Source organism: Ovis aries, chromosome 26 (genome assembly GCF_016772045.2).
Source record: "Ovis aries strain OAR_USU_Benz2616 breed Rambouillet chromosome 26, ARS-UI_Ramb_v3.0, whole genome shotgun sequence".
Taxonomy (NCBI): Eukaryota; Metazoa; Chordata; class Mammalia; order Artiodactyla; family Bovidae; genus Ovis; species Ovis aries.
The window spans coordinates 24,003,179-24,147,357 of NC_056079.1; the positions used below are offsets into that span (position 1 = coordinate 24,003,179).

The following is a 144,179-nucleotide window of genomic DNA, read 5'->3' on the forward strand; positions in this document are numbered from 1 at the left end:
TCCCTCCCAGCATCAGGGTCTTTTCCAGTGAGTCAACTCTTCCCATGAGGTGGCCAAAGTATTGGAGTTTCGGCCTCAGCATCAGTCCTTCCAATGAACACCCAGGACTGATCTCCTTTAGGATGGACTGGTTGGATCTCCTTGCAGTCCAAGGGACTCTCAAGAGTCTTCTCCAACACCACAGTTCAAAAGCATCAATTCTTTGGACCACCAGAGAGGTCCCTAAATACATTCATTTGTAAAGCAACTGTTTTATCACTAGTGGGAATAATCAATTAGTAAATATGATGAAGACATAACTGTTAAAAATTCTAGTTAGATACTGTCAAGGACTCAGAGCTTAAGACTAGCTTTCCCAGTAAAAAAGAGAACTCTGTGTGTTGCTAGAATAGGATGAGCTATGTTTGATGCCCATACTAAGAGTTGTCCTAAGTCCTTTACACACGGGATCTCGTTGGACATTCATCACAACTGTGTGAGGTAGATGGTTTGCTCCATTTCACATGGGGACACTGAGGCACAGGAAAGTGGCTGGCAGAGCCAGGATTCACACAGAGCAAGTGATCTGGGGGCAGTGCTCTTTGCCTGCTTAGTCCGCTCAGTCATGTCCGACTCTGCAGTGACCCCATGGAATGTAGCCCGCTAGGCTCCCCTGTCTGTGGGATTTCCCAGACAAGAATAATGGAGTGGGTTACCATTTCCTTCTCCAGGGATCTTCCTGATTTAGGGAAGTCAGGAAACTGGGTCTCCCATGTCTCCTGTATTGCAAGCAGGTTCTTGCTGAGCCATCGTGGGTTCTCTTAACCACCCTGCAATCCTGCCTCCAAAGAGAAGTGACTCTCTGTTGGTTGAAGCTACCTCTGCCAAACTGACAAGTGCCCTGGTCTCTGTAAACATCCTATACCTTGGAAATGATGGATTTAGAGACTGTCCACAGCCACCCCCCCTGCCTCCAGCACCTGTGGAAATGCCTTCTAATCCACTTTGGACATTCACAATGTACCTTGGCATCTAAATGGTTCTGAATCCTGCAGTGATGATTTGTTTGCTCTGTGCTTAGTCTCTTAGTTGTGTCCAGCTCTTTGTGACCCCATGGACTGTAGCTCACCAGGCTCCTCTGTCCATGGGGATTCTCCAGGCAAGAATACTGCAGTGGGTTGCTGTGCCCTCCTCCAGGGGATCTTCCCAACCCAAGGATCGAACCCAGGTCTCGTGCACTGCAGGTGGATTCTTTTTAAGCTTTATTTAATGCACTTTCTCAAATTTAGAACCTCTTAAAAGTAAAATAGAGGAATATGTCTCAGTAACTCAGGAATGCTTCATGGAGCAGTTTGGGAAATCCTGAAAGGAGAGTGAAAAAGTTGGTTTAAAACTCAAAATTCAGAAAACTAAGATCATGGCATCTGGTCCCATCACTTCATGGGAAATAGATGGAGAAACAGTGGAAACAGTGGCAAACTTTATTTTTTGGGGCTCCAAAATCACTGCAGATGGTGACTGCAGCCATGAAATTAAAAGACACTTGCTCCTTGGAAGAAAAGTTATGACCAACCTAGATAGCATATTAAAAAGCAGAGACATTACTTCGCCAAAAAAGGTTCATCTAGTCAAAGCTATGGTTTTTCCAGTAGTCATGTATGGATGTGAGAGTTGGACTATAAAGAAAGCTTAGCACTGAAGAATTAATGCTTTTGAACTGTGGTGTTGGAGAAGATTCTTGAGAGTCCCTTGGACAGAAAGGAGATCCAACCAGTCCATCCTAAAGGAAATCAGACCTGAATATTCATTGGAAGGACTGATGCTGAGGCTGAAACTCCAATACTTTGGCCACCTGATGCGAAGAAGTGACTGCTTGGAAAAGACCCTGATGCTGGGAAAGATTGAAGGCGGGAGAAGGGGACGACAGAGGATGAGATGGTTGGATGGCATCACTGACTCAATGGACATGAGTTTGAGTAAACTCCAGAAGTTGGTGATGGCCAGGGAGGCCTGGTGTGTTGCCGTCCATGGGGTTGCAAAGAGTCAGACACGACTGGACAACTGAACTGAATAGAGTTAGTCTTTGTGTTTAGAATGAAATTCACTTCATGCTAAATTATTTCTTGTGTTTAAAGATGGAGGGGTTATTTCTTTTTCAAAAAGTTTACTTTCGGCTGAGCTGGGTCTTCACTGTTGCATGCCGGCTTTCTCTAGTTGCAGTGCCTGGGCTTCTTTCTGCAGTGGCTTCCTTTGTTGCAGAGTGCAGGCTCTAGGGCATTCAGCTTCAGTAGTTGTGGTTCCTGGGGTCTAGAGCACAGGCCTGGTTGCCCTGTGAATCATCCCAGACCAGGGATCGAAACCATGTCTCCTGCATTGGCAGGTGGATTCTTAACCACTGGAGCCTTTGAATAAGATATTTCTTACTTGAGCTTAAATATTCAAATAGGGTTTCTAATACCCAGTGAGTTTTTTCATGTGTTCAAACCCATATTTTAAAGGGTCACGTGCTTTCTAAACCTCTTCCAATAACTCCACACCCCTCCCTACTAGGTGCAACCATGCAGGTTCTGCTAGGCGATATTCTTCCTCCTTCCAGGACTGCTGAGTAACAGTCATGGGCAAGGGAAACCCTGAGCATCTGAACCCACCATTTGTGGGACACTGTACATTCAAAGCAAACTAGGAATCTACTTCAAAAAGCTCACAGCTAAACAGGAGAAATAGCCTTGGGAGGGAAGGATACATACATGTGATGGGTAACGCATTTGTAATCGTCACTGGGGATATCTGCTGGTCCGTGACCTACTCAGCAAGTGTAAAGAACTCCAAACTTATTGGCAAAGAAAAATGAGGCCTAAAGTGGGGTTTATGCTCCTTGTTTCTTTCCAGTTCAGGAGGGTTAGCGGTGGCACTGAATCTGAGGACTTTGCTTTACCTGGACATGGCTGTAAGAGCCAGCCCATCCATGGGGGTCACACCTCATTTCCTTACTCTTTTTTTAAAAATTTTTTTATTGGACTATGTTAATTTTCAACATTATGTTAGTTTCAGGTATACAGAAAATTGGATCAGTTATACACACATATATACACACCTCCATTCTTTTTCAGGTTTTTTGTTTTTACCATATATTACAGAATATTGAGTAGGGTTCCCTGTGCTATACAGTAGGTCCTTCTAGTTATTCTGTATATAGTAGTATGTGTATGTTAACCCCAGTCTCCTAATTTATCACTTCCCCCATTTCCCCTTTGGTAACCATAGGTTTGGTTTTGAGAGCTGTGAGTCATTTTTAAAAAATTGATTAATCAATCTGGCTTTGTCTGGTCTTAGTTGCCCAGAGCAGGGTCTTTTAGTTGTGGCAGGTGGGATCTAGTTCCCTGATCAAGGATTGAACCCAGGCTCCCTGGCATTTGGGTCACAGAGTATTAGCCACTGGCCTACCAGGGAAAGCCCTGTGAGTCTGTTTGTTTTGTAAGTAAGTGCATTTCTATCATTTTTCATTAGATTCCACATATTGGTGATATCATTTGTCTTTCTCTGACTTAGTAGGATAATCTCTAGGTCCATTGGCACCCCTGTCCAGTACTTTTGCCTGAGAAGTCCCATGGACGGAGGAGCCTGGTGCGCTGCAGTCTATGGGGTCGCAAAGAGTTGGACGTGACTGAACGACTTCATTTTCACTTTTCACTTTCATGCATTGGAGAAGGAAATGGCAACCTACTCCAGTGTTCTTGCCTAGAGAATCCCAGAGACAGGGGAGCCTGGTGGGCTGCTGTCTATGGGGTCACACAGAGTCGGACATGACTGATGTGACTTAGCAGTAGCCATTCATGTTACAAATGGCATTATTTCATTCCTTTTTATGGCCGAGTAATATTCCTTTGTAAATATGCACCACATCGTATCCATTCCTCTACTGATGGACATTTAGTTTGCTTTCATGTCTTGGCTATTGTGGAGAGAGCTGCTTCGAAGATTGGGATGCTTCCCTACTCTTGAAAATTCTGACCAGCACTTGGTTTAAGCTTTTCCACAGGGCACCCAGTGATACCACTTACCTTCTCAGGAGTCTTACATCAAGGCCCTCCTTTCTCCCCTGTGTCCCCAAAGCCCCAGCGCCTCAGGGCAGGGCTTGTGTGCACTGGGTCCGTCCCTAAAGGTTGTTGCTTCTGCAAGAAGCAACCGCATGCATTTCCTTTCTTATCCTTAACTGTCCTTTTTAAAAAAAAAAACAAAAAAAAAAAAACAGGGTGAATGGAAGTCTCTGACCCAGTATACACGGGTCAGCTCCTTCAGGCAGCAAATATAGACCCCTGGGGCAAAGAAAGGCCAGGAAAAGGGAACTTGCACACCTATCATAAGTTTTGGTAGGAACAGAGCAGATCACTGAGAAAAGGCTTGAAGAGACAACTGATATTCCAGCACTGACTCTCCAGCCTGAACACAGATGGGAGAACATGAAAGAGATTCTTCCATTTCCTTCCGCAACTAGAGCCACCACCATCCACCTCCTGTGGCTCAAAGTGACCTAAGACTAAAAACAGAATATAGTGATTTCCTAACTGATAAAACTGAAACAAAGACAGAAATAACTAAACTCTGGAAATATAACTGCTTCGTCATTTCTTTGTATTTTTTATTAAACTTTTTTGAATTAAAAAAAAATCTGCCCAGTTATGGCAATTAAATAGGAAACCACAATTACAATGCACAAACTGTGGCATGAAAAAAGAACACACACTCCATCAGAAATGACACCAAACCCTTTCCATTTTATTCATTCAAAAAGGGTCCAGTGCACAAGTGTCAAATATGAGCACTGGCGGTTTTTTTCTTGGAAGGGGGAAAAACATTTATTCTGGCAGCGCGTTTACAATTCCAGGAAGTGGTTTTGATACCACAAGATGCAGGAATAGAAACCATAACAAACTTGGAGGGCGCCTGTTTGCAAGGCAGGGACGACTTAGTTGGAAAAGATCCCCCTTTGTGCTTAGTGAATCGCCCATCAGCCAGCCTCCCCAGCTGAGTCTTCCCAGGTGTTGAAAGAGAGAATGGAATTTCCTGCATAGATGAAGAAAATTCCTATAGAGCAGTGTGTTTTCTGTATCTCCAATCTTCCCCCCTGCCCCAAAGCGAGTTCTCAAGCTTTTCTGGAGCTGCTTTTGGTCACATGACCCTCTATCAGGGTGACTTTTTTTTGCTAAAATACATGTGACACCAAGATTTCTTCTTACACTGCTTCTCTAAGGTTCAGATGACAGCATAAAGCATCACTTGTCCAAAAAGAGCAGTTATTAAGAATGTGGGCATCTATATTCATAATAAGAGCACACACTTTGCAGGGTATGTCACTCAAAGGAACATTTTTTTTTCTTCAGTTAATATGGTCCCCTGGGGAGTTAGCCTGAAGTCACTTTACCAGCCTTTTTTTTTGGTCAAAGTTGGTTAATTTGACAGTTGAAGAACTGTCTCCTGCCAATTGGAAAACTTTTATGCCCAACAATTCAGTGGTCTGTAAAGCAATTAAATGTTACCATTCAGTTTACACTTACACACACATGCACACACACACAGGAGAACTGTGACAGAAGGATTAACAAGGTGAATCTCGTGACTGTTCCAGAAGAAAATGAAATTGCAAATTGGAGGTGTCATATTCAAGTATTAAATGCAGAACTAGTCTGATCCCATTTGATTTTATGATTGTAAGAAATCATGCTTGTTTGACTAGAGGTTCTGGAGTTCATAAAGTTAATTCCTGGGGCACAAAACAATCTACAAAAATTGATTTCTGGTGTATTTTTTTTTTTGCAATGCAGCCACTTCTTTGTTATTTTTTAAATATGTGGAGACATTGTATACTGTGGCATTCCAAGAGACAATACTTTATAGAAGTAAACGAATAATACCACTGACTAGTTTTTCTTGCCTTACACTGGAAAGAAACAGTTTCACACTTTTTTCAACCAACATGCAGAGGCGGCAGATGTAAACAGTCGTGCACACTTTTCAAAGAATGTGTTACTATTGCAGTAGATGCTGTTGGCCCCGATGAGGAGGAGGAGAGAGCAGTTTGGTTGGTTGGCTTTTTAGGTTTTACGTCATGGAGATTTTAAAACCAGGGTTTTACTAGTTCTTGGCAGTAGACCATCCAATCAGAGGTTCTGTATTTATAAATAACCAATGTGGGCTTGTGCTCTCCAATTAAGCAACTCACTATCTTAGGGTCTGATACCAGCTTTCAGAGAGCTCTGCTAAATTTCACAGACTCTGTTCTAGGGGGCAGTGGGGGGGTGGGAACAGGACCTATTAGCAGAGCTCTTTACATGCTTTGGAACTGATGCCTGACTAAGCTATTGCAAGACTCCACTTTTCCTTGGATATGCGGATCCCTTAATCCCCCTCCCCTGAAGAATCTTAATCACCAGGCCTCCATCAGACTATCACCCAGTGACCAGGGACCTTTACTGAAAAGGTGAGGAGGAGCTATTGCCCGAAACACATGTTTAAGGTTCTTGATGATTATTGTCAACCTCTATGAACCAACACTGAAGCCATGAGCAAAGAGATAGGTATCTTCTTTTTTTAAATCTGTGAAGGCTTAAAGAATAAACAACACGTCTAATACTAAAGTAAGAAATCAGCCCCGTGTTGGCACAGTTCTCATCAGAATATTGCACCCAGTGTCAACTAATGCTAGAAGCTTCAAACTGTATAAATTTAAATGTATTTGTGTATTATAAAAATAAAGATAAACATATACATATTTTACACTAGTTATGGAACAGCAATGAATGGTCAGTCGATCCCTCTTTCACATTTAACAGAACTGAAATCTGAGTGCTCTGAATACTGCCACCTGTACTGGAATTATGGCTTATATGTGCACGGAAAAAAAAAAAAAATCCCTGAGAAGCCATTCGACTTTATTATTTTTTCTTTTCTTCAAGTAGCGCTCTCCTTGGAGGATCACAGTTCTGAGGTTCAGGTTGTCAAACACTTGCTCCATAGTCTCTCCCGTCCTTTTCCCCCCTGCAACCTCCCCGCCTCATCTACAGGCTAGGTGTGCTCCCTTGCACAAAAGCACCCTGAACACACATGCACGCGAATTCACAGAACACGCCTGGGAGTGTGGAGGGCTTGCCAGGTACAGAAGATGGTCCAGGTGCATTCTGATGCTATTTTCTCCATGGAAATCCCACAGCCGTAGAAGTCACTGGTTTCTGTGCTTTTCCCCAGCGTTCTTCCTATGTGGGTAGATGAGAAGAAAGCACAGAAATGAACCAGGGAAATGGAATGACATTCTCAATTATGAGACTAGCAAGCGATAATTTTTTTTCTGCCACAGATTTTCATATCTACTTCTAGAGCTCTGTGTAAAATAGTAAATGCAGACAACTAATGATCCTACAAAGGAAACAGGCTTTTTCACTAGAAAGCTAGTCAAACATTTCTGTTCATGACATTAAATTCAGACATAAAGTAAGAACTAGATAAATTAGCCATAACTACCTATTCCACTGTAATTTCACAGCTTAACTAAGAACCCTGAACTCCAAACACAGCACTGTTCCCTTTCAAGAAGCACACGCAGACACACTAAATAACTCTCTACAAGTAGGAATACATACTGAAACGTGAGAATGAGTGTCAGTCCGGACTCAAAGCGTGATTTTACTTAAAGACTGTCAAACTAAAAGCTGGAGTTAGATGAACAGAAAATGAAGAAGCTGCTGCAGGACCAGCTAATTAAAGTTTAAACTTTAGTCGCTCAGTCGTGTCTGACTCTGCGACCCCATGGACTGTAGCCCACCAGGCTCCTCTGCCCATGGGGTTTTCCGGGCAAGAACACTGGAGTGGGTTGCCATTGCCTTCTCCAGAGGATCTTCCCGACCCAGGGATCGAACCCGGGTCTCCCATACTGTAGGCAGACGCTTTACCGTCTTTAAACAAAGTGCCATTCAATTCAGATAACATGGTTAGATGAAAACGTGTGAGATGCTCCCATCCCTTATTTTAGCTTTCCTGTAATGCATGACGTGATGACGCATAAGTGCTTGGCAACATTTAATAGATCCGCTTCCCCTACCCTCCACCCTGCATCTCTTTTTCAAAACTATTTATTTATTTGGCTGCATCCAGTCTTAGTGGCAGCAGGTGAGATCTTCGGTCTTTGTTGCAGCATGCAGGATCTTTAGCTGTGGCAGGTGGGATCTAGTTCCCTGACCAGGGATCGAACTTGGGCCCCCTGCACTGGGAGCATGGAGGCTTAGCCATTGGACCACCAGGGAAGTCGCTGGCATCTCTCTCTCAATGCTGCCTGACTTTCTGGAAACTGATAATTTAGTATCTACCTAACACACAAGAATCGGCTGAGAGCATAGGATCAATAACGTCACCAAAAATAGGCAGCTTCTATTCTCTAGGTACTTACTACACGCCAGGAGTGGCCGCCTTCACCATAGTGCGTTATTTGATTAATCCTTAACTCTTAAAGCTCTAGCGGGTAGGCTCTGCCTTCACTGAAAAGGAAGCTAAGTTTCCAAGAGGTTAGATAACTTCCCCAAGGGCACACACCAGTGAACAGCAGGCCTTTAAAGAGGGTCATTTGACTCCGAGGTATGCTTGACAGCAAAAAAGCAAGGCTGGAATATGTGGGGCCCTCGGGGTAGTTTCATGTGTCTTTGGCACCGAGCCATGGGGACTTTCAGAAGGCCTGTTAATATAGTCAGCTTCTCAGCAGAGAAGGTTTTGAAAACTGCCTCAAAATCAAGTAACCATACATCGAAGTGTAAAGAGGACAGCAGGGTGAAAACATCACTCCAGCCAAGCAGTTTACTCTGGTGCAGCGAGTTCTGGCTTCATGTGGGGCAGGTGCTACGTCATGTTTTTCTCACTGAATCCAGCAAATCTTGAGAAACACAGACAGTTGTGTCTGGCCGCCTGCTCCCCTGAGCCACGCGTAAGACTTGAGAAACACAAGGATACGTAATCAAGGGCACCCAGAGGGAATATTCCAGTGTTCAGAGAAAAAGGAAACCTGGTTTGAACATTTTTCCACATGGATATCATTTTTCTTGTTTGGGTGCTGAGGGAAAGAGAAGAGCTGTCAATCACTAACCACCCCACCCCCACCCCCACCCCCACCCCGCCACCTCTCTTTGCTCTTCCATCTCAAACTCAGATCTCATTCGACAAGATCCACCTCAAATGCTCCCTCTGGGGTTCTTCCCAATTCTCTGGCAGGGTTCTTTCTCCTCTGTGTCCACAGGGCCTTGTTGATGCACCTGTCATTGCAGGTATCACATTTTAACTGGAATTAGACACAGGTTTCTCTGGTTGTCTTTGGTTCCCATTCTCCCCAAGGAGGCTATTATATTCCTGATTTGATTCTTAGAGTCTCTGTTATTTTTGTACTGTCAACACTTGGCACAGTGCTTGTTATTGTTGTTCAACTGATAAGTCATGTCTGACTCTTTGCAACCCCATGGACTGCAGCATGCCGGTTCTTCACTATAGTCCTTCACTATCTCCCAGCGTTTGCTCAAATTCATGTCCATTGAGTCAGTGATGCTATCTAACCATCTCATCCTCTGCCACCCTCTTCTCCTCCTGCCCTCAATCTTTCCCAGCATCAGGGTATTTTCCCAATGAGTTGGCTTTTCGCATCAAGTGGTCCAAGTATTGGAGCTTCAGCATCAGTCCTTCCAATGACTATTCAAAGCTGATTTCCTTTAGGATTGACTGGTTGGATCTCCTTGTAGTCCCAAGGGACTCTCAACAGGCTTCTCCAACACCACAGTTCAGAAATATCAATTCTTTGGCGCTCAGCTTTCTTTATAGTCCAATTCTCACATCCATACATGACCACTGGAAAAACCACAGCTTTGACAATAACAGATCTTTGTTGGCAAAGTGATGTCTCTGCTTTTTAATATGCTGTCTAGGTTTGTCATAGCTTTCCTTCCAAGGAGCAAACATCTTTTAATTTCATGGCTGTAGTCACTGTCCTCAGTGATTTTGGAGCCCAAGTAAATAAAGTCTGTCACTGTTTCCATATTTTCCCCTTCTATTTGCCATGAAGTGATAGGACCAGATGCCATGGTCTTAGCTTTTTTTTTTTAACGTTGAGTTCTAAGTCAACTTTTTCATTGTCCCCTTTCACCCTCCTCAAGAAGCTCTTTAGCCCCTCTTCACTTTCTGCCATTAGGCACAGTGGCCTCGTGGAGGGCAAATACTCAAACATTTGCTGAATGAAGGAGGAATAGGATGGCATGAGAAAGTCTCGGGCAAAAGACAGCCATGCTGTAAGAGGGGGAGATGAGAAGGGTGGAGGAGATGAGAAGGAAAGAGGGGCTGAGCACAGTCCGAAGGACTGATGTTGGCTTCTCAGGGGAGGGGACACGTGACCTGGGTCACAGGGATGATGGGTGTCATCAGGTAGGAGAGAAGGGGTGGCAGCTGGCCGTGGACTGAGAGCCGGCTGGAGGCCAGGTGTGGCTGACCCTTCACAGTAAGGGAGTGTCACGTGTCAGAAGCGGGGCTGGGGTCAGCTTGGGAAGCCTTGTGGGTCTTGCCCAGGATTTTGAACTTGAACTGTAATCACCAGGAAGCCATTCAAGGTTCTGCAATAGGGAGCAAGGTGATGGGGGTCTGCTGTTGAAAGATTGTATTGGTTTTGAGGACAAAGAGACCAGCAAGGGGGAGGCAGGTTGAGATACCCACAGGGATCTTGGCAGAGACAGGACGACTACAAAGCACAGGCCGAGGATAGAGCTCAATGGCCAGCTTCACTCATTCAAGACACACTGATGTGGGAAAGTTCTGCACGTAAACTCGGGGAGCTGAATAGATGGAAACAATTCCTTAAAAAAATAATATGCACTGACAAGGTGGGGCAACAAGTCACAGTGGACAGCCGAGTATGGGAAGAGGGGGAGAAGAGTGAATAGACCTCCCCATCCCCAGCCTGGCAGTGGGTGCAGGGCAAGGCCATCCCTGGAGACGGGAGGCACAGACCCTGAAGGGCTCTGGGGCGGACACACTGCACACCTATGGAGACCCTGGCACATCCAGGGGAGCTGCCACATAGCCCACAGATCCCACAGAAGAAAGGAGAGGTCAGCGTGGGAGGCTTGACCCCAAATCCTCCCAGGTCACAGAATCTGCCCTTCCTGGGCTGTGACAGCACACTCGGTGTTTAGGAGCTTAGGCTGAAGTGATGCCATACCATGTTGTATTAAGCAGCTCTTTTCTGTCCTCTGACGCTTTGCTCACCCCGGAGGGGTGGCCCCTCCCAGCATCAGCTAGTTAGTTCCCAGAGACAGTCAACAACTCAGATGCGAATATGTGCTTCTCAACTCCACACCAGGGAATCCAGAGTCCACACCCCTGACCACACCCTTTATCGAGAGCCACACTCCGGGCCACTATCCACCTGCTCTAATCATTCCAGGGCCAGGCTCCACATGACTCGGGCGGTCTTTATGCCCCAGAGCCCGAGGGAACCGGCCAACCTTGCACCTGCCCCCTGCCTTGCCCGCATGTTCCCACAGAAACCACAACAGGGGCTCCTCGCACAGCTCCTCCCCCGCCCTCGGCCTCCTGACCCTCCAGCTGCTTCTCCCTGTATCCTTGGGTCCCCCATACCCCGCCTGCCCCCTGCTCTAAGGAACTGTCATAAACTGTCTTCCCCGCAGCAGTGCTTTCCTGATGGGTTGGCCTCACTATATCTCCATTTTTCCATCCCCACAATGTCAATTGTCCAGACATTGAAAATATGAAAGGAAGGATCCCACCTGTCTCTTTATCCCAGGAATGCACGGTTAGGACACTGACGTTACTAACTAGCTGTAGGTGGCCTCATAGAACCAAGTGTACTTCACCTTGACCCCTTCACAGTGGTGGGCAGGAAGGCGAGCCTGCTTGCTCTCTGCACACTCAGCACACATGCTCACCTGCTGTGCACAGTCACCTCATTAATACACTAGACGGTCCTAGGTAAGTCAGTGAGTGGATTTTACTCAAGCATCTATATTTGGATTTTGAAATTTTTAAAATTATTCCCTTTATAGGTCATCCACAGTATGCATACTAATATTTCTAGTAGAAATAACAGCTGAATTTATTGAATGACACTCAGTGTAAGGAATAATGCTAAATGTCTCCCCTGCAAAGGTCTCTCTAAATGCACCGAATGACCCCACGAGATGGTGCTGCTATGCCCTGCACCTGTCATAGCCCCAACAAATCACAGGATTCAAACTTGGAGGCATAACTCCAGAATCCATCAAACAGGCTTGGGAAAATAAATACCAACACTGCTTTTAAAAAACCTATTTGCTGTGTTAATCAGCTAGAGCTTTTCCTGATGTTATGTTCCTGCATTACGTGAGATTTTTAAAAAATGACTTTTTTCCAAAAAGGATCTAAGGTTACTGATATATGCATTATAGTAAATCAGGCAAAAGAATCAAGCAATTTTCTTATTCTTAAATCCCCAACACACCTTGATTCTGGATAAAAGATCTGTAATCTTAAAGTGTCCAGCTCTTTGGAATCTCTTCATCCCAAACCCATCCTCCCACTATTTCCCCCTAAACTCTCCAAGTCCTTAGGAAGCCCGTATCTATTTAAGAAACCCTCTCTGCTTCCCAGAGACTTACCCTTAAAAATTGGTGCTCCTAAAGTCACAGATTGGGTACAGTAAAAATGATGGCATAAGGGAAAGAAGCACTATCTTTTCCACTTAATTGTCCAAGAAAGTATGGAGATACCTGAGCAGAGAGGGAACAAATTCCAGTATCAATGTGGCGGATGGGAGACTAAATAATCAGAGAAACACTGTTCCTCCCAGCCAGTGACAGCAACAAGGCAGGGAGCTGTCTTACTCCTTACAGAGAACAAAACAAATCAATGCAAATCAGTGTGACACGCCCCACAGGCAACCTCCACATTTCAGCCTCTTTTCCTTGTGAAATATCATCCCATCCCCACCCTGAGTTCAGTGAAAAATTCTCCATTGTGATTAAGTCAAATTCATCCATTCCTTTAAAAAAAAAAAAAAGTTTTTAATCAAGTCCATACTAACTGATCTGAGTGCATTTAAACATACTGTGCCCATCTAGTAAGATAAAGACCACAGAATCTTCTTCATCCTACTTTTTACAAAAGCTTATTTGAATCGGTCTTAAATATCCTTGTCTTAACAATGTAACTGCCAAAATTCCTATGCAAAGTAATCATTCTACACTGGAGAATACTTGCAAACAGTAAGTAGCTGGAATCTGACTCAAATTGGAATGCTCCAGTATACACGCAATAATCCAAGTTTGAAATGCAGTCTCAGCCTTGTCTTTTATCATCAGGAGTACCTTATCAGGAGACCACATGGAAGAATGTAAGTTGCACTCCAGTTTTTTTAATTAATAGTTTTTATTTTATATTGGACTATAGTTGATTTACAATATTGTGTTAGTTTCAGGTATACAGCAAAGTGATTCAGTTTTACATATACATATACTGATTCTTTTCCTATTTAGGTTATTACAAAATACTAAGTGGAGTTCCCTGTGCTCTATATAGTAGGTCCTTGTTGGTTATCTGTTTTAAATATAATAGGGTGTATATGTCAATCCCAAGCTCCCAATTTATTTGTATCCTGCAACCTCACTGAATTCACTGATGGGCTCTAGTAGTTTTCCGGTAGCATCTTTAGGATTTTCTGTGTAATATCATGTTATCTGCAAATAGTGGCAGTTTTATTTCTTCTTCTCCTAGTTGGATTCATTTAATTTCTTCTCTGATTGCCCTGGCTAGCACTTCCAAAACTACGTTGAATAATAGTGGCTTGTCTTATTCCTAATCTTAGAGGAAATGCTTTCAGTTTTTTGGTACCACTGGGTGGCATTGTGAATGGCTGGTGCAAAGCCTTCCTGTTCCATTCTGTGTTTGAGTCCTGTGCCTCAGAAATTAACCACGCCTCTTCAAATAAGGAAAACCCCCTTGTCATTTCCTGTGTGGTGAATCTCTCCAGTTCTTCAATTACTTCTTCTTCCTCTTGTCTCTATTCACCCCTTCTCTGGACCTCCAACTCCATCAGGTCTTCATTACTGAGTTCTTCGTGTTGTACAGCAGGAAGTTCAATGAAGTCATCTTCTTACAGATCTAGCTTGAAATAAAGATGCTGTACTATCGCACTCTGTACAGCGACAGTGTCAGTCGCTCAGTCGTGTCCAACTCTTTGCGACCCCACGGACTGTAGCCCGCCAGGCTCTTCTGTCCATGGGATTTCCCAGGCAAGAATACTGGAGTAAGTAGCCATCCCCTTCTCCAGGGGATCTTCATGACCCAGGAATCAAACCCACGTCTCCTGCATTGGAGGCAGGTGCTTTACCACTGAGCCAACGGGGAAGCCCTGCTCTTAGTTAAACATTTCTTGTATCTTCTCTATCTGTTCCTCTATTCTTTTTCCGAGATCTTGGATCATCTTTACTATTACTCTGAATTCATTTTGAGGTAGCTTGCCTATATCTACGTCACCTTAGTTGTGCCGGGGTCTTCTTCATCTGGGACTTGTTTCCTGCTATTTGGTCTAACTTTCTTCACTGTGGTTTCTGTTTTCCAGGACTGTAGTTCTTGCTTCTGCTGTGTGCTTCATGGTGGATGAAGTTGGTCTAAGGGGAGAGGTGGGCAGCTGTGGGCTCAGGAAGACCTTAGGCAGCCTGTCTGCAGATGGGTGGAGCTGTGTTTCCATCTCTTTGGTTGTCTAGCCTGAGTCATCCCAGCCTATAGGCTGTTGGGTGGGGCCAGGTCTTGGTGAAAAAATGGCAGCCTCCAGGAGGGCTCATGCCTATGAGTACTCCCCAGAACTACTGCTGAGAGTATCTTTGTCCCCACAGTGAGCCACAATCCCCACTCCACCCCCCACCACCTTCACAGGAAACCCTCCGATAGCAGCAGGCAGGTCTGGCCCCGGCTCTTGTGAGGTCACTGTGTTTTACCCTGGGTCCTGGGGCACATGAGTCTTGTGTTTTCCCTCCAAGAATGGAGTTTCTGTTTGCCCCAGTCCTGTGGAATTCCTACAATCAAACAAAGTCTTCAAAGCCAGATGCTCTCAGGGCTCCTCTTCCCAATGCCAGACCCCCAGGCTGTGGAGTCTGACAGAGGACTCAGAAGTTTCACTCCTATGGGAGAACCTCTGCATTACAATAATTTTCTACTTTTGTGAGTCACCCACCCAGGCAGGAATGGAATTTGATTTGATTGCAATTGTGCCCCTGTTCTACCATCTTGTTGTGGTATCTATATTTGTCTTTGGAGCTAGGATATCTGTTTTTCGTAGGTTCCAGTGTTTGGTTGTTGTTGTTCAGCAGTTAGCTGTGATTTTGGTGTTTTCATGAGATGGAGTGAGCATGTGTCCTTCTACGCTGCTATCTTGTCTCTACCTATTGAATGTATCTCTCATATGTCTTAAGGTAAAAGACATGTCTTAGCTATATTTATAGCTAACCTTCTAGATCCCGTCTTTTAAATGAAAATCAGTAGACAAATTGAGTTAAACGGCAGTTTTTCAGAATATATACTTTGATTAAGGAAGGAAATCTCTTTGTAAATGAAAAAGAGAAATATTCTAAGGTATCTAAAAATGAAAGGCAAACAGCAAGCTGCCATTTCCCCAAAGAAGTTCACACTTCCCTTCCAAATTGGAATTTTAAGTATTTCAACCTGTAGAGCAATAAAATGGAGACAGAAATTCAGAGATTAAAGTTCTAAAAATAAATTTCTTCTAGTTTCTCCTTGCTTTCCCCACTGAAAAAATATTTTTACCCCCTCTGATCCCTAATGACCAAGGCTCAGTACCCCTTTAATGTCCAGATTAAAGGTCAGTGAGGTTGCCTCTCAGAAGTTCTGAAGGGGAAATGTGAGGGATGGATATGTTAATTAACTAGATAATGGGAATCCTTTCACAGTGCATGTGGATATCAAATCACAATGTACCCTTTAAGTATCTTACAATTTTATTTATCAATTTTACCCTAGTAAAGCTAAAAAAAAAAAAAAAAATCACTGGTTGCCAAGGGTTAAAAGTGGAGGCAGGGATAAACAGGGGGAGCACAGAGGATTTTCAGGACAGTGAAAATATTGTGTGTGATACTGCAGTGTGCCCATGAAATGTACAACACCAAGTGTGAATCCTAATATAAAAAATGGACTTCAGGTGATAAGGAGGTGTCCATGTAGGTTCATCACCTGGGACAAATGTTCTCCTCTGGTGGGAGATGTGGTTGGTGGGGGAGGCTGTGTGTGTGTGTGGCTGGGGGATATATGGAATCTTTCTGGACCTTGTGCTCCATTTCACTGTGAACCTAAAACTGCTCTAAAAAAACTAAAGTCGGGGTTTTAAAATATTGTGCCCTATACTTTAAAAGAAAAAGAGTTCTGAAGGAACTCATTTCTCTCCGAGAAACACCATTTCCCTTCTATCGTTCAGTAAACAGAGGGGGAAGTGGGGGAAGCAAGTCAGTTCACTGCCCTTAGACAACACTGGGCCAGGGATAACAAGTGTTCATATGAATTTCTTTAAAACTCACAAATCTCTTTAATACCAACACAGCAGGGAGCAAGGCCATTACTGAAAGTGGCAGTAAAAATATTTATTTTCTGCATAGAACCGGGTATTGTATTAGACAGAAGTAATTGCATGTGGGCATGAAATTTCTCTTTGAAATGATGAAAATGTTCTAGGAGGAGACTGTGATGACAGTTGTCCAACTCTATAGATACATGAACCATTAAATAGGCACCTTTTATGCACGTATACAGATAAAGCTTTGAAAAATGTATCAGAATCCATATTCTTTAGGATGAGAAGTTTTCAAAGCAACCTAGCAAATCTGCTACTAAATGAACTTTCATCTCATCTCAAAGGCAGATATCTTTGAAAATCAGCCCAGGATCACCAGAGTACGGAAATACTCATATTTCTGTCTGATAATCAGCAAAGGCACCAAGGAGGCACTCAGACACTAGGTTTCTCCCTGGAGGGTGAGGTGTAAGAGGACAGGCATTCCATTCAATTCATGTAACCTCTTCCCAATGAAATGCTGGTAGAGATTTCACCATCACCCAAAGTGACTTAATGAGAGTAAGTCACTCTTTTTTTTAATCACTACTTACTCTTTATTTTCTCTCTGCAGGGGAACAAAACAGCTAGAAAATTTTTAAAAATGATAAGATCCAATCAAATAATAGTCGTCAGTGGTTTCTGCTTGTAAAGCTCAGCATAGCACCATTAATTTACATGTGGTCTGAGGCAGGTTGTTAATGACCAGTCTCATTTGACCTATAAGGGAAAGGCACAAAATGGTCAAACAGAGAATTAGTGATGGACAGGGAAGGCTGGCATGCTGCAGTCCATGGGGTCGCAAAGAGTGGGACACTACTGAGAGACTGAACTGAACTGAAACTGGTCCAAGAGCTTAGAATGCCTCTTTAAAAAATACTAAGATCTAGATCAATGACCTAAGAATCGGGTGATTATTCTGGCTTTCCTGGGATGGTTCTGGTTGGTGCCTGTTGTCCTGGCATGATTACTAAGAATTTCTCCTGAAGATGAGACTTGCTGGCCTCCCACCTGGGAGCCATGGGCGCGGGGGCGGGCGGGAGAGCTTCATTGAGGGGAACGTCCAGCACACACACTCGACGACCATCTGAGGGACTCTTGTTTCTTAAAGCCTAGTGCCTAGCCCTAGAAATTCTGACACCCATGCCTGATCAAGGAAGTCTGATCTTGACCATCGACCTGCGTTTCAGGGGATGAGAGAGTCATGAAAGGTTACTCTCTAGTGACTTGCCTAAGTTAACTGGGGCTGGAGTTGCAAAACCCAGGCAGTAACTCCAGTCTCCCCATTTCTGCTGCCTGCTGAGACCCCGAGTCTCAGGCTCAGACCCATGCTGTGTGGACCTAAGGACCACCTGCTGGGACAGTTTTCCTCATCGGTTTACAAATCTCCCACATTTGGTACACTGCTGTCCACTTGTAAATTAGAGCCTACACTGGGGTCATGCAGGACCTGTTGGTTTATATTTTGTTCTCCAGGATGTTCCTTTATTTAGAATTGAGAGTTACCCTCTAAACCTACCATCCATTCTATGAGACCCCTTTTAAAAGAATCCATTTCAGAACAAAACTATTCACAGAGCTGGGTCAGTCACTAAAGGTATCCCCTCCAGCATCTCCATGTCTCAGGCCATGAGGCCCTGATTACCCAAGACTTTAAAGCTGCTTGTTCATATCAGGTATGAGAAACTGGGTGAGAGGGGAGCTGATAGCATTTCTGCAGGACATCAGGAGCCCATGAAAAGACACCGATAACAGCGGCTCAGGGCCACTGTGGTTTCTGAACAAACAGATATTTTAACTCCGACCTCGATCTCGCCTACTAAACGCCATATAGCTATGACAAACAATAGGTTACCATCTCTCCTGCCTCAGGAAGATCTATACCCATGCAGAGTCTATTGAACAGTCGTTTCCCTCCATCCCAGACCTTGCTGTTTCTGTAAGATCCCTTTATCCTCACCCTATCTGTAAGAGAGGGACCAGCGGAGACCAATTCAAAGAATGGTAACATTTTGCTTGCTATGCTCAGGAACGGGGAATGGTCATTAAATAAGAAAAGCTGTGGAATATTCCTGCTTAGGTACTATGTGATCCTAAGAAGCACGTCAAGGTCTCACAGGAATAACGTACTATTCATATACTAGTGATGAATTAACACTATGTACATGTTAACCTTCAAAAGCATTCTGAAGAGAAGAGCTTGAGAGAAGTTTCCCTTGCATGTTCAGTGATGTTTTTCAGCAAAGATAGATTAGGGATATTTTGTCTAATGAGTCAGCTGCTTTAGAGAAAAGGGGGCAGCTGCGAATGCATGAGAAAGCCCCTACAGACCCCCACTCTGCAGACCCTTGGAGGGTCGAGAGACATGAGTTCCTATCACACAAGCTCTCAGGAATGCAGCCTCATAGCAAGTTTCTCAGGATGCATGACAGGTCACTGTTCTCCAGTGTGAACTTTCCAACCTCCCTACACAAAGCTTAGATATGGGGGGGAAAAATTCTGTATGCTCAACTAAGAAGAAAAATGGAAATTTCCTTCATGAATCCTTTGCTCATATCACCCAGATGACCAGGGATGGCTACTTTTCAAGATTTGCAATAAAAAGAAAGGTATTTCATCTCAGTGTGAAAGTGGCCTGTTGGGTTCTTAACACTACAGAAAAAGCCAAACAGATGAGTTAACCTAAATTCATCATCTGAGTTTAATGCTAACATTGTATATGAAAGTTCACACAGGTATGTTCTATGTCTTTAAGTCCATTTTGGGGAGGGTGGAGGCAAACTATACAGCCTCTGATTGTCAGGACTGCTAGAGAATCAGAGACCCACAGCAAAAAAGGGGTCCACTTCAGGTTTCCTACAGCTTTTCTTACTTAATGAGCTCTCACTGTTTTCTGAAGCAATGGCAGAATTAAAAGAAAACACTGCTCTCTTTGGTTGCATTATACCTGCAAGTATACTAAAAAATAGTCATATACTTTAAATGAGTGAGCTGTATAATATGTGGATAATATCTCAAGAAAGCGATTTAAAAATGCTCTAACTTTTATCAGCAAAAGAAAACCACAAGTAACAAAACATGAAAGTTCCTAGTTTGTTGTATAAGCCATGGTTTTGCTATCACCCAGAAAACTAGGTCTGTCCCGGGAGGCGGGCTTTTCAGAGTTTGAGGAAAGGTACTTTAACTTGGCTTTTTTGTTCTTACAATGACTGAGGCAGGTCCAAGAGTGAGGGACGGGGGCTACGGGATCAGAACTCACTTGGAACACGGGCTGATCACAGTTGGTGTGGGTGGGTAAACCAAGGCAACATTCACTCGCTCGCTGCCGTTCTTGGGACAGATGATCTCTGCCACGCCTTCTGGTCTGGGCTGACTCAGCAACTCCCCTGCAGGCAGAGAGAGAAACATGCATCAATGAGCGGGGTGTACGTAGCTTGTATGAAAGTTCTTGTGAAAACCTACTCACGAGGTATCAATCAGCCTAGTAGCTTTCGGTGTTGTGTATGCACGTGTATGTTTGTGTCTGCTCACATCCAAATCTGTGCTGTGCTTCCTCTCTCAGTTGCGGCCAACTCTTTGCTACAACATGGACTGTAGCCTGCCAGGCGCCTCTGTCCGTGGGATCCTCCAGGCAAGAATACTGGAGTGGGTTGCCATGCCCACCTCCAGAGGATCTTTACAACCCAGGGATCAAACCCAGGTCTCCCGAACTGCAGGCGGATTCTTTACCATCTGATCTACCAGGGAAGCCCTAATGAGTGAGACTGCCTTCAAAAAATGGGGCCACCTTGTGACTTCCCTGGTGGTCTAGTGGTTAAGACTCTGCGCTTCCACTGCAGGGGACACACGTTCCATCCCTGGCCGGGGAACTAAGACCCCACATGCTACATGCTATAGCAATTAATAAATACAGGTTTAAAAAAAAAAAACAAACACAAATGGGACCACCACAGAGAAGAATCCAGCACTTGGGGGTGGGGGGAACAGGGGAGGTAGGAAGGAGAGAGAGTCAGAGAACAATCAATCAGAGCAAAATAGGCTCTGTCCTTAGAACATTCTCCATGGTGAGGCAGACAGGCTGCTTACGGTGGTGGTGGGAAGGCCAGACAAAGACAGCATTTGCCGCTGCTTTCCTCACCTTCCTTTCCACAGACGGGCCCCAGAGATCCGTATCTAGACATTGCGGCAAATTGACCCAGGGTCCCTGGAGCCCCAGAGAGGCAGAGCTGCCGAGGAGGCATTCGTAATTAGGATCTGGGCAGATGGGAGTCGCGGCAGCCTTGCAACAAAGCCCTGCATTAATGATCTGGAAGGGCATTCAACTAAAGGTGTGTTATCAAGGTAAACAGCCCAGCTTCAAGCTGGCAAGAGGATTTCCTGGGTAGGTAGGTGTGCAGATTTGAAAGGACCAACACAATGCTCTCTTATGAGTCACGGGAGCTAGTAAAAACAGATAATTCACTTACTGGATTACCACAAGCCCCAAAGGAAATCTGCATACTTGCCCTGGATACAATCTCTCCAACCAGATCATCAAAACCCCCTAAGACCCCCAGCGATGCCTTCGGTTTCTTCCCCACCATCCACTTAACCAAGAGCACCCTGACCTTTCTCTCTTTTCATGGTCAGCATGGTGCTCTTGCTCAGAAAAATTCAAAAAATAGATTTTGGTGGACAATGGTGCCAAATCCCCCTACTTAGAAAGTAAATAAACCAAAGAGACAAATCATATGCCAACTGGGGAAAGATGCTACTGCAAATAAAACACTGACTCTGTGACAGCCATCACTTGTATTACTGATTTGAAATTCTAGGGAACCAGAGTGTATGCCAATATGTGAGGATAAAAACCAAAAATCCTTTGCCTCAAAATCCATATCTAAACATCTCACCTTCAGCAGAACTCACATTGATAGAGCATAACCATGTGCCAGCACTGAACAGACAGCTTTAAATATACATCTCATTTCATTTTTACAATGTTACTATAAGGTTTATCCTCATTCTGCAAAAGTGAAAAGTGTGAAAGTGTTAGTCGCTCACTTGTATCTGAATCTTTGAGACCCCATGGACTGTAGCCGGCCAGGCTCCTCTGTCCATGGAATTATCCAGGTAAGAATCTGTAGCCGGTTGCCATGCCCTCTTCCAAGAGATCTTCCCGACCCAGGGATTGAACCCAAGTCTCCCACATTGCAGGCAGATTCTTTACCATCTGAGCCATGGGGAAGGCTGTTTTGTAAAAGAGGAAGCTAATATGCAGGGAGTTATGTGATGTACCTAGAGTCAAGCCTAGGCAGGGACTGACTGGGGAATGTGACCTGGGGAGCCTATCTCTGGGGCTCATCCCCCGCACCCCTGCAAGGTGGAGACTGCTGCTTTACTTCAGAACACATCTTTCCTAGAAGAGTAGTCCAAAAATGCTATTATTCAGTAATGAACTAAGTATTGACATATTTGTACTGTTATGAAAGACAACTATTTCCTGGTTTGAACATTCTTACATGGCTTTGAACAATATGAATCTAATGTAATTTGAGTTTCTCAACCGAGCTAAGGGCTTGCAGGAGACATAAGGGATGCAGGTTTGATCCCTGGGTCAGGAAGATTCCCTGCAGGAGGGCATGGCAACCCACTCCAGTATTCTTGCCTGGAGAATCCCATGGGCCAAGAAGCCTGGGGGGCTATGGTTCATGGGGTCATATAGAGGCAGACAATACTAAAATGGCTGAGCACACACAACCAAACTACTATAAACACCAAATGACTGCAAAAGCTAATTTAGCATCATTAGCTTGTATCATGGATACATGGTATCTGACACCAGCTAGGAAAAGATCTCAAATTATAAAAAGGAAAATTAAAAACATAAACATTAAATGCTCTCGAAGTCATAAAATGAACCAAAGTAAAAGTATGTTACACCAGACTGAGCCTTGGAAGTCATCCAGTCCAAATACCACTTTATGAGTCAGAAGCTCTCTGAATTTAACAGATTTGCTCCGAATCCCACAGAGAGCTTTAAACCAACCAACTGACCGCGTACCATGGGGCTACAACTGTCCCAAGAGGATGTTCTGAACCACTCATGCCTGTTAACATCCCCACTCCTGGGCCGCCCTTCCCCTGCTTCCTCACCTGATACTTTCAATTTCTACTTTCTGTCCCAAGGTTACTCCCAAGGCTTGAACCTAGACTGGAGATCTCTGGCTTCCCCTGAGAACTCTCTCCCGGTTAAGATTTTCACACAGGCTTGGCTCCTTCTGCCTGCAGCTGCCTAAGAGCCCAGGATAACAAATGCAGACAGTAAGCCCCCACCCTGGCTTCCCCGATTTCTCAGTGGTGAAGAATCTACCTGCAATATAGGAGATGCGGGTTCGATACCTGGGTCTGGAAGATCCCCTGGAGGAGGAAATGACAACCCATTTCAATATTCTTGCCTGAAAAACCCCATGGTCAGAGGAGCATGGTGGGCTACACTCCTAAGAAAGGGTTGCAAAGAGTCGGACACAACTGAACTTCTGAGCCCACAGGGCACAGACCCCTGCCCCAGGCTGTGGTTCCTGCACGGCGGGCTTCCTTGCTGGGGGTACTGTAGATTTTGGTGAGAAGACCAGCTTGCCAGAGAATTTGAAATAACTTCCAGTTGACTATTAAGCACTGGCTATCAGCTTCTCTAAATCAAGAGCTTTATGCTCCCCGCCCCAGATTTCCAGACTCACAAAGGTCTAGGTAACTGGTTTTGCTTGGGTCCTGCCCCAGCAGTGCTCACAGCCATTGAAACAGTTGGAAAGTAGAAGGCATGGAGAAATTTTACGCATATGAAAAAGTCACTTGAACTGTGGAAGACAGAGCAAGAAACAGAATCGCTCACAAGCTCCAGGACACATGTGCACTCAAATAAGCTACTGTATGGGGCCAGGATTCTGAGGATTTAAGAAATGTGCCCAGTTGCTAAATTAAGAAAGTAAGAAAAATAGCCTTTTCCTCCCCGCTAAAAAACCCCCCAAACTAATCAATAATACAGAGAGTGGTTCCTAATGTGTTAGCTACTTAAAATAGAAGCTAATCAGCTCAAATTTCCGTAACACAAACTTGATTTTCAAACAAAAGCAGGGTTATTGGTTGAGCATCTAATTAGTGGGGCTTCTCTGATAGCTCAGTTGGTAAAGAATCTGCCTGCAATGCAGGAGACCCAGGTTTGATTCCTGGTCAGAAAGGTCTGCTAGAGAAAGGAAAGGCTACCCACTCCAGTATTCTGGCCTGGACAATTCCATGGACTAATATAGTCCATGGGGTTGCAAAGAATTGGATACGACTGAGTGACTTTCACTTTAGGGAGATCTTACAGTGTGAGGAGGGCAGGGATACAGGAGTCTAATGCCAGGACCTTGAGGGGGCGGGTTCAGGCATTAGAGAGAATCAAGCACATGAAAAGAAGAATGATGTACTTACTGTGTGTGCCCCAAAGGAAGTTATGAGATGCTAGAGAATGAATGCGAAGGACAGACTAATAAGAAGGACAGAAGGACAGTCCTGATTTGCAGGACTGGAAAAGACCTGGAAGTGTGGCAATTTTAGATTCATGATGCATCTGTTACTGCTAGCAAACGCTAATAAAAAGAAATTCCAAAGTTGGTGGGAACTGCAAAATGACATGTTATATTCACAGAAAATGTGTTACCAATAGAGTAAGGAGAAATATACATGTGACCTGGCATATTTCTATTTTTACGGATTTGCTTCAAGGAATTGGTCTTTCTTTCTGGCAAAAATTATACAATGACTGTTCATAGCAACACTGTTTATATAACAGTGAAAACCTGGTAACCATCTCAAATGTTCAACAAAGAGGAAATGATTAAAAATTATGACACAATTCAGCAGACAGAATTCTCTGTAGTCTTTTGAAACAGTGAAAACTTGGTAACTGTCTCAAATATTCAATGAAGGGGAGATGATTATGACTCAGTTCAGAAGACAGAATTCTCTGTAGTCAATAAAAACAGACTGATATTTCTATGTAGAAAGTAAATTTGAAAGTGCATTCTCATTAGAAACATAAGCCGATAAGGAACACAAGTGGATTTGGAGTGAAATGGGTCATTCAGGCCTAAAGGTCCTCAGGTAATTCATTTTTATGCTTGAGTCAATTAAGAAAAAGACTAAGTGTGCTTCACACTGATGGGAGGTGCCAGCTTTAAATGCTGGTGCTTTCTCCTCTGTTGGCAATTTTCTATTCATGTAGGGTCTTCATACAGTCTTCCTGAAGAAGCAGAAATCTGGCCAGATCAGTAGACCACTGCATCCACTGAGGCTAAAGTCTACAGTCTCTCAGTGACCATTATTAAAGTTATGAAAAGCTATTCTTAATTACTCTGTCTCAAGATTTCTGGTGTTAAAATGCTACTGAACTCTCATCAGCTGTTTTTCCCCCGTGAAAGGATAGAAAATCAAGTTTTATTATGACTTACCTTTAAACAACAGGAAATAAGCAGAAAAAAGACAAGCTCATTTCACTTATCATCAGAATTCACAAATATTGGCACATTAAGCAAAATACTGAAAGTGTATCACTCTGACGACCCAAACCACAATATTTCAAAATGCCCAAACCTGTCTTTTACCGTGCAAATAAAACCCGCTTCCTGATCCAGGAAGTTCTGAGTTATGAACATCCCTCAAAACAGAAAAAGTAGTCTGGAAATTTTAGAATAGGCAATTATATAGGTTCTATTAAACAAGGAATTATCTAGATTTCGAGGCCTCTTTGAGCTGGAATAGTCTAAAGTTCACTCCTCCACTGCCCAAAGTCCGCTGCTGTCTTTTAATTGAACGTGACTCTGGATGAGGTGCAATGATACACAAATACATGTTCCCACATCCCCTCAGGGCAAAGGCAGCATCCTCAGGAAGGCTCCCACTCTGCAAGCGCATAGAGTTATCAGAGAAACAAAAATGGGAGAACTCCACGGTCACTTTTATATGGAAGACGAGAGCCAGAGAAAAATAAAAGGACATCTTGTTTTAAAACAGAATAAAACCTAGAAAGTATATACACAGGAGGAGTAAAAAAGTAAGTTAGTGTAGCCACTATGGAAAACAGTATAGAGGTTCCTCAAAAAATTAAAAATAGAACTACCCTATGATTCCATATTTACACTCCTGGGTATGTATCTGGGAAAACACTAATTTGAAAAGATACATGCACCTAATTTTCATAGCAGCAATGTTTATAATGGCTAAGATGTGAAAGCAACCCAGGAGCCCATCACCAGCTAACTGGATAAAGAAGATTTAGCGTATACACACAATGGAATGTTAGTTGATCATAAAAAAGAATGGAACATCGCCATTTGGAGCAACATCAGTGGACCTAGCAAATATTATGCTTAGTGAAATAAGTCAGAGAATGAAAACAAATACTGTATGATACTACTTACATGTGGAATCTAAAAAATGCAAACAAATGGATATAGCAAAACAGAAACACTCCCAGGTTCAGAAAACAAACTAGTGGTTACCAGAGGGAAGCGGGAAGGAGAGGGACAATTTAAGAGTAGGAGATTAATAGATACAAAATAATATACAGAAAATAGATAAGCAACAAGGATATACTGTAAGCCCTGGGAATTATAGCCATTATCTCATAATTACATATAATGGAGTATAATCTAAAAAATGAATCTCTATACTGTATACCTGAAACTAACATAAATTGTAAATCAAGTGCACTTGAATAAAAACATAAAAACATGCCACTGTGCACACTCAAGAGCATGAGAAAAGGGAGCAGAAGCAATCTCTTGATACCTGTTGGTTCCCACGAAACCAGCTTTTGCAGGTCTGGCTGCCTGATTCTGTCTCAGGGGAGGGTCCCCAGGGCTGAGCCTCCTCACAGCACTGTGGCTGGGAGGCTCCAGGTGGGCCGCTGCTCCGAAGAAAGAGAGTTGGTTGTACATTTTGGTAGTCCTGGTTCTTTTAAAAATCCATTGTGATGATGAATTAATGACTTTTTAAGAAGAGAAACTGACACGTAGGAAGTAACACAGTGAGTCCCTGTCAAGAGCAGCAACAGACCTGGTCCCTCTATCCCCAAGCCCAGAACTGGACCCATCACCAGCCAACATCTTTATCATGAGGTAAAAACCAGGCACAGCTATGGAAACATGCTTTTCCCAACTTCTGGAAGTACCTTAAATGGCCATTTTATAATAGCCCATTGGAACAAATGGAAAAAAAGTTTTAAAACCAAGCAATTTAGGTCAAGAAATGTCACTGAACGTGGTCTTTTCTATCATATTTAAATGAAAGGTGAAATTTATAAGTAAATTTAAAATCAGAATGAATTAAAGGTAATGTGGCTTTGGAACTGTTTTTGGAAATCTTAACATAACCTTTAAGTATACAGGAGACACAATAACTTAACAGGCAGGAAAGACTTTACTGGCAAAAGAAATCTTGGTATAAATTAGATATGAAACAGAAGAGGAAAATTTATGTCCTAGGTCTGGTTCTGCTACTAAGTTCACCATTCATTCAACAGGTACACAACCACCACCAACTAATGCGAGACAGGCAGCACCAGAGACTCTAAGAGAACAACGGGGAATAAGGTAGACAACGGTCCCTGATTTCATAAAGCTTAGAGTCTAGGAGGAAGACTGGTAAAAAAACTGCATAACTACTTAAAACCTCATTACACAGATCATTAAAACAGGGTAATGAGAGAGAGAGACTGGGTTGCCTGAGATGCCTCTCCGAGTTGGTGACGTTAAGGCTGAAATCTGAATGAGGAGGAGAATCAAACCATGGGAAGAACATTCCAGGCAGAGGAAACCATTAATGAAAAATCATGAAAGTAGGAAGATGCTTGGTTGCCCAGAGAAGAGTCTAGATTGTGGGGTGAAGGAGAAGCATGACAAGAGGAGGAAGGAAGGGAGTGAGGCCCAGACACTGGGGACTCTGCAGACCAGGGGGAAATGTTTGGACTTTATTCTAAGTGGTAAAGAGCCATGGTGAAGGTTTTAAGTGCAAGGAGATCCGACCAGTCCATTCTAAAGGAGATCAGCCCTGGGTGTTCTTTTGGAAGGAATGATGCTAAAGCTGAAACTCCAGTACTTTGGTCACCTCGTGTGAAGAATTGACTCATTGGAAAAGACTCTGATGCTGGGAGGGACTGTGGGCAGGAGGAGAAGGGGACGACAGAGGATGAGATGGCTGCATGGCATCACCGACTCGATGGACGTGAGTTTGAGTGAACTCCGGGAGTTGGTGATGGACAGGGAGGCCTGGTGTGCTGTGGTTCATGGGGTCACAAAGAGTCGGATACGACTGAGTGACTGAACTGAACTGAATGGCATCTGATCTGAGAAGATCACTCTGGCTGCTGTGTAAGGACAGCAAAATGAGGGCAGGGGGACTCGAGGAGGCTCACAGATGAGCCCAGGGGAGAGGTGGTAGAGGCCTGATCTGGAGAGGAGCGCGCAGAGATGGAGAGACTGCTGTGTTCTGTAGGCAGTCAGCAGAACTTCCAATGACTTGGATGTGGAGGTAAGAGGCAGAGAATAACCAAGGATAATTCCAAATCTTTGGTCTGGGAAGGTGACAGCTGGTGGTGCTACTTGTGAGACTGAGAGAGAAGTGACTTGTGGGAAGGAGAGAAATTAGGAGCTCTCCTTTAGTCAAGTTAGATCTGACTGTTAGACAAACATGGTAATACATAATAAGTGTGCGACTACTTGTTCAACTCTGGACTTTGGGGGAAAGGTTAAGGCTGGAGGTAGAGATTCGGCAGAAATCAGCAAACATGCAATCGGTGAAGGCATGAAAGTGAATGGGGTCACCCAGGAAAGTGAGCAGATAGAGAAGCAAAAGGAACTGGAGATGGAGCCTGGGGTGCTCCTAGCTGATGGCTGAGAGAAGAGAAGCCAGCCAGGAACTGCCACAAGGCAGGAGAACGTGGCTTCACAAAAGAAACCAGACCCCTTCAAGAAAAGGGGGTGACCAAATTCTGTACCAAATTCTGCTGGGTGGACAAGCAAAGGAACAACAGACATGGGGCCACTGGGTTTGGAGGTGACCGGAGCCTTTGACAGAAGGTGGGGACGGGTGTGTGACTGATGAGGCCTGGGGAAAGAATGGGAGGTGGAAATGGGCTCCACAGCCAGCAACAATTTTCTAAGAAGCTGTGAGTTATGTTGTACTTCCCACACCCAAAAAACAGAACTGAGGAGATGGCCTTGTTCATCTCTGAGTTTCTTCCAGCTCTAAGGCTCTGTGTCTGACTACTAAAGTGAACAGGTGCGTAGATGGAGCAGTGAGTGAGCGAATGAAAGATCACAAGGCTTAGAGGACAAAAAAGAGAAAGGAGCCCAGCACAAAGGCCCTGGAGGCCAACGTGATGAACTGCAAACGAAGCAACTGGCAAGGGGTTAGCCTCCAAAATATACAAACAGCTCATGTAGCTCAATATAAAAAACAAACAACCCAATCAAAGCATGGTGGCTCAGAGGTTAAAGCGTCCGCCTGCAATGCAGGAGACCTGGGTTTGATCCCTGGGTCGGGAAGATACCCTGGAGAAGAAAATGGCAACCCACTCCAATATTCTTGCCTGGAGAATCCCATGGACAGAGGAGCCTGGTGAGCTACAGTCCAAGGGGTCGCAAAGAGTCAGACATGACTGAGCGACTTCACTTTCACTTTCTAAGGAGACATCTCAACAAAGAAGACATACAGATGGCCAAAAGCCCATGAAAAGATACTCAACATCACTAATTATTAGAGCAACGCAAGTCAAAACTATTAATACAATGAGGTATCCCCCTCACATCAGTCAGATTGGCCATCATCAAAAAATCTACAAACAGTAAATGCTAGAGAGGGTGTGGAGAAAAGGGAACCTTTCTACACTGTTGGTGGGAATGTAAATTGGTATAGCCACTATGGAGAACAGTATGGAATTTCCTTAAAAACTAAAAATAGAACTACCCTATCACCCAGCAGTCCCACTCCTGCACTTACACCCAGATAAAACCATAATTGCAAAAGATAACATGCACCCCAGTGCTTACTGCAGCACTATTTACAACAGCCAAGACATGGAAGCGATTTAAATGTCCACTGACAGAGGAGTAGCTAAAGAAGATGTGGTACGTATATACAATGGAATATTACTGCCATAAAAAAATAATGCCATTTGTAGTAACATGCATGGACCTAGAGACTGTCACACATAGTGAAGTCAGAGTAAGACAACAACATATCACTTTTATATATATAATCTAAAAAAAAAAAAAATAGTACAAATGAACTTATTCACAAAACAGAGGCAGAATTACAGATGTAGAAAACAAACTTATGGTTACCGGGGGGGGAGGATAAACTGGAAGTTTGGGATTAACATGTACACTCTATTGTATAAAGATAATTAATAAGGACCTACTGTATAGCACAGGGAACTCTACTCAATACTCCAACACTCTATATGGGAAGAGAATATAAAAAACAGTAAATATATGTATAACTGGTTCACTTTGCTATACACCTGAAACTAACACAACATTGTAAATCAATGAAACGCCAATAAAAATCTAAAAAGACAAAAATAAATCAGTCTAAAGCACTTTAACCACAGCAATCACCTCAGTGTATATGAAACTGCTGATCGCAGAGAAATGATACAAAGCAGTTTGGTTCTGGAATTAGCCTTAGTTCCGATCTTGGCTAAGAGTTACTGGCTCTACGGTTCAGCCTACCCAGGAGACAGAAACCACAGACTAAGGTTTAATATAAATAATTATTAACCTATTACAAGGGATTCACTACCAAGGGGAAAGAGAATTCTAAAGAATATGCCAAGGCTGAGGGAGGAGAGCCAAGGAAGAAGGGCTTGGGCATGGGGGAGCCCCCGGCCAGGCCAAGAGTCAGACCTCATGAGCTGGGGTGGGGTGGGGTGCAGCCCCTGGATCGGGGAGAAGACCACTGGGCTGCCCAGGCCAGACTAGTTCACAGTCAGGCAGCCGAAGCCAGCAGTGGACTGTCCTGTGGGTGCTGACAAAATTCCCCAGGAAGCTGTCTTGTGGGGGAAGGTGGGGAGCATGCTGTTGAAATGAGGCTAGATGGGGGCACCAACTGGAGTCCCTGAAAAGCTGCCCCCACTGGGTGCTGCTGAGTTAATGAGAAAGTCAGCTAGGCCACCCTCAAAACGCTCTGGGGAGGTCCCCTGGGAGTTACTGCTGAACTCACCAGGAAACTGGGGTACCCCTAGATTCAGCAGGCGTCTTTCTGCTCGGTCACAGGGAAGTCAGCTGGGGTGCCCACAGCTCTTGCCTGGCACCTGGCCATACCGTGTACTCTTAGGGCACTCTGAGACTCCAAGAAGGGGTCCCTAAACTTCAGGGATTCTGCGTTCCTCCCGTGAACACTTTGCTTTTGGCTCAATTTGTTCCTCTTGGAAATATGTCAGACTGATCGGACCACTTAATAATCGGACACATCCTAAGTTATGAATTCCGAAGGCAGCTGCAAAAACTCACACCATCAGACATGTGAATCTCTTCCAGGACTGTTTTCATTTCACCATTTAGTCATGTCATTCTTCAAAATGTCAAAACCCAATGAGTTCTAGGCAAGTTAACAGTGTAAAGGCATTTCTGTCTCCAAGATCTGTTGCATTCTCAGGTTCAGTTTTGATTCTTAATGCTGGGACTTGGTTTTTAAAAAATCACTCAGAAATGCCCTTCTGTGCCTTGAAGCTCTGGGGACAATTTTAAAGTCTTATCATTAAGAGAGTACAACCTACAACAAGCCTACAGAAGCAGGCCAGCTGGGGTTCTTAGAGATGACCTTGAACTACAGGTACAAACTCAGTACCTACCTTCAGCGAGCTTTCATGGCCTGTCATTAGGCTGCCCTGAACAAACAAAATTTCAACACTTCAGCTTCTTCCCAGCACCCTCCAAGCTGGTAACAGTGGTGACGGTTACAGGCAGAAAGAAAAACAAAGACCACGCTGCTGATGCCTTCTTTGACGTATTCAATTCAATAAAAATGATGCTAACCTGTGAAGCCCTCAGACACTCCTGATGAATAATTCAATGGAAGCCAAGCCTCACCCTGCAAAGCGGGGCACAGATGACGCACACTTTGAATTTTTCCTTTTTTGCTCAGTGTTCCCCTGGGAGCAGACAAACCCAGCCTTTCCTTGTTTAACCCAATTCGGGACAGAAGATGATTGTCCTCATAGTTATGTTTGCTTTTAATTACATAAAGCTTTTTGTTTGAGGGACAGAAGGAGATGACTAAGCGTCTTGGGTATGCTCCACTATGAAGAATGGCATTTGGTTCCACTAAGAAGAATGGCATTTGGTCCAAGGCGCCTCCTGGATGGATCATCACACAGGTCTCTTCTGGATCAAAACAGCTGGGACCTCAGATCAAGCATTTGGCAAAAGTTCAACCAAGGAGGGAAAAAAAACCTGCTGACAAAATTTCTTTGCAGATCTTCTTCCCTTACATCACAAGCGTACACTTCCTCTTAATGTTTTCTTTTCCTTCTTCTTCATTTTTATGTTTTTATTTGCACACATGCTACCCTCTGCACCATTCTTCCTCACACTCAGAACTTTGAAATTCCCACTTCTATTCGGCCCCCTGCCATTTCCATTACTTGTAGTGAAACAAGAGACCCCATCCTCTCCTCCTCCTCCAGGATGTTTTTCTGTCTAGACACTTTCCACCTGCTGATAGAGTCCTAGGGTCCCCAGGGAGTTTTCTTGCCCAAATGTCCACCCCAGCATTGGGACAAGAGGCCTGGGAGAAACTTGGAGAAGGTTCCCTTTTGCAGTGCAAGGCCCCATCAGACACATATTCCTGGGGGCCAGGATAAACATCCTGGGACAGCAGGTGAATGTGGCTCCCATGGCACTTATTAATATGTAGAAAAATTCCTCCAGAGAGGTTGCCAGAATCTGGAGTTTGGAAAGAGCAAAAAATAGTGAAATAAAAGATTGACATATCACAGAAAATGGGCCAAAGAACTAAAAACAGACATTTCTCCAAAGAAGACATACAAATGGCTAACAAGCACGTGAAAAGATGCTCAACATCACTCATTATCAGAGAAATACAAATCAAAACCACAATGAGGTACCATCTCACTCCGGTCAGAATGGCTGCTATCCCAAAGTCTACAAACAATAAATGCTGGAGAGGGTGTGGAGAAAAGGGAACCCTCTTACACTGTTGGTGGGAATGCAAACTAGTAAAGTCACTATGGAGAACAGTGTGGAGATTCCTTAAAAAACTGGAAATAGAACTGCCATATGACTCAGCAATCCTACTGCTGGGCATACACACCAAGGAAACCAGAACTGAAAGATACACATGTACCCAATGTTCATTGCAGCACTGTTTACAATAGCCAGGACATGGAAGCAACATAGATGTCCATTGGCAGATGAACGGATAAGAAAGCTGTGGTACATATACACAATGGAGTATTACTCAGCCATTAAAAAGAATTCATTTGAATCAGTTCTAATGAGGTGGATGAAACTGGAGCCTATTATACAGAGTGAAGTAAGTCAGAAAGAAAAACACCAAGACAGTATATTAATGCATGTATATGGAATTTAGAAAGATGGTAACGATGATCCTGTATATACACGAGACAGCAAAAGAGACACAGATGTAAAGAACAGTCTTTTGGACTCTGTGGGGGAAGGCGAGGGTGGGATGATTTGAGAGAACAGCACTGAAACATGTATATTATCATATGTGAAACAGATTGCCAGTCCAGGTTTGATGCATGATACAGGGTGCTCAGGGCTGGTGCACTGGGATGACCCAGAGGGATGGGATGAGGAGGGAGGTGGGAGAGGGGTTCAGGATGGGGAACACATGTACACCCATGGCTGATTTATGTCAACATATGGCAAAAACAACTACAATATTGTAAAGTAATTAGCCTCCAATTAAATAAATTAAAAAAAATTTTTTAAAGATAGATTTATATCAGTGTTCTGTACACTGGCTGTTGTCAATAACTTCATCATGTCCAGACTAGCCCAGACAATGTGCTTCCCTGGTGGCTGAGTGGTAAAGAATCTGCCTGCCAATGCAGGAGATGGGTTTGATCCCTGGGTTGGGAAGGTCTCCTGGAGGAGGGAATGGCAACCCACTCCAGTATTTTTGCCTGGGAAATCCCATGGAGAGAGGAGCCTGGCAGGCTAGAGTCCATGAGGTCGCAAGAGTAGGGCATGACTTAGTGACTAAACAACAGTGACAACAGACAAATCATGATATCACAAGAGCAAGGGATGCTGCCTTTAGATTCTGTACAAGATTTCTCTAGAACGTCTGAAAACAAATCATGCTGTAGCCTAGAAACATAGAACCATGAGGCACCACTTGAAGCTTAAAGGAAGTGGTTTCAGGACAAGAAAGCCATCATATCGATGTGAAACATGCCTGAAAAACTCACCACCCTGAAATAAGGTGGAGAAAAACAAATACTGTCTAATGTCACTCATGGGGAATATAAAAACCTAATAAGCAAAAGCAAATGAACAAATCAAACTAAACAAAAACAAACTTATAGATACAGAGAAGAGAACAGTGGCTCCCAGGAGGGAAAGGATGAGGTCGGGGGAATCAAAAAGGATTCTGAACTGTGGTGTTGGAGAAGACACTTGAGAGTCCCTTGGACTACAAGGAGATCCAACCAGTCCATCCTAAAGGAGATCAGTCCTGGGTGTTCATTGGAAGGACTGATGTTGAAGCTGAAACTCCAATATTTTGGCCACCTGACGCAAAGAGCTGACTCATTTGAAAAGACCCTGATGTTGGGAAAGATTGAAGGCAGGAGGAGAAGGGGACGGCAGAGGATGAGATGGTTGGATGGCATCACCGACTCAACAGACATGAGTTTGGGTAAACTCTGGGAGTTGGTGATGGACAGGGAGGCCTGGCATGCTGCGATTCAAGGGGTCGCAAAGAGTTGGACACGACTGAGCGACTGAACTGAACTGAAATGGATGGTGATGGATGGAAACTGAGTTTTTGGTGGTGAGCACACTGTAGGGTAGACAGAAGTAGAAATATAATGTTGTACAAATGAAACTTTCATAATGTTACAGATGAGAGTTACATCAATAAAAAAGTGAAAACTCACTACCCTTGAAAAGTGGCATGGGCTGGTCCAAAAAGGTGTGGACAGATCCATGCAAGTATCAGTAAATCAATAACGGACACACTGTGAAAAGATCAAGTTTCCGACACTAAAGTTTCAGAGAACAGCTAAGACCTTCCACACTCTATATTCTTAGTGACGACAGAAGAAATAAAGTGAACTAATCATTCACATACATACAGATATCTCACTGGAGTTATGATCTGGAGTTAACTGATCAGCTGCTGGCTCAGCTTGAGCTGCTGTATAAATGGCCTTATGTATAAGCACATCCTCCAGCAAAATGCATGCCAGGACTTACACTACCCTCTCCTGACCTTTGAGCCATGTCAAAGCTGACCCAAGGTACAGGGACCCATTGCCCTGCCCGATCCTGCACTCAGTCATTCTGATACCCTGGTCCTCAGACTTGTGTGCTGGCCACTTGGCTCCATCAGCATTGCTAAGGGTTTATATAAATACAAATCCACCCAAGAAAGGAAAAATATTTCCCCTTTTCCTGCTTTGGATAAAGTTCTAGCAGACTTGGCTGAGGATTAGACATGCTTCACAGATCAAAGTGCGCTAAGGGGAGGAGAGGGAGACGAGGAACGGAGCCCAGACCCAGCTCTGGCCTGCCTGCTCTCAAGATACAAGTCAGGATCATAAAAAGCCCCCACGCTGCTGGGCTGGAGTGCTTTCAAAAGGTGACTCTTTATTTGGATAGCCTGTCACCTACTTCTTCCTGGAAACGGTTCCAGGCTCAGAGGAGTGAATGCAGACAGTTTCATAAAAGCCTTCAGACGAAAACGGTTTCCCTCCAACTTGAGTTCTCCCCTCATCTGAAAAGGGGAGGAACCTTTAGGACCTGAACTGAAATTTGAAACAGTGGCCAGGCTGCCTTGTCGAAGTCGACCTGGTTTTGAAGAACAAAGGGAACAATCTGAAGTCCTGAAGAACAGTCGGAAACTGTATCTTACCTTCACGTCTCCGAAGGAAGATGACAAGAATATCTGCAAATTCATTTTTTCTTTGGAGAAAGGGAGGGGCAGGCGGAATGAATTTCTCTGGGTGAGGAGGGTGCTGAGAAGCCACTAAAGGGGCCTGAAAGACCCCACAAACTAGTCAGACCCACAGAGCCTAGAAGGAACCTTGAAATTCTTCCACCTCCTTACTTTGCACATGAATATCACCCACTTGTATAAACAAACACTACCAGGAAAGTGGTCCAGCCAGACCCTCTTCCAACATCAGCTTTTCTTTATCTACTCCCCCGACCCAAGATTCATTCCCAGAAGATCCAGCCTGGACTTGAGTCTGTTTTAAACAAACAAAAAGCACCTCTGGCATTGTGAAAAGTGTTACATCACAAAACCAATGGCAGCCGAGCCCTCATCTCTAACCTCTTCAAAGTTGTAACTGTGAACGAGAAAGAATTCTTATTCAATTAAGTCTATTTTTTCTTATCTTTCAGGTACACCTTCCAGCAGGTACGTGCAGCCAGCTTCCAAATGAAGCCTCAGTGAAGCCAAAAGAACATAATCATGAAAATGTTAATGTCCATTAAAAAGTAAGGGACCCCCAAATAGAACGGCTTCATCAGGGCAAAGAGCCACTTCGGGGGGCAGCTCAGTCTACGTGGAAACTCCCAGCAACCTGGCCGCTTGCCCAGCCACCATCTCAGGTCACCTTCAGTCCTGGCTTCTTGCCTGAATATCACACTGAGATCTGACTACCTATTAAACACTGTCACTTGGACACTAATGTGTCTAAAACTCTTGATTCCCACTGGCCCCATGACCCACCAAGTTACTCCTTTTCCAAGCTTCCCCATGTCTGTGAACGTCCAATCTGTTCTTTGTTTACTTTGGAAAAAGTACATGGACTCTTTTATATCTCTCCTTTTCTCTCACCACCACACACTGAATACATCGGCACATCCCATTGCTCTAGCTTCAAACCCATCTATCTGGCCATTTCATCAGCGCCCTGGTCCACGTCACCATCAGCCTGCATGTGGGATACTCTCCTAGCTGAGTTCCTGACCCCACAGTCTGTTCCCCACTGAAGCCAGAGGGATTCCCACACAATGCACATCACACCACGTTACTCATCTGCTCAGACTCTCTGCCCGCTTTGTCATTCACACATCTACAGGGTCCTGCGTCCTCTGCTCCTTTCTCTTGCCCCTCCTCATCCTGCTCTAGCCTCATGGCCTCCTTGCAAAGCACATTCCCACCTCAGGACCCCGTTTTAACCACTTAGGTCCCCAACCAGCCTCCCCACACCCCATACATGCTTCATTCAGGTCTCTGCTCAAAAAGAGACTTCCTGACCACCCTGTACAAACAGCATCATCCCCACTCCCACCACCTCCTGGTCACCCACATCCCATCTCCTGTTTTATTTTCCATATGGTACTTCTGTCCACCTGACATTCTGGTTGATGGTATGTCTACTCTACTAGAGTGTAGGCATCACTAGAATATGGGGATTTCTCCTGTTTGTTATTGGATCCAAGCATCCGGAGAAATGCCTAGCCTGCAGCAGGCCTGAGACAGATGATAAATAACTGAATCCATCATTTGATGAGTCCATAAATGGACAGCCTATTCAGGTGGCTACCCAAGCTCCCTCAGGTCTGTGGTTCCGAACCTGATGCTGGTGTGGCACACAAGTCAGGCCGCCGGGGCCACAGTCTACACCTTCTTCTTCCCAAGGGAACACAGGCCCAGCTGGGCTGGTGTGCAGACTCCTGGGCACATCACTGCCCCCTCCACACGGAGAGTTTGGTGCAGAACCCAGAAGCGCTGCACTCCTCTGGAACTCAGTCTGTTTTTCCATCCTACCTGGTTCTCACATCTTCGACAAACTAAAATCATGCCAAAGTTAAGATCCATTTGGGGAGATTCTAATGCCAACATCTTGAATTGTCTTGTAAATTTGGAGAATTACGAATCAGAGACTCTTTAGGGCAGGGGTCCCCAAACTCAAGGATCTAATGTCTGATGCTCTGGGGTGGAACTGACATAACAATAATAGAAATAAAGTGCACAATAAATGTAATGCACTTAAGTCATCCTGAAACCACCCCTTGCAACCCCAGTCTGTGGAAAAATTGTCTTGCATGAAATTGGACCCTGATACCAGAAAGGTTGGGGACCATTGCTCTAGGGAAACTGATGAGGCTAAAAATGCTCTCTTCTGAATTATAGTTGGAAATGGGTTATTTAGAAAGTGGGGGTGGGGAATAGGGAAGTAGACGTGGCACAAGTTATTTAGTGCTCTGAGTGAGGGGTAGGAGGAGACCACAGCGGAAATAAGATCTAAGCACCCCCACTGGTTTCCACAGTCTGAGATCATCTGCTCACACACTTGCGCTGATCAGCATCCTGCCTGTTCTCCAGGGAACCCTCAGAGGTCTCTCTCCTCTCTAGTCTTCTGTCCCCTAAACTCTATTCATCCTGTGCTCCTTCATTCAGGGGTTCAGCCTCAGCTCCCCCTCTCTGCACCGCAGCCTGGGCACTCTCAAGGCTCTAGGCTGGGACAATTGTTTGTTCCCCAGGAGTCAAGATCATTGTCCTTTGTCACCTGGTGCTCAGGGTCTCGAATATCATGATTTTATACATTTGGGTTGGGTTCTTTTCCAAGTGCAAAAATAAATACAGTCTCTGTTACTCTACCTTAGCTGCAAGTGAAAGTATGGTTATGAAGTTTGAAAGTGCTTTTGATACCGTAAATAAAATAGTTTCTTTCAAAATGGTAAACCCATCATCAAAGTTAACGACTTATGCTCTTCCAAAGACACTGAATGAAAAGATAAGACACATGAGGAGGAAAGATTTGCAAAGCATAAATCTAATAAAAGGATTTGTATTCTGAATATATAAAGAACTCTAAAAACAGTAAGAAGATAACCCAATTTAAAAAGGGGGAGGAAGCAAAAGCCTGAATGACATTTCTCCAGACAAGTTGCACCAATGATAAATAAACACATGGAAAGATGCTCAATGTCATTAATCATTAGGGAAATGCAACCAAACCAGAAGACCACATCTATGAGGGTGACGAAATGAAAAAGGCTGACCACACCAAGCATTAGTGAGGGTATAGAGGAACTAGGACTCTCAGACACTGCTGATGGCATTTCTTGAAAAGCTGAATACACCTACCATGTGATCCAGCTATTCACTCTTAAAGGTTTCCCCAAGAGAAAAGCATAAATCCAATGAAAATTTACATGTAAATGTTCATAGCAGCTTCATCTGAACTAGTCAAAAGCCAGGATCAACCCAAATGTCCATTAAAGGTAAGCAGATGATGAACTGTTGTATATCCATACAATGGAATACTGATCAGCTATAAAAAATACTGGATATACTGTGTATGTCCAGCCATACTGGATGGATACACTGCATATATCCAGCTATACTGGATGGATATACACAACTGGATCATCTATACACAACATAGATGAATCTGAAAATAACTGTCCTGAGTAAAAGAAGGTGCTTCCCTGGTGGCTCAGCAGTAAAGAATCCACCTGCAATGCAGGAGACTTGGGTTTGATCACTGAGTTGGGAAGATCCTCTGGATAAGAAAATGGCAACCCACTGCAGTATTCTTGCCTGGGAAATCCCATGCACAGAGGAGCCTGGCGGGCCACAGTCCCTGGGGTTGCAGTGTTGGACACGACTGGTGGTTGCCTGGGGTGAGGGTGGAGGTCAGGAAGGGACAGGAGTGAACAAGCGGACACTCCTGAGGGACGTGGGTTTGTCCATTATCTTGACTGTGGTGATAGTTTAATGGGTACATACACATCTCAAAACTTATCAAATGGTACACTTACAAACTGCATTTTACTGTATGCCAATTACATCTCAACTATGTCTCAATTTAAAAAAAAAAAAGCAAAAACAAACCCTATTAGTTAACTAAAAACCCAAACTATCACTAAGAAATACCCACTGGTGTTACAGCATAACCACCCTCACCCCCTCAAAAATGAAATGCTCGACAGATTCTGGGAAGGGTAAACTTCATTTAACCGTATCTTCCATGACGTTCAAGCTGAAAACCCAGGGAATCTCAGATCAACTCCATAAAAGGTGGAAGTGTTACATAAGCACGCATTGTTTGGCTGAGACTCTTTTTTCAGCTTTTATGATTATTTCACATGTGCCTCACACTGCGATATTTGTAAAATGAAAAAGTATATTCTTTTAGATGAAACTCAGACTGAAGCCATACACAATCACATAGAAAGTTCTAATAGTAATAATAGTAGATACTATCTAATACCTGGTAATAATTGGCAGGTGACACCACCTACCAATGGCTATTAAGTTAGTAGATCAAAGTAGCTAAACATCATCAATGGTTACAAACTTTCAGGAAGTAGCAGTAACATGGAAACACCCCAGTGTCAGTTGCAGGGGCATAAATATGTAAGAGCTGACCCTCGTGACAGCGTAAGTCAGGGTAAACCTACCCCCATCCACCTCTGACTAACTAGAGACCTGTAAGCTTGGCTTCCTCTTCTGTCTCAGGAAGTCACTCTCTGCCTATTGCATGCTTTGGAGTATTATTAGAGGTGAGATATAAGCTTTTGTTCATCCAATGCTATCCCACCAAACTTCCAGAAGACAAGGCTAAGGAGAAGAGGACATCAGGACACTGGATCCTTTCAATCTTTTATAATTTTTTTTAATGTGGACCATTTTAAAAGTCTTTATATTTGTCACAGTACTGCTTCTGTTGTTTATGTTCTTGTTTTAGGGCCATGAGGCAATGTGGGATCTTAACTCCCCCACCAGGGATCGAACCCACATCACTGGCATTGGAAGGTGAAGTCTTAACCACCGGGCCACCAGGGAAGTCCCTCCTTTCAGTCTGGAAGCACAAAGTAATCTAGTGACTGACTCATACTGCTGCTGCTGCTAAGTCACGTCAGTCGTGTCCGACTCTGTGTGACCCCATAGACGGCAGCCCACCAGGCCTCCCCGTCCCTGGGATTATCCAGGCAAGAACACTGGAGTGGGTTGCCATTTTCTTCTCCAATGCATGAAAGTGAAAAGTGAAAGGGAAGTCGCTCAGTTGTGTCTGACTCCTAGCGTCCCCATGGACTACAGCCTACCAGGCTCCTCCATAACATTAGCTCAAAAGAGTACCATCTAATCTCCGTCAAGTGGAAATTACACCACTTTCGATAATGAACAGAAAAATGAACAAGTACCACAATAAGCTCTATCACTTACAAGAAAATTTATCCTGGTTTTTATGGGAGGAAAAAATCTCCTTATTTCTTGAGTTGAGAAATTACACCAAATTATATCCAGGCTCTTTAATTGAAGCCCATTTGTATCAGAGGCTATTAGTCTAATAAAGCCATTTGAAACAAAAAGTATAGACAGTTGCCAATCTACATACATTTGACTTTCAAAAATAATACATGGCCCCATTCCGCTTAGCAGTGATGCTTCTAACAATTTCACCTAAGCAAGCTTTCTATTGCCCTGTGTCTTGTGCCAGCCCCGAGCCTCACTGTAGCCATGCCCTCAAACCCCATCCCAGCTCCCAGATGTGGGAGACACTGCCATATTTTCCTTATATCTTGTATCTCTTACCTACGCGTACATCCTCACCTGTGCATCTTGCTATGCACTGGGAGCGCCAAGACGTTACGGCCACCAGTACTGTTCAGAACACTGTAGGCTTACGTGGGCTTCGTGCTTCAGTCAGAGCATCCCTGCCTCAGGCCGTGTCTTCTCCCTCAGAGTTAAAGAATTTTTGGAACACAGCCCTTTGTACATTAAGGACAATCCATATAATCCAAAAGCAAACTTCCTCAACAACCCACAAATCTATTTGCAGAGCTTCCAAGGCACAAGCAATGGCAGATATTCATATTTCAACTCTAACACCAGTCTTCTATACCTAGTTTTTGCTCAGTACCGCCCTACCTTTGCTGCAGTGCTAGAGCTATAGAGATTTCTAATTCTCTAAGAGAGAGAAGGAGAAAGATCAGAAAGAACATAAGTACTCTGACACACTCAGAAAGTTAGCTCTGCCATTCACCTACTGTGTGACCTTAGGTAAGTTATCTAGCCTGTCTGAGCCTCACTTTTTTCATCTGTGAACTGTGGATAGTAAATGGCAAATACCTACCTCATATATGTGCGCTATGTGAATTAAAATGGTGATATTTGAAACTGACCTAACCCAGCACCTAGCACATAATAGCAGCTCACTATGATCTGACTGATGTTTATTTCTTCCTTGCAACCTTGCCATCTGAAACATAAAACACAAGGTTTGAGCAAAAATAAACTTCTGGAAAGAGAAGAGCCTTAGAGGAGCAGTTGAGAAGGCCCTGACTTTCCTAATGCCTTGTCTAAAATTCCTGTTACTGCTTTTATACGATACCCATCTCCAAGGCAGCATCGATCTCTGAAGACTGTCTAGCACTTTCACACATGTCTGAAAGAAGCACCAGTTTGTACCTCCTCTCTGGAGAGAAATTTGGCAGTTCCACTTCTAGATATTTATTCTATGGATATACCCATAAATGTCTAAGGATATCCTGGCAGGTGATTACTTCAGCATTGTTTCCAAAGTGAGAGACTGAAAACACCTCAAATGCTTGTTCATCATAATCCTGGTTAAACAAAACCAGTGTAAATAATAGAATATATGTACAACAGATGTAAAAGGAGTCAGATGGCTCTGTGTGTCCCATAAATATTTTTAACTTAGAAAAGACCCAAGCAGTGTTTAGTGCTACTACTGGGGGCAGGGGCAGGGGGGAGCGGGGCATGACTTTCTCTTCCCCTATTTTTACATTCAAATGTATATTTGCAAAAACACAGAGCATCTTGAAAGGATACCCAGGGCAGACCACAGGCAAACAACCCCATCTGGCGAAACTGGCTGCCTCCAGGAGGAGAAATAGGTGGCTGTAGGAGAAGACTTCCCTTTCATAGAGACTTGTGTATCTTTTGAATTTTGTACCATTTACATAGACTACCTGCTAAGCATAAAACTTAAAATAGTCTACCCCAGGGTAAATTTTTTTTCCCCTTTTTCCTCCCTAGAATAGCTTTCTTGTTTTTTTTTTTTTATATATATTTTTAAATTGATTTTTTGTAATTATAAAAATTACCACGCACTGCTTTTAATAAGAAAATGAACATAAAATGTGTAAAGAAAAGGCTATAATCCCTTCCACCATCTCAAGTATCCAGGGGTGAACTGGTGTGGACCCTTCCTTTTCTTTCTCCTGGCTCAGACATGCAGATAAAACATATACGCACACCAGGGACTTCTGGGGTTGATTTCTTTTCCACCAGGCAGAATCCAATCATAAGCCTAAGTGTAGCATTCCTTTCTTTCATCTGACAGTATGTTATATAACAGTCATGTAAGAGTGATAGCTGTATTTGTTCCCAATTTCTTTATTCATTGAATCTTAATGTCTTTCTCTTCCTCGCCCTTCCTTCACTCCCACAAATAATTTTACATAAACGAACTTATATCACACATTCTTTCTTTAATGGAGTCCTTCTGTTTTGGCTCCCACACAGTCCCCCCATTTTCTAAACAGTCTCATAGCCCCTTGGAGGGTGGGTCTGTGTGCCCACAAGAGACCCCGTGGTCTCCCCAGGCCCACCCTTGAAGCAGGGTCCTCCGATTCAGGGGTGCCCTGTGCCAAGCCTCAGCCTGCTGGCCTGTTAGAGAATCTGGGCCTGATCAAGTGTGAGTCCAGACTCCAGTCGAGGCGCCATTTGCATCATGGACTTACAGTCTAAAAGGAGAAGACACTGGAAACTCTCACCAATCGAAATCGCACAGTAGCCCAAGCGGCAGAGAAAAGCTCTCCAGCAACTAATGGCCTCTAGTTCCAGCATCCTTCCCTCTCTGTCCTCCCTTGCGGAGATGAGAGAACATGATGAGTCAGGACGGGACCGAACCGGGCACCAGTTACAGGCACCTTCATGCAGCCCGCCCACCGGGTCCGAGGCCACGGCCTGCCTGGCCTTGGAGGAGAGGAAGCAGCTGCCAGATGGAGCCGGAATGCACTGCGAGGGGATTAGCAGCTTCCGTGTAAAGCTCACGGGACGCCTCCAAGGCCCCTGTGGCAGGAGGTCAAAGGAACAAGGAGGAGGCGGTGGAAATGGAAGGTCGCTCACTACCAGGCCTATTCTCACCCCGCACGTTTCACGGAACACAGCAAAGGACTTGCGACCTTTGTTCAGCAAGGAGACTAGGGTAGGAATGATCACCTCGCTCCCAGCTATGCTTACAGTTCTCGCGTCCGTGGGAAATTTTTCCTGATGTCAGGCATTATGAAGGGACAAGTCAATGTGATTACTAATTACTCAAAATTTGATTTACAGCAGAGCTTCACAATTTCTTTCAAAAGGGATGCAGGAGCTTTTAAAAATTCCACACGCCAGCTAGTAATGTTTAAACCTTACTTGGGTGTTTCTATTTATGAGGACTTGACCTAGATCAAAGAAATCCTCCTGGACCTGAAGCATGGCAGACACCATGAGGGGCTCGAGTGAGATTTTGTATAAGAATCCTGCTGACATCAAGCCTGTACCGATAGCCCAGATGTCTTCATGGTGATGTCCAGACTCATGCAAAAGACAGTGGGGTGGCTTAGCATCAGAGTGTTCTGTCTTATTAGGGATCCACTGATTAACTTCACAAAAGCCCAGCATGAGGAGGAGGAGGGTACAGGACTGATTTTGGAGGCTGCCCAACAGTTCAGCCACCTCCTGGCCGTGGGTGCCCAGGCAATGGCTTTACTGGTGCTGGGCCTGAGTCTGCATATCCCTGTGGGGGATGATACATCACAGGGTCCCCAAGGACTCAATAAGGTCATATATGCACAAGTGTTTAGCAAGAGGCTGATTCCCTTCCCCAGAGCCTGTGAGGCGCCCCTGGGACCCTGGCCCTGGATCTAGACCAGGGCAGGCCACCTGGCCAGAGGCAGCCAGTTCCTCAGTGAGACAGCATCCCACTGCTGGTGAGAAAAGCTGACGTAGGTAGATCAGATGGCTCCCTGGGAACTGGAAGCTGGGGTGAGAGGTAGAATTGGTCTGTCAGAGTCGGGGGTGGTGACTGAAGCAGGGAGAGGCAGACACAGTCACATGGATCATGTATGAGCTGCAGAGGAAGCTGGTCTGAGGGGAGAAGGGAAAATGGGGCAAGTCCCTGGGGAGAGACCGAGATGACACTGAGGGGTGAGCACACCTGGGGCGGAGGGCAGAGGATGGGAGGGGGCCCAGGAGGGGAGACCGAGATGAGCCAGGGGGGTGGAGACAGGATGACGGACGATTAGAAGGACAAGCCAGGAGGTACCAATGGACTAGGCTGGGGGGAGGGGGAGAACAGGGGATCTGGGACAAGGGACACAGAGAAAGTCTGGGACAGAGGGACTTCCTTTCTGTGGATCCAGGGGAAGGCTCTACTCTTGACATAATCCTGCTTTTTCTTCCCCCCTTAAATTTGCCCAAGAGCTCTGACTAGAATGTAATGATTAATAAATGGCTTTTACTGAGAGTATCCATTTTGTGCATTAGCTGTGTTATTGTTATTTGCCATGAATTATGTAGCTCAAATGAATTATTGTAAAAACCACTTCTGAAACCCTGGCTTTGAGATGAACAACATATCTCTTTGTGTCCAGGGAAAGGTTTTGCAAAAGTCGGGTGAGCATCCCTGCTGGAAGGAAAGGGGCGAGTGGCCTAGCGTCCAGTCCTGGGCTCCAATCCTGCAAGTTCCCAACAAACCCCAACTCCTCTGGGCCTCAGGCCTTCAGCCACAAAAAGAAGCTGAACTGGTTTATCTCCATGGTCTGCTCAGCTTAAAATAGTCTGTTCCAGCTTAAAATACTGTGAAAATGTATTTTCTACTGAATTTTCTAAGCTTCTCGAGTTAAACGCCTCACAAATTTGGCATGAAGTAGAACAATCTCTTAAATTAGGCCAACAGACATGTCTCGGGCTCTCTGTGGCCACTCTCCACCATTCCCTCATTCATCCATGCCCTTGCCTCCACACAAGGTACTAGTACCAAGAAGAGTGTTATCTGTGAGCTCAGTCTCTTGCTTAGCACGGAGAAGAGGAGGGAGGATGAAAGAAATTATATGGCCAGAAAAACCCTCCATTCCAGAGATGTGTCCGCCTCCCTGGGCTTCAAAGAGCTCAGCCGTGGCGGGTATCATATATAGCTGAGCGTCTGCATGAAAGGCCTGTTACTCTGTTCTCATCACAGCAAATTTCCCTGGAGTGAGAAAATAATGCTAAATCATAAAAAAACAGTGAGATTCAATTCTCCATATAAATAAAAGTGCTTTTCATTTCCCACTTAGCAAAAAACCAGTAGAGTATCCCCCAGGCACACACAATGACATGCCGCTTGGCCAGACCTAAATATTTCTATCTGTGTGGCTCTCTTCTCCCATACCATGGCCTCCATAAGGGGGACACGCTGACCATCCAGGCTGCCCTGACCCACCCATGCTCTGGGCTTCCAGGAGAAGAAACTGGTACATAGGCCGATGAAGACCTCACAAATGAGGCCGCCTTCTGAGAGGGCCAGCAGGGAGCAGAGTGCCCTGAGGCCAGCCTCTGCTCAGCTGCAGTCAACTGAGCCCCTGCTAGAAACCAGGCCTGGGTCCCTCCCGCACTGCACCTTGCTGACCCTAGTCACTGCCCACACCAGCTCCAGAAATGGGCCCTCATTTGGCTCCAGGAAAGATAAGGATCTCCCTTTAACTGGAAGACTGCAGGCCATTTCAGAGTCCTATGGCCCTGGTCAAGGTCAAGATCTGGCTTAGACTGAGTGCTGGGCTGGAGAAGGTGTCTGTCTCCCCAAAGGTGTCTGTCTTTCTCTCTCTCTCTCCTCCCTGCTTCATCAGCAGTGGAATATACATATTGCCAATAGGTGTCATAAAGTAACTCCTGTAACACAGGATTCCACCTTCAGATCTCACCAGCTGCCCAGGTGCAGATCTTCCCTAAAAGGCAAAAACTATTTGTAGTCAAGACAGACTTCTCGGCCAGAGGCCGTGCAAAGAATCAAGAGCACAGGAAAGCATCCATCAGTTCCAAAGGTCAGGGATAGAAGGTGGAGCAGAAAAGAGGCAAGCAAGCTGGAGGTAAGGCTCCAGGGACCCCAGGAGTGAGGTGTGCATGGCAGTGAGACCTGGCGAGAGGCTGGCGCTGGCCTCGGAGTAACAGACACATGCTTCTTCCTGCCCACGTTTGTTCTGTATTTCCAGGTTCCCTGGGGACCAGATTTCATTGGGGACAGGACTAGATGAAGTAGCCAAGTCTAGGGCCATCTCAAGCTATCCTGGAGATGCTGCAAAATACAAAACTATCTCCACAAGAATTTAAAGGGATAGAAGGCTGTATTCCTTTGCCAGGGCTGCCATAACAAAGCACCAGAGACTGGCTGGCTTAGAAAACAGAAAGGAGAAATTATCTCGCAGTGCTGGGGGCCGGAAGCCGGAGATCCAAGTGTCAACAGGGCTGGTTTCTTCTCTGGCTATTTCCTGTGTCTTCACACAGTCGTCCCTCTGTGTGTCTGAGTCCCCATCGCCTCTTCTAATAAAGACACACACACTGGATTAGGGCCCACCCTCATGGCCTCATCTAACCTTACCACCTCTCTTCACATACAGCCACATTCTGGGGTACTGTGGGCTAGGACTGCAACATGAATTTGGGGGTGAGGGGGGACACAATTCAGCCCCTAACATAGACTAAATAAGAACCTCATCAAAGTACTAGGTTTCTTTTGTGACTCAAGGAGCCTGACTCTTAATCCCCTTCTCCAGTTCCTGGAGATTGTGAAATTAACTGGAAGAGATTCAGACCAAAGAGTCCAAGATAGGCTCTAATCTAATCTTTCATTTTATAGCTGAAGCTGAAGCCCCCAGGCTCTGAGGAACTGGTCGGACAGCTGTACCCAAGGGGTTCGTCAACTTTCCATCAACTTCCTTCCTTTAAAGTTAAGACACATGCATTGTTTTTGCAAAAAAAAAAAAAAAAAAAAAATCTCAGCAGGAAAGAACAACATAAAGTGAAAAAAATATGTCTCTCTTCCAACTGCCAGCCTATTCTGAAGAGGTAACCACATCTGTTACCCATTTTTTGAGGCCCTCCCAGAAATATTGGAATGCAGACACAAATGTCCATGTGTGTGAGTGATGTGCGGCACAGGTTTCTGGCTGCCTACCCAATATCCCCTCTCCTCCTTGTCCATGCTATAGCACCCTGGGTGATGTGTCAGGAAGACTGTGTGCCTCATTAAAATCCTTGCCTTCACAGACCCCCTGAAGGTCTGGGGAGCCCTGGGACAGTTAGTTTAGTCAATGAACCGTAAGCAGAAATCTGCTCAGGGTTTCTGGAAATGTTTTGGCTTTCATGATATAGGAATCATTTCTTCTTTCTACTTTTCTCTGAATATCTTTTCCTACCTGGAAGTGCAGACGGGAGGCCTGGTGGGGATCAAGAGAAAAAAGAAACTTGAACAAAACTTGAATAAAACTCAGACTCTTTGCGACCCCATAGACTGTAGCCTGCCAAACTCCTCCGTCTATGGGATTTCCCAGACAAGAATGCTGGAGTGGGTTGCCGTTTCTTTCTCCAGGGGATCTTCCGGATCCAGGGATCAAACCCAGGTCTCCTGCATTGCAGGCAGATTCTTTATCGTCTGAGCCACCAGAGAAGCCACAGATGGAACTGACTGTCTCCAATGGGGTTACCCTCAGAGGTGTCCTGAGGCCAGGCAGTCTGGTGGGAAGGCCAGAGATGATGCTCACCATCTAAAGTTGAAAAGCGCTTCTCAACCTTGAAGATACATACCTGCGCACACCTGGTTCAATAGGTCTGGGGTGCAACCTGACGTTCTCCATTTCTAACAAAATGATGCCAAGGCTGCTGGTCCAAGGACCACACTTTGAAGATCAGAGGATTAGGTAATCTCTAGCTCTCTCTAATCCTGAGATTAGCCCATGACAGGAGAGGTAGCCCCACAGCCTTTGGTCTGTGGAGGCATGAACCAAGAGTTAATAATGAAGAGTTATACATTGGGAAACAACAAGATAAAAGGCCCGAGGAAGGAATGACTGTAAAATCTCCTAAAATAAAAGAAAGAGTCCCATCGGCATCACAATGTTCCTGAAGCACTCCCACTAAAAAGATACTAAGTTATTGGTTAAGTGCCAGGCACCGTTTTTATGACGCTATTTGGTTTTCAGTGTTGCTTGTGCTTGGCTATTTTAAAACCTGAATCACAGCAAAATGCACAGGTAAAAGAGAAAAGCATTTATGATCTAAAATGACAGATTGTTAGATTTAAATAGGACACTGGGTGGAGACTATTCTAGAGACAAAATTTCCTCATTGACAGAAAATTGAGGCCCAAGGTCATTTAAAGCTCACACTGAAGCAAGATCATTGTCCTATATGCTTGGTGTACTTCACTTGCCTTTAACATCAGTTTTAAAGCACCTATGCTCCAAGAAGAGATAAAGTCAATCTAATGTCTAACTCTTCAGTTTTCAGAAGCAAATAAATAAAATATTTGAGAAAATTTGATGAAATCAAACTTAAAAATACATTTTTTCTTTAACTCAACTTGATTTCAAAACTTACTACAAATCTATAATAATCAAGGTATCATGAACAGACATAGATTAATGGGACAGAGTTCAGAAACAGACAAGCACGTCCATGGTCAATTGATTTTTTAACAAAAGGGTCTAGTTAACTCCAAAGAGAAAGGGCAGTTTTTTTCAACAAATGGTAGTGAAACAACCAGATATCTGAATGGGGGAAAAAAAAAAAAAAAACAACCCTCGACCTTTATTTCATGAAGTGAAAGTCACCCAGTTGTGTCCAACTCTTTGGGACCCCATGCACTATACAGTCCATGGAATTCTCCAGGCCAGGATACCGGACTGGGTAGCCATTCCCTTCTCGAGGGGATCTTCCCAATCCAAGGATTGAACCCAGGTCTCCTGCATTGCAGGCAGATTCTTTACCAGCTGAGCCACAAGGGAAGCCCAAGAATACTGGAGTGGGTAGCCTATCTCTTCTCCAGCGGATCTTCCTAACCCAGGGATTGAACCAGAGTCTCCTGCATTACAGGTGGATTCTTTACCAACTGAGCTGTCAGGGAAGCCCTGAATTTATTTATTTTATAGCATACACAAAAAGTAGCTTGAAATGGATCCTAGACCACATCATAAAAGTTATAAAACTTCTAGAAGAAAATTTAGGTGAAAATCTTAATCTTGAGATAGCAAAAAACAAACAAACAAACAAAAAACCCACCACTAATCAGAAAAAAACCCTGATATATTTGAATTTTAAATTATTGTTCCTCAAAAAATACTGCTAAGAAAATAAAAAGAAGAGCCACTAAAATTCTTACAACTCAGTAAAAAGAAGACAAGCAGCCCAGTTAAAAAAATTGGCAAAAGATCTGAAAAGATACCATGCAGAATACAGACACACTTGCAAAGATGCTCATCGTTAATCTTCAGGGAAATGGAAATTGAAACCATACTAAGATAAACAACATATCCAGTAGACTGGCTAAACTTTTTTAAAACTGACAGTACCAACTATTGTGAGTACTGGAGCAACTATGATTTTCATACATTGTTGGTAGGAGTACAATGGTACAATCACTTGGAAACATGTAGCAGGTTCTCATAAAGATAGACATGTGTTTATCATATGGCCCAATAATTCTATTCTTAGAGAAATGACAATATGGATCTGCCTACACAAAGACTCACACATGCATGTGAACAGTGAACATCGTGAATATGGTTCCATTCACAATAGCCAAAAAGTGGAAACAAAGGCTCCCATCAAGTGAATGAATATACAATGGTGTTTTCTGAAATGAACTAGTATTGAGCAGTAAAATAAAGAAGCAAACTAGTAACACATCCAACAACATGAATATATCCCAAAAAGTTATGCTGAGTCAAAGAAGCTGGATGTCTGGTTCTCAAACTGTTCTACCCTGGAGCACCATGGTGAACTCAAAGGTACCAAAGGGTATTTTAAATTTTTGAGGAAAACACAGCAACAACTGAACCATGGTGCCAAGTACTTTTACCGAGTTCTCTGGACCTAAAGGGACCATTAGGTATTGCCGCTGACTTGTGAAAAAAATGACTGATTCTCTAAAGTTGTTATGAGCCAAGAATGTCTAGCGACCTCTGAGCCAGACATGAGAGAGTACATACTCTGTGAATTCTATCACAGGCAATCTCAATCTACAGTGAAAAAAGAGCACATCAATGGTTGTCTGGGGTTCAATGGGCAACACCTTTTGAGAAGATAGAAATGTTTCATATATTGATTAGGATGGTGACTGCATGTCAAAACTCATGGAATTTATCATATGCTTAGAATAGGTACATTTTTTTCTACATGTAAATTATATTTCCAAAAGGTTTATTTTAAAATATCCCCCAAAAGTTAAAACAAATTTTAAAAAAATATCCTCTCTCGTGGTCTCTGAGCGTCTTTCCCAAGGTGGTAAGTACCTTGGAGCAGAAGTGTGTGATGCCATTCCAGTATTTTAGCTGCCCCCAGGGCCCAGGAAAGTTCATACTTAGAAAACATGTGCTTATTAATTCCCTAATTTTCCTCACAATGAAGATGTTTCCATAAGGAAATGAAAATTGAAACCAAACTCCAAATTTGCCATATAATGATCTTTTCATGAGAACAAAATTTTAGCTCAGCAGTTTAATTTTTAGCATTCATAAATATTTATAAAGCTTTTCTCTCTTATTCCCTCAGGAGTCTAGTCACTGAATAAGGTTTCAAATGAAAAATTTAAAAGACCATTTAACCCGCTAAGAATATTTTTGGATCCCAATAATACCACGGAGAAGAATCAACATTGGGAGACAGCTCTCATTAGCCATGTCTTAAACCATGGGCCCCTGAGATTAGTCAGAACAGAAATCACCAAAATAGGGCCCACTGCCTGCTCCTGTAAATAAAGTTTTATTGGAATATAACCATGGCCAGTCTTTTAACAATCATCCATGGCTGCTTTACAAGATGGTACAACTCTGCTTTTCCTCTTCGCTACAACAGCAGAGTTGAACAGTTGCCAGAAACACCCTAGGACCCATAAAGCTGAAAATAATAGCTAGAGCTTGATGCTGGGAAAGACTGAAGACAGAAGGAGAAGGGGGCGGCAGAGGCATGATAGTTCGATAGCATCCCCAACTCAGTGGACGTGATTTTGACCAAACTCCAGGAGACAGAAGAAGACAGAAGAGCTTGGCATGCTACAGTCTGTGGGATCGCAGGGAGTCAACACAGGACTCAGCAACTGAACCACAATTAGCTCTTTGCAGAAAAAGGTCTTCTGAACCCTGACCTAAGATGTATCTGATCTAAAACATGTACCATAGAAGCCAGGAAGAGAAAGAGGAGGAGACCAAAACCTTTGACGGACTTCTTTTTAAACAGGATGAAACAGTTCTCTGCAGGCTGCGATGCAGGAGGGAAGTTTATTGTTTCAAATGCAGATTTCAGGCTACTCTGGTTTTTCCCCCACAAAATGTGTAGCTTGAGGAGTACCAGGTTCTGGATTGTCTCTGACTCAAAAAAACCTACTTCTGCAGGCTGTTTCAAGCTGTAATCATCAATGGCTTTAGACGTCTTAGAAAAAAAGTATCTAGCTTTCTATTTTAAACACTTCCTGGGTGTAGTGATTCATCTATCCATGAACTCGACATTTTTATGAGCAAGATTAATTCAGGGGAGAAAAAATAAAGTGGAACTGACTTTCTTTAGTTTCCCTTTCTCCTCACAAAAACCTGACTGCTTTTCTCAGCTAAATTTAATCATTTTTCTCTAAGTTAACCAATCTTTGCCCCCTGCCCCCCACTGCCGCACAAGTAATAGTCATCTCATTGTTTATTTAAACTGGCTTTTTACATATGTATAAGTCAGACACAACTGAGCAACTGAACTGAAGTTTCATTCTGCCTAATGTAGGGACTGAGTATAGTTACACGTAAATTTCTAAAAGATATTTTTGTACAAATTTAAGTCAGTTAGGAAGAGCAATTTGGGAAGAGTGGCCTGTGACTCTGGCAAAATGTAACTACATTCTGTGTCTATATTCGTTTAGTATTGTGAAATAGAAACTGTTATCAATATGTAATCAGCAACTAGATGTTTATAACACTGCCGTTCTTAAATGATGATGCAAACACTCTGCTATTTTGAACAAGTTCTTTATATATTCTTGAAGCAGATGACCAAATAAGTTATCCTGCTAGGCAATCAGGACAAAATATTTTAAGTAGCAATGAAATAAATACTTGATTTTCTCCAAGGAAGATATATAAATAGCCAAGAAGCACATGAAAAGATGTTCAACATCACTAATCAGTAAGGAAATGCAAATATAAACCACCATGAGATACTACTTTACACCATTAGAATAGCTACCATCAAAAAACCAAAAACAAGTACAGATGGGAATGAAAAGTGGTGCAGCTGCTGGGGAAAACACTATGGTGGTTTCTTAAAAAATTAAAAATAGGATTACTGTATGATCCAGCAATTTCACATCTGGATATGTACTCAAAAGGATGGAAACCAAGATCTCAAAGAACTATTTCTACACTCATGTTGAAAGTGGCATTATTTACAATAGCTAAAACATGGGATTATCCCAAGAGTCCACGGACAGATGAACGGATAAGCAAAATGTGGTATTCAATGGAATACTAGTCAGGAATAAATTTGGACACATTCTACAACATGGATGAATTTTGAGGATATTATATTGAGTGAAATAAGCCAGAAAAATAAAATATGCCCTCCCTTGTTCTCTCTCAACTACCTCTCTTGTGGTTTGGCAATTTGGATTTATAATTTAGCATGTTCTAACCACTGTGAAAACAGAAATAGGTTTGCATATAAGATTGTGAGAGAGAAAAAGAGAGGGGTCTGTATGAGAGAGAACAAATTAAGAGCGAAAGATACTGGGTATAGGTTGGATGGGGCAAGGCAGGGAAGGGGAAGAGAAGAGAGGATAGAGATAAGGCCTTTTCTTCCCTGGACACCACCCTGTGCCCCATCCCCATGAAAGTGAAAGTCACTCAGTGTGCAACTCTGTACGACACCATGGTCTATACAGTCCATGGAATTCTCCAGGCCAGAATACTGGAGCAGGTAGCTGTTCCCTTCTCCGGTGATCTTCCCAACCCAGGGATCGAACCCAGGTCTCCCACATTGCAGGCAGATTCTTTACTGTCTGAGGATCCAGGCAAGCCTGTCCCATCCTCATAAACACCAGCAAATACACTCATTTTATAGGCTGGAAACCAGAGACTAGCATTTTGCTTAAATTTAGCTTTTACACTAAGATCAGTGAAAACAAAACAAAACTGGAAAGGTATATAAACTGAAGAACTACTTCTCTATTTTATCATTATCTGGGGGCAGAATTCAGAGAAGGCATTGGCACCCCACTCTAGTACTCTTGCCTGGAAAATCCCATGGACGGAGGAGCCTGGAAGGCTGCAGTCCATGGGGGCGCTAAGTTGGACATGACTGAGCAACTTCACTTTCACTTTTTCACTTTCATGCATTGGAGAAGGAAATGGCAACCCACTCCAGTGTTCTTGCCTGGAGAATCCCAGGGACAGGGGAGCCTGGTGGGCTGCTGTCTATGGGGTCGCACAGAGTCGGACACGACTGAAGTGACTTAGCAGCAGCAGGGGGCAGAATTAGGCATAAAGAGGGCAAAATATAAACAGCAGAGACATATTCTATAAGTACTATAGGATCAATTTCACTGGAGAAGGGAATGAGAAACCACTTCAGCATTCTTGCCTAAAAAACAAAGAGATATGACACTGAAAGATGGGTTCCCCAGGTCAGTAGGTGCCCAGTATGCTACTGGAGAAGAGCAGAGCAATAGCTCCAAAAGGAATGAAGAGGCTGAGTCAAAGTGGAAACAACGGCCAGATATGGATGTGTCTGGTGGTAAAAGTAAAGCCCATTCTGTAAAGAACAATATTGCATAGGAACCTGGAATGTTCGGTTCATGAATTGGTAAGTTGGAAGTGGCCAAACAGAAAATGGCAAGAGTGAACATCGACATTTTAGGAATCAGTGAGTGAACTAAAATGGACCAGAATGGGTGAATTTAATTCAGATGACTATTATATCTACTACTGTGAACAAGAATCCCTTAGAACAAATGGAGTAGCCCTCACAGTCAACAAAAGAGTCTGAAATGCAGTATTTGGGTACAATCTCAAAAATGACAGAATGATCTCTGTTTGTTTCCAAGGCAAACCATTCAGCATCACAGTAATCCAAGTCTATGCCCCAACCACTAATGCTAAAGAAGCTGAAGTTGAATGGTTCTATGAGGACCTACAAGACCTTCTAGAACTAGCAAAAACGATGTCCTTTTTGTTATAGGGGACTAGAATGTAGAAGTAGGAAGTCAAGAGATACCTAGAGTAACAGGCAAGTTTGGCCTTGGAGTACAAAACGAAGCAGGGCAAAGGCTAAAAGAGTTTTGCCAAAAGAATGAACTGGTCATAACAAACACCCTCTTCCAACAACACAAGAGACGACTCTACACATGGACATCATCAGATGGTCAATACCGAAATCAGATTGATTATATTCTTTGCAGCTGAAGATGAAGAAGCTCTACACAGTCTATAAAAACAAGACTGGGAGCTGACTGTGGCTCAGATCATGAACTCTTTATTGCAAAATTCAGACTTAAATTGAAGAAAGTAGGGAAAACCATAGGGCATTCAATATGACCTAAATCAAATCCCTCATGATTATACAGTGGAAGTGAGAAACAGATTTAAGGGACTAGATCTGATAGACAGAATGCCTGAAGAACTATGGATGGAGGTTCATAACATTGTACACAAGGTGGTGATCAAAACTATCCCCAAGAAAAAGAAATGCAAAAAGGCATAATGGTTGTCTGCGGAGGCCTTACAAATAGCTAAGAAGAGACATGAAAGGCAAAGGAGAAAAGGAAAAATACACCCATCTGAATGCAGAGTTCCAAAGAATAGCAAAGAGATAAGAAAGACTTCCTAAGTGATCAATGCAAAGCAAAAGAGGAAAACAATAGAATGGGAATGACTAGAGATCTCTTCAAAAAAATTAGAGATACCAAGGGAACATTTCATGCAAAGATGGGCTCAATAAAGGACAGAAACCCTATGAGCCTAACAGAAGGAGAAGATACTAAGAAGAGGTGGTAAGAATACAGAAGAACTGTACAAATCTTAACGACTCAGATAATCACGATGGTGTGATCACTCACCTACAGCCAGACATCCTGGAATGTGAAGTCAAGTGGGCCTTAGGAAGCATCACTACAAACAAAGTTAGTGGAAGTGATGGATTCTAGTTAAGCTATTTCAAATCCTAAAAGATGATGCTGTGAAAGTGCTGCACTCAATATGCCAGCAAATTTGGAAAACTCAGCAGTGGCCACAGGACTGGAAAAGGTCAGTTTTCATTCCAATCCCAAAGAAGGGCAATGCCAAAGAATGTTCAAATTACCACACAATTGCTCTCATTTCACTGATTTTGAACAAAGTAATGCTCAAAATTCTCCAAGCCAGGCTCCAACAAACAGTACATGAACTGAGAAATTCCAGATGGTCAAGCTGGATTTAAAAAAGGCAGAGGAACCAGAGATCAAACTGCCAACATCTGTTGAATCATAGAAAAAGCAAGAGAGTTTCAGAAAACATCTATTTCTGCTTCACTGACTACACTAAAGCTGTTGCCTGTGTGGATCACAAAAAAACTGGGAAATTCTTAAAGAGGTGGGAATACCAGACCATCTCACCTGCCTCCTGAGAAACCTGTATGCAGGTCAAGAAGCAACAGTTAGAACTGGATATGGAACAACAGACTGGCTCCAAATAGAAAAAGGAGTACGTCAAGGCTATATATTGTCCCCCCTGCTTATTTAACTTCTATGCAGAGTACAACATGCAAAAGAAATGCCAGGCTGGATGAAGCCCAAGCTGAAATCAAGATTGCTGGGAGAAATATCAATAACCTCAGATATGCAAATGACACCACCCTTATGGCAGAAAGCAAAGAGGAACTAAACAGCCTTCTGATGACGGTCAAAGAGGAGAGAAAAAGCTGACTTAAAACTCAACATTTAAAAAAAAAGATCATGGTATCTGGTCCCATCACTTCATGACAAATAGATGGGGAAGCAATGGAAACAGTGACAGACTTTACTTTCTTGGGCAAGAAAATCACTGCAGGTAGTGACTGCAGCCATGAAATTGAAAGACGCTTGTTCCTTGGAAGAAAAGCTATGACCAACCTAGACAGTGTATTAAATAGCAGAGACATTACTTTGCCAACAAAGGTCTGTCTAGTCAAAGCTATGGTTTTTCCAGTAGTCATGTATGGATGTGAGAGCTGGACCATAAAGAAGGCTGAGTGCTGAAGATTTGATGCTTTTGATCTGCGGTGTTGGAGAAGACTCTTGAGAGTCCCTTGGACAGCAAGGAGATTCAACTAGTCAATCCTAAAGGAAATCAGTCCTAAATATTCACTGGAAGGACTGATGTTGAAGCTGAAATTCCAATAGTTTGGCCACTTGATGCAAAGAGCCAACTCATTGGAAAAGACCCTGAAGCTGGGAAAGATTGAAGGCAGGAGGAGAAGGGGGTGACAGAGGATGAGATGGTTGGATGGTATCACCGACTCAATGGACATGAGTTTGAGCAAGCTCCTGAAGATGGTGAAGGACAGGGAAGTCTGGTGTTCTGCAGTCCATGGGGTTGCAAAGAGTTGGACACAACTGAGTGAGTGAACAAGAAGATCAATCTCAAGTAGGTAAAAATCTGCCCTTCTCCGAGACATTGACTGCATGGTCGTCTTGCTGAAAGACACAGAGACAGAGATTCTAATCGCACAGAAAAGCATGATAGACAGAGAGGAAAGGAACCCTTGACTATGGTGTCAGCCCCTCCACTGACTAGCAGGGAAACGCAGGGCAGAGCTTGTCCTTTTCAGCTTTGTCATTCAAAGAAATGGGAGAGCTCAGACTGCATAGAAATGTTCCTCCCTTCAGCTCTAAAAATGATATGATTCTATGTCATAGATTCATTCAGAGAAAGCAATGGCACCCCACTCAAGTACTCTTGCCTGGAAAATCCCATGGATGGAGGAGCCTGGTAGGCTGCAGTCCATGGGGTCGCTAAGAGTCGGACATGACTGAGTGACTTAACTTTCACTTTTCACTTTCATGCATTGGAGAAGGAAATGGCAACCCACTCCAGTGTTCTTGCCTGGAGAATTCCCAGGGACGGGGAAACCTGGTGGGCTGCTGTCTATGGGGTCACACAGAGTCGGACACAACTGAAGCGACTTTAGCAGCAGCAGCAGCAGCAGCAGCAGCATACAATCATTGTCCCAATATTACTACTTCTCTTAAAAATGGGGAAAATAACCCACGGATGTTCTCAGCAGATGCAGGCTTCAAATGTGCTATTTGTTCCCTTTGGGTAAATAGTACCACTTTCTCCAAATACAACTCTGTTCACACTTAACCAGGTTTCTTTACAAAAACGCAAACATAATACGCACAGGCACATACATCACTCCTGTCATTGTTTAAAGTTAACAGTGCTCTTGCACCAGCTTCTTATCTGAAAAGATCTAAAACTACACAAGTAAGATGCTTTAATTCTGCAGAGGCAAGACTGGCTTCCATCCGTCTTCTCCGTCATCAACAAGGAGGCTGGTGCAAGGTCGATCTCAGCTTCAGATGCCTCCTCAGATAATCCCACGCACTGCCCATCACTCTCTCAAAAGATTATAAGGTAAGTGTAAGACTCGCCTTACACTCACTGAAGCTTAAGTTGTATATCTGCATACAGGATTACTGATCAGTCACCCGTTCCACACAACACACACACACTAAGCTAGATCTTTCAACTCCTAGACAGCTGGGGAGAAAAATATCAATAACCTCAGATACACAGGTGATACCACCCTTATGGCAGAAAGCAAAGAGGAATTAAAGATCCTCTTGATCAAGGTGAAAGAGGAGAGTGAAAAAGCTGGCTTAAAACATTCAAAAAACTAAGATCATGGCATCTGGTCCCATCACTTCATGGCAAACAGATCGGGAAACAATGGAAACAGTGACAGACTTTATTTTCTTGGGCTCCAAAATCACTGTGTAGGTGACTGCGGCCAAGAAATTGAAAGACACTTGCTCCTTGAAAGAAAAACTATGACCAACCTAGATAGAGTATTAAAGGGCAGACACATTACTTTGCATACAAAGGTCCATATAATCAAAGCTATGGTTTTTCCAGTAGTCATGTACAGATGTGAGAGTTGGACAATAAAAAAGGTTGGGAGCTGAAGAACTGATGCCTTCAAACTGTGGTGCTAGAGCAGACTCTTGAGAGTTCCTTGGACTGCAAGGAGATCAAATCAGTCAACCCTAAAAGATATCAATCCTGAATATTCATTGGAAAGACGGATGCTGAAGCTGAAGCGCCAATACTTTGGCCACCTGATGTAAGGAGCCAACTCATTGGAAAAGACCCTGATGTTGGGAAAGATTGAAGGTGGGAGGAGAAGGGGCTGACAGAGGATGAGATGGTTGGATGGCATCACCGACTCAATGGACATGAGTTTGAGCAAACTCCGGGAGATGGTGAAGGAAAGGGAAGCCTAGCGTCCTGCAATCCACGGGGTTGCAAAGAGCCAGACACAACTGAGCACCTGAACAACAGATGCATTGGTTGTATTGCAGCACCCCTAGGCACATAAGGATGCTCCGTAAACACTGCTTCAGTAAGCAAATGTAATCCTGGGCACTTAGGTTGTTGCTTTGTTTTTAAAAGAAGGCCCCAATACTATCAGCATTAATAGAACAACTCTTGGATGAATTTATAAATAATAACAATAAAAGATGAAGGGCAAAGGGAAAAAAAAATTCACTTGACCTGGAATACGAGAAAGACTATGAGGATATTCCAAATGGAGTAAGCTACAATGTCCCTAGGTATTTTGAATGAGCATATGTTTATTTTTTCCTTTAAAGCTAGAGATTTAAACTGCCTGGCTTTCAGCCATACGCAAAGATAATAAAGTGATTTTTTTAAAAAACATTCTGCTTCAAAATTGCCATTCTTTCTCAGGCATGATCAGCTAAACAACTAATGGAGTTCTCTAGTTTAGTTCATGTAAAAGGTAGGAAGAGTTCCATTAAAAAAAATTAGCTGTTTCCACAGTGCAAACCAGTATTGGAAAGGTGATTAGAACTGATCTATCTATGATGCCCAAGAAAAATCCATACTCCTTTTCAGTAATATTAGCCCCATCACACAGCACGTCAGGTAGCAAAGTCCAAACTTGGAAACACATCCAGTTAGAGCCAGAAGCATGAACAAAGGATGTTAAAGGGCATGTGTGAGGCTGTTTGGAAACCGGTTCTCAGTCAGGCGCCTACAGTTTGATTAAATTGCATTTTACAAGACCTTCCTGCTAGGGCCAACATCAGGCTCCTGGGAATGTCTCTCCTCACTGGCTTTTTCTGATCTTTATCCAGAAGTTTTCTTTCCTTGACTTAAACATTTCCGCACCTTAAGCTTAGTGTTTCTTTGAGATTTATTAATAAAAGCATACATCCCCATGGAAAAGCACTGGAAAGACTGAAGGAGACAGTTTTGATCAAGTACCATAATAAAAAAACTACATGAGTCCCACACTCAGCTTTTGATTTTTCCCATCAAAATTTCCTCCTCTCTTTCCCAGCTTGGTAAGTGGCAACTCCATCATTCTGGTTCTTCAAGACAAAACCCTTCATCTTTATTTACTTCTTTTTTTCATAACCCAGAACCTCTCAACAAACCTTTCAGTTCCATCTTCCCATTAGGTCTAGAATTTGACCACTGCTCACCAGCCTCACTGCTAGGAAGCATTCCAAGCTACCATCAATTCGTGCCTAAACTACTGCTGCTGCTGCTAAGTCATTCAGTCATGTCTGACTCTTGCAATCCCATAGATGGCTGCCCACCAGGCTCCCCATCCCTGGGATTCTCCAGGCAAGAACACTGGAGTGGGTTGCCATGTCCTTCTCCAATGCATGAAAATGAAAAGTGAAAGTGAAGTTTTGCTCTGTCATGTCTGATTCTCTGCGACCCCATGGACTGCGGCCTACCAGGCTCCTCTGTCCATGGGATTTTCCAGGCAAGAGTACTGGAGTGGGTTTGACTCATCACGATCCCATGGACTGTGGCCTTACTAGGCTCCTCCATCCATGGGATTTTCCAGGCAAGAGTACTGGAGTGGGTTGCCATTGCCTTCTCCAGCCTACTTCCCCTCCCTGCTTTCTCCCTTGTCTATTCACCCACATATCCTTTGTGATCCTTTAAAAATATTTAATTAAAAACATAATTTTTTTTTTCTCAGTTCAAAAACCTCCACTGGCTTCCCAGTTGTCAGAGTTGAGGAGATTACAAGTGGTTTTTTTTTCCTTTCCACTTTCATGCATTGACAATAAATATATTTTTATTGTCCCTGGAATGAGCAGCCAGAGTTTTTGTTCCCATAAACTAGTTACAAATGGCTTGAGAGGGAAAGATTCTCAGAAGTAGATAGGAGACACTTAAACTGAAGAAAGAAAATATGGAATAGAATAGGAATTCATTATTGATAAGGTAGTGGTCATATACAATAAAATAACCTATTTTAAAAAAATTGTCATGTATTAACTTCCTGAATGAAGACACTTCATGGCAAAGTTTTGTAGTAAAATTCCCTGCTCATTCTAGCCTTCAGAAAACATGTGTTGACTCAAGTTCTTCCTGATGATGAATGGTGAAAGGAATATTTCCATTCCCAAGCATTTCAAATGGCAGGCATCTAAAGTGAAATCATCCTTCCATGACATATTCTGCTTATAACTAATACTCAGTATAGCCTGGGTGACTGAATAACCTCAATTTTCTACTCCATCGATGCTTTAGAAAAACACCCACAGACACTGGGGGTATGTATTGTCTGGTGTGGCACACACAGGGAGGATAAAGCAGTTAACAGATACCCCTCCCTATTTTGGGATGTCTTCTCCCAGCCTACAGTAAAAGGTGAGAAAAGACAAAACACAACATAAACACTGATGTAAGGAGAGTGTTTGGACATCCACCCTGGACCCGTGCTTTACCCCCACGGCAAGGGCTGCCCTTTCTCCTCGGTGTCTTTGACTGACACAGCGTCCCACCTGCTACCAAAAGGCTTGAAAGGGCCATGTGTGTCCTGCTGGACTGATACCTTTCATCATTTCCAGCACATTTATCAGAATAGCACTCCCCTTATTCATCAAAGAAAGGACTATGACCCCAATTTATACACAGTTGAACACTTTAGCCATTTTGAGGGAGTGACTCCTCACCCCATTTTATAAAGAGCCAGTTGGGCTGAAGCATGAAAACAGTCATCCAATTTAAATTCCTTCTCCATCTCAAGCAAAAGAACAAAAATGAAGGCCATTAATATAAAAAGACACAAGCGTAACAGCAAATAGAACTCCCAGGGAACTCAAAACCCCCTCATCCTTTAAGCAAAAATGGAGATACTGAAACACTTCAAGAGATGGGAAACCCTCTGACTAATAACAGAGCTGGAGACTCATTTTTAACCAATAAGTGAAACAATCAACAGAGAACTGATAAAGTTTTATGTCCTAATATTAGGATTTTTTTTTAAGTTAACAAATGAAAAAACGCAGGCAACTAGACTAAGCTACCACCCTATAGGTAACTTAACACAAAAAATTAAATGTCCACACTACTTTTCTCAAACTGAGTGCCGTGTGCATTTCTCCCTGGTTAGGAAAACTGTGGTTAAATCAAACAATCCTTTTATTTTTCTGAAAGTTGGAGAGAGACTTACTTCTGATTTCAAAGCACCATTACACTTATTTTCCTCTTAAACTGTGAACTGATTGAACTTAGTATTTCCTTCCTAAATATCATGGTAAAGATATGCAGCTGGAAGAACAGCACTCAGAAACAACTCTGAAAGTCTGCAGGTCACTTTTATTCCTTCTTGCACCTACATATGTGTGTGTGTATGTATCTGTATATGCCTACAGATGTATATGTAGTTTTATATCAGTAATATTTATTACTATGACACACCAATATAGTAACATAGTAGATAGTAATACATATTATCAATATGATATAGTATTTTACATATTTTCTCATTTTTATATTCGTTTTATATATAGTTAATAAATATATAAGGGATATATATAATATAGAGAGAGGATATCTATATTATACATATATAATATATAAGAGATCTATAACATAAAGGATATATACTATATATATAATATACATAAAGGATATAAAATATAATAAACATAAAGGGTGTGCCCTGTGCTCAGTCGTGTTTGATTCTTTGTGACCCCATGGACTAGGTTGTAGCCCACCAGGCGCCTCTGTCCATGGGATTCTCCAGGCAAGAATACTAGAGTGGGTTGCCATTTCCCCCTCCAGGGATACATAAAGGATATATATATGTGGATGCCTCAGAATTCAGCCCAAATCTGGTACCGAAAGAGTCTTCCATAGACTGTTAAGTGCATCTGTGTCTCCTGGACACAAAACGAGCAGCCGAAGTGCTGCTTTATCATGGTCAAGGGCGCTAGGCTTTTGTATAAATGAACTATTTCTTTTTTAAAACTGCAGATAGGTAGGGGCAGATAAGCTTTATTTTGTAGCAAGGGTGAAAGTTCTCTCCTTTCCCTTTCTCTCCAAGGAGGTGGTTTATGGCTCAAAGCCCTGATTGCTTGGTGTGATCCAGGAAAAATTCCATCTTGAGAAAATGCACTTGCTTTAAATACCCTGAGACAGAAAGCAGGCAGGTCTCTGAAGAAGCCACTAGACTTTCTCAGGATGGTAGACACTTTTGGAAAAGCAAACGAAATTAAATTACTTCAATCTAACAGGAAGTCTGATATCTTTGTCTTGAGCAACACTGAAAAGCTAATCTTATATGCCTGTGCTCATGAAGATGATTTACATGAATCATCTATTCTTAACTAGGTGTGGGCTACCAAAACTAAAAATCAGATTGTAAACTTGTAACTTCTGTGGCAACTATCAGCTGGTAAACTAGTTAGCTCTTCAGTTCAGTTGCTCAGTCGTGTCCAACTCTTTGTGACCCCATGAACCGCAGCACGCCAGGCCTCCCTGTCCATCAACAACTCCCAGAGTTCACTCAAACTCACGTCCATTGAGTCGGTGATGCCATCTCATCCTCTGTTGTCCCCTTCTCCTCCTGCCCCCAATCCCTCCCAGCATCAGAGTCTTTTCCAATGAGTCAACTCTTCGCATGAGGTGGCCAAAGTGCTGGAGCTTCAGCTTTAGCATCATTCCTTCCAAAGAAATCCCAGGGCTGATCTCCTTCAGAATGGACTGGTTGGATCTCCTTGTAGTCCAAGGGACTCTCAAGAGTCTTCTCCAACACCACAGTTCAAAAGCATCAATTCTTCGGCACTCAGCCTTCTTCACAGTCCAACTCTCACATCCATACATGACCAATGGAAAAACCATAGCCTTGACTAGATGGACCTTTGTTGGCAAAGTAATGTCTCTGCTTTTTTGAATATTCCACCTAGGTTGGTCATCACTTTTCTTCCAAGGAGTAAGTGTCTTTTAATTTCATGGCTGCAATCACCATCTACAGTGATCTTACAAACTATTAACTCTGAGCAGCACCCCTTGGTAACAGTTAGCAGTCACTTAAAGTTCTCTTCCATTAACTGAAACACAAATAGCTAAACCCAGATGTGACAACATACATGAATAATTCCCCACTTTATACTTTTATAAAATATTAACAATAGTAACTTTTGCTGACACTCAACCTCAGTAAAGAATCTGCCACTAACACACACACACACACTCACACTCACACATACAACCTGAAAATACTCCCCATATTAGAAAAGTAGACAGCAGTGCCGATATCTTCGCAACAGTATATTTCCAAGTGAGAGCAGAATTTTTAACCTGGAAGGGACTTTAAAGGTCATTTAATCCAGCTGCTCATTTTAAAGATTAGGAGACAGGACTGGAGAGTTGAGATGTCCAAAGTCACAGAGTTTATTAGTAGAAATAACACCAGAAGGCCCTGATTTCCATGCCCTCACACTATACATCAACCCACCGGGCCCTTCACCACTCATGTGATCTCAGCAAACTCTTCTCCTTCCCTGACTGGCTCCCAACTAGCCACCCCTCCTTCAGCAGGTTCCATACACAACCCACAGCTCTATAAACAGTTTTGTTTTGTTTTGTTTTTAAATCATCCTTGGAACCAATCACCTCTAGCCAATCACCTTTTCTTTACAGAGAACCTCTGTACTTCAGAGCCCAGAAGTCTCACCCAGAGTTATGTGTGTAAGTTTCTCTCAAGGGGGGAAACTCCAGAACTAAGTACAGTACAGCAAACTGAAAGGCTGTTTTCCTTTTTTTTTACTAAGCTTTGGTTGTTTTCAGGATGCCCAATTCTGCTGACAAGATTTTGCACTGAAGTCTCCATTTGTGCTAAGATCTTGACTTGGGTATCCGATTAATGGGAGCTAAATTTATTATCTGATCCCAAATATTGATATGTAGTATTCTTCTGGCACTTAATATTTGCCCAGTATTCCATCCCTGAAGTGAGTAGTATGCTGGCAGCTGAGGACACTGGGCTTCGGGGGACAAGATGAACAGTCAGCAAACAAGCACCCCAAAATACATAGATGCAGGTGAACCCTCCTAAAAAATGAGGTCAGGATTCCAACAAAGGACCTCTGCAAACTGTGTGCAGCTGCCACCTGAAGTGTAACCACATTCCTTAAAAAATAATGGAGTTTTAATGCATTCTGAAAGAAGCAGGGAATAGAAAGTGGAAAGCACTTAGCCACTGTTGCAAGCATAACTGGAAACAAGACTCTATTCTTTAATAGCAGACCCCTTCCTCCTACCTTATTTTTCTCCTTCCATTCACTTAGTAACACTTTAACCAAAGAATGTGCTTAAGATAAAAACAAATGCAGGAAGTTAATCTGAGCGAAACACTGGCAGTAATGTTAAAACTAAGGTAAATGGAAAATAGGAAGTTTCAAGGCCTCCCATAAAAATGAAGGTTCCTGAACCTGTGAGACTTCCAGAATGCCCTGTTCATCCATTCCCAGTTAAGTCCTTGCTGATGGAAAGAAAATGTTTTCTCTGAGTGAAGTGGAAACTTAAGCGTAAATTCCAGGTCATCAAGACCCCTACTAAGGGCTGAATGTTCTTCAGAAACACCTTCATAGAGCTCAGTTTTGGAGATGCAGGCAGTAGGGGTGGGTTGCCAGCTTCCTGTCCAGGACAGCCAGCTCCAGCAACCATGTGACACTCGCCTCCCCTGCCCCTGCCACTATCCTTTCTTCCAGAGAGCTGAGGTTTCAGGAGTGCCTGGTATGTTACATGCGTCATTTGCATGACTACTAAAAACATACCACACACAGTTTTCAATATAGCATCTGTGAGTCTCCATGGCTTCAAAACTAATAGGAGCATTTCGTTTCTTTGCAAATTCTGTGTTCTCAGGATACCATCACCTTTCATTAAGGCTGAGATTCCAACGGCCATGGCCATTTGCCACTGTTGCTTTTAATAACTATACATTGATTTGGTTCTCAAGTCTAGAGAAAAAGCATTCTATTTTTGCTCTCCCTAATAGGGTAGAGCCAACATAGCATCCCCACCAGGCACAGCTCTAATTTGGCTGACAACAGAACAAAGTCTGTTAAACAGTTTCTTATAGTAGGCTATAATTGCTTTCAGCCCTAATGAGTCAAGTTTACAAGCTGCAGCAAGAAGGGCATGAGTCCTCAACTTCCAAATACTTTAGGTCAGAAGATATAACAATTCTATTTCCACAAAAATGTTTATACCCAGACCTATCAGAGTCTTATGTTGTGGATGGGAGGATAACCTAAAAAATTCCATTTAATCAGAAGCAGGCTGCTGCTGCTGCTGCTGCTGCTGCTGCTGCTAAGTCGCTTCAGTTGTGTCCGACTCTGTGCGACCCCACAGATGGCAGCTCATGAGGCTCCCCCGTCCCTGGGATTCTTCAGGCAAGAACACTGGAGTGGGTTGCCATTTCCTTCTCCAATGCAAGAAAGTGAAAAGTGAAAGTGAAGTCGCTCAGTTGTGTCCGACTGTTAGTGACCTCAAGGACTGCAGCCTACCAGGCTCCTCCATCCATGGGATTTTCCAGGCAAGAGTACTGGAGTGGGTTGCCAAAAGGAGGCAGGAGGTCCTAGTTCTAGCCTCAGCAATAGTAACTGTCTGACTCAGACTATGTATCTGTTCTCAAGGATCCAATTTCACCCATACCTGCTCTTTTTTTCCTGACTATAAAAATGGGGATTTACCCCAGAAAAACAACTAAATGGAGATAGGCAACCTCCCAGAAAAAGGATTCAGAATACTGATAGTGAAGATGATTCAGGATCTCAGAAAAAGAATGAAGGCAAAGATTGAGAAGATGTAAGAAATGTTTACCAAGAACCTAGAAGAACTAAAGAACAAACAAACAGAGATGAACAATACACTCAGTTCTGTTCAGTTGTTCAGTCGTATCCGACTCTTTGTGACCCCAAGAATTGCAGCACGGCAGGCCTCCCTGTCCATCAACAACTCCCAGAGTTCACTCAAACTTATGTCTGTCGAGTCCGTGATGCCATCCAGCCATCTCATCCTCTGTCGTCCCCTTCTCCTCCTGCCCCCAATCCCTCCCAGCATCAGAGTCTTTTCCAATGAGTCAGCTCTTCGCATGAGGTGGCCAAAGTATTGGAGTTTCAGCTTTAGCATCAGTCCTTCCAATGAGCACCCAGGACTGATTTCCTTTAGAATGGACTGGTTGGATCTCCTTGCAGTCCAAGGGACTCTCAAGAGTCTTCTCCAACACCACAGTTCAAAAGCATCAATTATTTGGCATAAGAAGCGAAAAGCAAAGGAGAAAAAGAAAGATATAAGCATCTGAAAGCAGAGTTCCAAAAAATAGCAAGGAGAAATAAGAAAGCCTTCCTCAGCGATCAATGCAAAGAAACAGAGGAAAACAACAGAATGGGAAAGACTAGAGATCTCTTCAAAAACAATACACTAGAAGGAATCAATAGCAAAATAACTGAGGCAGAAGAAGAGATAAGTGACCTGGAAGACAGAATGGTGGAAATCAATGTTGCAAAACAGAATATAGAAAAAAGAATGAAAAGAAATGAAGACAGCCTAAGAGACCTCTGGGACAACATTAAATGCACCAATATCCCCATTATAAGGGTCCCAGAAAGAGAAGAGGGAGAGAGAAAGGACCCAAGAAAATATTTTAAGAGATAATAACTGAAAACTTCCCCAGCAGAGGAAAGGAAATAGACAACCATGTCCAGGAAGCACAGAGAGTCCCAGGCAGGATAAATCCAATAAAACCCACTGAGACATACGGTAATCAAACTGACAAAAATTAAAGACAAAGATAAAATTATTAAAAGCAACAAGGGAAAAAAGACAAACATGAAGGGAAAACCCATAAAGTTATTAGCCGATTTCTCAACAGAAACTCTATAAGCCAGCAGGCAATGTATTGATCTATTTCAAGTGATAAAAGGGAAGAACCTGCAACCAAGAATACTCTACCCAGCAAGACTCTTATTCAGATGTGATGGAGAAATCAAAAGCATTCCAGACAAGCAAAATTTAGAATTCAGCACCACTAAACCAGTTTTACAACAAGTGCTAAAGGAACTTCTCTCAGCAGGAAATACAAGAGAAGGAAAAGAGCTACAAAAAATAAACCCTAAAAAATTAACATAGTGGTAATAGGAGCATACATGTCGATAATTAGCTTTAAATGTAAATGGATTAAATGCACCCACCAAAAGACACGGATTGGCTGAGTGGATACAAAAAGAAGACCCATATGTATGTTGCCTATAAGAGACCCACTTTGTACCTACAGACACTTCAGACTGCAAGTAAGGTGATGGGAGAAGGTATTTCACACAAATGGAAATCATACGAAAGCTGGAGTAGCAATACTCATATCAGACAAAACAGACTTTGAAACAAAGACTGTTATAAGAGACAAAGAAGGACACTACATAATGATCAAGGGTTCAATCCAAGAAGAAACTGTAACAATTATAAATGTATATGCACCCAACATAGGAGCACCTCAATATGTAAGGCAAATACTTACAAAGGGGAAAATCGACAGGAACACAATAATAATGGGGAACTTTAAGACCCTGTTTTCATCAATGAACAGATCATCCACGCAGAAAATCAATAAGGAAACACAGGCCTTAAATAACACTTTAAGCGAGTTGGACTTAACTCATATTTATAGAGCATTCTATCCAAAAGGAGCAGATTACACATTTTTCTCAAGTGCACATGGAACATTCCAGGACTGACCACATGCTGGATCACAAGGCGAGCCTTGGTAAATTTAAGAAAATCAAAATAACATCAAGCATCTTTTCTGATCACACTATGAGTTTAGAAATAAACTACAAGAAAAAAACTCTAAGAAGCACAAACATGTGGTGGCTAAACAATATGCTACTAAACAACCACTGGATCATTGAAGAAATCAAAGGAGAAATTAAAAAATACCCAGAGACAAATGAAAACGAAAGTACAACAGTCCAAAACTTACAGATGCAGCAAAAGCAGTTCTAAGAGAGAAGTTTATAGCAATACAATCTTATCTCAAGAAAGGAGAAAAATCTCAAACAATGTAACTTTACACCTAAAACCTCTAGAGAAAGAAGAACAAACAAAACCTAAAGTTAGTAGAAGGAAGGAAATCATAAAGATCAGAGCAGAAATAAATGTTTCTTTCATTGAAATCAATGAAACTAAAAGCTGATTCTTTGCAAAGATAAACAAGATTGATAAACCTTTAGTCAGACTCATCAAGAAAAAAGAGAAAGGATGCAAATCAGTAAAATTAGAAATGAAAGAGGAGAAGTTACAACTGACTCCACAGAAATACCAAGAATCCTAAAAGATTACTAAGAACAACTGTATGCTAATAAAATGGACAAACTGGAAGAAATGGGCGATTTCTTAGAAAGGTACAGTCTCCCTACACTGAAGAAGGAAGAAATAGAAAATATGAACAGAACAATCACAAGCACTAAAATGGAAACTGTGATTAGAAACCTCCCAACAAATAAAAGTCCAGAACCTGATGGCTTCACAGGCGAATTTTATCAAACATTTAGAGAAGAGTTAACACCTATCCTTCTGAAACTGTTCCCAAAAAAATCACAGAGGAAGGAAAACTTCAACTCATTTTATGAGGCCACCATCACCCTGATACCAAAACCAAAGATACACAAAAAAAGAAAATTACAGACCAATATCACTGATAAATAAAGATACAAAAACCCTCAACAAAATACTAGCAATCTGTATCCAACAATACATTAAAAAGATGATCAAGTAGGATTCATTCCAGGCATGCAAGGATTTTTCAACATCTGCAAATCAATCAATGTGATATACCACATCAACAAACTGAAGAATAAAAACCACATGATCATCTGAACAGATACAGGAAAGGCTTTTGACAAAACTCAGCATCCATTTATGATAAAGTCCCTCCAGAAAGTGGGCATAGACAGTACTTACCTCAACATAATAAAGGCCATATATGACAAACCTACAGCTAGCATCATCCAGTTCAGTTTAGTCGCTCAGTCATGTGCGACTCTTTGCGATCCCATGAATCGCAGCATGCCAGGCCTCCCTGTCCACCACCATCTCCCGGAGTTCACTCAGACTCACCATCCATCAAGTCAGTGATGCCATCCAGCCATCTCATCCTCTGTCGTCCCCTTCTCCTCCTGCCCCCAATCCCTCCCAGCATCAGAGTCTTTTCCAATGAGTCAACTCTTCGCATGAGGTGGCCAAAGTACTGGAGTTTCAGCTTTAGCATCATTCCTTCCAAAGAAATCCCAGGGCTGATCTCCTTGCAGTCCAAGGGACTCTCAAGAGTCTTCTCCAACAGCACAGTTCAAAAGCATCAGTTCTTCGGTGCTCAGCCTTCTTCACAGTCCAAGTCACACATCCATACATGACCACAGGAAAAACCATAGCCTTGACTAGATGGACCTTAGTTGGCAAAGTAATGTCTCTGCTTTTGAATATGCTATCTAGGTTGGTCATCACTTTTCTTCCAAGGAGTAAGCGTCCTTTACTTTCATGGCTGCAGTCACCATCTGCAGTGATTTTGGAGCCCCAAAAAATAAAGTCTGACACTGTTTCCACTGTTTCCCCATCTATTTCCCATGAAGTGATGGGACCAGATGCCATGATCTTTGTTTTCTGAATGTTGAGCTTTAAGCCAACTTTTTCACTCTCCACTTTCACGTTCATCAAGAGGTTTTTTGGCTCCTCTTCACTTTCTGCCATAAGGGTGGTGTCATCTGCATATCTGAGGTTATTGATATTTCTCCTGGCAATCTTGATTCCAGCTTGTGTTTCTTCCAGTCCAGCATTTCTCATGATGTACTCTGCATATAAGTTAAATAAGCAGGGTGACAATATACAGCCTTGACGCACTCCTTTTCCTATTTGGAACCAGTCTGTTGTTCCATGTCCAGTTCTAACTGTTGCTTCCTGACCTGCATACAGATTTCTCAAGAGGCAGGTTAGGTGGTCTGGTAGTCCCATCTCTCACATCATACTCAATGGCAAAAAGCTGAAAGCATTCCCTCTAAGATCAGGAACAAGAGAAGAATGTCCACTCTCACCATTTTTATTCAATATAGTTTTGGAAGTCCTAGCTACAGCAATCAGAGAACAAAATGAAGGGAATCCTAACCGGAAAAGAAAGAAGTTAAACTGTCACTGTTTGCAGATGACATGATACTATACATAGAAGATCCTAGATGCTTCCGGAAAACTACTAGAACTCATCAATGAATTTGGTAAAGTTGAAGGTTACAAAATTAATACACATAAGTCTGCTGCATTTCTTTCTATACACTAACAACAAAAGATCAGAAACAGAAATTCAAAGCAATTCCATTTACCATTGCATCAAAAAGAACAAAATAGCTAGAAATAAACCTACCTCAGGAGACCAAAGACCTGTACTCCAAAGACTATAAGATGCTGATAAAAGGAATCAAAAAAGACATAAACAGAAGGAAAGATATACCATGTTTGTGGATTGAAAGAATCTATATTGTCAAAATGACTACACTACCCAAGGCAATCTAAAGATTCAGCTCAATCCCTGTCAAATTACCAATGGCATTTTTCACAGAACTAGAACAACAACAACAACAACAAAAAATCTCAAAATTTGTATGGAAACACATAAGACCCTGAATAGACAAAGCAATCTTGAAGAAGAAAAGTGGAGCTGGAGGAATCAGGCTCCCTGATTTCAGACTATACTACAAAGCTACAGTCATCAAAACGGTATGGTTCTGGCACAAAAATAAAAATGTAGATCAATGGAAAAGGATTTTTAAAAACCTGAAATAAGCCCATGCACCTATAGCCAATTAATCTATGACAAAGGAAGCAAGACTACACAATGTTGGAAAGACAGTCTCTTCAACAAATGGTGCTGGGAAAAGTGGACAGCCAGATGTGAAAGAATAAAATTAGATCATTCCTTAACTCCATACACAAAAATAAGCTCAAAATGGATTAAAGACCTAAATGTTAGACCGGACACTATAAAAATCTTAGAGGAAAACAGGCAGAACACTTCCTGACATAAATCACACCAAACTCTTTTTTAATCCATGTCCCAGAATAACGGAAATAAAAGCAAAACTAAACAAATGGGATGTATGTAAACTCAAAAGTTTTTGCACAGCAAAGACAACCCACAGATTGGGAGAAAATATTTGAAAATGACGTGACTGATAAGGAATTAGTTTCCAGAATTTAAAAAACAGCTTATGACACTTAATAGCATCAAAACAAACAACCCACTGAAAAAATGGGCAGAGGACCTGAATGGACATTTCTCCATTCAGGACATACAGATGGCCAATAGGCACATGAAAAGATGTTCAAAATCACTAGTTATTAGAGAAATGCAAATCAAAACTACAATAAGATATCACCTCATACCAGTCAGAATGGATATCATCAAAAAATCCACAAACAACAAATGCTGGAGAGGGTGTGGAGAGAAGGGAATCCTCTTGAACTGTTGGTGGGAATGTAAATTGGTACAACCACTACCACTACAGAGAACAGTGTGGAGGTTCCTTGAAAAACCAAAACTAGAGGTACCATGTGACTCTGGAATCCCACTCCTGGGCATGTATCTAGAGAAGAACATGGCCCCAAAAGATACATGCACCCCAATGTTCATTGCAGCACTGTTTACAATGGCCAAGACACAGAAACAGCCTAAACGTCTGTTGACAGAGAAATAGATTAAAAAGATGTGGTACGTACATACAACGGAATATTACTCAGCCATTAAAAAGAATGAAATAACGCCATTTTCAGCAACATGGATGGACCTAGAGAGTGTCATACTGAGTCAGACAGAGAAGGAGAAATATCATATGACATCCCTCATATGTGGAATCTAAAAAGAAATGATACAAATGAACTTATTTATATAAGACAGAGACTCACAGGATCAGATTATGAACTCATGATTGCCCAGTGGGGAATGAATAGTTAAGGACTTTGGGAAGGTCATGTACACACTGCTATATTTAAAAGGGATAACCAACAAAAACCTGTTATATAGCACATGGAACTCTGTTCAATGTTATATGTCAACCTGAATGGGAGGAGGGTTTGGGGAAGAATGGATACATGTATATGCATGACTGAATCCCTTTACTGTTCACCTGAAACTATCATATTGTTAATTGGCTATATCCCAATACAAAATGTTTTGGTGTAAAAAAATAAATTTAAAAAAAAATGAAAACTTAAAAAAAAGAAATCAGCAAAAAAATAATAATAATAATAATGGGGGTTTACCATCCACTCATGCTAATGTTTTTCCCAGGAGGCTCACTGGTAAAGAACCCGCCTGCAGGAGACATAAAAGGGGGTTTGATCCCTGTGTTAGGAAGATCCCCTACAGAAGGAAATGGCAATCTACTCCAGTATTCTTGCCTGGAAAATCTCATGGACAGAGGATCCTGGCAGGCTACAGTCCACGGGGTCCCAAAGAGTCAGACATGACTGAGCACGCACACACAACAACACATGCTTATTTAGTTACATCCTGGATACACACCGATCCACACACACACACTCATGAAGCAACTCCATGAAGTTATCTCCCTCCAGCTCAACAGATGACAAGCTCCTGTCCCGCCTGACCCTCCCCCATCTTGTAAGAAGGAAAGGGTGAGCTTTACCCAGAAGAATAGGAACGGCAGAAGGGGAGAAGGAGGCCAGTACCTCTTAACCACAGTTCCATAAACCAGAAAAATATTTTATTAATTAATATGCACAATGTCCCCAAATGTCTGCTTGTTATTACCACAACAACCTTAGGCTGGGAGGGCCTGGCTCAGAGAAGGCCAGAAGCACTAGCAAATCCATTAATTCAGGTCCTAACTGCCTATTTCTGTTATCAAGGCTATGCAGGTTTGCAGAAGAAATGGTTCATCTTCGCAAATGCTATTTGTGAAGGAGGGTGATTATTCCTATTTGCAATTCCCATACTATAAGCCTTAATTGCCTTAGTTGTGGTCACATTATAGAATTATACTTATTTGGGTTTAAAAAATAGTTCTAAGTAAAGGACATTACATAGGATTGTTTGATTTAGCAAATAAAAATACAGGATGGCCAATTAAGTCTGAATATTCCATAGGGGCATATTTATACTAAAAATTATTTGTTGCATATCTAAAATTCAAATGCAACTATAACTATTTAAATTTAACCTACTTATAATAAAATTTGGTTGTTATTTATCTGAAATTCAAATTTCCCTGAACATCCTACATTTTATCTGGTGATCCTGACATTGCAGTGCTGCTGCTGCTGCTGCTGCTAAGTCGCTTCGGTCATGTCTGACTCTGCGACCCCATAGACGGCAGCCCACCAGGCTCCCCTGTCCCTGGGATTCTCCAGGCAAGAACACTGGAATGGGTTGCCATTTCCTTCTCCAATGTAGGAAAGTGAAAAGTGAAAGTGAAGTCGCTCAGTCGTATCCGATTCTTAGCGACCCCATGGACTGCAGCCCACCAGGCTCCTCCATCCATAGGATTTTCCAGGCAAGAGTACTGGAGTGGGGTGCCATTGCCTTCTCCATGACATTGCACTAGGGCTTGGAAAAACAAAGATGAATGAGACATGGCATCTGACCCCAAAAAGCTCAAAGTCTGATGAGAACCAAAGCAATACAGATTACTGTAGAGGATTAGGGGCACTTACCAAGTGCTTTGGGGCTTCCCAAGTGGCGCTAGTGGTAAAGAACCCGTCTGCCAATGCAGGTTCGATCCTTGGGATGGGCAAATCCCCTGAGGGAGAGCATGGCAACCCACTCCAGTATTCTTGCCTGGAAAATTCCAAGGACAGAGGAGCCTGACTGGCTTCAGTCCATAGGGTTGCAAAGAGGAGACATGACTGAAGTGACTCAGCGTACACACACACACACCAAGCGCTTTCAGTAACACAGCAAAGGAGCCATTAAATCCTAATTCAGCACACAAATACCCTGTTCTTCACAATGAAAGTGAATATTATGGAATTTTGAAAACTCTAGAATTCTGTATATCTTACAGATTTCTAATCCTGATAATTGAACTTGCTAAGTGTTCTACACATTGTTCCCTGACTGGCCATCACCCACCACTCCTCTTTCAGGAATAACATCCACAGGAACAAGTAAACTCCAAGCTAAGCTGAAGCTTCCAAAACTTGCAGGAGTGAAGAACTTCGCTCCCTGACGCAGAGCTCTGCTGCTAACCTCACAGGAACACATGAAAGTAGGGAGAACAGTGTGGCTTGCCCACAGTTGCTCATTAGGGTCATCTGGACGAGGAAACCAAAGGTCCCAAATCCACACCATCTCCAAGTGGAAATCCCAAAACATGAACAATCATGAAGATCATTCATTCCTCTTTCTGCTGTTAGTTACATCTGAAGCAAGTTATTGTCAAGCTAATCTGGAGAGAGTTAGAGGATACTGGCCATGAAACAGATTTGAAAAGACCAGAGAATATACTGAGTCATTTCTATCTCCAAATAAGTTTCATTCTGAGCCTGGGGGCTCCCGCAGTCTGGGAATGTGTCTGTACAGAATATGGCGCAGAGAACAGTCTTCCCCTTTTCTGCTGAGAGCAGGGATTCCCCACATACTACTCATGAGAACAGCTCTGAAAGGATTTGGGGCCCATATTTGGAAAACCAGCTCTCCTTTTCTGTCTCAAGTTCTCTTAGTGCCAGCAGCCAAGGGAGCTGGGCAAGGCACAGAGCTGACTGGTCAGGCGGGGTCAGGCAAGGACAGTCCAGAGAGACCTGCTCAGCTCACGTCATTCTCAGAGGCACCCAGGAGGTGTGATCAGCGCCACCGGGCACAGAACCGGCTCTGGCCTAGAAGTCTCCTGCAGCTTCTCATGAAGAACTACTTCATTTCCCCCGGATTCCAAGATGACTGGAGAGAAAGCAAAAGGTGGGTAAGGAGAAAGAAGCTAAGAAATGGGTGATGTGTCCTGCTGGAATTGCCTGTGGGGTTCACTGGTGGGAAATCAAGGACATATATCACACTAAAGGCAATAATTCAAAGACTTAAAATTGGGTAATTAGCTTTGTAGCATTTTACTTACAAGTCCTCGTTTAGTCGCTAATTCGTGTCCAACTCTTTGTGACCCCATGGACTGGAGCCCACCAGAATCCTCTGTCCATAGGATTCTCTAGGCAAGAATACTGGACTGGGTTGCCATTTCCATCTTCAGGGGATTTTCCCAACCCAGGAATCAAACCCGAGTTTTCTGAACTGGTAGATGGATTTTTTTACCTCTGAGCCACCAGTGAAGCCCACAAGTCTCACAGTTCAATATTAAAAATATTAATATTTAAAAAATAGGCCTCTTATTCCAAGCCTATTCATCTTTGCATCTCCAGCACTGAACAGTCATGGCATTTACTGCAAACCCTCTAATGTTGATGAGTCACTGGATAGTATCCATGAAGCTTCAACCCTCTGAGCAGGTTCCCTATCACAGGCATTCGTTTGTTTATTACTGTTCTCAGGGAAGCTTGTAGCCACACAGTTCTGTTCATACACTTTCCTAATAGCCAACACAATCCTTTAGGTGCTAAAGAGAAATGAGCAGACCTCAAGTTCTCATCGTTCAAGGTCTGACATTAAAACTTACTCCAAATCAGACACATTTATAAGTCAGAAGAACCCGCTCCAATACTCGTGCCTGGGAAATTCCATGGACGGAGGAGCCTGGTAGGCTACAGTCCATGGAGTCGCCAAGAGTTGGACACGACTGAGCGACTTCACTTTCACTTTTCACTTTCATGCACTGGAGAAGGAAATGGCAACCCACTCCAGTATTCTTGCCTGGAGAATCCCAGGGACAGAGGAGCCTGGTGGGCTGGCGTCTATGGGGTCACACAGAGTCGGACACAACTGCTGTGACTTAACAGATAAGTCAGAAGAAAGAAGCCAACTTGCTTATAATTTTGTTTTGGAGGCAGTGCAGAAGGAAACACTTTAGAAAGCACTGCCAAATTCTTGGGGGAAAAAAAGAAAATTCCCGAAAAAGTAAAAAACAAATACAGCCCATTAAACAAAGAGGAAAAAAACAGCCACTGTATCAATTCAAAGCAATGGAAGCTGAAACAGAAAGTTCATGAAAGATCAATAAATAAATTCCAGATGTGCCCCCACTGTTGTAACTGGTAAACAGTCAACCCAACTTTTATTGGTTAACCAACCCAGGATAGGCTTGCTTTTAATTTAATATCCCTTTCAGGTCTCTGACTCCATAATGAGATACTGTCCAAACCAACATAGGCCAACTTTTTCTGCCTTAAAGTAAACACGTGACGTTTCTGGGCTTAAATACTTTCTTCTTCCTCTTATTCAAGCCACAAATGGTCTAGTCACCTCAACCACATTTAGTAATACACATAAGTAATGTATAATTAAAAACACATAATACATATTTATATATACACACATAACTAGTGTATATATGTAAATATAGACAGTATGTATATAAAATTCAAAACAAAAGCAAGTATAGATAACTGTCAAGTGAGATGAATTAAAATGATGAAATTAATTCTAAGAATAATTTTAATTAAAAATGAGTTCAACATTAGTCAATCTTCTGTTTTGAGAACTCAAGAGATGAATGTGACTTTTAACTATCAGTGACTTATAAAAATGCGTAAAACCTAAGGCAAGTTTTCCTCCACAGTCAGGAAAGTTCCACCTGCTGATCTGCCCCACTGGCTGACGTATACACATTGCTATCCATAACCCACCAAATGGGTTTAAATGTTTTAATGTGGTAAAACATTTTCTAATTGGATTGAGAAAAACCAAGACAATTCCAATACCTGAACTCTGTTGAACAAAATGCTCCAGTACAACGATCTGGGTCATTTCCCAACCTTTGAACCTGACAACCCTTGACCCAAGCTACAGCAATCATCATCTATCTAGCATCTGCACTCAATCCCCAGGAAGCGATGGGAGTGGTTAAAGAACCAGGAAGGGAAGGAAGGAAATGGTTTAGTAAGTGCCTACACTGTGCCGGGCATAATTCGGCACTTTTACACTGTTTAGTATCTTCTCTAGTCCTCACAATAGCTCTGTGAAACAGATTTAGCTTTTGCATATAGTGCAGGAAACAGGCTCAGATGGTCCCCATGTCATCTAAATATATCAAAGTACTCTTTTTCACATTTTTTTTTATGCTTTGTTATATAAGAAAATTCTATTAAAATGGCCCATCCAGTTTTGGAGGCTAAGAAGGGTTTAATATTGAGTTATTTATCTTACTAGGGCCTAAAACTACAGGCTGTGTTAAACTAAAACTAAAACTACAGGGTCAGCGCTACTTAACATGTTATATGATACTATGATTACAATTACATGAAAAATGCTCATGTCTTTCAGGGTGGATACATTCACTATCTTGATTGTGGTGTTAGTCTCATGGAAAAACACATAGGTAGAAACTTAAATTGTATACTTGAAATACATGTGATTTATTGTACGTCAATTTCACTTCAATAAAATTGTAGAAAAGAAAAAGAAACCAAAGATATGTTCATGGATCTGACCCAACAGGTATAATGAAAGTGAAAATATCCATAACTGATAAAATATCTTGAGTCAAAAAAGCCATATGATGCATGTAAGCAAGATTTTTCTGCCAGCATTTCTCAAAGTATATTCTATATAACATCAACTTTGGGGGATGTATACAAGTGTTTTATACACACATGCACACAGGTTCTGTGGTCACATAAATTGGAAGAATATGTGCTTAAAGTAGGCACACCACATTTCTTAACTCTAGAAATTCTCAGAGGCTTCCTCATATGCTAAGATACGTGGTGTTTTTCAAAAACAGCTCTATAATATACTGTTTTTCTGAAATTAATTTTACCAGAAAACCCTTTTTTTTTCCAGAGGATTTCCTTGGACTGATAATCTATACAACATACTTTAGGAACCAGGGCTTTAATTCAGACTCCTGGGGTTTGTATTGGCTGGGCATTTAGGGATGAGGGAGTCCGGGGATCTCAGCACTTAGCCCAGAGAGTCACTGTAGCTCTGAACTCATGACCTGTCCCTCCCTTGTCAGCAAGGGTAAGGGGCAGAGCACACTACTCAGAGGCACCAAAAGGCAACGGAGGGTGTTAATAGAGACTGTAAGTGAAGCCAAGCTGCAGATGAGCTCCTGACCCTTCCTGTACCGGTGCCCCACAACATCTGCCATAACAAAGGACCGCCAGCTGAGGGGCTTATGCCACAGAAATGTATTGTCCCAATTCTGGAAGCTAGAAGTCCACAATCAAGGTGTCAGCGGGGTTGCTTCCTTCTGATGGCTTCAAAGGAGAATCTGAATCAGGCCCCTCTCCTTGGTTTGAAGACGTCTGTGTTCTTCCCGTTTGCTTGTCTGTGTCCAAATTTCTCCTTTTCAAAATGAGGATGCCAGAGAGACTGAAATAGGCCCATCTAAGGAATTCATCCTAACTTGATCACCTCTGTCAAGACTGTCTCCAAATAAGGTTACATTCTGAAGTAGCCGGACTTAAGACTTTGGGACAATTGAACTCACAGCGTCCTCCAACAGAGCTCACAGGCCAGAAATTTAAGAGATGTCCAGTTTTCAGGGTCACCCTACCTGTGGAAGTTGGACCTGGTCAATTGTTACTTAGCTTAATGTCCTTATGTATTCTCTAATTTACACCCTGATTTGGCAAGCTGTCTCTACTGTGTTATGTAAATAGACTATAAAATGTTCTCCTTCATCTGATATCTGCATATAGGTGGCTTCTCACTGTGGTCTCTATTAATGATTTACTGAGCCTAGTATATGTCAGACACAGTATTCACCATCCTCACTTGCCTTTGTGAAAGTGAAAGTATCAATCACTCAGTCCTATCTAACTCTTTGTGACCCCACGAACTGTAGCCTGCCAGGCTCCTCTGTCCATGGAATTCTCCTGGCAAGAATACTGGAATGGGTGGCCATTCCCATCTCCAAAGGATCTTCCTGATCCAGGCATTGAACCTAGGTCTCCCACAATGCAGGGAGATTCTTTACCATCTGAGCCACCAGGGACAAGTAGGTGTTTTTCACATTTAAAGAGAGGGAGTAGGCAGGTGACTTTCTCAAGGTCACATAGTTAGCAAGGAGCAAAATGTTGGGATTGGAACACACATCTGACTCCAGAGTCCCGACCCTTCCTTTCCATGACGATCTGGGATGGCTGCATTTCCCTTGTACTCTGACTGAGGTTGAACTCACAGAAATAGCTTAGAGAGGGGAGAAAAAAAATCATGAGCTCTGTTTTAGACAGGAGATGCCTATTGAACATTCAAGTGGAGATATAACACAGGGAGCTAAATATGTTAGTCTGAAATTCAAAGGATGGTTAGAGCTGGAAGTATATATTTTGGACTTCTCTGTGGTCCAGTGGTTAAGAATCCACCTGCCAATGCAGGGAACACAGGTTGGATCCTTGGTCTGGGAAGATTCCACATGCCGCTGGGCAACTAAACCCGCATGTGCCCGCATGCTCTAGAGCCTGGGAGCTGCAACTACTCAAGCCCATGCACCCTGGAGCCTGTGCTGTGCAACAGGAGAAGCCACTACAATGAGAAGCCCTCGCAGAGCAGAGAGTAGCCTCTACTTGTCACAACTAGAGAAAGCCTGTGATCAGCAACAAAGACCCAGCACAGCCAGAAATAAAGAAAAACGTATAAAAAAGAAAGTATATACTTTTCATTCATCCACATATGTGTGCTGTAGTTAGACCAACGTTGGATGACATCACTTAGTGATGGAAAATAGGTATCAGCAAACTACAGCTGATTTTGTATAACCTGTGAGTAAAGAGTGGTTTTTACATTTCTGAAATGGTAAAAAAATAATAATAATAATAATATTTTTTGATGAAGTTAAAGTAGAGTCCAGAAACAGTTTTTACTGGAATACACTGTATGTCACTCATTTATCTAGGGCTGTCTTTGTGCCACATCAAAGTTGAATAACTGAGTATATGGTCCACAAAACTTAAGATTTGTTATTTGGCCCTTTCCAGAAAAAGTCTGCCAATCCCTCCTAGAGAAGAGAGAGCAGAAGTCAGGAGGGAGGGATCCTTGGTGGCCTGTGACCTTCACTCTGGGATAAGGAAGGACACCAAGCAAAGGGGACTGAGTGGAGCCCCCAGCGAGGGAAGAAGACACCTGGGCAAATAATGTCCTGAAAGCAGCGAAGCAGCAGGAAGCCTGGGGGAAGGCAGTGTCTCCAGAAGGATGGGGGTCAAGTGGGAGGGGGACTGAAAACTGTCCACTGACCATGTGCAAATCACTGGAGACCAAGGCAAGAGCAGCGCTGGGTCAATGGTGGGGACAAAGTCAGACTGAAAGAGATTCAAAGAAAGAACAGGAAGCAAGGAGATAACTATGGAGGGTGAATAACATTTTCAAGAAACTTTACTATAAACAGGGGTGAGACAGCAACCAGAGTGAAAACACATCTTGTTTGTTTTAAGAAAGGAGATGCTACAGTCTGATGACTGGCTGACAGGACTGATCAAGTAGAGGGGAAACTGGTAAAGCAGGAGAGAGGGGAGTCACTCACTGCAGGATGAAGGGCTTCCGAGCGGATGAGAGTAGAAGATGACCTGTGAGTAAGTGGCCAGAGCAGAGATAGTTCATCTACTGCAACAGGCAAGGTGGACTAAGCATATGGATGTGTATGCCAGTCAGCTGCTAAATGTAGCGGTGGGAAGATGAGAAAGTTCTCTTCCTATGCTTGCTTTTTCCTTAGTAAAAATAAAGACATTAGCTGACAGGGGGACACGGAAGGCTGCTGGACATTAGAGAAGAGATGATGATAAGAAACTCACCCCAGAGAGGGAGAAAGGGAGCTGACTAGGGTGATGTGGAAAGACTATCTCAGTTCTCAGGGGACACTTGAGCGATGGAGTATCATACTTTTAAGGAAAACCACTCCATGTGGCGATTTTTTCTGCAGCTGCACTCAAATACATGAACACCAAACTGACTGTGCAGCATGGAAACCCGGCAAAGAGACCTGAGATGAATAGTCAGTAATGGACCATGCAGTTTAAATTGGGTGAGGAGGTAAGGAAGGATGTGAGTGGGGTTGGAAAACAATATAAAATTGGAAAGGACTCGAGGTCTCAGTGAGGTCAGAGAATTTTTAAGTAGATTATGTTAAATATGCCCTATGGATTTGGATCTTCAAATATCACATTTTTTTAAGAGGTAAAGCAGTCTTGTCTAGAGTTCAGGGGCTGGGTTTGATCCCTGGGTCGGGAAGATCCCTGGAGGAGGGCACGGCAACACACTCCAGTATTCTTGCCTAGAGAATCCCATGGACAGAGGAGCCTGGCAGGCTGCGGTCCATCAGTTCAGTTCAGTCCAGTCACTCAGTTGTGTCCGACTCTTTGCGACCCCATGAACCACAGCATGCCAGGCCTCCCTGTCCATCAACAACTCCCAGAGTTCACTCAGACTCACGTCCATCAAGTCAGTGATGCCATCCAGCCATCTCATCCTCTGTTGTCCCCTTCTCCTCCTGCCCCCAATCCCTCCCAGCATCAGAGTCGTTTCCAATGAGTCAACTCTTTGCATGAGGTGGCCAAAGTACTGGAGTTTCAGCTTTAGCATCAGTCCTTCCAAAGAACACCCAGAACTGATCTCCTTCAGAATGGACTGGTTGGATCTCCTTGCAGTCCAAGGGACTCTCAAGAGTCTTCTCCAACACCACAGTTCAAAAGCATTAATTCTTTGGTGCTCAGCTTTCTTCACAGTCCAACTCTCACATCCATACATGACCACTAGAAAAACCATAGCCTTGACTAGATGTACCTTTGTTGACAAAGTAATGTCTCTGCTTTTCAATATGCTGTCTAGGTTGGTCATATAGGGTTGCACAGAGTCAGACACCACTGAAGCGACTTAGCACACACATCTAGAGGTCAAGCTGGTATCTGACAGGAGTTTTCTTGAACAAAAACATAATCGATTAAGAAGCAGCCACCCCTAACCACCCATTAACCATTAGTTTCCTCCTGTCAAGGGAGAGGACTCGATGAAGTACAATATCATTTGATTCACATCTTCTGTGTGCAGCCATGAGTGAAAAGGCATCTAAGGAGAGCAAAAGAGAAGAAGAAGCAGGCTTAGGGGATGCAAGGGAGAAGAACAGGCGTTCACGGGACAAGGAAAAAGAATCGGGAAGAGAAAGGGAGTGAGATGGGGTTCAGGGAAAGAAGGCTGAGAGCCGAAGGTGACAGTAACTATAAAAACCACTTTTTAAAAAGAGTCAAGAAATTAATGAGTTTTACACATGGACGTGTGAGCACCAGGAAACATCCATGTCACATACTGAGCAGTCGTCAGCACCAAGATTCCAAATTTACCAAACACCAGTGTCCTTTCTTCCTACACAGAGAAACTGCCATTTTAAAATATCACTTTTATTAAGGACAGTGTATTAAAGGCCTAGGGCTGCCATAAAAATACCATAAACTGGTGGGTTAAACAACAGAAAAGTATTTTCTCAATAGAAGTTCAAGAGCAAGGTGTTGGCAGCATGGTTTCTGCTGAGAGTTGTGATAGGGAAGCTGTTCGATGCCTCTCCCCTGGGTTCTGCACTGTGCTGGCAAGCTTCGGCTCTTTGGCATTTCTTAGCTTATAGATAGAGCACCCAGTCTCTGCCTTTCTCTTCATATGGTACTGTCTCCTGTGTGCATGTCTCTGAGTCTGTATTTCCCCTTTTTATAAAGACATCGAGTCATACTGAACTAGGGCCCACCCTAATGATCTCATTTTTCACTTATTTCTATGACTCTATCTCTGGGTAAGGCCACATTCTGAGGTACTGGAGTTAAGACTCCAAAATATCTTTTATGGTGGGGACACAATTCAACTCATAAGAGACAGGAGACTTGTCTTAGTTTTGTCTTTTAAATTAGAATACAAGTAACTTAGGGTGGATATCATTTTTCAAAGAACTCAGATTGTCTCAAAAGATGGATGGATTTTAAAGACAAAGTGCATACTTTACAACTGTGGTTGGAGTTGATATTAAATGTGGTACAAACCACAATTCTGTTAAACTTCATGTCAGTGTATGATTTCATTAGAAAGATTCTCAAAGCAGAGGGCATGGTTTGGGAATTACTCTCCTGGAGTTTAGCTTTTCCGATGTGCAGCACTATCTAAGTGTTTCCTAAGAAAGGGGTGAAGGGAGAAGGAAAAAAAAAAATCGCATGTTGCCCTCCCCGCCATGGACACAAGGAGAAAAGTGATTCCTGATATATGCATGTTTTTAATCATAAGCTAAAGATTTTCCTAATTTAGGAGTGATATGACAAATAAATTGAGCATAATTTGTACCCCACAACCTTTTTCAAGAACAAGTCTTTGTGAAGGAGGAAGAAAGAGTATGAGTATAAAGGGTCAGCAGGAGGGTGTTTTGGGAGGAATAGGATTTTTCTGTTCCCTGATTGTGGTGGTGACTACATCAGTCCATACATGAGTTGAAGTTCATAGAACTGTACACTGAAAAAAGTCAATTTTACTATATGGTAATTTTTAAAAGAATATTGGCACTTAGTGTCTATTTTTCAACAATCTTAGGTGATTTCAGTATTAATTCCATTTTTTTCAAATAAGAAAAGTGGCAACTCAAAATGAGATAACATGCTCAGGATTATATACCTTAAGTGGAGGATCTCAGGTTGACCCACGTTTGGCTGGCTCCAAAACGTACTCTCTTTCACTGTCCAACAATGGCACCAAAAAAACTACTGCACTACTTAATGTGAGTATGTCTGTTCCTTCTCAGAACTGCAAAGCCTTGATCAAGAGTAAAAGCTACTGTCAGAGGGAACACACACACAGACATGAGATTCCATGAGATTCCACACAGACAGATTCCATTCTGTCTGAGAGCACAGAACAAAACATGGAAATCCATCCCACTGACATAGCACAGAGGACCAAAAACAACAGTCAACTGCGTCAACTATCAACTATAGTCAACATGTGTCAACTGTCAAGCATCTCATCTCTGCTAGTATAGCTCTACTCTACATAAAAATAACAGCCATGTGCCTTCTCAGTTCCTCCCCAACCCCTTATTTAGGAAAAGAGAAGGAAGAAATTCACCAGAGCTGGGAAACATAAAACATGCATTCTATCATTTTCCATTTTGCTCAGATGGGACTCCCGTTTAGACACTTAAGGAAACAGGGCATTGAGCTGACCAACCTGGACACACTGCTGTACTGAATTCTAGGATATGTCTTTAGAAATTTCCCAGGACTCTTCATTTGATGGCCCCTGTCACTCACCACTCCAGCAAACAATGAAATCTAGGATAAAGTGACAGCCACTTTTCCCACATTTTCTGCACAACAAATAAAAGGCCACAAAGACACCCAGAAGCCCACCTCCTTAAGCAGTGATCACTCATTTATGACCAATGGCTCAATACTGTCCCCTAATAACTGAAGGAAGAGTCAGTGCGAGGTCATCTACTAAATAACAGCAAACTATACGGACTTTTCTTGAAGAAGGTTAAGAGATGCTCATTCTTAGGAGACTCTAATTTTATGCAAATTGCTGGTCTTGTTTTCATTTTTTTCTTCAGGTTCACATGCACACATATTTATATATACACATCCACAACCACTTACTTCTTCAATAAGAAAATCCAATTACCTTCTTATAGTTACCACAACAGAGACAACCATGACCAAGAGTTGTGTTTCACCACCGTGATTTATAGCAAAGTCTGTACATGTCTTTTAATTTCATCCCCTAAATTCTCCCAGGCAAGGGCAACAAATTGATCTGTATATCCATCCACTGTAATTCCAAGTAGAATGCCCCAAAAGTGGTAGAGACCCAAGAAACATCTACTGAGCTGAAAAAGTGAGGGAAAAGAAAATGCGCAACTTAGAGCAAAAATGTAGGCTTTTTGGCTTACAAAACCCTTTATGCTTGACCACTGCCACATAATCTTGAGCTATAACAGCTGCCAAAAGTCTAATAAGTTAGAAAGCAAATTCTTTTCTTAAACTACAGGAAATTGCCACTTCTGCAGATCAAAAATTACTGGATTATCAGCGATTTTCATATAGTTCAACCTAACAGAATACAACCAATCACCCCAAGGTGGGAAATCTGGATCTATCCTCATAACGTGCTTTACTTATCAAAGTATTAATAATATACAAAGGGTAGGATCACAAGACACATACCACATTAATTCATGTCTTTGGTAAATATTTTCTCTTGAACTATAAACTGCCTCTTAATTTTCTTAACAGAGCTTTTGAAGACAAAACGTTTTTCATTTTAAGTCCTATACTGTATGACAAAATTTTTTATATAGTTTCTATGCTTTAAAAAATATATTTGCCTATTCAAAGGTTACAGAGTTTCTCCTGTGCTTCCTTTGTAAGATTTTATAGTCTTAGCTCTTACATTTAGATCTACGACTCATTTCAAGTTGCTTTGAGCATATGGTACAAGGTACAGGTTGAGGTTCATTTTTATAAATACAGATATCTAACTGTTCCAACACTATTTGCTGAAAAATAGTATCCCTCCCTCATTGAATTACTCTTGCACCTTTGTAAAAAATCAATTAACCCATTTTATATATATATATATATGTAACATATATACATACATCCAGTCTGCTCTACTGACAGATTTATCTATCCTTATATTAATACCACACTGTCCTGATTATTGTAGCTTCAAAGGAAGTCTTGAAATCAGGTAGTATAAATCCGTCAACATAGAATATGTGTGTGTGTGTGTGCATGCTCATTCAGTCATGTCTGACTCTTTGAGACCCCCATTGACTGTAGCCCACCAGGCTTCTCTGTCCATGGAATTTTCCAGACAACAACTGGAACAGGTTGCTGCTTCCTACTTCAAGGGATCTTCCTCAACCAGGGATGGGGTCAAACCTACATCTATAGTGGTTCCTGTGTTGCAGGCAGATTCGTTCCCCCTGAGCCACCTAGAAGCCTTCAAATTAAAATACCTATTTTTAAATTATTTAATAACTGATTGATTCTGCAGGGGACAATTCACCCCAACGGACACAACATAAGTCCCCTCCAACTGATGCTGTTGCTCACAGCTCCCCATCCTTTCCACACATACCATAAGCTTCAAAGACATTCATCTGCTTCCTGCTTAGATACAGCACAAAGAATTCCTACTCACTTGACCTTACCAACAACTGGCTCTCACCTAGGTTGTTACCACTCACGCTCTTGTGCCACCAGCCATGATCCCCTAGACTCTTGGTCTCTACTCCTTAAATTTCTCCAGACCACATTACCAAAAGGTTGCTAACTTCTGTGTTGACCATATGACTCCTACCACTTTGGGTGGCCCCAGAGAATGATTTCCTTGGGGTGCTGTGACCTGGTTCATTTTGAGTTTGGATGTTACCCCTAACCAACTATAACCACAAATGAATAATTGAATGAACAGATATTTCCACCTGCAAGCCAACTAAGCCTGTTGCCAAGGACCAAGAGAGCTGCTCAGGGCATGACAACAGGGGCACTGCTCATGCTGCCTGCAGTGGGATTGTGAAAGAATATGGCCCTGCCCTGATTCTGTCTCCTCCCTCTCCCACCCAGACTCACACAGTAGTGACATAACATCTTCATATTAAATATTACAGAGTAAAAATATGTTCAACGTTCCTTGGCCCAAACTCATATCCTAAATATTTTTATGTTGACTTAGGTGTGTTTCAGACGTGTCCAAATGCAGAAGACCTCAAATAACTCAGTGAAAACTCTTTTTACATTTCTTTCCCCTAAAATGTTCAAACATATTTATGTTGTCTTACAGAACTATAATCAGCATAAAGTTATCTATTCCCTTCCTGTAATGTGTACAACTATCTACCCAATACTTTTGAAATTTATCATGAATTTTCCCAGTTGCATCCCAAGATAAAACTCACCTATAGGCTCTAGGGTCTGTTAAAAGCAATAATAAAATGAAGAAGGGAAGGAGAGAAGGAGGGAAGAAAAACAGGAATTGAGATGAAATATCCTAAAGTTATTAACATAGCTCTGAATTTTTCTCATCTTAGAGATACTTGAGATTTCTTTTCGCTTTATGTATGAATTAAGATCCCCTAGAGAAGGAAATGGCTACCAATTCCAGTGTTCTCGCTTGGAGAATCCCAGGGACGGCAGAGCCTGGTGGGCTGCTGTCTATGGGGTCGCGCAGAGTCAGACACGAATGAAGGGACTTAGAGGCAGCAGTTTCCAAACAAATCAATTAAGAGTCTGCCTAGGTTTAAAAAAAAAAAGTTTCAAAAAATGAGAGGTTTAGAAACTGTTTCTTAGCTCTTCTTGAAGAAACTAAACTCAAAAGGCGAAACTGAAACCTCCTGGGACCTCCCTGGTGGTAAAATATGTAAGAATCTACCTGCCAATGCAGGGGACATGGGGTCAAACCCTGGTCTGGGAAGATTCCACATGCCGAGGGGCAACTAAACCTGTGTGGCACAACTACCGAGCCTGTGCTCTAGAGCTTGGGAGCCACGACTACTGAGCCTGCGTGCTGCAACTGCTGAAGCCTGTGCACCTAGAACCTGTGCTCTGTTACAAGAGAAGCTGCCACAGTGAGAAGTTTGTGCGCCACAATAAGGAGCAGACCCTGCTGACCGCAACTGGAAAAAGCCTGCATGCAGCAAGGAAGACCTAGTGCAACCAAAAATAAATAGAAAAATGGAAAACTCCTGGATACAATGATTACAAATATACAGGGAGACAAACAGGTAGAAGCTGGTGAAGGCACGGATTACTAGTTACGTTAACTCAGAAGGACTGCTAGCCCAACCAGGGCCATGGCCCAGGAAAGCCCTGCAGGGGAGAATCATGCCAAAAAGCAACAAATGACACCTGATATCAATTACTCTCTGGACGCCTTTTCTTCATTTTAGAAAATGTCTGTTGAGGACAATTTAAAATCACTCAAGTGTCAAATCTTAGGCTGTTCCAAGTGAGTTAACTGCAACTTTTGAGTCTGGGATAAGGCAAAATAGAAAAGAATAGAAAAAAAAAGTGTGTGTGTGTATATATATATATATATATATACACACACACACATATGTAACTGAGTCACTTTTTTGTACACCAGAAACTAACACAAGATTGTAAACCAACTCTGTATCAATTTAAAAAACTGAGTCACACTATTAAACCATACTTCCCTGAGTGGCTCAGACTGTAAGGGGTCTGCTTCAATGCCAGAGACCTGGGTCAGGAAGATCCCCAGGAGAAGGAAATGGCAACCCACTCCAGTATTCTTGCCTGGAGAATCCCCATGGACACAGGAGCCTAGCAGGCTACAGTCCATGGGGTCGCAAAGAATCAGACACCATTGAGTGAGAAGACTTTCACTTTCATTATACCATACAGCCCCTTAGTCAACTACTTTTTGTTCCCCAAATTGACATTCAGTACCTTAGAAACTTGGAAGAAAAGCTATGACAAACCTAGACAGCATATTAAAAAGCAAAGACATAACATTGCCAATAAAGGTCTGTATACTCAAAGCTATGGTTTTTCCAGTAGGTATGCATGGATGTGAGAGTTAGACCATAAAGAAAGCTAAGCACCAAAGAATTGAGGCTTTCAAATTGTAGTGCTGGAGAAGGTTCTTGAGTGTCTGCTGGACAACAGGAGATCAAACCAGTCAACAAAAGGAAATCATCCCTGAATATTCATTAGAAGGATTGATGCTGAAGCTCCAATACTCTGGCCACCTGATCCGAAGAGCCAACATATTGGAAAAGACCCTGATGCTGGGAAAGACTGAGGGCCTGAGGAGAAGGGGGCGACAGAGGATGAGATGGTTGGATGGCATTACCAACTCAATGGACATGAGTTTGAGCAAACTCCATGAGATAGTGAAGGACAGAGAAACTTGGTGTGCTGCAGCTCATGGAGTGGAAAAGAGTCAGATACAACAGCCACTGAACAATGAACAATCTTAGAAAAACTAAATTTTCACAGTCTAAAAAGGACATAGAGGTCAGAAACCTGGTTATTATAGGAGAGTTGTGTGCTCCTAGTTTACTGGGGAAGTCAGGATAAGGAGGGACCACTCCCATGGCAGAGCTGGCATGCTCCATGCCTCCCCTGACCTTTCTCCCTCTGCACAGGAAGTACCAATCATGCCAGCCTCAAAAGGAGGAGGTAAGGATGATGCTCCAATGCTGGGTCTCCCAGGACTTGGCTGGGCAACTTGAGGAGATCTTCACTCCCTGCTGAAGTGGTTTTATTATGCTCTTTTTCAAAGCAGGAAGATAGAGATTCAGGGAACCTGGCACTTTCCTACCCAATCATTATTTTTTAGAAGATAAAACTCGGGCATTCAAATGGGGATTTAGAAGAGGGTTCTATGGTTATCTAGTAAAGACCACTCTTGGAGCTGGGAAAAAGGAAAAGTGATCCTAAATGACCACAGGTTGATCTATTCTTTCTCTAGTCTCTGACTTAGTGTCACAGAGAATGCTTCATTTATTTTTTGAGGAAGACAGAACTGTCTGAATGTGATGGAAAATGTTCATTATGTAACTTGGATCTCTCCGATCTTCTGAACCACCCAAATAAGCAATTACCTTGAGGAATCCCCAAATAAAACCACACTATGAATTCATGAATCAAGAGAGTGCAGCTAATTTGCATAATGAGGCTTTAGAGAATGAGGAGATATATATCTGATACAATTCAAAACGTATAATCCCATCATTTACTGAGCAAAAACAGGAGAGCGAGCAAAATGGCTTTGTATAATCTTCTTTTAGCATACAGTTCAGCTACACAAATATAGTCACAATATTTCCTATACTACTAAGACATATCAGTAATAATAGAGAAAAGAAAACAGGACTCAGATGGAAGGAAACTAGACAATAAAGCAGATGGATTGAGCTCAAGTCCACACTAGCGTAGAATGCAATTAAACAAAGGCTAATTAAACAAAGAATATGGTTTTATTAAAATCACAATGGTTAATAGCCTAGGTAGACCCACTAAATTCTTCACCGTAAAAACTGTCCCAGGCTTACAGCCCAAATTAAAAATGTAATCTCACACTACCAGAAGTATGCCTTTAAACTGTTTCTAAGATAGCAAAGAAAATAAATGTTCCAAAAATAGCATCAAAATAAAATGAGGTACATTAGGTTCCTTATATGCATTGCACACAAAAAATTTTTAAGTAATCAATGTCTCTACTTTTTAATTATTATTTCAACCCCAGGATTTGAAAAGCAAAGCCAAGTACTAATACAAGAGAATGGGCTAATGATAATTCAAAAATTATGGATTACTGCATTATTTTAGCTAACAGGTTAAAAGCCCAAGGATTTAATTGACGATCCTTGAGAAAGAAAAAAAAAGAAAGGAGGGGCTTCTTTGCAGCTCAGATGGTAAAGGATCTGCCTGCAATGCAAGAGACTCGGGTTTGATCCCTGGGTCAGGAAGATCCCGTGGAGAAGGAAATGGCAACCCACTCATCAATATTTTTGCCTGGAGAATTCCACGGACAGAGGAGCCTGGTAGGCTATGGTCCATGGGCTCTCACAGAGTTGGACATGACTGAGCAACTATCACTTTCACTAAAAGAAAAAAAGACCATCTGTGATTTTCTTTGTTCACAACATACCTTTCCTACCACCTGTAAGCGGAATTCTAGTTTCCCCATGACCTGCTCTGTTGGGCTGAGTCTCTCCACTGAATCCTCAGAACACTGGGTCTAGACTCATTTTACAATGCATCACAGTGGTGCCCAAGCCTCATTTCCTTTCTGGACCAAGGTCCTGGAGGTCAGGCTCTGAGGGTGATTCCTGCTGGATGTCCCCTGGTGCCCGGCCCTTGCTGGGAAGCCCAAGTGACCTCTGAATGAACGCAGGATTAAGTGAACGCGTATCATGACAAATGTCTACCTGGTAGGCACTAGCCCATTTCTATACATTGGATGAGCACGGTGTTGTTTCTTTTGGTTAACAATATAGACAAACTGAATTAAGTGATGTTTCCTGCAAAGATTTTTTTACATTTCAGTTCAGTCGCTCAGTCGTGTCTGACTCTTTGTGACCCCATGAATCGCAGCACGCCAGGCCTCCCTGTCCATCACTATCTCCCGGAATTCACTCAGACTCACATCCATCGAGTCAGTGATGCCGTCCAGCCATCTCATCCTCTGTCGTCCCCTTCTCCTCCTGCCCCCAGTCCCTCCCAGCATCAGAGTCTTTCCCATTGAGTCAACTCTTCACATGAGGTGGCCAAAGTACTGGAGTTTCAGCTTCAGCATCATTCCCTCCAAAGAAATCCCAGGGCTGATCTCCTTCAGAATGGACTGGTTGGATCTCCTTGCAGTCCAAGGGACTCTCAAGAGTCTTCTCCAACGCCACAGTTCAAAAGCATCAATTCTTCAGTGCTTACATTTCTTCACAGTCCAACTCTCACATCCATACATGACCACTGGAAAAACCATAGCCTTGACTAGACGGACCTTTGTTGACAAAGTAATGTCTCTGCTTTTGCATATGCTATCTAGGTTGGTCATAACTTTTCTTCCAAGGAGTAAGCCTCTTTTAATTTCATGGTTGCAGTTACCATCTGCAGTGATTTTGGAGCCCAAAAAAATAAAGTCTGACACTGTTTCCACTGTTTCCCACCTATTTCCCATGAAGTGATGGGACCAGATGCCATGATCTTCGTTTTCTGAATGTTGGGCTTTAAGCCAACTTTTTCACTCTCCACTTTCACTTTCATCAAGAGGCTTTTTAGTTCCTCTTCACTTTCTGCCATAAAGGTGGTATCATCTGCATATCTGAGGTTATTGATATTTCTCCTGGCAATCTTGATTTTGGCTTTTTAAATTTAGTATGAGCTAAAACTGTGATGAATCACTGACACCAGAGTAGTCTCAAAATTATGCAACTGACTATTCTATGGAGTTCTGATGAATCCGTGGGAGCCAACCCTTGGTAGAAGTGCACTTCCACAGGCAGCCACAGACCTTGGAGCCTCATCTGCTGCGTGCTCAGTCGTGTCTGACTCTGTGACCCCATGGACTGCAGCCCACCAGGCTCCTCTGTCCATGGGATTTTCCAGGCAAGAACACTGGAGTAGGTTGCCATTTCCTTCTCCAGGGGATTTTCCCTACCCAGGGATCGAACCTGTGTCTCCTGCACTGGCAGGCGGATTCCTTACCACTGAGCCATCAGGGAAGCCCCAGTCTGGAGCCTCTGTCAATTATTCAGACATTTGCCTCCTGTCATCCCACCAATGACCATCTTAGGGCTGATAGTACGGCTCACCTAACCACGGTGAAATACATGGGTAGACCTTTTCTAATTGATTCTAGATGAGCCAGGCCTGACACCTGGGTCTGGGGGACTCCACTTTCATAAAGCAGATAGTATGTTCACTATAGAAAGAAGTTATGAGTGACTAAAAGGGCTAATGTGACCACAAGCTTCCACTTACAGTCATCATTCCTCCACGTATGAAATGTAAACAGTACCTCTGATAGCTTACTCAGATCCTAGAAGAATCTTTGCCAGAAGAGGGGAGGAGAGGGGGAAAGAGTACAAATGAATTCCCTGCTGTGTTCCATGTTTTTTTAATCCTCTCTGATTGCACTGAGAGTCTAGAGAAAATTAACTGGGAGAAAAGATTATGAGCATGTTAATAATTTATTCCAGTTTATTCTGTTTAATTATTATTAGGTTGAAAAGTAGTTAAGGCCTAACCCACTTCTACACAGAGCATAAAGATCTTCGTGGGGCTCGTTGCCTTGAAGAACTGAAAGAAGCTGCAGCTCAGAGGAAGGAGGAGCAGGGAGAGAATTGCTTTAGAGACACAGAGACCAACAAGGAGTGTGCCAGCCCCCTGCTGGGTCATTAGCCTGACCCACAGCTGTTAACTCCACAGGGGGTCCTCTGCCACTGTCCCCAAATCCCACCCTACTGTGGACCAATTTGATAATGAAGAAACAAAGCTCCAACAAAAGCAACTAACAGAATAGGATGGCCCCCCCCCCCAAAAAAAATCATCCTTCAGCAAACAGATCTCTTCAATGGATTTGCTTTGACCCCTTCTTTTACAAGCAACCCCACTGAAAATAAGCTAGGACAAAGAAGATTCGTTATGCACAGCCATAAAGATCTCCAGGGCACGCCACATCCATAATTCATGATGCAAACCCAGCGCCATCAGCATCGTTTATCCTTTCAATATTTTAAAGTGGTGAAAGGTTGCTGGATATTTATAAAGTCGCTGTTTCTTACAGGATTCTTCCAAATTGAGGAACAAATGGGGAACTTTATTCTTCTGCAAATGACATTACTTACAAACCTAAGACTATAAATCTTCTAGAATTTACTTGGTATCCATCACAGGAGGGTGACTAGACAGCCCTCACAAACCAATTAAGCCAGCAGGCAGCGTACACATATCAGTTCTGTTGAAATTAATCGTCTCAAATAGCTTCTGCTTTCTCTTTTAAAAATGAACGCCCCAGTTTTCTTCTCATTACAGTTAAAATCCACCCCACCCAATACAACCAGATGAGAGAGACATGCTTTCCTCCTCATAGACTGTAAAAGTGAGGCCCAGAGAGCTACTTAGCTTGATCAAGATCTCTCAGCCAAGCAGAGAAGCTCTCATTAACGTCCTGGCCTGTTTCCTTCATTCCCAGAGACCTGCCTGAGAGCCTGTATCGCATAACACAGAGTCTGAATGACCTCAAGAGTGATCCCGACTCTATTCCCACTCCATTCAAGTCCATCATCCATGCCGCTGCCCTGAGTGGTCTCACAAAATCTAAATTGACACTTCACTCATTTGACCCTTCAATAGGTCCTTCTCATCCTCGGGGGGAAAAAAAATCATCAAATCAAATCAAGATATTTCAGCTTTCTATCAAGCTGCCAAGAATTCTGCAAAGAAGTTTAGCTAATCAGGTAGACAGGCTAAAAAATATTGACAAGGCAAGTACACTGGTAAGCAGAAGAGCTGACTCCTCTTCCCCATTCTGACTCCACCGCACTTCAATGGACCAGGTGGTTTGCAGGAAGTCCCCGAGCATCACCTCCACTCAGCTAGAGACCTGCTCCCATCCATCCAAGCCTACCCACAAGACCCCTCCCATCCTCAAGCCCCTCCTCGCCCCTGGAGATCTCTTTATCCCAGCATTTACTGCAGCACTGCAACTGTCCGCTTCCTGCATGTGCCACTTTCCTAAACCACTGCTGCTTCTTCACCCTGGGCTCCCCATCACCTGCCTTGTCGTTATGGCAGAGTCCCAGTCAGTGCAAAGAGTCTGACACTGCAGAGCTAGACACACATCTTTCACATACATTATTTCATTTCTCATTCAACCAACCGCCTGTTTTTGGCAGGTGGGCCTTGCCACGTACTGGGTGCACTTGGCCACATTCTTCAGCACCCCCCCCAACCCCTGTGCCTCCGTGCCCCTCCCTGTAAACAGGAATCACTAGTTAACATTTACTGAGCGTTCACTACATGGTAGAAACTACCCTGGACCCTTGGCATGCATGAGGTCATTTAATCCTCACATCTGAGGTGGCTGAGCAAATGCTTAGGAAGTGTCAGAATTATTTTTCTTCATTCACAGATGAAGAAACTGAGGTTCAGGGTGGCTTCCCCGAGGTACGGGCTTCTTTCCTTCCTAATCCACTGGCTTTAAAAGGTAAAAGACACAGGCCTCTTTTTTCTCTGATGCTGGTATAGCTTAACACAAGGAAGCTGCATGGCAATATGCATATCTAGCTGTGGCTAAAGGGACATTTTTCCAATGTCACCCTCCAGCAGAAGCTATGTAGACCCCTTGGGATAAAGATCTGTTCCATTAGAGAAATTAGCTAAGTCGGTGGAGGAGGAAGCAGAAAGATATTTGAAGTAGCACACACCCAGATTCCGAGCATTATCAAATCATCAGCATGATGTGAGTGCCTGCACCCTTAGAAGGCGAGAGAGCATGTTTGCCGCATGGATGTGAACAAAGCTACCGACACGCCACCAGATTCTTGAAAAGCAAATATTTGTCTACAGCCAGAGAACCAGGATTCTTTTCTAACAAAGAACAATGTACACCATTCTAATTCCAGACTCTTCCTCCTGCTTTACAGTGGGCTCTGATTTCAATGGAGACTTCCCCCAATGAATAAATGTGTCTTGAGTCCCAGATGGCACAATGAATCAGAAGATTTATGGACTGTAAAAAGGGATGACCCAAGTGGTCCAACCTTCATGGAACACCTGGGGCTGTGTATGCAGCAGCTTTTCAGCTTCTGGAAACTGTCACCTGTCTTGCCGGCTCCACAAGAGAATTTAACAGCCCTGGTAATCGACAAGATGCGTCCATCCCTGCTATTTGGATAAGCTTTTAATGCTGTGCACTATCGCACAGATAAAGCTCAGATACCTAAACAGTTTTCAAGTAGCGGGTGAGAGGCGAACACAGACTCGATAAGCTCTGTGGGGCTACCAGAACACCTGACCCCAAAGCCAAGTTCTTGAAATGACCAAACAGAACACTAGGGAATTCTCCTCCTCCCTACACCAAAAGAATAAAGATGGAAACAAGGCACCAGCCAGGGAGGATGCACATTACAGTAACCAGAGGGCCAGCACATGTGTTTTTCCTGAGGAGAAAAGGCATACATAGAGGCAGAGGCTTAATAAAAGAAATGAATTTGAAAGAACACCTGCCCCAAGCTAAAGCAGCGCACGACCAGGGCCGTGCCAGTCACTAGCCATCTGAGGGTGAGTGGTGTCAGCAGAGGGGACATATGCATCCTCCTATGGGGGCCTGGCATATCATTTTTTGTTTCTGTAACCTGGACACAAAATGGCCCAGCTCTCAGCAGACCAGTGAGCTGTTTGGGGGCATCACAGTGTTCTAGAAAATTTCATATCTCGCTTTTTAGCTCTTCCCCAAGTGATTCATAAACTTCAGTCCATGGGGTTGCAAAGTGTTGAACACGACTGAGCGACTGAACAACAAGTGATTCATAATCAAAGCCCCCTAAATCAAAGACACCCCAGCTATACCATGTCGATGTGCAGCTAAGGTGAGCCAAGGTCATCCCAGTGAATACATACGCTTCAATAAGAAAATGTGTCTTCCTTTTCCCCACCATGCTGTCTGCACTGATTTAGACATTTCCTGTAAGAGGGAGGATTTTTAAGACTGAACACTTCAATGAACCCCTGTGTACAATCTCTTTTCCCCAAGAACCTGACTGGCGATGATTTTGTTTGCTTTAAGCAAAATGTACAACTAACTAGCTTTTAAACACATAAGCCACTCTACCAGACTTTAACTGTTTACTGTTTTTCCACATCAAACACATTTTGGTGGGCTGGGTTAGACCCATTCTTTATTCATGACATACACAAACAGTTTGGATAATCTCTTAAATTTTGGACCCCTACTAGTCCCAGGATAAAATATCCAGGCACATCTCTGAATAACACACCAAGCTGAGGGCAAGAAAATACAAAGGTATGGAACTCTGGGGCTAGTTACAGGGCACAAATGAAAACTGCTCTGCTGGCCTAGGTGCACTGGCCTTTAGATGGTAGTTGGGGTAGAAAAGTAGAAGCAATGTTTTGAGCCAATGAGATATGGTTTATTATTCATTATTTTTCATTAACATCCCCCATCGACGCAGCACTCTTCTTGCTCCCGCTGTCTTATTTTGATCAGTGGTATATTTATCTGTAGACATGCAAGATTTGTAATTATTGCGATGTCTAAACATTACATCACGTTATAATGGATGAATTAAGCTGGTAAATGCGTAATTACATTGCAAACAATGGTATTCCAATAGGCATCACAGAAGCCAATTAAAAAGATTACCCTCATTTTAAATCACAGAGTTAAGTTTTTATAATTCCCCAGCCCCCAAGTCCCACCATGTGACTGAGAGATTTGTCTTTTTCTAATTGCATCTCGACAGTGTCCTGAGCACAAAGAGGGGTCACCAACCCTGAAGGAAATAAAACTGAGCATTTCCCAAAATTCTGGAAAGGAAGAACTTAGTTTAAAAACTATAAAATAATCTGAAAAGAATCAAAGGTCTGTCAATATAGGACTAACAGTACATCCATTGGTAGAATGTTATGTATACATACACACACACAAACACACATAAGCACAATAGGTTTGTAATTGCCCATATGGAAACATGTCCAAAATATATTTTAAGTGACCAAAAGCAAAGTGCAGAACAGTGAATACAGTATGATCTCTTTCAGGTTAAAATATATGCAAATACATGTTTTATCTTTCTTGAAAGCAGTAACTAAAAACAGTTTAAAGAAAAGAAAGAGGGCTGAGAGGAGCTTTTGCTTTTGAATATGCCATCCATCTGCAGGTATTACTTTTTTATTGGAAGTAGAGATTATATAAGAGAATTATGGTTCACTGTGTGGTCCCTCCTATTAATTCTCTGTATTTAAAAAAATAATAATGGTATTTCATTTAATCACAAAAGTGAAAGTGAAGTCGCTCAGTCATGTCCGGCTCTTTGCGAAGCCATGGTCTGTAGCCCACCAGGCTCCTCCATCCATGGAATTTTCCAGGCAGGAATAATAGAGTGGGCTGCCATTTCCTTCTCCACGGGATCTTCCAGACCCAGGGATCGAACCGGGGTCTCCCGCATTGCAGGCAGACGCTTTACCATCTAAGCCACCAGGGAAGCACTTAATCACAAAGGAAGTCATCAATTCATTGTATTAAATGAAATTTTTTAAAGATCAAAAAGGCAAACAAGCCAGAAAACAACACCTTAAGTACAATGGGGTTTAGGGCAGGCCACCCCAAAATACCCCAGAGTGACATATAATTTTGAATTAAAGTTACTTAAGAGACAGCCAATGCAAGAACACTCTGACCCTCCTTTGTCCTTCCTGAAAGTAGGCTATAAATCTCCCAGGTGAAAGGTGCCCACCTGTACCAGGAGGTAAAGAGACATTCTTATCACCGGAGATAGGGAACTCGGGGTAAAGAAGGTATATAAACAAACTCTACTTAGTTTCATCATGAATTAGTACCAAAGCCTAAGCTTGTCTTGTCAGTTCTTCACAAATTTGTTTGTCTAAAAAATATATAAACAGCCAGCTTTGGTTAACTCTTGGATTCCATATCTATAAGATCTCTGTCCTTACAAAATTTTGTTTTTTTCCTCCTATTAATCTTCCATGTGTCAATTTAACTATTAGACCAGTCAAAGCAACCAAGATGGGTAGAGGGAAATGTTCCCCTTCCTGACAGTTTGATAGACAAAAGGTTACCATCCTTCATATATAAAGAGTTAATATAAACTGAACTCTGTAATTATAAAAAATCACTGTGATTTTTTAAAAAAATATAAATTATCAATAAGATGATCCCAAAAGGCATGATCAGACAATCCACAGAGAAAGCAACACAATAGGCAAGATTCATTTAAGAAAATAAGTATGTTCCCTAATTAAAAATCTGATTATCAGTGATATATTGCCTCCCATTCACTGTTAGTGTATTTTTAAGATGATGCCCAATGCTGAGGAAATGCAGTGAAATCAGTCTATCATCCCATGCAGGCAGCACAGTATTTCCCAAATGAAAAGCAACATAAGCATGTATCGAACATTAGACATTCTTTGCCTTTGACTCATTGAGTTCGCTTCTAGAATTACTGCCCAAATAAGAGCCTTTATAAAGAAGTACAGTCATCACAGAATTACTCATAACAACAAAACTTGAAACTACTCAAGTGTTTAATGGTTGAATAAACAAAGGTAAAAATCTCCTTGATGTACTATTATGCAAGCATTTATAATTACCATGTAGCTACTAATAATATGAAACCATACTCATGGTAGCTTAGGTTAAGAAAATTGTTATTTACACAATATGATTATCACTATTATCACTAGACATTTTAATGGGCTTCACTGGTGGCTCAGATGGTAAAGAATCTGCCTGCAATGTGGGAGACCTGGGTTCAATCCCTGGGCTGGGAAGATCCCCTGGAGGAGGGCATGGCAAATCACTCCAGTATTCTTGCCTGGAGAATCTCCATGGACAGAGGAGCCTGGTGGGCGACAGTCCATGAGGTCGCATAGACTTGGACATGACTGGGTGACTAAGCACAGCACAGACATTTTAATAAACCTAAACTTAAAGGGAAAAAGTTGAAAAGGAATAGAGCAAAATGTGTAATTATGTTAGATACCAACATGACTATATTTTTTCCTCTTCACTCCTGAAGATTGTAAATATTTTAATATTAAGAAAAATGCATTTTGAAATGAGCATGAATATAAATCACACTGTACTATGCTCCTATGAAAAAGAGGAGCTTTATCTATAAGCTGATCTGATTTCCAAATAGATCTTTAGGATTTCCAAGTAGATCTTTCTGGAATAATGGTAGAAACAGCAGAAGCTAATACCTATGGGATTCCTGCCACAAGTTAAGTGTCATTCAAAGCATTTGACTTGTATTAACTCAATCTGCACAGTCAGCCTATGAGACAGAAACTATTGACATTCAAATCACACAGCTAGCAAGTGGTGGACCGAGGGTTTGAACCCAGCAGAATCTCAAGAGTCCTTGCAAATAACTGACATAATACGTTCATTTTAAAACACACCACAAAATTCCAAGGGTTTCAAGTCAAGATATTAAGAAAATAAAAACAAAATTTAAAGTTCTTTAACATCTTGCACTTCCTAGGATTTCAATTAAAATGTAACTAAGTATATTTTGATAAATTGAGAGGCACAGGGAGACACAATCCAATGGGGATATGAAGAAAGGTACAAAAAAATGCCATCACAGAGTGATAAGTGAAATCCGAACAAATGAAGGGCATAAAATATGCTACTCCATCAGTGCAAAATTATTTTTAAAAATTATATTTTCAGTCAGTCTGCAGTGTCACAAGAAAGCCTGAAATAAAGATAGGAAACAGTCCACAATAAAATGTTAATTGTGTTACAGCCAAATTTGCCTTTATCGCAAGATCTGCTATGGTAAGATTTCAAGTCAGGAAAATCAATGTTCTGGATACATTCCTAGGGATCACAGAGGCATGTGGCCATCTGGCTGGGGGAACATCCAACGTCTGTGTTTTCTCTGGACTCAGGCACGGAGAAAGGGGCCAGGGGCACACTTAACTGGGGATCACACAGGACAGGTGCTCTATCCGCCCGACAGTGACTGTGAGTCTGAGCAAATCATCTGAAACCACCCTTAGGTCCTCTGAGCCATAAATCCCCTCCATGGTCTCAACAGAGCCCTGTCTGATGGACAAGGAATCAGCTAGGGCTGCTGCTGCTAAGTCACTTAAGTCGTGTCCAACTCTGTGCAACCCCATAGATGGCAGCCCACCAGGCTCCCCCGTCCCTGGGATTCTCCAGGCAAGAACACTGGAGTGGGTTGCCATTTCCTTCTCCAATGCAGGAAAGTGAAAAGTGAAAGTGAAGTCACTCAGTCATGTCCGACTCTTCGCAACCCCATGGACTGCAGCACACCAGGCTCCTTCGTCCATGGGATTTTCTAGCCAAGAGTACTGGAGTGGGGTGCCATTGCCTTCTCCATGAGCTAGGATAGTGCTCCCAAAACCCTAGTTCCTGGGCCAGCAGTGGCCACTGGCAAACTCTGACCAGGCCATAAATGAAACTTAACAACAAGAAGCCTCTTCTTTATGACAACTGCTAACTGCTTTTGGGCACACACACCCACCCCAAGGCATTGCCTGCTAATCTATCTGAATGCCCTCCACCTTTTTAAGAGCCTTTCTAATTTAAAATACCCTTTCCCACTTCTCCATGGCTGACTGAGATGGGAAATCTTACACTGAGCTGCAGTGCAGCCCTTTTAGGAACCCCTCTGAGACCTCACCTGTTCCCAGCACCGATCGTGACCTCTGCTGACCTCTGGGCAGCAGGTCTATGCCTTATCGGACCCCGTATGTCCAACACTGAGACTGTGGCCAGCATGCAGTAACACAGAATGGACATTTAGGAAAGAGGAGGACAGAGGTGAGTCTGTGGGTCCTGAGGGGCAGTGGGTAATCCAACCTCGAGGAGCAGGGCGGGACAGTGGGTTGAAGCAGAGGTCGAGGCTGAAATCCCAGGGTGTTCTAATTCTAGGAAACCCACCCCTGTGAACCTCAATTTCTCCCCCTGAAAGTCAGGACAATGATAATAGCAACCCTCTAGAGCTGCTGGAAAAATTCAATGACATCACCCATAAGAAGAACTTCACATTGTCTCTAGAACATAAGAAGAACTCAAGAGTGTTACTGACTCTCATATTTTCTCCCAACTCTGTATCCCCAGAGTGACTGATGTGATGATTAATATAACAACAACCTCTATGGCATGAAAAATAAGAACCCCCTGGAAACAACAACAAAGTGAGGAGCCAAACAACTGTACCTGAGAGAAATATTATTTTTTTATGTTCCTTCCCCATTAGCTTTTTTAAACTTGTTTCAAAAAAAAAAAAAAAGGAAGGAAAGAAAAGAATGGGAGGCTTGTTCTGCTACCCTCAAGTTCACTGCCACTGTAACACGGTACTAATACAATGTCAAGATCACATGCTTCATTTCGGAAGTGGAGAGGATCTAGGAATGTTAATTCTTTAAATTCTGTCAACATTTAATAGCCTAAGAGCAGAAAACCACCCCCAACAAAGCATTCCTTAACAAAGACATCTCTAAGCAGCGGCCATATATTTTAAACATGACAGTATCCAATAAGGAGGCGGTGTTCATGCAGTCTTTGGGGTTCAGAAATCACTGCAGATGTCAATGTGTCTCAGAACAGATGCAAATCCACAAATGTCTCTGAGAAATGTAAAAGATTCCTGAAGAGGAGGCATTTTTCCCTCCTCAAAAAAGGCTGATTCATTTTGGAAGTTTTGAGAAATCCTCAGATACAATGCCTTTTCGTTTTTCAGCATCCTCTCAAGATCTGTCTGAGATTTCTTGCAAACAAGTGACCTAAACCATAAACAACTGCAAAGAATGACTATGTCAAGCAAATTCAAAATTATACCCAAGTTTTCCTCCATATGACATTGCCTTCTAGAAAATAAAAAAAAACAGTGTTGTTTAGTCATTCCTCAAACATGCAATGAAATTTCTTCATATATGATCAGATTCCACATGTACAAAAGTCAACAATTACACTAACTGAAATCCCATCTTGATTCTTCATGACTAAGGCCAGGTATTTTTTTATTCTCCTAAAAATCCTAATTTGGCACAGACATCCATATACAGCAGGTACTCAACAGTGATTGATGCCAGCATCCAGCTCACAAATTTATGATACACTTGCCTGTCTTTGGTAATGACCTAATTTTGAATTAATGCAATCCCCATCCCCTTAACCCTCATATATGCCTACAGCTTTGCCAATTCTGCCAGAGCTCTACTCAAAATCTATGTGGGGGAAAAATCACCGTCCAGAAGACAGTAATTACATGGTACTTATGTGTGCTTCTCTCCTACATGTTCTTGTGTGTCAGTCCCCCGTTAAATCACACATGCACAAAACAGACCAGAAGGCTTCTCTAGCATCAACCCTAAGGAAGCGGATTCTCAAGGCAGCCGTGTTAAAAGATGTCCATCAGTGTGGCATCTCAAGGCCCAGCTTAAGAATCCCTTCTCAAGTCATGCCTTAGAAAGACAGTTGCCACAAAGGGCCTGGCAAAAGAATCCGACCACTTACCTCAGGAAGGAAGTTACCAACCTCATCAGCTCCTTCCTTCCAGAAACACCTGCCTTACGGTTGTGGCTGCAAGGCACTGTGAATGCACTAAATACTAGGAACTGTCCACTCAAAAACTGTTTATCATCTCAAACGGTATAGGTGCTCTTATTTGCAAAACAGAAATAGAGACACCGATATAGGGAAACGAACATAGGGACACCAAGGGGGGGATGGGGGGTGGGGTGGGGTGGCATGATTTGGGATTGACATATACACACTATTGATACTGTGCATGAAATAGATAACTAATGAGAACCTAGCACAGGGAACTCTACTCAGCTCCGTGGTGACCTAAACGAGAAAGAAATCCAAAAAAGACGGAATATATGTATATGTATAGCTGACTCACTTTGCTGTACAGCAGAAACTAAGACATTTAAAGCAACTATACTCCAATAAAAATTTAAAAAATAAAATGGAATATAAGCTATTAAAAAAATTGTTCATTTCAAGCCTCCTTCTAGATGCAAACGGGCACCGTTGTTCATGGTGTCCAGATATTATTGATGTGGCCACGCTGAGACATAGGTTTTGCTGTCATCACAGTAATTTTATTGCAGAGGTGACAGGGAGACCTGTGACCTGTTTTGCTAGGCTCATGAGTGAAAGCTGGATGGAACAAAACTTTTCAGTATTAGAAAAGATGAAGGAACAATCTACTTTAGATCATTTGCCAAAATAGCCAGGTACTTCCTACAACTTTCAGGGCCCTAAAGTAAATTGCATAAAGAAACCGGACCCCCAAGATTACAGATGGAGAATTTTGGAAGCAATTCCATGTTCAAGTGGAGATCAAAGAAGCCCAACTCAAAAGAAGTGTGGACGGACTAAAATGGCAACTGTTATCTTAGCAAAAGCTCTCTTTAAAAGGGTTATCTTGAAGATGATGACCCATACATTGAGGAACCAAGGTGACGGGCGGTAGAAGGAATCATAACATATGAATTCTTTAAATACTTTGAATATTCTTTAAAAGTATTTAAACACTTTAAATACTTTTGCTGGGGTTACTCATGATATTTAAAAAAAAAACTATATTCTTTTAAAAAATGGTTAATATCACGTATGTGAATTTCACCTCAATAAAAAGGAGATGAAGGAAGAGCAGCAGGACTGGACCCAAAAAAGCAGAAAGACAGGCATGACACAGAGAACCCTCAAAAAGCAGCCTTGACACAACTTAACACAACTTCCTTTCTCCTTCTTGACCTTCTCCCACCCACCCTTGTACGCAGATTTGCAAAAGCAAAGGAAACAGCTGGTACGGGCCTGGGTGCCTAGGACTGCCAGTCCAGAGCAGGAAGTTCCTTCCTGAGGCGGTAAACCAGGCTCAGGCTTGCAAAGTGAAAGTGAAGTTGCTCAGTCGTGTCCAACTCTTTGCAACCCCGTGGACTGTAGCCCACCAGGCTCCTCTGTCCATGGGATTCTTCAGGCAAGAATACTGGAGTGGGTTGCCATTTCCTTCTCCAGGGGATCTTCCTGACTCAGGGATCGAACCCAGGTCTCCCACATTGCAGGCAGACGCTTTAACCTCTGAGCCACCAGGCAAACCTCTGCAGGATCTCACCAGGACCTGAGGGCCTCTCGCCTGCTCCTGTGCTCCCCGCTCTGGCTTTCTTTCTCCTTCTGTATTCTCTACTTTTTTGTGAACAGACAGCTAAAGAGAGAGAAGTTTGCGGATGGCTTTTCACTGATTTACCCTTGGAGAAACAAGGCATCATTATTTGCATCTAAGAGATTAGGTTAAGGAAGGACAGACGAGAAAATGTTTTCTTGCATTCAGAGCCAAATATAAAAATAACTTTAAAAGTTTTGTCCTCCCTTTCTACAAATAAGTCAGCCCTGTTGGCAATGGTGTCTGGGAGTCGTTACCATAGCCTGTAGCATGTGGGAACCAGAGCTGCCTTTGTTACAGCCAGCAACTCTTCCATGGTCTCCTCTGAACTTAAACCAGCAAGAACGCTGGAAGGAGCTTCTGGAAATCAACAGCACTCCGAAGTAGGCAAAACTGGGTAGCCACCACGGCAAACCCCTTCTTTCCTGCATCACCACCACCACACCTTCATTCTCCTTACATTTATACTTTCCCACATCTACAGGACAGTGTCAAGGGAGGGTCAGGGGCTAGTTAGAAAGGAAGAGCTATGATACTGGAGGGAGGGAAGCACCTATTGCCTCAAAGAGAGTGACTCCAAGATCAGGTGGTAGAAACTTTCTGAGGCCAACGTCCACGCTTCTGTCACTTTTGCATCCTGACAAGCTGCCCCTTGACTGCTCTTCCACCATCTCTGTAAGGATCAGGAGGATGGACACAGAGGGCAAGGACTGATGTGCCAGAAAAATCCCATGGGAAAACTATACACACTTCTGCAAGTACACACTTTGAGAACAAGAACATCACAAGCAACCTACAAAAAGCACTTGGCCGAGGAACCAATTAAGAAACACTAGAATTTCTTGAGTTTTTGAAAAATAACCAATCTGCTTTGAGTCCCTTCTACCTGCTCATCCCCATGCCAGGCACCACCTGGGGAGCAGTGTGCCCATGAACCATCAGAAAAGTGAGGGTATAACCACAGACCAAACTGCCATGCTGTACACAGAGAGGGCCTTGACGGCTTGACAAAATGTGTCATCCAGTCATAGAGAACGAATATATGGATATCAAGGGGGAAAGGTGGGGAGGAAGGACCTGGGAGACTGGGATGGACATATATACACTACGACACTGTGTATAAAATAGATAACTGATGAGAGCCTACACTATAGCCCAGGGAACTCTACTTAACGTACTGTGGTGACCTGAATGGGAAAGAAATCCTTATGGGAGGGGATATATGTATACGTACAGTTGATTCACTTTGTTGTACAGCAGAAATATAACATTTTAAAGCAATACACTTCAGTAAAAAGTAATTTAAAAAAAAAAGACAGGTCATCATATATATTTGGAGGCTATCTGAGATGCCTGTCAATCACTCTCGGTTCCCAAGGCCATAAGGACTTGAGGCATAAGCCAGATGGGAGGGTCAGCTTCATGAGTGCTGGAGCAGGACTGGAGAAGGCAGCCAAAACGGAGTCTCCCAGCCCTCCCCTCTGAAGTGAAGGCAGCCAGCTTGAGAGGACGGGAAAACTGACAGCAACCTGGCACTGGTTTTGCAATCAGAGCAGCTGAGCCAGGGGGAACAAAGTCCTGGCTGAGCCTGCCCCCAGCAGAGCCTGAAACACAAACCACCCTCCTCTCCAGCCCTGGGCTCAGGCGGGCCATGGCTGAAGCAGACAAGAGAGGGCAAGAGATGAGGCCAGCACAGGTCCCCTGCTTAAAAATAAAAAGCCCTCCCTGATGGATGGATGGTCAGATCCTTAACTAAAACTTCCATGGAGAGAAGCAAGTTAGCAGGTGAAGAAATCAACCAGAAATGCTCACTCCAATATCAGCAACCACCCTCCCCCTACCCCTACCCTCACATTCCCTACCCCCAGTACATGGAGCAGAAGCTCCTCACCTCCTCCAGATGCTGGAAAACAACTACTTTCCCAGACAGTCTCTCTCCTGATGCTCAAAACGACCCTGTTAAGTAGACCCTACACATTTTCTAGGTGTCCAGATAAAGTGAATGAGTGAGAACTAAAATAGGTGAGGTTTGGGACATGTACCCACTGCTGTATTTAAAATGGATAACCAGCCAGGACCTAGCATAGAGCAAGGGAACTCTGCTCAATGTAATGTGGCAGCCTGGAAGGGAGGGGAGTTTGGGGGAGAATGGATACATGTATATGTATGGCTGAGTCCCTTTGCTGTTCACCTGAAACCATCACAACATTGTTAATTGGCTATAGCCCAATACAAAATAAGTTTAAATAAAACAGGTTGGATTTCCTGGGGAATAAGATGAACAGGTGGTAGAGGATGCACAAAACATCTGTTAACAAATTAAAAAGTACTTTCTCTAGGCAATTCTAAACTGCTTGTGCAGAGATGGACTTGAGAGTTGATTCTAGAGTTTGAAGGAGAGGCCTCGAATATTTAAAATAATTTGACCACTCCAATGGCCTTTCAAGTCTTTGAACTCTGTTACTCGAGGAGCTTCTTTCTCCCACTGCAAGATGAAGAGTTTGATTTTTATGTGAAACAAAGTCCAAGAGAGTTCAAAGAGGACTCACCACAAAAATAAAAGCCAAGCGGCATCAGTATTAATAATGCCAAACTAAAGAGATATTTAATAACCTTTGTAAAATTAAAAACAATGACTAATTCAATCCAAGCAACTAGGTCATGCTCAAATTCCAGTAAATCTAAAAGTGAGATAGAATAAGGCAAGAATTTTGCTTTGCTTCAGTAGTCAAAGTGAAGGGCCCATTCAAGGGCAAGGCTGGAAATACAGTCACAATGAGAACACCAGAGGGACAAGTGTGGGGCTGGGGAGGGACGCTGGGACACAGGACAAAGGGAAATGACCACAAGAGTACCACCTGGGAATCTGACAGAGCATCTGAGTATCAAAGGGAAAAAAAACTTCTCATAAAGACCAGTCATCTAGCAGACAGCTCAGAGGTTCTTACAGAAGCCGCAGACCTCTGGTGTGTTTCCTGCTTGGAGAAAACCAGTGAACAAGCCAACCAAAGAGATATTAGGACCTCCACAAACAGCCACAGAACAAGGCAAAACTGAGGGCTTCAGAGAGGTACAGAGTGTGTAAGAAATTAAACAGGGACAAAAGGCACTTGACTAGGGAGAGGCAGCAAGGTACTGAGCCACCAAGTGAATCAAAGGGATCAAATATATAAACGATCATCTACCAGTTCTCTGCCTACCGCTTTGGGTGGCTTTCCAATTATTAAGAATGGCCTTGAATAATTAGGAGAGTAGGATACGTCAGGCAAAATCATACGTGGCCCAAGTTCAACTTACCGAGACACATTCTTCCAATTGCAAAACACACAGCATGCTTTCAGACACTGAAGTGGATAGCAAAGCACTAGAATCTCACATAGGTAAATATCCCACAAGAAGCAGCTTACTCTAGGCCAAGAACATTCCACCGAGTTCCCTTGTTAAAGAGGCTGTCAAGGCTGGCAGTCAAGTCAGTATCTGCAGAAGGCAGGTAAGGACTCACACCTGACACGCAGGCTGCACCCTGGGCCTCCTTTCAGTTTGCAAAAGCCTCTCGTCACTCAACCATGTATTTCCAATGAAACCAACAGGTGATTTCTCTGACAACATGATTAGATCTTTTTTACAAGAACTTTTAACAACAAGCGGCCAGGGGACTAAGGACTTTCCAGAATACTGCCATTTCTTTTGTAAATCAAAGTAAGAAAAGAGAAATCTAGCATTATACTTCCCAAGGCCAACTACCTTAGCTCAGCTCAGGCCAGGAAATTCAGTGTCCTATGGACTGAGGCAGAGCAAAAATGGGCTTTTCACACACAAGAAAGAAAAGGTAAGATAACAATGCAACTTTGTTTCTTCTTCATAATATCAAAGGAAACACTGATTAATTTCCTATTTAATCTTAGTCTTGAAGTTGAAAAAACTAAAGAGCCAGTGTTTCTTTCACTATTGTATATAAAATTGTTAGTTTACAAGAGAACTTGACACTTCAATAAAATGTAAAACTAAGTAACCAACTTTTTTAACATCTCTAAAAGCCAAATGACTTCTTAAAGAGAGGAAAGGCTACCAAGAGCTTTCAAAGGTTTTTGCTGAGCTACAATATATTTTAATAAACTAGGGACTCGAGAATATTCTTAAATGTATACATGCCTTCATTAACTGAACACCCAACGTTAGAATTCTGTTCTTATATCACCTTCTAGCTTTTTATTATTTTAGTTCTTCTAAATCTTTCAGAATTGTGACAAATACTAACAAATGATGGCTATCACAGAAAACTATAAAAGAAGAAAATGCTCTTTCCCCTTGTTTTCTTAATGTAATAAATGTATTATAATCATCCTTTCCCCACTACTCTGTACTCTCTGCTACTGTTGGAAGACATATAGTCCTAAATGAAGCAAAAAAGGTAATTTCTTTTTCTGACCGTAAATAAGACAGAAATGTTCAGGCCATATAATAAAAACAGCTGATGATTTATTCCTACTCAGTATTTAAGATGTTCTGACAATTTTCAACTATTTAATTGCTTTTTATGTTGAATCCTCTTTTCCCTACAGATGGACTGTAAACCAGGTGAACCTCCTTTGAAAGACGAAAAGGCAAAACAACAATAGGAGAATGGGGGGGGGGGCGTCCTTGAGCTTGTTTGTGGACTTAAAAAATAAAGAGCTGAGGTTAAAAAAAAATTCAGCCCCATTGTTTACTCTTCAAAGTTCTTGGAATTCCTCTACACAGATCCTTACTTGTTCGATAATTTCTGTCTTTCCCTTTGTTGTTAATAACATCAGTTTTATTAATGTTCCATCTTTGCATTAAGAACTGCCTTTAAGTAGCTCTTTCAATAATCTCTGTGAATATGTAACCCTCAACCTCTTTCTTCAATTTAGTGGCACAATAGAGAAGTATTTTGCTTTCATGCATAAAAGACAATGGCAAACATAAAACTGAAGAGGCTACCAAGTCACGAAACTGATGAGACACTAGATAATACAGAGAATGGAGGCTCAACTGACTGGTAACTGGATATGGTAGCTTTTTTCAAGCTGAAGAATTACACTCAGCCTAGATCTAGGGCAACAGGGAAATGTTACCTTCGGAAATACTGGTGTCCAGTTCCTTCCCGATACTATCATAAGCAGCATTCAGACTAGAACAAAGCTGACAGCGGCATGCAGTCTTCCCTTTCATCACTGCCTCCATGTACTCTGGGGTGGGGGACCGAGGGGAGACACTGGCAATGATGCTATCATTGGGTTTGTCCTTAGGACACTTAGAATGCTGTTAACCAAGCCAGCACCACAAAAATCAGAGCTGTTTAGAGAAGAATTCCAAATAAATGGACCCATTCCCAGACATTTAGTATACCAATTAACCAGGCTCAAAAAATCCCCCTAGTTTTGGAATTCTTCCACTCACCTAAAACATTAGGGGAAAAAGAAAAAAGTCTTCTGGAAAACACTCCCCAAAGAGAGGGGGAAAAAAAACCCCAAAACTTGTCAGTTTTTTTTTTTCCTTGTCAGTTTCTTATCCATTCCATTTCTTACAAAGCACTTCCATAAAGCTCCACTCTCTAACACTTAACCAAAACCAGGCTTCAAGATGTCAGTAAAGCACAAAATTACCAGGAAATACTCCCCAAACTCCCCTTAGAGATTTCAGTAATCTCTCTTTCATGCCCCAGAGTGTACTGGGTGAAACAGAGATCCCAGAATTGAGTCACGCCTTACAGACTGAAATTTTTGTCTTTACTAATCATCATTCACCCGGATTACAAAACATTCTTCTCTGGAGTTTCTTAAGAAAAAGGTGCAATAATTTCTACATTATGGTCACAGTCTGAACTTAAACAAAAGAATATGATGACAGATATTTCAAATTTGGAGCACCCCTTGGATATGGGTCTAACAGGCATTATAGCCCATGACTCAACATCAGACACCACCCATCTTCTGTGCAGCCATTTGAAATTTCCTTCCAGGAAAGGCGGGCTGAACTGGGAAGACAGAAAAGGAGATCCAAAATGTTTGGACCGGAACCCACTTCAGAAGTCTGAGTCTTTCTACTAACAGAGTAGAATCCTAGGGACTGCATTTCATATTGTTCACATACTGACTGCCTCTTGCTGGTCCCCCAGTCCCCCTCTATTTACCTTGAAAAGCTTTGCTGGGAAGCAGGTGAGATTAAGCAAACAGTCTGACACAGGAGAAACAAACGTCTTCCCCAAATGCATCCTAAGACACCCTGCAGAAGAACCAGGTCCCTCTGCCCTCCTACCTGGGAAAGCGTGTGGATTGGGCGACCCTCTCTTAAGGCACTTAGAACAGAGAATGTGCACGGTGTAGTGCAGTCCAGGCCATTCCTGAAGTAGGACATTCAGTTCCTCTACCAAGGGGGTTATGGCTTGCCATGCCGTCCATATGTTCGGTAACGATGCGTGGCTGGCAATGGACAGGGTGTCCGGCTGCAGGACCCCCTTGGCAGGTCTGTAGCTCACCACCACCGGGACTTTCCCCCTGTAGGCGAAGATCTGAAGTTTGCCATCCGACCTGTGCACCACGTGGTTGTTGATCTGGACGCTGTAGCGGGCAAACAAGCCGGGTGGAAAGGTGAAGGGAAAACTGTATTCAATCTGCAGCTGCTCAGCCACAAAGGACTGCCCAGCCAGGTTGGTCCCGTTAATCCAGGCTTCCGCGTGCGGCACCTCATTTTGCACGTAGCAGGGGAACTTGTACCAGGCCGTGGACCCATTCAGGGGCTTGCCCTTGGCTTTGTTGAGGCAGTAACAGAGTCCCATTTTCTCCAGCAGCTCCAGCAGCAGCTGCAGGTCCTGCTGAGCTTGGACATGAGGCTTCAGCAGCAACCGGATGACATGGGCTGGCAGGAGCCCATGCAGCAGAAAGCCCTCCACGTAGTGATGTAGCTGGGTGGCCCGAAGCGTGTCCTGGCTCGGGGCGGGCGGCGCCATCAGCGGGGAGCTTTCGGCCCGGCCCTCGGCCTCGGCCTCGCCGCTGGTCCCCAGGAGCAGCTTGTGCAGTAGCAAGGAAGGGTCCCTCTGGAAGAAGACGTTGAGGATGTCGATGAGGCGGGAGAGGTTGTGGAAGACGTGCTCCTTGAGGGCCGGGCTGTCCTCGAAGTACAGCAGCTTGCCGCTCTCGTGCAGGTAGGAGAGGGCGCTCTGCAGCCGGTCCTCGGTCAGCCCAGCCTGCAACCCCAGGCGAGCTGAGTCCCACCAGCTGAGCCAGAGCCGCTGCGCCTGCGGGGGCTGGAAGTGCAGCTCCTCCAGCACCTGCCAGGACCGCGGCAGCACGCGGTGTAAGTTGGGGAAGATTTCGCGGTGCTCGGCCACCGAGAGCAGTTTGTCGCGCAGGCGCTGTAACTGGCGCGGGTCCCGGCAGCTGACGGGCAGCACTGGCGAGAGGATCTGCAGCCGGTGGTTGAGCAGGTACTGGAAGTGGGCCTTGCGCCGCCGAAGGTTCTTGTCCGACACCCCGTAGTAGGCGGCGTGAGGGCTGGCGGAGCGGAGCTCGAAGTCCCGGGCCAGCGCCTCGTCCACCACCTGGGCCAGACGGCTCAGCCCCTCGGCGTCGTGCTTCTCCTGCAGGGCGATCTGGCGGTGGATGTCCAGACACTTCTCCTCCAGCTCCTGCTCCCCGCACAGGTCGGCATGGGTGCCCACGATGCACACCACGGCGTGGGGCACCCGGGCCCCCACCCGATGCAAGAAAGAGCCCACGGTGGTGGGAAAGCGGAGCGGCTCATAGGTGGCCAAGTTCACCACCAGCACGTACAGGGCCCCTGGGGAGAGGAAGAAGGGCTGTATCACCTCGTAGCGTTCATCCCCGGCTAGGTCATACACGATGAACCGCAGGCCCCGGGACGCATCCGCCGTCCAGCTGGTCACCTCGATGCCCTTGCTCCCAGGCGGAGGTGAAGGCGAGTAGGTCTTCTCCTGGCCCCCTCCCCCAAGCTTCCCCTCCACTCTGTCCTCAGTGAGGCAGTGCCGGAGAAGGGTCTTTCCTGCCGCCTTCTGACCCATCAGAAGCAGCTTGAGGCGCGGCTGAACCGCCGGCTGGGAGTGAGCCAGCTCCTTCTGGTAGGCGGCGATGTACGGGATCCCCTTCATACAGACCTCGTAGGGGGGCTGGATCAGAGGGTTGTCCTTGATCTTCCACAGGCCCACGCGGGAGAGCTGGCCAAAGTTGTCTGGCAGCACAGCGATCTGGTTCCCCTGCAGGACAAGCTCCTCCAGGCCGGTGAGTTCGACGATGGAGTCGGGCAGGTAGCGGATCCGGTTGTTATCCAGCCACAGGGTGAGAAGACGGCCCAGGCCCGAGATCAGGGATGGCACCGAGGTGAGCTGGTTGCGGCTAAGGTAGAGCTCCTCCAGGCCAGCCAGGGGCAGCAGGGCGGCCGGGAACTCCTCCAGGAGGTTGGAGGAGAGATTGAGCATTTTGAGTCGCTGCAGGCGGCTGAACTGGGCGGGCAGAGCCCGCAGCCCGTTGTTGTCCAGCATGAGGCTCTCCAGGCTGGCCAGCTCGCAGAAGCCGCTCGGCAGGGTGCCAAGCTCAGCCCCACTCAGCCAGAGGATCTTGAGGGCGCGCAGGGCACTGATATCCTCGGGGAGGCCCCGCAGCCGGTTGCTGGACACGTCCAGCTCCTCCAGGGCCGCCAGCTGCAGCAGCTGTCGGGGAAAAGCCGTGAGCTGGTTATGGTCCACGTCGAGGGTGCGCAGGCGAGAGAGGCCGGCGAGGGAGTCGGGCAGGTGCGCCAGCCGGTTGAAGCTGACGTCCAGCTCTTCCAGGTGGACCAGCGCACCCAGCTGGGCTGGCAGGGTAGGGAGCTGGTTGTGGCTGAGGTTGAGCTTCCGCAGCTCGCGCAGGGCGCCCACCGCCTCAGGGCCCAGGACGCTCAGCCGGTTGTGGCTCACGTCCAGCTCCGTGAGGTGATGTCCCAGCTCGGCCACTGCCGGAGGTAGCTGGGCGAAGCGGTTCCGGCGCAGGACCAGGACGCGGAGGCTGCCCAGCGCCGAGCCCAGCCCGTCGGGCACCTCCTCCAGGCCGTTGTTCCCCAGGTTCAGCACCTCAATGTCCCCGATGTTGGCCGGGAGCACGAGCTGGGGGGCGTCAGGGGAGTCGAGCTGGTCGGTTCCCGGGCAGCCCCCGGCCGAGCTGAGGGTGAGCTGGCGCAGGTTGCTCCGCAGCTTCCTGGCGCGCAGGGCGGCGTCCCGCCACAGCCTCACCGTCTTCAGGTTCCCGCTGTCCGTCCCTGCCATGGCGGGGCCCCGGGCCGACACCCTCGCGCGGGAACCCGCAGCTACATTCCGCGCTGCGCCCCGGCGGGCGCCAGTCTCCGGGGCCCTTTCGCTCGCGTTTCTCCCTTCCCACCGGCCCTCGGCAGCCCGCGGCAGAGGGTCCTAGAGCAGCCAGCGGCCGGGTGCCCGCAGCTGGGGGGCGGCGGCGACGCGAGCAGCTCCGTTGGGCGCCGGGCGCACGGCGCGGGGAGAGGCGGCGGCAGGCGGGGAGCGCAGCTCGCATTCTCCGGGCTCCCGGGCCAGGGGCGCGCCGGGGCAGCAGGGCCGCCGCCCGCCCGCCGCGCCGCGGAGGATGCCTGCCGCTCCTCCTCCCGCTCCGCCCGCCTCCGGCGCCTCGGGGCCGACTGCCGCCCCGCTACCCTCGCCGCCGCAGCCCGGCGGCCCGCAGCATCGTCGCCTGCGCGAGCTCCATGAGGACGGTGGCGCCCGGCTCCGCCGCGGGCATCATGCGGGCGCAGGGCCGGGCCGCCGCCGCCGCCTCCTCCTCTCCGCTTCCCCGGGCTCGGGCGGGAGCGCGAGCCGCGTCCCCGGCACGGGGAGGGCGAGATCGGGAAGCAGCAGCGCCGCCCGGCGGAGCGGCCCCCACGTGACCGGCGGAGGCGCCGCGTGTTCCCGGCACCGCCCCGGGGGCGGTGGCCATGGACCGGCGCCGGGTGCGGGCTGGGGGCGCCTCGCCGGTGCAGGCCGGCTGCGTGCACAGCGCTGGGAGGGAAGTACCCCGGGTGGGGCCAGTCCCCGCTGCAGATCCGGATCCCCGGGTGCTCCAGCTTGGGTTCGCCTGCGTCTGGCTCTTTGTTGGCCCTGCACCTCCAAGGGATATCTTTCTCTTTTTCCCTCGCGTGTCGGATCCCTGGCCTCCCTTACTCATCCCTCATCTCCCTTACCTCTCCCACTCATCCTACATCCACACCCTAGTAGAACTGGCCCATGCAGGGCCCTGCGATTCATTGTAGGAGGTTAAAAAGAGACTATGACTAAACAAAAGAAGGAGAAAAGCAGGCAACCATTCATTCACTTGGTAAATATTTATTGAGGCCCTATTTTGTGCCAGATCAACAGAGACAGACGTTCTCCACTCCCCTGGGGGAGGCCCTGAGCTGGATCCCCGCTGGCCTAATTGGAGGGTGAAGCAAGGGGTGCCATGCATTGTTTTGTCCAGGGTATTCTAGTCATCCTCCCAACAGCCAAATACAGAACAAATACTGTATCTCAACTATACAGTACTCCTTATGCTGTAGGTTCAAGAAAATGAAAGCTGTTTCAAGCAAAATCTGCAGCCCAGTGCTCAACTTGAAGATTTATTTTATTTAGGTGAGGCAGTTTCTTTGAGATCACATCTATACTAAGTGCATAATATCTTCAAAATTTACCCAAACCTTGAAATCCATCAGGCCCGCGAATACCACCTCCATCACTGCCCCCAGCTTAGCTAATAATAAAGCAAATAGTTTTCAGAGATGCAAAACCAAATTTCATTGGTTAATTGCACCAGATAACAGTCATGGCTCTCCTCTACACATGACTTTGCTGCTATCTGGAGACCCAGATTTGGTGGGTATTTAAGTAGTAATCATCTGTCTCTTCAAAGAGAGTGACTAAACATCCGGAGCTGGAAATCTGTCCCCAAGACGGTTAACAAGCCTGGGGTGGTACAGTCTGTAACTGAAGGATGCTCCCAGAGCCAGGTGGATCCCAGAGGCCCCAAGTACCTTAACAGGATGCAGGTGAGCTGTGTTCACCCTGCAGGGCTTCCTGGAAGACCAGATTGCTCAAGAATTCCTCATACCCTACCCCCCCACGCCCCCCCCACCCCTCGCCCCGGATGAAGAAAATTCAAAATCATGTAGGCTGACCCTTTTGTTCACAGAGACAGGCCCTAGTAAAGCAACCTCTCAATTGGCCAGCCATGTAAAAGGGAAAAGCCAGGCGTGCTAACTCCCCTTGTGGGGTTATTCCCCTGAGTGTATCACTTTCAAGGTATTCCTAGGGCTTCCCTGGTGGCTCAGTTGGTAAAGAATGCACCTGCAATGTGGGAGACCTGGGTTCGATCCCTGAGTTGGGAAGATCCCCTGGAGAAGGGAACAGCTACCTATTCCAGTATTTGGCCTGGAGAATTCCATGGAGTGTATAGTCCAGGGGGTCTTGTAGGGTTATTCCCCTGAGTGTATCACCTTCAAGGTATTCTTAAGTCAGACCCAATTTCTTTGGGCTTTATCTCCTGGGGAAGACGAACTGGAGAAGGCATCAGCTTCCTGTCCAACTTGGGGTAAACTGAAGTGGTTTGGGTGTGTTAATAAACTTCTCCCTTTTAGAAAGCATCGGAAGATTACACTTCCATCTCAAATGTCTTTGAGAAGTCTGTTTTTCCTTTGCCAGGAGATAATATGTAATTTGCTTTATCTAATAAAGCTGGATAGAACCAGAGAATACCCTGTCTGGGGCCTCTCACTGGAGCACCACAGCTTGGTGTGGATGAGTTTGCTCAATGGAACATTCTTTCTGGGCACTTTAGCCCGCTTGAGCTGTTGCATTCAATACTGTGGGGAGCCTTACTGTAAAGTCTTGTCCATGAGTTCTTTGAAAGTCAGATCAGGAGAATGCAGTGATCAAATATAACTGGAAAAAAGATAGTGTGTCTAGTATAGTTCTTAAACTCGGGCAAGAAGGATCCTGGCCTTGGCGCACAAGTTGGTCCTTCTCTTGTGGCATTCTACCACCCGCTGTAAAGTTTCTGATGGGCCAAGGAGTTGATGGATGTGATCCATCAGCCTTCTAGAACACACTTGATATGAAGGACCCTGAATGCCCAGTGCAAACACCCTGAAGCCTGCTTGGAGAAGGCAGGCAATATTTCAGTCATTCAGGAGTTGCACATCCTCGTGGTGTGGATGGAGCTTGATTGTCCCTGTGAACCCAAAGGGCCCTCACTGTGCTGGGTAGAGCCCAGGTTAGGAGAGAGGGAGGTGGGTGTACCACATTTGTTGGCCTGAGGTAGCTCATTTAAGATTAGGTGTTATGTAGATGGGCCTCCACTGGTACTTGTGCCCCAGACTCTGCCAATACTAGGTGACCCTGCATGTGTTGGGGTTTTCCTAAAAGTTGAGAACAATCTCTGCTTGGAGAAAAGCAACTTTGATTACTTGAAGTTTTCTTGCTTTGGATACTTACCCAACGTCATAACCTGAAGCTATCAACTTTCTAAAGCCTTTACATTTATCCTGTCTTTCTTATTCTGATAGTGTTTTCATTTTAGCTGCTGCTCTATGACTGCAACTGGCTTGCCCTGAGTCCAGACCCTCTGCGAGGGCACAAGTCATTTAAAGGCACAGGAGACCACATGTGAAGAGGCGGAGTCTTGAGCTGGGCCTTAAAAGATATGGCAAGCCAGAAGGGAGGACCCTGGACAAGGGGCCAGAATCTTCCATTAAAATATTTGTCAGTAACAATCTGAATGGCCCAGGCGGCAGGGGTCCTCTCCTCTTGGTAGCAATGAGCTCCAAGTAAGCTTTCCATCCCTGGTTTCTTTTGTTCTGTTTTTGACACACTTTCCTCCATCTTGACAGATTTTTTCTTGACTGTCTAACCCCCTAGCTACTGGCTCCTTGGTTTACTTCCTTTCCCTGTCATATATCTTACCAAAGGGGTCCCCAGCTGTCTGCAGCCCCTCCCCTGGTCCCTCCTTGGGCCCAGTCACCTGGCTCCCATCACAACCTGTCCACAGCCCTGCTTTCTGGACGGTCACCTCCCCTTTCCTTTCTTTGACTTCCCATTGCCGAAGGTGTTAAGCAATTTCCTTTGGAAACTTTCTCCTGTAGGATATTTGGTGTCGTGTTAAGGTGTGGGATTTCCAAAAGAATACCCTAAAGGCTAATTATTTCCTTTTAGGAAAAAAAGTTTTCCATTAGAGTAAGTGCTACCAAATGAACCGCTGTAACTGCATGGACAACTGTCCAGGATTCGCCTATATATGGAGAGCTTCCTTGGCAAGTAGTCATTAGGGTTTTTATGGGTTTTTTTTTTAATATTATTCTATTTATATTAAAGATGCATACTTTGGAAAAATCATCTAAGTACACTTTGCACTGAATTTTAACTTCACCAACCACAACTGAGGTCTTTATTTTAGGGTGACCAAATGTCCCAGGGCGCACAAGACTGAGGGGTGTTCCAGGACAGGAGATGTTCTATGCCTAAAACCAGGGCAATCCTAGGGAACTAGTATAGTTACTGAACCTACTTCATCTTTATCTTGCTCTTCCTTTACCTTTCAAGAGTTCAGAAAACACAGCTTAACAGAAATGCAGGATTTTACTTGCTTCAGCTATTTTAGACTTTCAAAATAGTTCTGATTTATTTACTTCTGTATTTACTTAGGCTGACTTCATTTTATTGCACTTTATTGTGCATTGCAGATACTGCATTTTTTACAAATTGAAGATTTGTGGCATCCTTGCCTTGAGCACCATTTTTCCTACAGCATTTGTTCACTTCATGTCTCCAAGTCACATTCTGGTAATCCTTGCACTATTCCAGACTTCATTATTATTGTATTTGTTATGGTGATCAGCATATGCTAGATGTTACTCCTTTAAGTATTTCGGGTCAAGTACTCATATAAGATAGTAAACGTAATAAACGTGCATATTTTGAGTGTTCCAATGACCAGCTCTTTCCCCATCTCCCTCCTTCTCCTCAGGCCTCCCTGAAACACAATAATATTGAAATTATTATTCAATAGCTTTACAATGGCCTCAAAGTGTTAAGTGAAAGGAAGAGTAAGCTGATTTGGCAACCTTCAGTGTTGTCTTATTTTAAGAAATTGTCACAGCCACCCCAACCTTCAGCAACCATACCCTGATTAGTCAGCAGCCATCAACATCAGGGCAGGACCCTCCATCAGCAAAAAGATTATGACTTGCTGAAGGCTTGGATGATGGTTAGCATTTTTTAACAATAAAGTGTTTTTTTAATTAAGGTATGAGAACGTACTGTATAGCACAGGGAACTTTACTCCATGCCCTATGGCAACCTAAATGGGAAGAAAATCTAAAAAAGAGGGGATATATGTACGTTTATGGCTTTCCCTGATGGCTCAACAGTAAAGAATCCACCTGCAATGCAGGAGATGTGAGTCCGATCCCTGGGTCAGGAAGATCCCCTGAGGAGGAAATGGCAACTTTCTCCAGTATTCTTGCCTGGAAAATTCTATGGACAGAGAAGCCTGGCAGTCTATAGTCCATACGGTTGCAAAGAGTCAGATACGACCTAGCACACACACGTAATGTATGTATATCACTGGTTCACTTTGCTCTACAGCAGAAACTAACACAACATTGTAAAGCACCCATACGCCAATAAAAATTAGTTTAAAAAAAGACTACAAAACCTTGGTGCTTTATCAAAAAAGAAAAATATTTCAGTGCTAGAACAAAATCATACTCCCTAAAAAGTTATTTCAGTCCCAAGTGGCCACTGATGGTTTTCATACCATATAGTACATTGTCTTCCCACCAAAACTGCCTGATTTCCTTCAACACAATGAGTTCCTTGTGCATTGTCTGAATGCTGTCTGGATTTAATATATTCCCCAGCAGTGTAATAAGTATAATTTACATCACTTCCTGTTTCGTCTAAATTCACCAATGAACACCTACACAACCCATTCACTTGAACCACTATTTCTGACATAAATTACATTTTCCTTGTACAGGAGAAGAAAAAATCTGTACACTATTTGTAGACATAATGCTGCTGCTGTCACTTCAGTCGTGTCCAACTCTGTGCGACCCCATAGACGGCAGCCCACCAGGCTCCCCTGTCCCTGGGATTCTCCAGGCAAGAACACTGGAGTGGGTTGCCATTTCCTTCTCCAATAGACATAATGCTATTGTACACTTAATAGACTACAGTATAGTAGAAACATAACTTTCATATCCACAGCGAAACCAAAATGTGTGTGACATTTGCTTTACTGCTGTGGTCGGGAACTGAACCCACTGCAGCTCTGAGGCAGGCCTGTAAATGCTTATTAACTCATCAGAAAAGACATTCATGGGCTTGAGGTTCTAACTAAATTAGGACTATCAAACGTACCTATCTAGTCTCAAAAGGAAATGTGGCTACTCCTTAAGACTTCAGTGTAAATGAGACCCAAGGATGGGCGATGAGGGGATTTAACTTAGTTGTCTCCTCGAAGCCTGGAGAGCCCCAGTACGTGCTGTCTTTATCATGCCAAGAGGGAAAGGGCTTCCCACATTTCTCCTTTCCTACAGTTTAGATCCAGTGAATATTTTGCTTTAAATAAACAATGACAAAAATGCTGTCTCCTATCTGGTTAAGGGTCATAAGGGAAAATCCACTTCCATGATTTTCATCAGACTATATCTTTCCTGGGACTTCCCAGTGGCTCAGCCATAAAGAATCCACCTGCAGTGCAGGAGATACAGTTCTATCCCTGGGTTGGGAAGATCCCCTGGAGGAGGAAATGGCAACCCACTCTGGAATTCTTGCCTGGGAAATCCCATGGACAGAGGAGCCTGTGGGCTACAGTCCATGGGATTGCAAAAGTCAGACATGACTTAGTGACTAAACAACAACAATACCCTTCTTGTCTTAGTTTTGTTAGAGGAAGAAATCAAGGGAAAAAAACAGAGAGGACAAAGGAAGGGATGCCTCTGTAAAAGGTTTTAGGCTTATCCCAAAGAAGAGGGTAGAAATCAAGCCTTAAGAACTGATGTGGGTCAGTTCAGAAAGTGGATCTTCAAGGAGGTGTCAATTAACTCTTTAATACCGGGCATAACTAACTGGCATATCTGAGAATCATCACTGGTAATAATAGCTAACATGAATTCAAGATTTTCTACGTACACAGGCACTGTGCTATATGCCGTTTCACATAGTATTTCATTTAACCTTCACAACAGCCTTGAACAGCAGGTCCCATCATCATCCTCATTTTACAGATGGACAGAATTAATGAGTGGCAAAATCGAGACTCAAAACAAGGCAGAGTCCAAGGCTCATGTTTATTCGCTGTTCTGTTTCTTAGGGGGCTGGGCAAGGGGAGTGGGGGATATGTCTTAGTTCACCATCAGCAGACAGTGTATTTAAAGCTGCAGAGAGTGGTACCAGCTGGGGAGCAGGCCTGACACTTCATCTTCAGTAGAAACTGAACTTTTCTCTTACAATATTGAAGAAAGTCATATTGGGCAACCCAAAGCTCTAAACAAACAGTATCCCCAAACTACAAGAACTGGATTGAACATCTGTTATTCAGTGTTACAGAAGGAAACAGAATCTCTACACCATCTGTAGTTAAGTTGTGTTTGATTTGTTTGCTTTTTGTTTTAGAGAGAAAGGATTTAATATAGATGTCCATTAAATCTATACTTCAATTAGAGGGCATTTCAGATTCTGTCTTTTAAGAAGAGCATTAAAAGAAAGAAAACGATGGAAACCTGAATTATCAAGCTAAGATTAGATACAAAGAATCTGACATTTTTGTTTGGGTGGAAAAGAAAAATCAGTTTCCTCACCCCCTCTCTCCCGCTTTCCCCATATTTAATAAATCTGCCTTGGACTCACCACCTGATTTGTATGCAAGCCAGTTTATATCAGCAATGGCTAGGAAGTCTGAGAATGGTCATTTAACTACCAACAGGGAACATAAAAAGTGTGTTCAAGGCACTGTCTCCCCCAGAGAGCAAAAGAAAAATTATACCAATATGGGTGTTGTTTTTCCTTTCCCTTGCTCTCCAGAAAACAAATTTATCTTGGAATAGGCAGCATTAAATTTAACATCAGATCTCTTTGTGTTTCCAGGTCAAGTGGGAACACATATGCTCCCTACTGAGGAAAATAAACTGCAATGTATTTTTAGCATCCGTTGGAAGTACTTTCAGCTGAAGATCGGCTGCAGGATCTAGGCAATTTCACTGAAAGTCAAAGGATTTGCAGCAATGTTACCTAGAATTCCAGAACTTGCCCCAGGGGTCTGTAAATAGCATTCTCCCCGAACCCATCACACCACCCCCAATCCTGGTGCCAACATCCTCTCTATGAGAAAATGAAGGAAAATCATTCCAGTGAAGGATAAATGAAAAACATCTGTGAAGTAGTTACGACAAATGAAACTAACCATAGCTCACTTGGCACTTTGAGCACCGGATGGGGAGGATAGGGAGCAGAGAGTTTGTTCCCCCAAAATTTTGTGCCTCAGGTGGAAGGTAAGCCATGGACAGGGAGCCATCATATGGTGTGCCTTTGTGAAAGGTGGAACAATGCACCACCCCGGTAGACCTAGGAGAATCATGTGGTTTCAGCTTCTGGTCCCTGCCTCCAAGAGTGGTATGTGCAGTGCACAAGCTGCGTAGCCGTGGCAGTGGAGTCTTAGCTACTGGTCTGAAATGTTCGTTCGTGAGATTCAGTGACAGAGACAAATGGCTTCAGATCGTCCTTCTCTCTGCACAGTTTTGCAATGTATTTCCCATTTAAAAAACAAATTTAGTTAACCACTGGCTTTTAAATAAATGACATCTGGGATGTTGCTTCTTCCTTGAGAAATATTATATTTCTAAAATAGAAACAAAGTGTACCATGACATAGTAGAAATAAAGTCTACCATAACACATAACATAAAGCACAGCATAGCATCACAATTCTGAAGTCCTCAAAGAACTGTAATTTTGATGATCATTATAATAAAAGTAATAGTGGAGAGATAGTGAAGGACAGGGAAGCCAGGATGCTGCAGTCCATGGGGTCACAAAGAGTCAGACATGACTTAGCTACTAAGCAACAACAACATAATAAACTCATGTATTTATTAAAAGACAAGGAAGCCAAAGTCACCATTTGTATTCTTCCTGATACTTTATTACTCTTGCATTCTAGAAAAAGTTTCTATTTACTCTTCTGTAGAATAATAAAACATGACTCCCAACCTGCTCCACTTCATAACATGCAATGGTGACATACCTTGGAAAAATGGTGCACAAACAATAGAGATGATGGCACGTCATGATACAAGCATCATGGTTGGTCACAACTTCATTATTAATTCAACACATACTCATGTAAGACTGTGCAGTGTGCCTGGATACAAGATAATTTGCGGAGGCTTCTGTCTCTGTTGTCTTTGTCAAGGTATAAAAATAAAGCATTGTCTACTGCTGATTAAGACAGTCTTCAAAAACCAAGGACCTCTCATCAGTTACAAAGATATTGTCTATTTCAAAATTTTAAGAGCAGATTTGATGGAAGTCTAGCAGATGCCTCAATTTCGTTCCTTTGTCCTTGCACCACAATGGCTCTTCAGAGACAAAGGAAGTGAAAGTTGCTCAGTTGTGCCTGACTCTTTGCGACCCCATGGACTATACAGTCCATGGAATTATCCAGGCCAGAATACTGGAGTGGGTAGCCTTTCCCTTCTCCAAGGGATCTTCCCAATCCAAGTCTCCTGCACTGCAGGTGGATTCTTTACCAGCTCTGCCATAAGGGATGGTCTTGCGGTTCTTGAAGGGAGTTACGTTAACATTTACTTTACATTTTCAAAATGAAGAGTATTAAGTTTATATATTAGGAGTTCGGGTAATGTTCTAGTGCAGAATATTAAATTTATTTTTCTTACTTTTGTGTTTTAAAAATAAGTTTTTGTTTAAAAAAGTTTAACATGGTGTACAAATTAAATGACATTGTGCCCCAAAGTAAACCAATTAGATTACTGGAGCTTTATCCTACCCGGTGAGCTTTGTAGGGGAGGAAAAACAATTTCCCCTCTACTTCTGTGTTCTTAGCTAAAACCCTGTAATAAAGACAGATTAATAAGAGAAAAGCAAACAGAAGTTTATTAACACATACACCTCATGTATACATGGGAGAGGTCTTCCCTGGTGGCTCAGATGGCAAAGAATCCACCTGCAATGTGGGGGACCTGGGTTTGATCCCTGGGTTGGGAAGATCCCCTGGAGGAGGGCATGGCAACCCACTCTAGTATTCTTGCCTAGAGAACCCCCATGGACAGAGGAGCCCTCAGGCTACCGTCCATGGGGTCACAGAGTCGAACACGACGGAGTGACTAAGCATATGCACGCATACATGGGAGAAACCCAAGGGAAAAGGAGTCTTTCAAAAGGGTGGCTTTGAACGCTGGCTTATACAGCATTTCCAGTTGAAGACATAAGAAAGGTATGGGGCAGACCAGTCTTGTGGGTGATGGGAGGGTGTGTTATGAACATTTAGGTCCATGCCTTAAGGGTCTCAAGTTGCCTACAAGGATTAACCTTTGTCCTTCCTGGCAGGGAAGGGACACTTTTGAAAATACGTGTCTTCCTTTTCCTTAGTATTGTCAGCATTCTTGATGAATTAACAAGGGTTCGTTTTGGTCATGTTCAAAAAATATTAAATAGAAAAGAAGCAGAGAAAAGACTTTTTTTTTTGAGAACTTCACTGGATGTTGGCAAATCAGGGGAAGACAGATTTTTCTCATATCTGCTTTTCAACTGCCTTCAGCTCAAAATAATAACTATGCCAAAGTGGCATATTCTAGGGTGAGATATTCTGCTATCATTCAGGACCAAAAGTATGAAAGTCAATCTTTCTGTGGGTCCAGGTGTTACACTGGAAACCTTGAGCTGTTATCTTAGACTATCAGAGAGACTTGGGAACAGAGGAAATCCGGTTCACCAAGAAAGAAAAAGGCAGAAGTGAAAAGACCACAGATATTAGTGAGAGGGCATAATTCTTGGTTTTTCAGCATTTTAATTTCTTGCCTGGCATTCTTGAGTCTGAGCTTTTGCTACAACACCCTTGAATTGGTTTCTCTTCCTTGAAACCAAAGCACTCTTGGCAGAGAAACTGTTTTCTGGAAGTGAGTCTGCAAGTTACAGACCATGCTCAAGGAAACGGTTGTCAAAGCAGATGGGGTGAGAAGTGGGTAGTCCTGGAAACAAAAGAGAAGATGATAAAGTGTGTTCCATTCTTGCAGCCTTTCAAGGAAGTGCAATCAGAGCAAGAAGGAGAGAGGCTTGAGGCCAAGGCTGCCCAGCCGAAAGCAGACAGAAAAGCAGTCGTAATTCAAGTGGGTACCAGGATACTTCCTGACCGCAGCCAGCCATCTAACTGCTCAAAGTCAGTTTAAAAAGCATCTAAAAAGACACAGACCAACATAACCAGATTCTGTCTTGTGACTGTTTTCAAAACTAAAATAGGGGTGTTTACTGAGAAAATGTATAATCTCGACAATTAGTGTTGGAATATCTGGAAAAGTCAGGTGTGCTACAGAGTTCAATCCCCAAACTCCAGCTTTAACACCTCAGATCCTCTCTGTGGCCCTGCCACCACTCATCTCAACAGATAAATGTGACAAGACCTGTCTGCACTGTAAAATAGTTCAGCTCAAATCAATTTTGGAGCACAGGTGACATTTCATGATACACTGGAGGAAAAAAGTGCCAACATAAGCCAAAGAAAATGACAAATAGGAAATATTTTCAACACATAAACATGGGGTTTTTATTAAAAAAATATAAGGAATTCTTACAGATCAGTTTTCAAACAATGACTAAACTAATTTTTTTAAAGGCAAGGAAAATAGTTTACACTAGAAGAAATACAAATAGGTAATGAATATATTTTAAAAATAGTTTAAACTCCAGAGTAATCAAAGTAATGCAAATTAAAATAGGATACCATATTTAGCCTATAAAATTGGCATACAGTGTGTATATAATTTTTTCAGTTTTGTTGCAATATAATTTATACGTATCACTATATAAATTTAACGTGTACAGCACAACAGTTTGACTTACATATATTATGAATGATTACCACAATAAGTTTAGTTAGCATCCATCATTTCATGCAGGTATAATAAAAAGTACAAGCAAAAAAAGAAATAAAAATGTTTTAACATGCAATATTAATAGAAAAAAATGGGGTACTCTCAGGTTATTACAGCTAATACAATATTGGTACAATTTCATTCAGGGCATTTAATAATATGCAGAAAAATCCTTAAGAAATATTCTACCCAGGGGAATTGTTCTAAAGGTAGATATGGCCCTCAAATATCCATATCCAAAGATATCCAGTGGGGAAAACTGAAAACATCCTGATTTCCAACAGTTAAGTAAATGTTGGCATGCATAAATAATAGAATCTATGTAGCCATTAGAAATTGCTCTCCAAGAAAATTTAAGAACTTAAAAAATAGCTATGTCATAACATTTGTTGAAAATATACAGTTCTTCATAACATTTGTTGAAAATATACAGTTCTTCATATAAGCATTACCTCATGTTAGTGTAAATACTAGGTTGGCCCAAACTTTTGTTCAGGTTTTTCCGTGACCTGTTATGAACTTTTTGCCCAAATCAATACATTTGTCTCTGTTGTTTAGTTGCTAGGTCATGTCCAGCTCTTCTGCAACCCCATGGACTGTAGCTTGCCAGGCTTCCCTGTCCATGGGATTTCCCAAGCAAGAATAGTAGAGTGGGTTACCATTTCCTTCCCCAGGGGATCTTCCTCACCCAAGGATTGAACCTACGTCTCCTGCACTGGCATGAGGATTCCTTACCACTGAGCCACCAGGGAAGCCCTAACCCAATACCTACACACATACTATTACCAAAACAAATTATGGTCCATTCCCAAGTAAAGTCAACCTACTGACATTGGGTTGTGGTGAAGGAAAGTGCACCATTTACTGTGGGAAACAAAGCAAGGGGTCCAGGCAGCTAGTGCGTACAAGGCCTGAACGTGCTGATGGGTTTCAGGGAAAGGTTTTTAAAGACAGGGTGAGGAAGAGAGCTGTGGGGTATGTGATCAGCTCGTGGACATTCTTCTGATAGGTTGGTGGTGAGGTAATTGGAGTCAACATTATCAATTTGCTGGTTTCATATGGTCTGGGGTCTATGCATTGTGGTCAATAAGCAGTTAACTTCTTCCACTTGGTGGCGGTTTCAGTATCTGTAAAACAGTCCAAAGGATTTGTCTCAAAATATTATCTATAGTCCTTGAGGAGGAATTAAAGGTCCTTGACTTTGTTTAATGGACCTAAACTATTATTATTTTGTCTTTCTTGACTGTTTTCCTTTCTTCATTTTCTCATTTCTGTGATTTAATATATTCTTTAGAACTTGGGGAAGGCTTAGGAGGCTAAATTTTTTCTACAAACATGAGGCAAGCAGAGGAAGACAGGGTTGGGGGCCAGAGATGAGGGGGAGGTGTGGCAGGAAGGCCCCATAGGGCTCTGCTCAATTATAGTACCTACATGTATATGTGTGTATGTTTGGGGTAGGGGGTAGGTAGTATAAATGGACCTTTACAGAAAAAAAGCCTGAAAATATCAGAGAAAATACATCAAATTGTCAGTAGCTGTTAACTGAATTGGAAAAAAAATTTTTTTACCTGGAATTACAAATTTTTTTTTTACAAATTTTCTATTATAGGTATTATCTTTGTCACTAGAATAAGTTATATTTCAAAAGAAAGTCATGCAAAAAAGTACATATGTTTTGCTCAGGCAATCACAAAAGTGCTTGCTATATTTAAGTTACAGTTAAGATTATGTTTCTATATTTCAGTTTATGATTTATTTGAGAGCAAGTATGTTCACAAGGAAATACCCCCTCTTTCCGGTAATATGGATCTAAGCTTCCTTCTTGCCCTTTGTGCAACCTTTATTTAGCATGTGCAATTTCCCCCAGTTAACTGCATGAGACCCATAAAGCTGGTATTTTAAAATACATTTCAAAAATATTGAGAATACATTGCCTAGTAATTCAATACAAAACATTCCCTACCCTCCCCCCACACACACACACAAAAATTTCCAGAACTCTCACTTCTGGCTACAAAAAAATTCGAATCAGTTCAATTTCTAAAAATGCCACCTTCACTTAACTTTAATCTGGGTAAAGAGAGTTTTCTGCACCATCCCCTCCCCCCCGCCCCCCGCCGCCTTTTTGACATCAGATTTCTCTAGCCTCTCTTCTTCCATGTTCTGCAGAGCTGGTCATTAGAAAAGGCAAGTGCATAAAAGCCTCAAAGGCAGCAACAGATTAGGAGTCCAAGAGTCCCAAAGGAGAATTCAGCCTGAGAGAGTCTGGGTGAGTGACCCCTGTCATCCTCTGGGTGCCTTAACCTGGCATTTAGATGCAGGGCAGTGCTTAATGTCTTGTCTATGTTAATACAAGTGCGGCCAGGCTTTCCATATCCTCAGATTCCACATCTGAGGATTCAACCAACTGTGTATCAACAATATTTTGGGGGAAAAAAATTCCAGAAATTCCCAAAAGCAAAACTTCAATTTGTCATGTACATATATTTATTTACATTGTGTTAGTTAATATAAGTAATCTAGAGAAGAATTAACGGAGAAAGCGATGGCACCCCATTCCAGTACTCTTGCCTGGAAAATCCCATGGACAGAGGAACCTGGTAGGCTGCAGTCCATGGGGTCGTGAAGAGTCAGACACGACTGAGCGACTTCACTTTCACTTTTCACTTTCATGCATTGGAGAAGGAAATGGCAACCCACTCCAGTGTTCTTGCCTGGAGAGTACCAGGGATGGGGGAGCCTGGTGGGCTGGCATCTATGGGGTCGCACAGAGTCAGACACGACTGAAGAGACTTAGCAGCAGCAGCAGAGAAGAATTAAAGTATAAAGGAGAATGTGTGTCTGTAATGTGCAAATGCTTCATTTAATATAAGGGACTTGAGCATCCATGGGTTTCTTATGCATGGGGGTCCTGGAACCAATGCCCCCTCAGATACCAAGGGCTGGGTATTACCTGAAACCCCCTACATGCAAAAATTTGAGGCACTGTCAGAAGCTGGGTGGGTGATACCTTGGGCCCAATGAGGCTGCTCACGTCAATCATTTGCTTAGGAATTTCATAACCAAGATAGTAAAAATCATTTGGAGTGAACTCTCTGCTGCTGCTGCTGCTGCTGCTAAGTCGCTTCAGTCATGTCTGACTCTGTGCGACCCCATAGACGGCAGGCCACCAGGCTTCCCCGTCCCTGGGATTCTCCAGGCAAGAACACTGGAGTGGGTTGCTATGTCCTTCTCCAATGCATGAAAGTGAAAAGTGAAGGTGAAGTTGCTCAGTCATGTCCGACTAGTAGTGACCCCATGGACTGCAGCCTACCAGGCTCCTCCGTCCATGGGATTTTCCAGGCAAGAGTACTGGAGTGGGGTGCCATTGCCTTCTCCGGTGAACTCTCTACCCTACTTCAATCTGTAGCTGTGGGCAGGACACTTAGTCACTATGACACTCAATTCCATTAAGCATAAAAGAAAGGAGATGAATTATACCAGATGCTTGAGGTATCAGATGGTCCATAAACACATGAAATTACAAGAAAAATTATATGCATTTTTTGAGAGAGAAGATCCATAGCTTTCACTTGATTCTCAATTCATGTATCCAAAGGGATTATAGCTCCCTGAGTTACAGAATCGTCACATTCCATTCAACATTAATATTCCATGATTCTCCATTTAGGCATATTTTGGATACTGTTTTTACCTATCATTATTAGTACAACTAGAGAACTGTATTTTATAACATGCTTGGTTTACTTAGACTTCAAATTGGTAAATATTACTTCCCCCAATAATAATATTAGAAGATCAAGTGAATATTGTTATTTCCTCTCTCATATATAAGGCATTTTGTGACAGGAAGGGTCTGTATAGATACATATGTACAAGAGAAAAAAATACAGAAAGGTTATTAAAACAAAAAATGATACAAATTAACATATATAAAACAGAAATATACCCACAGACATAGCAAACAAATTTATGGCTACCAAAGGGGAAAGTAGTGGGGGGGAGGGATAAATTGGGAGTTTGGGATTAAAGATATACACTACTATATATAAGACAGACAACCAACAAGGACCTACTGTATAGCATAAGGAACTCAAACCAATATTTTATGGTATATATATATATAAGGTAAAAGAATATGAAAAAGAATATATATATTTGTGTATATATATATATATGACTGAATCACTTTGCTGTACATCTGAAACTAATACAGCATTGTAAATCAAGTATACTTCAAAAAAAAGTTAACTATGAATTATATTTCATGAAATTAAAAGACTCTTGCTCCTTGGAAGGAAAGCTATGACAAACCTATCAGTCAGTTCAGTTCAGTCGCTCAGTCGTGTCTGACTCTTTGTGACCCCATGAATCGCAGCACACCAGGCCTCCCTGTCCATCACCAACTCCCGGAGTTCACTCAGACTCGTGACCATCAAGCCAGTGATGCCATCTAGCCATCTCATCCTCTGTCATCCCCTTCTCCTCCTGCCCCCAATCCCTCCCAGCATCAGAGTCTTTTCCAATGAGTCAACTCTTCACATGAGGTGGCCAAAGTACTGGAGTTTCAGCTTTAGCATCAGTCCTTCCAAAGAAATCCCAGGGCTGATCTCCTTCAGAATGGACTGGTTGGATCTCCTTACAGTCCAAGAAACTCTCAAGAGTCTTCTGCAACACCACAGTTCAAAAGCATCAATTCTTCGGCACTCAGCTTTCTTCACAGTCCAACTCTCACATCCATACATGACTACTGGAAAAACATAGCCTTGACTAGATGGACCTTTGTTGGCAAAGTAATGTCTCTGCTTTTCAATATGCTGTCTAGGTTGGTCATAACTTTCCTTCCAAGGAGTAAGCGTCTTTTAATTTCATGGCTGCAGTCACCATCTGCAGTGATTTTGGAGCCCCCCAAAATAAAGTCTGACACTTATTCCACTGTTTCCCCATCTATTTCCCATGAAGTGATGGGACCAGATGCCATGATCTATACAGCATATTAAAAAGCAGAGATATCACTTTGCCAACAAAGGTCCACATAGTCAAAACAATGGTTTTTCCAGTAGTCACGTATGGATGTGAGAGTTGGACCATAAAGAAACTGAGCACCAAAAAATCGATGCTTTTGAATTTCAGTGCTAGAGAAGACTCTTGAGAGTCCCTTGGACTGCAAGGAGATAAAACCAGTCAATCCTAAAGGAAATCAACCCTGAATATTCATTGGAAGAGAGAAAATTGGAAGATGCCAAAGCTGAAGCTCGAATACTTTGGCCACCTGATGCAAAAAGCCAACTGATTGGAAAAGAGTTTGATGCTGGAAAAGACTGAAGGCAAAAGGAGAAGGGGATAACAGAGGATGAGATGGTTGGATAGCATCACCCACTCAATGGACATGAATCTGAGTAAGCTCCAGGAGATAGTGGAGGACAGAGGAGCCTGCAGCCTGGCTGCAGTCCATGGGGTCACAAAGAATCAGACATGACTTTGTGACTGAACAACAACAATATATTTCAAGTCAATGGTGAAAATTTTGTAACCACACAATTTGTTGGTTTAGTCAATGTAATTAAAATATTTCAAGGACTTCCCTGGAGGTTCAGTAGTTAAGACTCTGTTTTCAATACAAGGGGCTCAGGTTTAAGCTCTGGTCTGGGAACTAATATCCCACATACTGTCTGGCACAACCAAAAAAAAAAGGAAAATATATTTTAAATTTCATAAATGTATGATCCTGATGTTGACCTTAGTATAATATTTTTAAAGAGTAGGTTGGAATGAAGTTGGGAAGTCCTAGAATTGTAATTTCAATATTCCAACCCTGTCCATATAGAATTAACTACAATGAGTTCAGAACCTTCAGATTTTCATTCCCTGTCTGACATCAATAATGCAAAATATCTATTTCCATTTGACTCTCTGATATTTACATCGTCTTTCAAGAGACTGCGTTAGAAGTGACTTAATGATCACGCAGGCTCACAGCATCTTGCTGCTCTACAAGCTGACTTCAGATGTATTGGGAAATTCTGTGTGGGAACAAACACTGGCAGTGCCCCTGCCAAGGGCACTGAATCAACATGCCAGAGCACAGTCCTCATTCCCAGCCAGCCAAGCTGGGCACACAGAGCCAGGCTCACTGGTTCAGAGCACTCTGCAATGATGTTGGTCTGTGGGGCAGATAACCGTATCCACCAAACTGGTCCTGTGGAAGGTAGCGTGTTTTTGGTTTTGTTTTGTTTGTTTCTTTGGCCACGATGCATGGCTTGTGGGATCTTAGTTTCCCAACCAAGGATGGAATCCAGACCCATGGCAGTGAAAGCACTGAGTCCTAACCACTGGACTGCCAGGGATTCCCAAGCAGTCTGTTTTAATTTTTGAAGTGGTTGACTTTGGATTGTTGGAGTTCCTAAAATGATCTTACAAAGCATTTATATTCTGTCAGTTGATTCTTAGATTCCTCGTCTCTTTGGGTTTTGAAAAATATCACTACCACATATTCTATGTAGCCTTTTGCCCGTAAAGAATTCAGTGAATTTCCTAATAAAGATGGAAATAAAACAGTTAAAAAAGAATTATGAGATAATCAGATAGACAAAACACACACAATGTAATATTATTCAGTCTTAAAAAGAACAGTCTGACACATGCTGCAACATGGTTGAACCTTGAAGACATGCTCAGTGAGATAAGCTGGTCACAAAAGGACAAATACTGTGTGATTCCAATTCCATGAGGTATACAGAGTTGTCAGACTTACAGTGACAAAAGGTAGAATGGAGGTTGTCATACTACTACTGAAGCATTGTTCAGTGTTTTTTCCTTGTTTGTTTGTTTTAAGACTATCTTTTTGAGGTTCCCTGATTGCTGAAGAATTGATGCTTTTGAACTGTGGTGTTGGAGAAGACTGGACTGCAAGGAGATCCAACCAGTCCATCCTAAAGGAGATCACTCCTGGAAGTTCATTGGAAGGACTGATGTTGAAGCTGAAACTCCAATACGTTGGCCATCTGATGTGAAGAGCTGACTCATTTGAAAAGACCCTGTTGCTGGGAAAGATTGAGGGCAGGAGGAGAAGGGGACGACAGGAGATGAGATGGTTGGATGGCATCACTGACTCAGTGGACATGGGTTTGGATGGACTCTGGGAGTTGGTGATGCACAGGGAGGCCTGGTGTGCTGCGGTTCATGGGGTTGCAAAGAGTCAGACACAACTGAGTGACTGAACTGAACTGATAGCTCAGTTGGTAAAGAATCCGCCTGCAATGCAGGAGACCCCAGTTCAATTCCTGGGTCGGGAAGATCCCTTGGAGAAGGGATAGACTACCCACTCCAGTATTCTTGGGCTTTCCTTGTGGCTCAGCTGGTAAAGAATCTGCCCGCAATGCGGGAAACCTGGGTTCTATCCCTGGGGATCCCCTGGAGAAGGGAAAGGCTACCCAGTCCAGCATCCTGGCCTGGAGAATTCCATGGACTCTATAGTCATAGGGTCGCAAAGAGTCGGACATGACTGAGTGACTTGCACTTTCACTTTTCACTTTCTTTCAAAGTACAGGTTTCTCTGGTGGCTCAGATGGTAAAGAATCTGCCTGCAATGCAGGAGACCCAGGTTTGATCCCTGGTTCAGGAAGATGCCCTGGAGAAGGGAATGGCAACCCACTCCAGCATTCTTGCCTGGAAAATCCCTGGACAGAGTAGCCTGGTGGGCTACAGTCCATGGGGTAGCAAAGAGTCAGATACGACTGAACAACTAAGCCAATTTTCAAGGTACATAATGTAAAATTTACAGATAAAATGATATGTTATCTGTCATCTGCGTAATACTGGATACAGTTTGGCCATGAGTTATTTAAATTTTTTTTAAAAAAGAAAAAGAGAAAAAAGACCAAGTTATTTAAGCAGGCATTGCTGTTAATCTTACATAAATGAAATAAAATACAAATTACAAATTATCTTTAACCAAAATGTATTATTCATTACATTATTATCTATACATTTTGGTTTGCCTAAAATATTTAATATCTTTCAGATATTTTCTTATTATTCTGATGATAAACCTGTTAATATGTTTTCCTGTGTCAGTACTATATTCTATAAGATCTAACTTCTAGAAAGCATTCCCTGTGTTCTTCTGAATAATCCTTCAGCCTAATCAGTGGATTGTTTGAGATCATAGAGAAAATTTTAAAAATTAGTCTTTTGGAGTCTAATTCCAGTATCATTATTTTTTAGGAGTCACTTTTTTCTTATTATGTAACTTGGCTGGAATTTTTTAAAAAGTGTAACATCACCATAGAATCTGTCTAAATGCTAGCACAAACTTAATACTAATTTAATTTCGTTTCATCTGAGGCCAAACTTTGGTATATAATTCTCTAAACAGTATACTGCTTGAGAACAAAATTTGCTTTTTTAATCTAGGAAATAATGAGTACTAATAAGTATGTGACTAAAGGATTTCCACCTATAAGATAAATAAATATTAAGGATATAATTTAGTACAACATGATAAATATAATGAACACTGCTGTACATTATATATGAAAGTTGTTAAAGGGAGTAATTCCTAAGAATTCTCATCACAAGGAAAATATATTTTTTTCTTTTTCTGTTATTTTGTATGTGTGAGATGATGGATGTTCACTAAGCCTATTGTGATCATCATTTCATGATGTATCTATGTATCTATGTCAAATCATTATGTTGTATGCCTTAAACTTATACAGTGCTGTATGTCAATTATATTAATATCTGAATAAAACTAGAAGAAAGGAAGAAAGAGAAGGAAGGAGGAAGGAAGGAGAGAAGGAGAGAAAAGAATGTTTAGGTCTATGTTTTGGAGTTCCTATGGTAATCTGTAAACCATCATTGTATACTTGGAAAAGAAGTATAGTATTACTGTGACTCAGATAATGCATGGATTGATACTAATTTAAAATAGTATCTCCCCACTCACTCCATCCCACTTGTGATGGCCTTTGTATCATTCCTGAAGATCTGGAACCCTGTCCACTAATGAATCCTGCTGTTTGGAAATCTCTCTCCTAAGACATTTGCATGAAATTCCTTCCTGCATTTTTTGTTACCTTCCCTAGAGACCTTCTCTAACCAAACTGGATCCACATTCCTACCATGTTTAACTCTATCTCTTTACCCATCTCCTTCTACCCCTTTCTCAAGCACTTATCTTTACCTGGATATGTTTGGTTGTTTTCTGTTTCCCCACACAGGACTATAACTTCATGAGGATAGGGGATTTTTTTTCACCCCTGAGTAACCTAAGCCTCGGCACATGGTCGGTCACAATTGAATATTTGTTGAATCAATGAATGGACAAAGAGTTGAAAAGGCATGAATTTAAGAGAGTCTAACTTCCAGCTTGAACAATGAGCTTTAGTCATATCTTCAGCAACTTCTATGGGAACTCTTATGGAAGTTAATTACATATATTTTTCATCTTTAAAGTGCATTATAAATATTTTTTTAACACTTCCATGAAACAGATGCTAATACCCTGTTTTATAGCTGGGAAAATGAAAGCACAAAAAAACTAAATCCCCAAAGATGAATGAGTGAATCAATGTCAGAGCTAGATTTAGGGAAGAATTTTGGATATTCAGTCTTGAGCAACCAACTCCCCAAAGTCATTTATCTACATCTTATGCTTGTTACAACTCATTTAAAAGCATTTACTATTCCTGAGTTTGAAAGTCTCTCGGGTAAGAAATCAGTTTGTTGTGACAGCAGGTGACTCAGTTACTGTAAATCTTCTTTCAAGATCTTGTTCCTTAATCTGTAACCAGTAATTCTAACAAAGCAAGCTGCTGCCCTAGCAGAAAATATATGGTCTACAAGTAATTACCAATTAGTTTCATTATGCCCATCCCTCATTTAATTTTAAAATGCTTCCACCACCCCAAATCAATTACAAACACAGGGAAAGCTTTTTATGCACTGTCTGTAGAAGACTTTCTCAAAGTCTAATTATGCTTTTGATTCTTCAAACATTATTAGAAATGATGGGACCTCAAAATTCTGTATGCTGGAGGACCACACAATCTCATTTTTCATCAAGCAGTTCCTTTTTGTATAGGGACTGCTGCTGCTGCTGCTAAGTCGCTTCAGTTGTGTCCGACTCTGTGCGACCCCATAGACAGCAGCCAACCAGGCTCTTCCATCCCTGGGATTCTCCAGGCAAGAATATCATTTCCTTCTCCAATGCATGCATGCAAGCTAAGTCGCTTCAGTCATGTCCGGCTCTGTGGGACCCTATGGACAGCAGCTTACCAGGTTCCTCTGTCCATGGGATTCTCTAGGCAAGAATACTGGAGTGGGTTGCCATTTCCTTCTCCTCTGTATAGGGACAGTGGTTCTCAAATCTGGTTGTATTTTAGAATCACCTGAAAATTTTATGAATATTGATAACTGGATCCTACTCTCAGAGATACTGATTTATTTTATCCAAGATGTGGCTTCCTTATAGAAACTTCTGAAGTGCAGCCAAATGGAGACTTTTGTAGAAGAGCCTCAGTTCAGGGATCTTCTGATATGACCTAAGAATGGACTCCAGGAAGGAGACAAAGCCAGAGGACTGTGATGTAATGGTTTCTAGATTTCTGTGTAATTCTACATACTTTACCCTGGAAAAGGGAATGGCTACCCACTCCAGTATCCTGGCCTGGAGAATTCCGTGGACTGTATAGTCCATGGGGTTGCAAAGAGTCAGACATGACTGAGCAACTTTCACTTTCACACTACATATTTTAAATTATTACAAAATTGTTAACATCTTACAGTATTCTTCATGTGGGGGTTTTTGTTTTGTTTTTTAGAAGGATTTAGTTTTAAATACATTTCTAAGATTTAAGTAACCTTGAGCTAAAATGAAACAGATGTCAAGGTGACACCAACGGCGATGAAGTGTCTGAAACACTTCTTAAAACTGTCAAGCGATGGAAATGTGAGATACAATTAATAGTAGTCAAAATTTTGACATGCTACATGAGCCACACAGGATCAAAACAGCCATTTGTATGATATAAACTGTTTACAAAATCATTCTTAGTAATATACAAAATTCACTCCAAATGTGTTTACTTGTATTTTGGACACATTATGCCTTTATCATCAATCACTCTCACTGGCAGAAAGAAGATGTTTGTTTCGCATGTCTGAACGTTCTACCCATTCTAATACCTGTAGCTTCAAGTAAAACAGAACCCTGTTGTAACACACTCATTACATTTAGCAATGAAGATCCCTCCACCACAAAAGCATATATGGTTTTCATTTGTTTTCTGTCAACTTCTTGCACTTGGTACTTATGTGGTTTGCTCGATTATGAATGGAGCAAAGGCAACAGAGAAAAATGGAAACAAATGAGGAAAGAATTAGTGAAAAAGAAATGATTTGTAAAAAAGAAAAGAAATCAGCACGGAAAAGTACATGAGCTTAGCTCCCTAAAAGCTAGGATGAGAAACCCTGTCTCTCTCAGTGGCTCATCTTGCTGGGTGCTTCCAGAACCATCTGGATCTTCAGTCCCTCTGCATCTTGTGTTTCATGTCGCTTGATTACTTAAGCTCCTTCAAAGAGTTGGTTTCCCCCACTTTGCTCCGGGTTGCTGGGCTTGCAATTGGTGTAAGTTCTCTGAAGCAAGGAGGGTGGTGTCATCATTCAGCACTCCTGTTTAAACACTCCCTTAATTCCTCCTGTTTAGTCTGGCTCATTGGGTGTCGCCCATAAAAACAGTATGGCCTTTGTAATCACCATTAGAGCAGAGTAGGGGGTGTGACTAATCAGGACATTGCAACTCTGTTATCTTCTGAGAAGTGAGTCAGTTTCAACATAAGCTTTGTGCTCATATGTCACTCCCTACTCTCTGGTGTTCAAGTCCATATTTGTTCCAGACTCTGGATGCTTTAAAAAAAAAAAAAAAAAGCTGTTTGTTTTCTTTATGAAAACATGTTCTATACACCCTCTCAGGAGAAGAACTAACTCTGCAGGAATTTGGAGAAATTCCAAAAATGCTGTCTCACTATACAGAGTTCCCATGGCAGGGAAGATATTTGCTCCCTCAGTTTGGGGAACTCTACCAATAATACAACAAACTCAGGTCAGCACAAACAACACTAATACTAATAACACTAACAAGATCAGGTCAACACTGACAATAACATCAGATACGCAGATGACACCACTCTAATGGCAGAAAGCGAGGAGGAAGTAAAGAGGCTCTAGATGAAGATGAAAGAGGAGAGTGAAAGAGCTGGCTTAAAACTCACCAGTCAAAGAGCTCAGATCATGGCATCTGGTCCCATCACTTCATGGCAAATAGATGGAGAAAAAATGGAAACAATGACATACTTTATTTTCTTGGTCTCCTGAGAGAGTCAATTCCTAGGCAGGTTGATAGAAAGTCTGGGGTACCCGAGAAGGAGAGAGGGGTCTAGGGCTCTCAAGGAGAAAAGGGCAAACATGGGTTTTTTTTTCTCTACATTCCTTAGTCTTAGTCACATAAAATGTTTTTTTTTCTTTAAGCCGGGAACTGATGATTACACAACAGACTACTCAGTTTAAAATCTGTACTGAGGCAAAGGTTCCCCACTCCAGTACTCTCGCCTGGAGAATCCCATGGACGGAGGAGCCTGGTGGGCTACAGTCCACGGGGTCGCGAAGAGTCGTACATGACTGAGTGACTTCACTTTCACTTTTCACTTTCATGCATTGGAGGAGGAAATGGCAACTCATTCCAGTGTTCTTGCCTGGAGAATCCCAGGGACGGGGGAGCTGGTGGGCTGCCATCTATGGGGTCACACAGAGTGGGAAATAACTGACGCGACTTAGCAGCAGCAGCAGCAAGGATTATAAAACAACAATGCATCCTGCTTGAGCACAGTTTCTCCTTCCTGAAAACCTTCTAACTAATCCTGTTATCTTAGAATGTAAATTATAGGAGTGGGTCTAGTAAGATCTTTACAAACTTGAGACATTCTTTTGATTTATTGCAATAACTAATTTAAAAAGTATATAATTCCCTTGCTAACACTAGCGAGGGGGGCACTCTCTGTCCCACTTCTGATGTCAATGTCAGAAACTTTCTCTGTCCCTCTTCATATTTTAATAAAACTCTGCTATGCAAAAGCTCTTGAGTGATCAAGAATGGTCCCTGGTCCTGAAGCTAAATCTTCTTCAGAGATCACAAATCTGACACTGTTCACCATAAGCTATCACTCCCAAATCACTGCAGATGGTGACTGCAGCCATGAAATGAAAAGACTCTTGCTCTTTGGAAGAAAAGCTATGCCAAACCGAGACAGTGTATTAAAAGGCAAAGACATCACATTACCAGTAAATCTATATAGTCAAAGCTATGGTTTTTCCAGTAGTCATGTAGGGAAGTGAGAATTGGACAACAGAGAAGACTGAGCCCCAAAGAACTAATGCTCTTGAATTGTGGTACTGGAGAAGACTCTCAAGATTCCCTTGGGCTGCAAGGAGATGAAACTAGTCAATCCTAAAGGAAATTAACCCTGAATATTCATTGGAAAGGCTAATGCTGCGGTTCTAATTCTTTGGCCTCCTGATCCCAAGAGCCAACTCACTGGAAAAGACCCTGATGCTGGGAAAGATTGAAGGCGACAAAGGATGAGATGGTTGGATGGCATCGCTGACTCAATGGACATAAGTTTGAGCAACTCCAGGAGATAGTAAGGACAGGGAAGCCTGGCAAGAGCAGTCCATGGGGTAGCAAAGAGTCGGACACAACTGAGCGACTGAACAACAGGTCAACACACACACTGAATTGTACCAAGTACTTTTCATGTATCATTCTCTTCAAAATAAACAGTTTGTTTTAGAGCAGTTTTTAAATTTTTATTTATTTTGGCTGTGCTAAGTCTTCATTACTGCATGCCGGCTTCTCTAGTTGCCAAGATCTAGGGGCCACTCTTGGTTGTGGTGCACGGGCTTCTCATTGCAGCGGCTTCTCTTGCTGAGGGCTTCCCTGATAGCTCAGCTAGTAAAGAATCCGCCTGCAATGTGGAAGATCCTGGTTCGATCCCTGTGTTGGGAAGATCCCCTGGAGCAAGTATTCTGGCCTGGAGAATTCCATGGACAGTCTGCGGGGTCGCAAAGAATCGGACAGGACTGAATGACTTGAACTTTCACTCTCACTTTCTTATTGTGGAGCACAGGCTCTAGGGTGCTTGGGCTTCAGTAATTGTGTCCTGGGCTCTAGAGCACAGGCTCCACGGTTGCGGCACACAGGCTCAGCTGCTCTGTGGCATGTGGGGTCTTTCCAGGGAAGATCTTCTCAGGGATCGAACCTGTGTCTCCTGCATTGGCAGATGGACTTTTTTTTTTTTTTAACCTCTGACCCACCAGGGAAGCCCTGGAGCAGTTTTATTCTTACAGAGAAATTACAAAGAATACAGAGCGTTTCCATGTATCCCACACCCAGTCTTCCCTATTACTATTTTACATTAGCATAATTGTTACGATTAGTGTAATGAAATACTATCATGACAATATTGACATATTATTAATAACTATCATCCCTGTTTTTCCTATTTCCTTAGTTTTTACCTGTTGTCTTTTTTCTGTTCTAAGACCTTGTTCTGGATACATTTAATCATCATATCTTCCTAGGCTTCTGTTGACAGTGACAGATTCTCAGACTTTCTTTTTGGTGAACTGGACAGTTTTGAGAAATAAATAGAATGTCCCTCCATTGAGATTTGTCTAATTCTTTTTTTTTTTTTCATTAGAGTGGGGTTAAGTGTTCTTTTTTTAAGGACATTTTAAAAAATATATTTTCATTTATTTATTTGGCTTCACTGGGTCTTAGTTGTGGCATGCAGGATCTTTGATCTTTGTTGCGGCATGTGGGATCTAGTTCCCCAACTAGGGATTGAACCCGGGCCCCCGGCATTGTGATCATGGAGTCTTAGCCACTGGACCACCAAGGAATTCCCCTGGGGCTAAATGTTCTTAAGAGGAAGACCCCAGAGGTAGTAGAATGCCATTTTCATCGTATCATGTCAAGAACATAAACTATCAGCATGGGTTATCATTGTTAACATTACCCTTAATCTCTTGGCTGAGGTAACATTTGTCAGATTCCGCTATGGTAACTTTACAATTTGCCCTCTTTTTCCACTTTTCCATTCTGTAGCCTTCACAAGGAAGTCACAATGCATAGTTCACACTTAAGGAGTAGGGAGTTATGATCCATCTAACTAGGGAGTTATGATTATCTACATAAATTATTTGCAGATCCTATTTATTCGGTCATTTTTTGTATCTGTACAGACTCACAGTTTTTAAAAATACACTTTTAGTTACAATGCAATACTTTAAAAATTTTTTTTTAAATTTTGGAGTATAGTTGCTTTATACTGCTGTGTCAGTTTCTGCTGAACAGCAAAGTGAATAGGCCATATGCATACATACGTATCTCCCCTCTTTTTTGGATTTCCTTCCCACTTGGGTCATCACAGAGCACCAAGTAGAGTTCCTTGTGCTGCACAGTAGGTTCTCATTAGTCATCAGTTTTATGCATAGTAGTGTGTCTATGTTAATCCCAATCTCCCAGTTCATCCCACCCGTCTCCCTTCCCCTTTGGCGTCGATGTTTGTTCTCTGTGTCTGTGTCTCTGGTTCTACTTTGCAAGTAAGATTATCTATACCATTTTTCTAGGTTCAGCGTATATGGTTAATATGCAGTATCTGATTTCCTTCTTTTGGACTTACTTCACTCTATATGATAGTCTCTGTGTCCATCCACATCTCTATGAATGATGCCATTCCATTCCTTTTTATGACTGAGTAGCATTCTATTGTAGGTATGTACCACATCTTTATCCATTCGTCTGTTGATGTAAACACTTTGAAATTTCTTGCTCAAGATTTTCCAGCTTTGACCACAGAGAACCTTTCAGTTGGCTCCTTGTTTCTTTGACATGGTCCTTCATTGTGGTTTTTCTTTAGCACTTCTTCAGTTTCTGGCTCTATAAGATGCTCCAAGTTCATCTTGCATGTTTTCTGCCACCGTCTTAGGATGAGCCATTTCTTGAGACGCCCCAGTTCCTTTTATTGGAGGACGGTATTGGAAATCAAGATCTGGGTGATAAATGTGCTCATTGCTACTGGAGTGTTTTTGCTTCTCAGCTTCTCATATATGTATGTATACTAACCCATGTGTTGACACATATCCTTCAGTATTTCTATACATAACTATCTGCATGTATATTAATCTAAACTTGAAATCATATAGATACTTTCATCTCAAACCCATTACCACATAGATCATTATAGCCAACTTCCCTTGCTACAACAGAGAAAAATCTATTTCTCACCATCCATGTCTATTTACTTAACTGTTCAATTCTGGTACACATGTATAGCAGTTTCAGAATTGTTGTTAACCTGCACTCCTGTGGGAGGCAACTGCTTCAATAGAGTGGTTTCCCAGAGAGTATGGAAAACATTATTCTGGACAGCCATGAGCCTGGTATCACTGAACGATTTTCTACCACGGAAGAATGAGGAATGGATAAAGACCGTTAATGGATTAATGCTCTCCACCACAGAAAGCATTGGTATGGCAGGTCAGGGCGGAGAAAAATACAGTGGGGTTCATTTTGAATTTTAGATGAGTTTCTATGAAAAAAGCATTTGTTCTCTTCCTTGGACTGCAAAACTTTTGACACAAAGCTCATGTTCTCTCCTGCTACTGAGCCATTTCCACCTTCTGTCAGCCTCCACAGCCGTAATCATGATAACAGAAGGGGAGCAACTTTACCGGGTACATTACAACATGCGAGGTGAGAGGGAACAGCTGGGTAATAAGGTGGCAAGGGATGGATAAACAAAGTATCAGCTAGTTGCTGGTCAGC

At 43.0% G+C, this 144,179-nt stretch overlaps 1 protein-coding gene and 1 non-coding gene across 4 annotated transcripts; one reads left to right on the forward strand and one right to left on the reverse strand.

Annotated features, from left to right (window-relative positions):
* Nucleotides 1-4,734: 4,734 nt before the first annotated feature.
* On the reverse strand, nt 4,735-116,011 carry MFHAS1 (multifunctional ROCO family signaling regulator 1). Of its 3 annotated transcripts, XM_027962666.3 has the most exons (4): nt 112,416-116,011; nt 19,866-19,992; nt 12,648-12,758; nt 7,219-7,229 (listed from the first exon to the last, which is right to left on the reverse strand). In XM_027962666.3, exons 1-3 carry the CDS (start codon nt 115,411-115,413, stop codon nt 12,731-12,733), a joined length of 3,153 nt encoding a protein of 1,050 aa, XP_027818467.2. In that variant the 5' UTR covers nt 115,414-116,011; the 3' UTR covers nt 7,219-7,229; nt 12,648-12,730. The 3 variants fall into 3 exon arrangements, with proteins under 3 accessions (XP_014960073.3, XP_027818467.2, XP_042097370.1); XM_015104587.3 differs by lacking the exon at nt 12,648-12,758 and having other exon boundaries at nt 4,735-7,229; XM_042241436.2 differs by lacking the exons at nt 7,219-7,229; nt 12,648-12,758 and adding an exon at nt 76,426-76,561 and having other exon boundaries at nt 19,883-19,992.
* On the forward strand, nt 104,973-105,107 carry LOC114111109 (small nucleolar RNA SNORA1). The gene has a single exon (XR_003587234.1). It is a non-coding gene; the product is annotated as a small nucleolar RNA SNORA1 (small nucleolar RNA).
* Nucleotides 116,012-144,179: the final 28,168 nt, after the last annotated feature.

What these genes read in the sequence shown, in the direction of transcription:
- MFHAS1 (XM_015104587.3), bottom strand. Translation starts at nt 115,413, where the DNA reads ATGGCAGGGACGGACAGCGGGAACCTGAAGACGGTGAGGCTGTGGCGG. An exon ending in CAATCCACACGCTTTCCCAG is followed by an intron (nt 19,993 to 112,415) that starts GTAGGAGGGCAG and finishes CTCTGCCTGCAG; the next exon opens with GGGAGTTGCTGAGTCAGCCC. An exon ending in GTGATCAGCCCGTGTTCCAA is followed by an intron (nt 7,230 to 19,865) that starts GTGAGTTCTGAT and finishes CTACCCACATAG; the next exon opens with GAAGAACGCTGGGGAAAAGC.